Source organism: Lepisma saccharinum, chromosome 5 (genome assembly GCF_977018435.1).
Source record: "Lepisma saccharinum chromosome 5, izLepSacc3.1, whole genome shotgun sequence".
Taxonomy (NCBI): Eukaryota; Metazoa; Arthropoda; class Insecta; order Zygentoma; family Lepismatidae; genus Lepisma; species Lepisma saccharinum.
Genome location: NC_139233.1, coordinates 41,919,731 through 42,063,909, shown reverse-complemented (window position 1 = coordinate 42,063,909; position 144,179 = coordinate 41,919,731).

Sequence of the window (144,179 nt, the reverse complement as noted above, 5' to 3'; positions counted from 1 at the left end):
TTGAATACCTGGTATTTGTTCCTTTAACTTTGTCCAAATTTCATAACTCAAAATAGAGCATTCGCTCCCAGTATCTATTACACAAGTCACTGGTATATCTATTAACTTTGCCGCCACTGCTGGTGATTTGTATATAATCCTTGATTCCCTTGCGGATTTCAGTTCCCTCTGCAATTTTACTTCTTCTGTTTCAGATAGTTGGAAGTTAACCTTCAGTTCTTGGATAGCTGTATCAGGTTGCTCCTCTGAGGCCCCTTGCCTAAATGGGAACGAAGCACCTAGACAAGGATCTAGTTTGTTTGGCAGAATTGAGACCTTTGATTATGCAGGAAGTCCCGGGTTGTTTCTAGGGCTTCCTCCTGCTCAGAGGTCAAAACTTCTCTGGAGGGTGACTGTCTTTCTCTTGGTCCCGTCTCTCTGGGTGAGGGTCGCCTAGGTGAATTAGGACTACCGCGTCCCTGATTGTTCCTCCTCCTATCGGGAAATCTGCGATCTGGCCCTTGATTTGGTCGATAAGGTTCGCATCGACCATTCGGGTTACGGTTCAGTCCTCTGTTACCTCCAACTCTATTAAAATTCCGAGTCCTCCAAGAGTTTTCTGGTTTAGTGTCACCATTGGTCTCAATGCTTCGCACTTTGAAATTCTTATTGGGAAGTTCTTTACCTTTGAAGTCCTCTTTATTTCTCCAGAAGTCGGGGTCATCGTTTATTTCAAAGTCCTTGAGGAAGCTGGTCAATTCATCGACTGTTCTGGGAGAGTGCGCAAGGCAGAGATTTCGAGTTCTATAAGGTAACTGACCTATGATCAAATTCAGCACCTCGCTCTCGCTGAAGTTGTCACTTAGATTCCTATAGGCGGCGTAAATGCTCCAAGCGAAGCTCTCCATATTTTCATGTACGGGACGGGAATATCTTCTATTTCTTATTGCAGTTAATTGTCTCTGCTTAGCCTTCTCGGACGCAAACTCTTCTTTAAACTTTATGCAGAAATCAGCATAGTTAACAAAACTGTCTATGTTACTTGCCAGCCAATGTTCAGCTTTACCTGTGAATACTCTAGGTAGCAATTCGAGTCTGTAATTGTCAGGTACTTGCATGAGCTCGAAGCTTACATTTAGCTCACGAAGATATTTCTCAGCTGACTGAGCTTCGATATCGCTCTTGAACTTGGGGATGTGTGCGATGTCAGCCATTCTAGGCATCTTAAATTCGGTTCTTCGCCGAGGAGATGTCCCGTCCGAACTATCTGCTTCTCTAGGCCGCTTACGCTTATCCGATTGAAGGGTTCCCAGATAGAAAGGATTCTGCACCGCTCTAGGAGGTTCATAAGAGGCTGCTTCAGGATTCAAACTTCTATCCCGTTCAATGGAATCTGGGAGGACATCAGAAGTGACTCCCGGTTGAAGCTGCAACCGTTCAATTTTATCTTGCAGTTCGCCTACTCCTCGGACTATAGACCCAGTCTGCTCATGTATTTCTTGCCGAAGAGATACTTCCAATTTCTGTCTCTCTCCTCGGAGAGAGTTCACCTTTTCGCTGGTTGCTTTGGCCATCGTTTCTGAGCTACTTTCTGTTCTTCGACCGCCTTCTCCATAACTACGGCCTGCTCACTCAGAGTCTTTACTGCTGCTTCTATCTGCTTAACTCTCTCTGGTTCTTCACTTCCACTTTCCGTCGTAGACTGGGCTACGAATTGTAGACAGGTATCTAAATTTTTCTCAATTTCACCACGCCAGGCAGCTAAAGGTTCTAATTGTTCTTCCACTACTTTCACTACTTCCAGCTGACAAGAGATTCTCATTTTCTCTAATTCCTCCCTAAGACTTTCTAACTGGTCTGTCTTATGTTGGGAGAAAAGAGTCTGTAATTCTGCTCTGCTTCTTTCAGCTTCTTGCTGTCTTATCTCATTCTCCTCTTCTTTTTCTTTCATTCTCTTTTCTTCCTGTCTTTCAACCAACACACGGAGAATTTCTAATTCTCTTTCTCTCTTCTCTTCTGCTTCTCGTTTTTCAATTTCTCTTCTCTCTTCTGCTTCTCGTTTTTCAATTTCTCTTTTCTCTTCTGCTTCTCGTTTTTCAATTTCTCTTTTCTCTTCTGCTTCTCATTTTTCAATTTCTCTTTTCTCTTCTGCTTCTCGTTTTTCAATTTCTCTTTTCTTTTCAAGAGACTCTATTAGCGACCTAAATTCTTGTGTCTCTAGTTTTCTTCTAGCTTCTTCTTCTGCTTTCTCAAGTACCTTTTTAGCTTCTTCTTCAGCTTTTTCATGAAGCCTTTTCTCCTCCATGGACTCCACTACTTGTCTTAGCTCCATTACGTCTTTCTTTCTAGCTCTCTCTAATTGAGCCATATCTTTCTTTCTCTGCTTCTCTTCCTCTATTCTTTCCTTTCGTCTATGTTCTACATAAATCAGTTTACGCTCTTCCTCCTCTTTCTTTTCTCTAGTTCTCCTTTCGGCTTCTTCCTGCTTTCTCCTTCTTTCTCTATTCTTTATCTCTCATCAGCCATTCTAATAACCAATGGTCTGATGGGGTCGTACTAGGAGCACTTGGTTCTTGCCCGGAAGCCATCAAGGGTACTGTTGAGCACGTCTTGCATCTGGACTCTGCAGTGGACACTGAGGTCTCTTCTTGCCCCTCACATCTCCAATGGAACTTCTGTAGACATTGGCAACACTGGAAATACTCCATCTCTCCTCCGGTATCCTCACAGCATCCGAACCCAGTCTCTTCATCTACGGTTTTCCTCCCTCTGCTTCTTAAATTCATACTTGACGCGTCCCTTTCCATTTTGGCACACCGTCCATGGTTTCTTCCACAACACTATAACTTTTCCTTCGTGAATTCTTTGGACAAACACTAACACTGACACTTATGTGCCCCTTTCTAGTCCTTGTAGGTAATAGGCCCCCAACTGGATTTCTGGTTTCAGTCTTTAAAAATCGGGCCCCACGTTGGGCGCCAAAAACTTTATGCAACGTCCACCCACGCAGTGCTCAGCACCACGGCGCAGGAGTACTGGTACTGGCTGCGTTCAACACGCTAAACACTGCAGTTGGGTGGTCGGCAAAAGTTTACCCATATGTGCTAACTGATTCAGTCGTAGTACAAAGACTCAGAAATATCTCAGGGCTTGCTGGGTGTAAAGAAAGACTAAACCAGGTTTATATATACACATATATCTATAAAGTTTATTATAATCTGAACACAAAGATGTCCGTTAGCACACGAGTCTTTACCTGTACCCTTACCACTCACGTGCATTTACCTGTACAACCTTTAGACTCGAAGAGATAAGGGGGGGAGCAATGAACATCCAATTCATTCCTCGCAGTGAGGCGCCAATGGGGAGTATAGGGACCTGATTTTATTTAGGGCCTGGTCGCCGCAGTCGTCACGGGTTCCCCTGAAAGAGAGAGTAGGTTGTCTGGAAACCCAACGTCACACTACTCTGGCGGGGTGCCGCATTTTGATAGGGGAAGGAAACCTCTCGCAGCAAGCGGAGCGGGTCCTCTCACTCTAAAGTGGAGTTGTTCTCTCTCGCCAATAAGCGGAGTGGGGTATCTCTCACTCGAAAGTGGAGTGGGTTCTCTTGCCAAAGGCAGAGTTCAACCTCTCTCGCTGGAAGGCGGAGTGCGGCTTCTCTCGCCCGCAGGCGCAGGACAACTTCTCTTGGGTGCTTGGTCTCTCGCAAGAGCGGAGTGCAACTTCCTTCCTTCCTTAGGATGCTTGGACTCTCGCAAGAGCGGAGTTATCCTTCTTCCAGGTCCGTTGGTAAGAGAGATCCTATCGTGAGCCGACCTGAAAGCCAACTGAAATCCAGGCCTCGCTGCGCTGGCTTTATACTCGCGGTGGCGCATAGTGGTGAAAATAGTAACTACAAGTACGCGTTGCTAACTCATTTTTTTACATATTGCAACCTTCGTACTGAGAAACATCCAAGAAGTAACATTAAGAAAACACTAGTGGGAAAATCACTAGATGCACGTGTCAATATAAACTAAAACTGTGTGCATTCAGACAATACAATTAATAATGAGCCTCGCAGGACTCCGCAATCCTAAACATCGAGTTGAACAGTGTAAATGACAATAAATGATAACATTTACCAAATACAACGACCACGTAGGGTCTAATAATGAGCGAAGTTAATAAACGTAGAGGTGGACCCGTTAACATTTACAGAATACAGCGACCACGCAGGGTCAAATAATAATAAGCGAAACTAATAACCGTAGAGGTGGACCCGTTAACACATTTAAACATTTAGCATGCATTCTTCGGGGTGTAAGGGGTGATCTTCCACGTAGTACACCCAAATGTCAACCTCACTTCCACGTTAGTGCACCCTGGACTTAAGACTAACGAGGCTCTGGCGACTGGCCCCATGGCCAGTATAATTTTGTTTGTATTGTCCTGTTCTTTTGTCCTTATGTGTGCTGAGTGCCCCTTTACAGCCTCAGCTTTTAACAGAAGTCAGAACATTTTAAATTTTTTAGTTATGCAACGTTAGAGTTGTTATTTGTAGAGGTAAGGGGCTGGCCCCCGCATACTGTGACGGGAGCAAAATAGCCTAAGTGCTGACGCTCCCAAAATTTTAAATTCAAATTCTAGTCAAATTCTAGCATGCATTCTTCATCCATACCTTCTTAACAAAATATAATATTGCGACCTCGCAGGGTCGTTAAATGTGGCGACCACGCAGGGTCGTTACATAATCGTCGCGATTAGCCATAAGTGGCAAGAAAGCGATATATTATAACCCGGACAAGGTAAAAGGGGTTCTTGGTGAGTGTCTCTTCATCGGAAGGGAGTGTTCATGCTACGGACTATGACTGTCTTAAACGGCAATTTCTTCAGTCTTGTTAGAAATGTTGTTGTAAGTTCACTTTATGCACATAAAGACTAATCGGTACTGGACCTACAGTTTAAAGTGGGATCCGAAGCACTGTGCAATCTCCAGAGCTAGCGAACGATAACAAATCCTCTGCTCAAGTAGAACTCGAGATGATTCGACCAATGAACGCGGGAAAGAGGAAGGGATTACATAGAGGAAGAAACGAGTCTGCAGCCGTTTGTAGTAGCGCGCATTCCTTCACTCCATCCACTCGTTTTATCCCATTCTCTTCCGTTATGCGCGGCCTTGCTCTACAGATTTTCGAGAGAGTGTGTAGTTTTAGACGTCTACGGGGTGACCCCTTGCTTCTAGACGTAAAAAGTAGCTGGTTCGTACTATGTTACTAGCCGTGGTAGCTCAGGCATTCATGTGAAATATCGTTGTTTGGCTCCCGCTGGAGGAGAACAGGAATTTTCTCCACCTGTTCAAGCGGTTCCGGCGCCCACGCAACATCGTATAAAGTGAGCACCTGAAGGAAATTCTAGGGGGTAAAGGCGGCCAGGGGTGTGGTGCTGATTACATCACCCACACCTTCGGCCTTGATCAAGAAAGTGTGGAGTCCTAACTCCACACCCACCTATACGCCTGCATGGCGTGATGCAAAGCACAGGGGAACACTTTACTTTTTTAATACTATGTTACTTTTCAACCTACCGTTACTTTGAAAGTCTCTGGTTTAATCATCCTTACCATTTGCTTATCTACACTGACATCTACCCTCAAAACAGCAAAATTATCTCAGTCTCATTGCCACCAATCTTACAAGGTGACTGAACTTGTCGTCCTTCGGCTTGGAAACCCCTTAGAAGCCCTGCAAAAGGAGCAATATTGGCCTCGGGTACAACTTTCGCCTCATTCCATTGTCAATAAGCAGCTAGGGAAGTGTTAGGCTGCTAATGGAGTTAATCTTCTTCAGTCACCTCTTGCGAACCCGCAAGAGCTTCTAATTCAGTTTTCTTAATCGATTTTCTTCCGCCCTACGTCCTGCCTTCGTCGTACGGAAACTTGTGACATGTGTTCCATGTTGTTCCACGGCACCGCTTCTATTATGTACTCTTAAGATGAAGCCTAACGTGGGTAGATTTCCCCAGCGTTGTATATTTTGGAGATAATCATCCTTTGCTGGTCCGATGAGATTTGAGGGAAAGTTTCAAGGTGACTGCGTTAACCAGTGAGCGAACTGTGTTCTGGGCCAACATTTATTGCCCTCCTGAATCTTAGTTTTCGCAAACTTTCCCAAATAGCATCATTTGCTCGACACTTCAATGTTTGCCTCATTGCAGGCGCGTTCATTAATCTCACTTTTTCTTCAAATTTGTACGTATAAGATGACTTTACACCCGGTTGTCTCGTTGGTTTATTATACCTTGTACAGTGTCTCTCAAAAGTTTTAGGACAACGACATTTTAAAATAGGCAACCCAATTTACACAAGGCGTTGGGGGGTTGCGTGTAGAGTTAGGCTCAATTTCAGGGTTGCCACATTCACAATAGATATTTATAAAATACGGGAAAGGAATAAAAACAAGTAATATTGTATACAATTATTAAAAATATCACTATTATATCGCAAGTGACAAAATTATTTCTGAAAGAAAAAATAGGTTTTCTAGTATTTCATCGCTGATGAGTCTACAGAAAGGAAAAGAGGTTAGAGAAAACGAAAGGTGACAAAGGAGAGGAGAAAGAGAAAGCGAAAGGAGAAGAGGTAAAGTTGAGGAGAGAAGAAAGAGAGGATAGACGAGGAGAGGAGATGTAGTGAAGAGAATGGAAAAAGATTCTAGGAGAGATGAGGAAAATGGAGCAAAGAAGACAGAAGAGGAGACGAGAAGAAGGGAGTGGAGTGTAAAGTAAAGGAGAGAAAATGAAAAGAACGAAAAGAAGAGGAGAAGAGTGCAGTGGAGTCGGAAATCTAAGACAGGAGAGGAGATACGAGGGGTGGAGATGAGTGGGATGGAGATAAGATGCGAGAAAAGTAGGGAAGGCGATATGAGATAAAAGCAGAAGCGAGCAGAAGGAGGGGAGAAGAGAAGAACAGAAGGGACTGAAGAGAAGAGGTAGTTGCAGAAAATATCGTCTCAGCGTCAAGAATTGATGCATTGGTCAAATTATCGACATGAAACATTCAATAACATTTTGAAATGTATTGGAGAATGTATTAGATCGGTTCGAAATGCCTTTTGGCTTAGTTCAGAGCAAGGTAAAATCTTCCATGTAAGATCTTTGATTTTACCTGCGATTATACCACTAAAAACATGAATGTAATTTGAATGTTTATAAGAATTATCCCATTTTTGTCCACTTCTCGGTTCGTTGAAATGGAGATTTTGTAATTTAATATTTCCCCTCCCCCCATCGTTAATTCCAAACTGAATCATTCCGTTTCACACGGCGTGGACAATGAACACAATGGGATTGGTCTAAAACTTACGAAAATTTTCTGCCACCGGAAGGGTTTGAACCTACGACCATCAGATTGACAGTCCTGAACGGTAAACACTACCCAACAAGCTTTCGCTCCTGAAAGGAAGTAGAAGGAGCTGACCAATGTGAAATGTAGATGCAAAACCTCCTACATATAATGTGCAAAGAATACTTGTTTGTAACAAAGAAAACGAAGGTAGTACGACTCGGCGAAAACATTTAATGGAGAATTGCACATGATGAAAACTTTTCATTCGATATTTGCGGAGGTATCCTTGCATTGAACTCGAGTGAGAAAAGGGGTAAAATTAGTATGTCCTGAATTGCCACAAATGTAAATAGTTATTTCATTAATATTTGTCAATGTCTTTGCAGCAGTACACAATTATCGTTAGAGTATCGTAATTCACGATCTTATACATGAAAATATCCCTTTGAATGTGTGACAATTAATTTATTTGTTTAATTTTTTTATATAAATTCCATATGCAGAACAATGTAGCCACTATACACTGCTATTACAAATAATGTTACCATGCTCTTGTTTATAATAAAAGGAAAATTAAAAAGAAACACCTAGTATGGAGGATCGAACCTGGGACCGTAATCAATGCTTTCAAGAACTCTTATAACCAATACACTACGCTCTTTGTTTTCCTTGGAGCCACAGTTCTTAATTATTCTGTCTCGTGAATATTGTAAACGTTATCCTGCAAAAAGAAGTTCAGTACTCTGATATAGCTCTGTACTTCTAGAATTACTCTATACACATGCATTTGAAATTTAACTCTGAATTTATTTCTTCATTGTTAGCATATCTAAGCTTGTGAATATACTTTATTTGTAATTTTATAACGGTTACATGAACATTTCCGAAATAGTTCCTTATAATAAACTCCGGTTGACCAATTTGCCAATATAAACAAATGGGATACATATTGTCTTCGAGCTTACATTGTTAAAAAGGAGCGGATAAACGTATTACTACTATCCCAATACTTATTCAATAAGATTTCTTGTTTGTCAGAAATTATGACTTAAACTATTGCATGTTGAACTAGTGCCCACCTAGCCGCCTCTGATGAAATCTATCATTCTTCAGATTCTCTTTCAAATTCGACTCTGGTCACTTGTAACTTGCAGGGTGCAGACACTGTTTTGCGATAAGAAGCGGCCTTGAATAGCGTGAGTGAGTCACTTTTAACGCCAGCAAGCTACGCTACCAAGCTTGTCTGCCTTTGAAAACCAAGTCATTTTTTTTTCAGCGTTTCCGAACGCGATTGTACCGTGCGTCCATTTCGATCTGCAGCCGAGAAATCGGGAGAAGCGTGGCGGGCGGCGCTGGCGGAGATGCCGACATTTGCGGCCTGTAATGCTCGCTTATTTTTACGGACATATCCAGACATTTATATAAATATTGCAAAACGAGCACTAACCTGGGTTATAATTCATCATCTGTAATTCATCCAAGTTCTGCAATTATATACACAAAAAAATACGCTTTAGAAGTGACGATAAGAGTCACAGATAATAAAACATTTTAATCATAGTTTTGACCAGCAACGTCCTGCTTAAGTTTATATCCTTGAAAGAGTTTTGTGTCGATGGGGATCGTTTGGAGGTTTCGAATGTGGAACACTGTATCAAGATTACGCTGCCGACGAAACCATTAAAAGTCAATGGTTTTCGTGAGCTTCCTCGATGAACTCGATGAAATTGGGGCAGCGTTAGAAAGTTAACCAAACAAACCTCCACGCCGTGTTTCACAGGAGAAAATAGTAATGTCAAAATCATCAGCACATACAGCCACTAAGCTACTAAAATTAAAACCATACTCTTATAACACAGGTTAGTGCTCGTTTTGCAATATTTATATAAATGTCTGCATATGTCCATAAAAATAAGCGGGCATTTCAGGCCGCAAATGTCGGCATCTCCGCCAGCGCCGCCCGCCACGCTTCTCCCGATCTCTCGGCTGCAGATCGAAATGGACGCACGGTATATATTCTCTCAAAAGAGCACGAAAGGAAATTTGACCAATATTCTCCCGTCGTTTAAAACCAAATATTATCTATTAAACCGAAAGTTCACGATTGTCACTAAACCTATCTGAGCATAAGGTGGATGTAAATAATAAATTTAATAGAAAGATTCTCCAAAATTTATCTCCCACTGTCTACGTCAGGCCAGTACCCAGGAGGGGGGAGCATGGGCGCCATGCCCCCCTCGAACCCTGAAAAAATATTTAAATGTGAACCTATCAATACTTACGAAAATATCATCGTCGACTTTAGAAATGTGTAAAAATTTAAATTTTGTTCCTACATAAATGAATCTGTTTCTCTCGCAAAAGTCTTCAGGCTACTATATTGGGTAGTTTTAGTTTTATAATCATTGATGCAAGGCTACCAGATGTCCGATTCAGCGATTTAGTCAGGAGAGTGCGTTACTTTCAATCCCTGTCCTGAGTTTTTCGAACTGCAATCGTGATGCGAGAATGTCTCTTTATTATTGCTTTTTCTTAACTCACAATTAGACATGTTCTTTATTGTAATAATAATTCCTAGCACGCAACATTTAATTTATAAATATATTATTTTCTAAACATAAAATTATCATGACTTTTCATTGGCGCTCGCACTATTTGAACTAATTTGTAATCTATCTCTCTCTCTCTCTCTCTCTCTCTCTCTCTCTCTCTCTCTCTCTCTCTCTCTCTTATATAATAATAATAATATCCTTTGCGCAACAGCCCCTCTCTTATATTTGGGTCTGGCTCCTCCCTCAAAGAAATCCTACGTATGGGCTTGGTCTACGTCAATGACAGAAATGCAATCAATATTATTATTTATTTTTAACCCAATTAAAGGAATGTGGAAGAATTTAAAAGAAATAAGAAAGAGCAGAACGACTGTTACTCTACTTTAAAAATTGTTGTTCTTCGAGGAAGAAAAATAAGAAGTATTTACTCCAGCACCTTAACACAGTGTCAAACGAGTCTCTCTTGACTAATACTGTCAAATGTGAAGTGATTTTATGAATAAAATTCTCTGCCTGTTTACGTCTAACGTTGCGCAGATTTGGTAGTTCGCAAACGGTGTAATTATTTCGTGTTACCTTACGCAACAGCAACTACATTTCATAAGACTGTTCTGAACACAACACTTGCGTCAGTAAACAAGCATTTCGTCTTTTGCAGTATCACAGGAAAAGAATATCTCCCTGCAATGTTCAAGCCTCTAGATATTTTCCATTAATAATGTCTAATCACAATAATAAGTTAGAAGAAATAACTCACATTTTCGCAACTACCAATATTCTCGTTTTTCTTCATCACTTCGAAAATCATTTCTCGAAGATATCTGCTATACTACAAGAAAGAAACTCAAAATTAAAGTAAAAGTTCAACTACATGTACCCAACGACATTTACAATATTGGAGGGACAGAATTCTTAAAAATTGTTGTTTCAATCGAATGTAAGGGCGTGGTGTATTGGTTAGAGTTCTCGATTGGGCTGCTAGCGGTCCAGGTTCGATCCTCCATACTAGGTGTGGAGCGCATGGTAACATTATTTGTAATAGCAGTGTATAGTGGCTACATTGTTCTGCATATGGAATTTATAAAAAAATAAACAAATAAATGAATTGTCACACATCCAAAGGATATTTTCATGTATAAGATCGTGAATTACGATACTCTAACGATAATTGTGTACTGCTGCAAAGACATTGACAAATATTAATGAAATAACTATTTACATTTGTGGCAATTCAGGACATACTAATTTTACCCCTTTTCCCACTCGAGTTCAATGCAAGGATACCTCCGCAAATATCGAATGAAAAATTTTCATCATGTGCAATTCTCCATTAAATGTTTTCGCCGAGTCGTACTACCTTCGTTTTCTATGTTACAAACAAGTATTCTTTGCACATTATATGTAGGAGGAGTTTTGCATCTACATTTCACATTGGTCAGCTCCTTCTACTTCCTTTCAGGAGCGAAAGCTTGTAGGGTAGTGTTTACCGTTCAGGACTGTCAATCTGATGGTCGTAGGTTCAAACCCTTCCGGTGGCAGAAAATTTTCGTAAGTTTGAGACATATCCCATTGTGCTCATTGTCCAAGCAGTGTGAAACGGAATGATTCTGCTTGGAATTAACTATGGGGAGAGCAGAAATGTTAAATAACAAAACCTCCATTTCAACAAACTGAGAAGAAGAGAAATATTGGATAATTCTTATAAATATGAAAATTACATTCATGTTTTTAGTGGTATAATCGCAGGTAGAATCAAGGATCTTACGTGGTAGATTTTACCTTGCTCTGAACTAAGCCAAAAGGCATTTCGAACCGATCTAATACATTCTCCAATACATTTCAAAATGTTATTGAATGTTTCATGTCGATAATTTGACCAATGCATCAATTCTTGACGCTGAGACGATATTTTCTGCAACTACCTCTTCTCTTCAGTCCCTTCTGTTCTTCTCTTCTCCCCTCCTTCTGCTCGCTTCTGCTTTTATCTCATATCGCCTTCCCTACTTTTCTCGCATCTTATCTCCATCCCACTCATCTCCACCCCTCGTATCTCCTCTCCTGTCTTAGATTTCCGACTCCACTGCACTCTTCTCCTCTTCTTTTCGTTCTTCTCATTTTCTCTCCTTTACTTTACACTCCACTCCCTTCTTCTCGTCTCCTCTTCTGTCTTCTTTGCTCCATTTTCCTCATCTCTCCTAGAATCTTTTTCCATTCTCTTCACTACATCTCCTCTCCTCGTCTATCCTCTCTTTCTTCTCTCCTCTACTTTACCTCTTCTCCTTTCGCTTTCTCTATCTCCTCTCCTTTGTCACCTTTCGTTTTCTCTCACCTATTTTCCTTTCTGTAGACTCATCAGCGATGAAATACTAGAAAACCTATTTTTTTCTTTCAGAAATAATTTTGTCACTTGCGATATAATAGTGATATTTTTAATAATTTTATACAATATTACTTGTTTTTATTCCTTTCCCGTATTTTATAAATATCTATTGTGAATGTGGCAACCCTGAAATTGAGCCTAACTCTACACGCAACCCCCCAACGCCTTGTGTAAATTGGGTTGCCTATTTTAAAATGTCGTTGTCCTAAAACTTTTGAGAGACACTGTACGTAATATATTAGTGGAAGCTTTAATGACGATAATGAGTTTTTCTTGTATTTTCAGGAGTTACCTTGAAAGATATTCAAGTTTTTCAAGCACTAAAATCACTCTCATTTACAGGTAGACTTGTAACAACCTTCTAGAGTTGGATGCATAAGTATTGCCAAGTAACTTGTAACTTTTCTATTATGAAAAGTCAAACTATTCTTTAAAAACACATAGGATGCAAGAAAAAAATTAATAAAAATATTAATGATCAATTTGCCCACATATACTTTTGCATCCCACTGTACAATTATTTGCTACTTTATAATGGGTGAGTAAATGCTTCACTCTCCTACCTTACACACTCAAAGAATGAACAAACTTGTAACCTTTGTTACATTTATCTCTCTTCTCTCGACCCCAAATCCGTGATCCGTGTGTAAGGCTCTTTATTCACTGCGAAATTCCTGAATGACGCAAAATGTGGTTGTTTACTTAAATTCTGGTAGTTCATGGCAAATGTTCTTAGTCTATAGGAAGGGAACACGTGCACGTAAATTTGAGCAAGTCTTTATAAAATTAAGCATTCGTCGATGTGGTTGTAAAATATAAAATATAGCTGATTACCTGGCGTTGCCCGGGTATTTATTTATCTCAATCTTGTATTCGACAGGAAAATAATGAATTCTAACTATAGTGTAAAATGTAACTAATTTTAAATGTGATCGTGAATGTCACCAAATAGCTTAGCGACTCCGAAAACTATGGATTCGACACTAATCTACGTCATTTTTGGCATTTTATTTTTCACCCCCTCTCACCCCATGCCGATAGGTGATGAACTTGGAGTTGAACCGCATTGAGAGTGTTACAAATACTATGGATTCCATTCGCAACACAGCCTGAATGTTAGACAACCCGAGAAACACTATCGTTGTGAGGATTGCATAGAGTCAAGGATGTCTGTTTGTGCGGAATTTAATATCGGTTGTTCTCGATTATTTTTACATGTCACCCCTTCTCACCCCCACCCCTAAAGGTGCTACGGGTGTCTTACCCCCATAGTATTTCTTTCCAGGTTGCAAGTGATACGCGTACCAAGTTTGGTTGAAATCGCTTCAGGTGTTCGAGATTTATTGCTGAACAAACACACACACACATATACACATATACATATATACACAAATACGTCATTTTTTATATATACACAGGGTGTTACTATGATACTGCCAACATTGCAGCCAACCACATTGTTCAGAGAAGAAGTTGAAACAAGGGAGGGAAATGGTGCAGCGCGGGGGTGGGGGTTGAAGCTTACCCTTGACTGATTGATTTGGTTAATTTTACTTCGCTTTTCTGTCACTTCTGACTATTCCCAAAGATGAGGATGAGTAATATTATGATGAAATTGAAAAAGGGACACTCACAAGGAATATACCCATGTCCAGGCTGGGATTAGAACCAGAGACCCCTGTCTGACGTTTTAGCGCTCTGTGATAAGCACTCCGCCTGTGTCACAGTGTAGAATGTCCCCAGTGCTGGCTTGGTCTTGAGACGACTCTATTCGAGTAAGAGACCACAGGAACCTTCTGAACACTTACAACTACGAGACCTCCTTAAAGGTAACGTCCCAGTATACGGCTGGTGTAGCCAAAGACAAGGATGATAGCCAGAAAGAGAGCATATTTCCCAGAAAAATTGCAGTCTTCATCATAGGTTACAACGCTTCGTTTGCGGAAACTGTATCGCCTGAAACGTCCAGACCAAACTTCTTCGAACAATCTTTATTTTGCCAATCCACCCCTCTTCTTTCCCAAGCTGCTAACCAAAATGTTGAAGTCCCCCCCTTTCCCCCCAAAAAAGAGAGATTGATTTATTGGTCATGGGGAGAAGGTGGCACCCTCTAGACTCCAGCGGTTGTTTGTGAAAACCCGCCCTTATTCCTCCCCCAATTTCGCCCCCTTCCCCGCAATGGGAAGCCTGACAGGTTGCGGAATCGTCAATTGACGTTCGATATGGTGCTAGAGGGGAAGCTGTTGGGGGTTGACGCATCTTCTTTTTTCCGGGTCTGTTGGCTTTCGCATCGGCGTGGGATTTCAGTGGGGTCGCCCGCCATCCACCCTGAGTAAACGGACGTGCCCCTTTGCGTATTAAGATATCCCGCTGGGAAGATGCTCATCCTAAGTCAAGCGGCTTCTCTCTTTCTCTCTCTCTCTTCGCTTATCCCCTCCTCAGTCAACCTCTTTTTTCTTAACTCCCCTATGTATGGTCATTATCCCCATTTCTCCAATTTTCTACCAGAAAATTGGCAATTCTGCACTGATCATAAGTAACTATAATTGCAGAGTTTTTCTTCTTTTCTACTGAAGTCCTGGGGAGATAGTTTGAGTGCAGCCATAAGAGGAAAAAGCGAGAAGATGCTAGTGAAAACGGAATAGTTATTACATAGTAGAGAAAAATATTGATGAAAAGTAGTAATTGTGAAAAAATATAATTAGATAATAACAAGAACAAGAATTCCTGAAACAAAAATACTGAGGATTAAATGGAATGATAAATAAGAATAGTAGTGAAAAGGCAAAGTCACTCGTTATCGTCTAAACTACATGTGTCAAGGACAGCCCTTCTCTGACCTTCGCTGTTAACCAACGGCAAAGATTATGGATGGAAAATGAACAGGTCTCCGAAAAAGTGACCCATAGGACAAAGTAAATATTGAAATACGCCTGTCACATGCCTTTGTGTGTGTGGTCTCCCACAAGGTGCTGGTAGAGACAATATCCAGAGGCGTACTGCTGCCGCTGACAGCCCAGCCTTCTCAGGTACCATTCTAACAGAAGATGTTGAACTTCTAGCAAGCATTACTATATCATTTAACCCACGCAGCTCCACCATCTGTTGAGATCGAGTGCTTCTTCTATAATAAACTGTTCTTGTTAACTTCGTTTTTTTTATTGCCTCTTCATCCGAACAGCTACTGCAGCCCTCCTTTGATATAATACAATGCTGTCAATGTGCTCTACCATTCTCTTACAGGTTGCGCCCCTTAAATATCCTGAGATACGCTATCCTAACGGTGATTTTGGGTTCAACCACCAGTCACTCGTAACATCATTCACGAGACGAGATCGTGTCCAGCACTGTGCGAATTAAGCTTCTTGCTTTGGGGGGGGGGGGGGGGGCGTACTTGTGATTTCATTTCGGGAGTAGGTTTTTTTGGGTATGCAAATTTTCGGGGTCGCTAAGATGAATACTGACACTCCCAATGCCGTTCAATTCCAAGACACCCCTGGCACCCCTAGGGTGGGGGTGGGAAGGGGGTGACATGTAAAACGAACGATATTATAGTGGAATCCATAGTTTTCGGGGTCGCTAAGATGAATAGTGACACTCCCAATGTAGTTCAACTACAAGATACCCTTGGCACCCCTAGAGTGTGGGTGGGAAGGGAGTGACATGTAAAATGTCCGATATTAGTGTGGAATCCATAGTTGTCGGGGTCGCTAAGATGAATAGTGACACTCCCAATGCCGTTCAACTCCAAGACACCCCTGACACAGTGACATGTAAAATGACCGATATTAGTGTGGAATCCATAGTTTTCGGGGTCGCTAAGATGAATAGTGACACTCCCAATGCCGTTCAACTCCAGTACATCCCTGGAACCCCTAGGGTGAGGTGGGAAGGGGGTGACATGTAAAACGACCGAAATTAATTATGGAATCCATAGTTTTCGGGGTCGCTAAGATGAATAGTGACACTCCCAATGCCGTCCAACTCCAAGACACCCCTAGCACCCCTAGGGTGGGGGTGGGAAGTAGGGGAGATGTAAAACGACCGATATTAGTGTGCGATCCATAGTTTTCGGGGCCGCTGAGATGAATAGTGACACTCCGAATGCTGTTCAACTCCAAGTTCATTTTACACTATAGTTACAATTCATTATATTCCTGTCTAATAGAAGATTGGGATAAATAAATACCCAGGCAACGCCGGGCAATCAGCCAACAAACAAATAAATAATTAAATAACATTTAAGCCGAAAACAGCCTGCTGTTGTCTCGGCTCCGTGAATTTGTCAGTTGGAGAATGGTGTTCTTCAATCCACAAAGCTGCATGCTTTTCAGCAGGGCGTTCTTTGAGATTGGATCGTTAATGGACACGAATTATTTTTCAATTGTCTTTGTTAGTTATGAAATGTTATACTGTATGCTTTCAATCCCATTTTTTGAGTGAAAATAACATCCATGGCAGGGATAACACTAATATTCTCTTCCTGTGGATAACATTTTTTTGTGTGGATGGAATATCCCCGTAATCTCCCCGTTAATTCGTACACCGCTGGCAAGTGTTGCATCCTCAGTGCGGTACCAATTCACCACTTTGAAAAGGTCCACCGACTAACAACACTGCCAGGCTCCACCTCACGACTCAAGTAGTCAAAGAGAGAGAGAGAGAGAGAGAGAGAGAGAGAGAGAGAGAGATCTTCTTCTTCCGCTATCTCCAGTTCTGACGGATGCTGCACGTCCATGGGCAGGACAGAGGAAAATAACCAACGTGCGGGGACAATCTGTCAAAATCGACAGAGCAGAGAATCGACAAGGAAGTTTGTCTGCGAAAAAAAAAAGTTATCCTCTCGAGAACATTTCCGGTGCTATCTCTACATAAGAAGATTCGGTCGGAAGCGTGTAAGAAATGCGAAATGCCGTATCTGCTAAGGAAAGGACGGGTCTCCTGGTTGAGCACACACTATTGACGGATCATGGGAAGGAGAAGCTAAATCCTTAATTTCAGATAATGTTCAGAATGAAAAATTTGCACTGCCTACCCATTCCTCACGTTGAGGGACAGGGTTCCAATAAACAATCCATTTATCATTCTGGACGAATTCGATCTTATTTACGTTGCTCGTAACATCCACGCACTTTCTTCAGACCTTCCAGGAAAATGATGGGAGAATTTGTTCATTAAAGGCCTTGCTGACCACGTTTTTGAACTGTTGAACATGAACATGTATACACAGAGTGTTGCCGAAACACACCGATAAACTTTCAAAGCGTTAGAGGACATCCATACGCGCAACTTTTCTCAACGGTTTGCTCGTTGAGGCATCGTTTTAATGCCACGAGACCTCAAAAAAATGTGTTTTCTATCTATATACAGGGTGTATCATAAGTAAACTGACAAAGTTGAAAGTACACGATAATATAAGCAAAACGTCTCAGTAGACATGGGTCCACAAACAAGACGTTTTCGAGATAATTGCGAATGTTTGGTTACAAGCCGCCACTGACTTTATTGTTTGTAAACGTCATCCTAGTTGGTAAAATGCTAATAATGTGTGCGAATGTGTGGTTTGAAGCCGTCACTTATTGCATTTTGTAAACACCGAGTGATTTACTCCTTGGGCGTTCCGTGGTTTGCTCTTTGTTTACAAAACAGAACATATCCGAGATGTGGCGTTGTAATCAAACAGGATGGATACAATCAGTACAGAGAATTGTACATGCTTGCGACCAATTCCGAAATGAACCGGGGGTGCTCGAAAGAATTCGAAACGCAATGCGGAATCGCGTACAATATTGCATCCAGATGCAAGGCGACACTTTGAACGCCTCCTTTAACAGGTACGAGTGTACAGTAATTGTGACATACTAACGTTTGTTAAAGTAAGTAGAATGTTCTATGAAAGCAATGAGATCTCCAATGACTTTTCTAACTGTATTATTAGCATTTTACCAACTAGGACGACGTTTACAAACAATGAAGTCAGTGGCGGCTTGTAACCACACATTCGCAATTATCTCGAAAACGGCTCGTTTGCGGACCCATGTTTACTGAGACTTTTTTGCTTCCACTATCGTGTACTTTCAACTGTGTCAATTTGCGCTATTATATGATACATCCTGTATATGCAGCAATTCGGCTCAGATTCACTGTTACAACTTGTTACACTCTTATTATTTCATACAAAGCAGGGATTTCTAACATTTTGAAGTTCGCAGCACCCGTGAGAATAATATTAAAAACTTGGGGCACCCTTCTAATTTTCTTTTTCAATTTTTAATCTTAAATCAAAATTGAATATGTTAAATTAAAAGTTAAACAAGTTAAATTTATTGTCAAATAAATACCTACTTCACCTATTGTTATTCATTTCATTACTAAAATGAAAATCACTCAAAATAGTTTTGTTTTATTCATGTAAGGCTTACGATTGATGCTTAGAGCAAAAATGTTTGATATCATGCCTTACAGTTGTCTTACACCACGGTTGGGAGCCACTTATCTAAAGGCTTCCTTTGCCACTGGGGTTCCCATATTGAATTCTTGACTGCATCTCATGTTACTGCTTATGAAGCATCCTTGGTATCTGAAGCTGTCAATGTGTTCAATTTTTTCACCTAGAGTTCTGAAGCAAATATTTGTTAAATTATCTATAAATTTCAAGAGAATCACATCTTACAGGGTGGCGCACGCAATGATACCCCATTTACTTTTTGAATGAAATTAATATTTATGTATTAATTTCAAAATATTTTTTTCCTAGGAAACCTTAATCCATGGAGATTTACTGCCAGAGGCTGTAGTTTACTGAATCTTCACCGTGGCGCTAGCAGTCCAGTGTAGCGGCATGGCTTACAAAGGAAGGCTCACGCCAGAAGATAGTGCATCCATAGTGTTGTTGTTCGCGGAAACCAAAAGCATTGTTGGTGCACAGAGACGTTTCCGCGCCCAATTCAACACACGTTGGGCTCCAAGCAAGAGAACAACTCACAAACTCCATGAACAATTGCGGGTTCAAGGAACATTACTGGAACCGAAACGGCCGCGAGTGAATAGTGTCCGTACGCCGGAAAACATCGAAAGTATACGGGTCGCTATGCAAAGAAGCCCCAGTAAGTCCTGTAGAAAAGCAGCTACCCAACTGGGTATATCGAGACGCTCTCTGCAAAGAATTCTCAAAAGTTATCTTCACCTGTACCCCTATAAAATAACAGTTGTGCAGAAACTGACACCAGAAAAGATTCAGCGGAGACTGGTATTCGCTGAATGGGCTGAGGGACATATGGATCTTATCAACAATACGTGGTTTTCGGATGAGGCTCACTTTCACTTGGATGGAGTGGTGAATAGACAAAATATGCGATTTTGGGCTACCGACAATCCGCAAGTGCTCCATCAAAAGGAAAGCCATTCTCCCAGGATTACAGTGTTGGCCGCTATTTCAATGCATGGACTCATTGGACCATTCTTTTTTGATGAAAATGTTAACAGTGAGCGTTACCTGGGCATGCTTCGTAATAAATTTATTCCTCAGCTTCTTGTGAAGGATTTGCCATTTAACACACAATGGTTTATGCAGGATTGTGCAAGACCTCATACTGCCAATGTGGTCTTGGATTTCTTGCACGAGATCTTCAACTTCCGCGTCATTTCAAACAGGTTTCCAGAAAGCTTTAATGGTGGTCAGTATTGGCCTCCCAATAGTCCAGACCTTAATCCCTGTGACTATTTCCTGTGGGGATTCCTGAAGGAAAGGATTTTTCCAAAACATCCAGAAAATCTCATGGATTTGAGAACATTAATTGCTTAAGCTTTCACTGAAATTACAGAAGACATGTGTCGGAGGGTGATCAATAACCTAACTGTTCGTTTGACTACAGTTGTGCAGTGCAGCAATGTTGGTCATATTGAGCATGTTTTGCATTGAAACATTTTTCCTCATTGCTATGTTCACTGCAATGTATGTTATTTTTTTACAGATGTTGCTTACTAAAGTTTTTACACTAAAAACAAATGGGGTATCATTTCGTGCCACACCCTGTATATTACGTATGAACCATCTATACTACACGTCACAGTTTTGAGTGATTGAATTAGGTTATTCTAAGTCGTTTTTCTGCACCCTTTAGGTAACCGCGACGATGATGATAAGGGATGATATAATGAAATTGGTGAAGGGACGCTCAGAAAGAACACTAGGATGGAATTCGAACACGAGACCCGTAGCATTGTACTTTGCGCCACGGAGGTCGACACACATGGAGTTTCGAATTTATATCCAAAGTTACAGTACTATAAAAAACAGTCCTAAGATTTAGGATACTGAAAAAGTTATGTTGACTTTTACTGGATACGACGGTACGACAAATTGAACCACTTACGACAACGTTTCTAGCAGAATCAGCATGAAAAATTTTTCCGATCCATCTTTTTCACCACGGCGTATCCCCGACAATAACTTCCATTAGCCACATCTCATAACATTAATGCACAAGGCTCCTTTTGGCCTCAGGGCACGGGAAGGGAACATATTTATGATGATTCTATCCCCACACATCTCTCCAAATGCGAGAACTGCATCGCAATCTGACGCTATCCACTGTATGCTTCTTTTGGCAAGAGGGGTGGAAGTTTCACGCGAAGCGCAAAACTAAGTTTACCACATCCAATACTCGAAAGGGGATTTGTCTTCTTGGCAGGTCAAGCATCCTCCCCTTCACGTCACCCGCACCATCCCTCCTCAGCGGGTACATCCCGAGGGATGCATCGGTCCGCGGGAATGGACCTACCCTTAATTAGGGATGGCAGGGAGACATTTTGGGGAGGCGTAAGGGATGGGGATATCACTCCAAATCGTGCATCCTGACGCTGACTCTCCCCTTTCTAAAAGTTTGCATGGAGTATTTCTGGATGTTTTAGTTTTTTACCCCCAAGCTCTTACCTCCCTCCGTCATTCGATTTGACAGTTTGAAGTGGGTAGTTTTGATGAATGGAATACTCAGCACCCGGATGGGGCAACACAGCTTTGTCTTCTGAAAGCAACTTTGGAGGGGGTAGGGCAGGGTTTCTAAGCAATTAACGTGTAAGTTATCAACGAAACAATTCTTTCCACGGTACGATTACTTTATTTTGATATTTAATTTTAATTCGCATAGTAAGGTAAGCCTGTTGAATTCGATTCTACAAAGGGGACACAGGATGGTAGGTCATATCATTAAAAGTAAATTCGGATGAGATTTTCAGCTTCAAGTTGAGTCACATTGTCAGGGACAGGATGTAGTTCAAAATACATGTAAATTGAAGAATTCTCAGACAGCGATAAGACAGAAATACGAAATACGAAAAATAAGATAAAGAAGATAAAGAAATACGAAAATGTAAGCGTAAGAAAAACAATAAGCCAGTGCCCTTATAAGCCTCGTATGCATGTGAAGACACTGGTAATAAAAGAGAAAACAAGAGGGGGGACAAAGAGGATGCACAAAGAAAAGACAGAGAACAGACGAGAGAAAGTGAGAATAGTGGATGAGCGGAGAGAAGATGAAAGCAAAGTAGAGGACATCAGAATAAAGGGAGAAGAGAAGAGATGGAGCAAAGGAAAGGAGTAGAGGATAGGAGAGTAGAGTATAAGAGAAGGAAGGAAAGAAAAGACAGGACAAGACATTGGGAGTATAGGAGAGGGCAGGATAGTGGAGGACAGATGAGGAGTGAGAAGAGGACAACAGAGGAAATGAGAGTAAAGGAGTGGACAGGACAGTGATTAGAATAGGAAAGAGTGGAAGACAGGAGGAGAGAGTAGGCAGGAAAGATGAAAGACGGAAGGGACTAGAGAATAGAAAAAAGAGTAGAAGAGAGCTCAGGTAACGAGGAGACAAGAAATGAGAAGCAAGTGAGAGACAGAAGAATGGGAATTGGGCAGGAGCGCCGCCAGAAAATTTTGACCGGGTGGGCAGGATCCATATATTGATATATTAGGGTGGGCAGATGTAAAGTATGCACATATGAGTTTCACAAACATGCATTCTCTCTCCCCTCTCTCTCCGATTTCGTCTCCATTTCTTTTTGCTGATGTATGTTTTCTTAATTATCTTTCACACGTATTTTTCCTCTGTTTGTGTTCACCTTTTCTCTCTATCTCTCTGACACACGCACATGCGTAATCCTTTCTTGACAAATGTTCTAATCAATTTTTTCATCTGTATTTACTCTATCCACTCCACTCTACCTATAAAAAAGGTGGGGAAGGGACTCGATGCCGTCACCTACGAAGAAACACACTGTTGCTACTCAGGAGTTTCCACACGTCTATCATTTCTTGTGTCTCTCCTGTGTCAGTCTTGATATAATATCTCCATTCCCCCCCCCTTTTCCTTTCGTTGCATCTGCCTGTCCAAGATTTCAACTGCTCACTGTGTGCTTCGCTTTCTATAGTGAATACGTGGAGTGTTAGGAAAGTAATGAGACTGATTTTCTGTAAACGATGAATTTTATTATTTTTACAAATCAAGGTTATTCTCTTCAAAATAGTTCCCTTGGGCAGCTACACAGCGATGGAGGCGTTGTTTCCATTGTTCGTAACAGTGCTGGAAGGCTTCTGCTGGATACCTCTTAGCTCGTCGGTTACGCTCTTCTGGATATTATCCAAAGTATCAAAATGGCATCCTTTCAAGTGGCATCAAAAAAGTCACAGAGAATGAGATCCGGCGAATAAGGGAGCTGAGGTATCACAGGAATGCTTTTTTTTGCCAAAAAAAACATTGATGGAGACTGTCGTGTGACATGCTGCATTGTCGTGGTGCAGCATCCAAGTGCGTGCAATGCCTGGTCGCACACGTACAACCCTTTTCCTAGGTCTTGTAAGGACTTAATTCGGTACACACGTTCAAATTTAACTCACTACTGATCATTCTCACCGTCAATCGACGATCTGACCTCAAAAAAGACATCACTCTTTCCACATTGTCATCCGTTTTTGAGGTTGAAGGTCTTCCCGCAGGAGGTTCGTCTTCCACTTGTTCTCGGCCTTCTAAAAAGGACTTGTGCCATCTGAACACTTGTGCCCTAGATAGTGTATTTTCTCCATAAGCCCTTTGTAACTTTTCATAAGTCACAGTAGCGGATTCGCCAAGCTTAACACAAAATTTGATGGCACAACGTTGTTCAAACTTTTGCGAGTCCATTTTTGTAACGCGCCTCACAAACACAACTTCACGTCAGACGCTAGTAGTACAGGTGCACGGGTACCACAACAGAAAATGAGGTATAGTGAGGTACACAGTGTTGCTAACTCCTCACTTGAAAAAATCACCAAGGTTTTTGTTTTTGGGTCTAACCTAACCTCAAGCAAGGAGCTGGCAACACTGCTTGAGGCTTTTTCTCGCAGTGTTGCTAACTCACCCCAAGAAAATTTCACCATGTGATATTTCACAGGCGAAGCTAACCTACAAATGGGAGTTGCCAACACTGATTAGTGGAGGTGCACGGGTTCTGCGCTATTATTTGTGATTCAGTGTTGCCAACTCACCCCAAGAATATTTCACCATGTGATATTTTACAGGCGAAGCTAACCTACAAATGGGAGTTGGCAACATTGACTAGTGGAGGTGCACGGGTTCTGCGCTATTATTTGCGATTCAGTGTTGCCAACTCACCCCAATAATATTTCACCACATGTTATTTTACAGGCGAAGCTAACCTACGAATGAGAGTTAGCAATACTGGCAACATCAATTGCGGTTCAGTGTTGCCAACTCACCTCAAGAATATTTCACCATGTGATATTTTACAGGCGAAGCTAACCTACAAATAGAAGTTGACAACACTGGTAACATCAATTGCGGTTCAATGTTGCCAACTTACCTGAAGAATATTTCACCTTGTGATATTTTACAAGCGAAGCTAACCTACAAATAGAAGTTGACAACACTGGTAACATCAATTGCGGTTCAATGTTGCCAACTTACCTGAAGAATATTTCATCATGTGATATTTTACAGGCGAAGCTAACCTACAAATGGGAGTTGGCAACACTGATTAGTGGAGGTGCACGAGTTCAAGAACATCAATTGCTAGTGTTGCCAACTCACCCTAAGAATATTTCACCATGATATTTTACAGACGAAGCTAACCTACGAATGGGCAACACAGACTAGTGGAGGTTGGTGGGTTTTGCAACATTAATTGCCAGTGTTGCCAACTCACCTTAAGAATATTCCACCATATGATATTTTACAAGCGAAGCTAACCTACGAATGGGCAACACTGACTAGTGGAGGTGACCGGGGTTGCGTCCGAATCAGCAGCAGATGTCACCTGCACCGTTACATCCGGGGACTCAGCTAATTTTTGTTGCCCCCGAATTTGCGGTAGACGTGGAGTCGGAGGGAAGAGCAGAGAGGCGCGACAGATGAACTCGCTGTGACGCTGCGCTTGGCAGCCATATTCTAACTTTCATTTTGCACAGGCAACATTTACTGATTAGAGGATGTAAAACTCAGTTATATTTTAATATTTTATCGATAATGAATGCAGAAAACGTAAATGATGAAATAGCGTGTTATATTTTTAATATGAGTAGTTAGGTGGAAATCATTGACATGTTTGTTTGCGCCCCACGCAGTGGGTGAAGTTCGGGCTGGCACCTGGCGGGAAAAGTGACAGGCGTACTACAAGGGGACATGCAGATTCGGACGACTTGGACGTGACTTCGACGGCACGCGAGAGCAACGGGGAGAGAACAGGGTGGAGCGCTTGCCAATCCGGACACGGCCTTTGTAAACCTCTCCTGCGGGAACGAAGTGCTGTACATGCATACGCGCGCGCTGGCGCCTCTTATTATTTTTCGTATTGTGACGCAAACAAACAAACAAATAATTTTTTTTATTTTTTTTAAGATTCCTGGCCCCTAACCCCGCCAGGGTGCGTGGTGCCCAACCCAAAAAGGTTCTAATGGCTGCGGTTCTAGATAGCCGCACCTCTGTAGAGTTTCACGTGTTTTTTTTTTTTCCCCCCAAACTTCCATGAAACCCTACAGAGGACCTCCGTAATGCATGCAACGTGTACTAACGACTCTAGTGTTATTTTGATGTTGTAATATTTTTGGATATAGAGTTTTATTGTGAGATATAGATAAAAATAATTATGTTTATTATAATATTTTTTGATGAAGATGGAGAATGTATGTGTGTGTGTTACAAATAAAGTTGCATGCTTATTTTTTAGTGTGTATGTGTGTGTGTATGTGTTTTTGATGTTTCGACAGCATCTGAAACGATAAAAAAATTTTATTGTTAATTTTCTCATGTAAAAAAAAAACAACAACAAATTTTTTTTGTGCAAATTTTCTGATTGTCTCTCGTGCTATAGTGCAAAAAAGATATTGTAACTGATAACTAATGAAATAGACATTTGTAACTGATCTGAACTAGTGAAATTTTCGTATTGTGCCATTGAAACTGATTGTGCTAGTACAAAAATTTCTTATTGTGCAAGAAAAAAATGTAAAAAACTTGTTAAAACTGCTCTGTGACCCTCTCGTTCTTCACGTCGTGGACGAAGGACTTCTCTGCAATCAGGATAACGCTGCATACGGTGTCCTCGGGCAGCGCGTCGTGGAACTCGCAGACGACCTTGATGTTGGTTCGATCGTTGACCACCACCTGCTTCCTCTTCGTGGTATTGATGACGAACATGGGTCTGCGGGTTTTGAATTCGCTGGGCGTGTAGTACATGTCCATGCTTCCCTCGGTCACGCGTTTGAAAGAGGTGTAAGCTTCGTAAAGTTTGAGGTAATCGTCTTTGGTCATGTCGAGGTTGTAATTCTCGCGCGGGAAAACTTCGTTGCGTCCATTTTTCAGATAAACATTCTTGATTTTGCAGTCGTCGAACTTGCTGGAATCTTTTTCCTGGTTGTTATCGCGCCCGGTCTGAAAGAGCACCACGACGAAATCTGGCATGTCGAACTGTATGTTGTTGAACTGTGTTGTCACGTCGAATTCCATGTGACTTCCCGACGCCATCTTCTGCACACACTGGTAACCGTGAAAGTGAATCGGCACCTGTGGACTCTTCAAGATCTCCGCTTTGTACTTGAGGGCGTAGTTTGTTTCGTATTCCACGATCGGCATTCTCAATTCCATGCTCCGGATGACGCACTTGGCTGCTTCGGGTAATGTGTTGGCTATCGGCGTGCCGTCGGCATTCAAGTTGGTGTATCGCATCAGTGCGTCGTTGTCGTTGGCCGCTCTTCGAAAAGTGACGCGCAATCCTCCCTTCCACATGATCTCTTTGTAGTCGGAGAAGAATCCCGGTAGCAGACGCATGGGAAAGAGCACCGTGTGACTTCTCGTCGATATTTTCGTTCCTGCTTCGAATCCTCCCGCCTGGTAGTATGCCGCATCCGTTTTGGATAATTTTAATGTTCCCACTGCCGTCGACGTGATGCCTGGATAATCTATTCTGTCGATGACGGTGTTGTGTTTCCTCACCTCCACCTGCGAGAACAGGTGAGGTACGAAGTTGTCCACGAGTATCAAATTTGCATTGGGTGGAAACGCGTCTCCGCTTTCCTTCTTCACCACGTCGAATTGAAGATAGAGGTCCGCTCTGTGAGGATGAACAAACCCGTCGCCTACGTCCACGTCGTATTCGATCTCCCTGTTCGCTTCGTTGAGATTGGCGAACGTGCGACGGTTGGGAGGGAAAGATTGCAATTCGTAACTTTCGATTTGCTCCATTTTTACTATGCGTGTTATTTATTATACGTTGATCTCCACGATGGCAGTGGTCGTTGCACCTGCGAAATCCACCACGTCTCCTTTCTCGTTTGTCACCACCAACTCTATGTCGTCTATGCGGTTGCGGCATACTGGAAAATAGATCGGCGAAGAGGGTGTGTAGATGATCGGTTCCATGAATTCGGAACTGGGTTTGAATGTGGCTATGATTCCTGTCTGCTTGTGACTTCCTAACAATCCGTCCGAGGATTTCGTGATCATGCCTTCCGCCACGTTGCAGTGAACATTTAGAGTTTCTATGGCTAGAAATTTAGGAATGTTGGTTGCCGTATGTTTGATGCCAGCTTCGAGTTTGGTGTCGTTCTCGAAACCTAAAAGTTCACCCATGGTGCCCAGGTTTATGGTTTCCGTCGCCGATAGGATTTCCACTCTGTGCGTGACCGAATTTTGAGAAAGGTACGTGCCTTTGGGTAACTGAGCTTGCAAAGTGGAAAGATTGTATTGGCCTGGCGTGACGACGATGTGTTCGCTTCCGACACTAATTTTATTATTGTGCTGCGTGACGTTAGGTATGAGGTACATGCTGTAGAATGCACGCAGAGCTACGGATTTAGGATAGACGATGTCGTCGTGCAGCGTGAGTTTCAGGATCGAAGATTCGCTCGTGAGATGGAACACGCCCATCGTGTTTCAGGCTCCACAATGCTTTCTGAAAATGTTCCACCGACGGGTTATTTATTTTAGACATGTATGCGAGAACGGAAAGGCATAGGTGGCCACAGTTAACATCGGTGAAACCCTGGATGCGTTTGTCATTGTAGTAGAGGTTGGCAACACTGAGATACTTCACCAACCTGGCAGGCGGTGTGCCACCGAACGAATCGAAAACAAATGCATTGTTATCGTCAATTTTGAGGTAGCATATCCAATGTGTACCACGATTTTTGTAACGGTCCAGGTTGACCACGCCATACTCCTTTTTCTTCACAGCAGAGGGTAGAGAATCGGACATGAAAACACCCCTGAAGTTCCTTATTCCCAACGGTTCGATCAGAGATTCAATATCGAAGTTGGACAGGGCTTCTTCTTTTTTTTATATTTTTTCAAAGCATCGAGGTTGCTTTTTTGTTTTTTGGTTATACCTTTCCCCTTCTTCTCCATAGCCAGATTGTGACGTTTTTGTTCTTCCAATTCTGCCTTGTTCTTCTTCGAGTCGATGACGGTTTTTGCGATGGCGGCACTTCCGCCGGCCAAACTTCCAACGGCCCCTAATGCTGCCAGGATGGCCGGGATGCTGAATATGAAACCTCCGATTTTTTGCTGTTTTCGCGAACGCTGCAAGCGTCTCAATTGAGGTGTACTGAGAAGTAATTTCATTCCGTGTCCTTTCGTCAAGCAAGAACGTTTCTTCTCACGTTGTTTCTTAGTGAGTAACCCATCGAGGGCACCTAGATTTTTCAGATTGGAGTATGGTATCTGGTACACGACACCCTTAGGCTTCATGTTGATGCTCTATATGTTATTTTCACGATATGTTATTTATATATATGTTTTGAGATTTTTTTGCTTTGTGTAATTTTTTTGGTATGTTATTTATATATAAATATTCTGAGATTTTTTTGGTCGTGTAATTTTTTTCAAGGATATACTTTGCGCAGAGTCGTTACACAAATTCTATTACGTGCTTTGTTTTTTTACCAAGAAGTTCTTTTGTACCCTTGTACACGATTCGAGTTTTGTTCTCGATTAAAATAGCTAGCTTCTCGTTGGATAACATGTCAGCGTATCGATCTGGTAAAAATAGACTGTATTGTGCGTTGAGCAACAGACGCGCCTTGGGACCATACTGGGTAGAAACAATTGAACCGGAAGTTATCGTGTAAGGTTTGTCCACTTCCAATTCCCGAATTTTTACATACTCTACTGACAAATTTAGCATTTGTTTTAATGCTTGGAGGTCACTCATTTTTTCAGTTGTCATATCGAAGAGAAATTTTCAGTGTGTGTGTTAGAGAAATTTAGTTTTTTTTTTTTTCACGATGTGTGTTATTTATATATACCGAAGATTATTTTTTTCACGATGTGTGTTATTTATATATATATTTTTTTTCACGGTTTGTATCGAAGATTTTTTTTGTGTGTGTGCGTTAGAGGAAGAAAGTTCGTGCTTCGGAAAACGCAATGATGTGCGTGATGATTTCTTCAGTTTCCTGTTTGGACTTACACCAATCATCAGTATATCGTCTTCTCCCCTGCCTCGCCTCGTGCAGTTCGTCTAACCTATTGTTTAATTTTTCCCCCGCAACCGAAAGAAGAGTGTCAAGATCACCGCTCCTCATTCCACTGATCTCCCGAAGATGACCCTTGATAAGCATTTCACAAGGGATACGAAATTTCGGAGTTGTTCTTGCTACGTGTAAAAGTTTCCCTACATCCTCGCAAGCGTGTTTGAATATTTTACATAGCAGTTCGTGCGGCAAATCGGTTATGCAAGACATGTTGTTATTATTTCTTTTTTACTGTATGTTATTTATTTATACACCCCACCCAAATTTTTGTTTCGTGTTCATGGCTATGGTGGTGCCCAGTGCTGCAACTCTTTCTCCCAGCGAAGCGTCTCTACTAACGAATCTTTCGAAAGCTGCGTGCTCTAACTTTCTGTCTGCTTCGTGACGTGCATTCAGATCGGTGCGAGTGGTGTTGTAGGCAATGTCGTGATCTTTGCATGCGACGTCCAACGGATTCACACCCTTGTCTCCTCTCTCCAATCTTTTCTCGAGTTTGGTACCTGGTCCGCAGAACTGGTAGCCGGGTAAATGCATCTCGAAAGGTAACTTGTTGATGATGTCGTTCACGAGTCCCTTTCCTTCGGCCACGTTCCAGAATCTCGGAGGCAGCGTGTTGATAATTTTAATGAGGTAACCTATGCCCTTGTCGTTGTTCACGATGAAGTTGGAAAGTTTTGTGCTGATCATGTCCACAATTCCTACCTTCTCGTTGTAGAAATTACGATTGCCTGCATTCTCCTCTCCTGCAATAACCAACAATCGGTCTATGAGCTTGCGCACGTCGTCCACCCAAACGAATTCTTTGGGTAACATGTTGTAGAGTTTGACGCCGCTGCCTGTTTTCACCTGGTTCCATATCGGCTTGATGAGATTCCTGTATTTTTCGCCGCTGCTCGATTTCACCCTATTCTGCGTAGCGTCGTTGTTCTGGTACAAGGCGTCCGTCATGATCAGAATTTCCTTGTAACTCTGGTAATCTTCTTCGGTGTAATCCTTCGGCTGCTTTTTGGCAACGAGTTCCCACAGTCCCACCGTACCCGGATACCTGTTCCAGCTATTCTTATCGCCTAAATTAACTTTAATGTCGTTGCCTTCAAAAGTCACCTTCGATTTCCCAATCTTCCATACCACACCGCCGCCTTCGTTACTCTCCATGCTCGGATACAATCCGAACACTTCATCCTTGTCGAACTTGCCCGTGCTCAGGTAGTCTCGTGCCAAAGGTCCTAACTCGATCTTATCCAAAGACGACGACGTGCTGCTTATGGCTCGACGTCCTGGCGGTACGTCTCTTAGTTCGAACGGCGTCGAAGGAATGCTCGAAATAGGCGTGGGTACGGTGTAACTTTTAGCTGCAAGTGGTACGAGTTCGTTGATCAAATTTTTATTTTGTTCCGTGACGCCTTTAATTTCTTTACCTAGATCGCTGATGGCATCGATCACAGGTTGATCTTGACGTTTCTTCTCTTCGTAGAATCCGCGATTCTCGGATTTCCAACCTTTGAAGCGTTTCGCGAGGTAGTTTCGCAACTTGAGATTTTCGTCTTCGATTTTTCGTTTCGTCATAGTGTTATTTATACACGTCGTTTCTCACAACGTTGCAACGTTTAGAAAGTCGTTGATTTTGTTTCTGTATTTTCCGTCGTTGGGTTTTCTCGTCATGTCGATCGTCGCGAATCCGAAATCGTCACTGTTCCAACAGTGGGAGCAGCAGCGTTCCGAAAATTGATTGTAGTTCATGTCTCCGCCTACGTAGTCATCGTACGCGTGCTTCAGGTTGGTGTGATCTTGACGAAACAAACATATGAAATTAGCGTTGTCACGTACTAACTGTTTTGGAATTTTGGAAAACGTTTGAGCTAGGAAGAAGCAATCTATTCCTTTGTGACGACCTTGCGTGAAAAAATTGCGAATTTCATTTTGATTTTCCAGGATGACATCGTCGAACACAACGACTGAATTTTCACGACAATCGTCGAGTGGTTTTATTTCCGAAGCGAACGTTGCAATGTCCAGACCATCGTACAGTTTTATCAGTTGCCGGTATTTCGCTTGTTCGAGACTTTTCGAAAATACGTAGAGGTGCCTGTTCTTCCAATCTAACCAATTCGGTGCGAGAAGAAAATTGTCCACGAGCAGTGTTGTTTTCCCACACCCTGAAGGGCCTACGATTAGACAACGGATGCTGTCGGGAAGCAACTCGCCGTTCTTTTTTTTCGTTTGACTTTCCGAATCAGGTAGACGTTTCACGACATTCCACGCACTCATAGAATCACTTCGTTCGCGTCGATCCAACTCTTTTCCGGAAGCCCCAGCCATTTGACAAACAGTTTGTCGCCTTTCCTACGCAATACTTTCTCGATGAGGTACGTGTCGGGATGTTTTGTTTTAGAGAGTTCCTCTTCGTAAAATCTTCCTTTCAAAATCTCGCCGCTACTATCTTTTATTATATACGTGTGTCGGTTTCCGGGTAAAACTCGAACCACCGTAAAAAGTTCCGTGCTCCAATTTTTTGTGAACCCCTTCTCGAAGGTGCGTTTGAATTTGCTGATCCTCACCTGGTCTCCAATTTTGAATTTTGATTTTTTGGTAGTCGTGGGAGTGTACTTTGGACAGTAAACTGTAGAAATTAAACGTTGCTCGTCAGATTTCGTAACGTTAGCTGGCTTCATGCCTATCGTTCTGTGTACCGTATCATTATAGGTATCGACGAGTTCCGGCAGTATGTCGACCCATTTGTAATTTCCTCGAAGCGTGAATCGTTTCCACATGTGTGTTTTCAAGGTTCGATTAAATCTTTCCACGATGCTGGCTTTGATGTGACTGAAGGTTGAATAATGTCGAATGTCATGTTTTTGAATAAACTTTTGGAATACGGCATTGTAAAATTCCTTCCCCTTGTCTGTTTGCAAAAACCGAGGTCGTCTGCTGCTTTCGCGAAAAATTGTCTTGAATGCTTCCGTGACGCACGTTCCTGTTTTGGCTTTCAAAGGTAGAGCCCATGCGAATTTCGAAAACGTGTCTATGACGGTGAGGAGGTACTTGTTGCTCTTGTTCAATTTATGCACATTTTTTAGATTGCCGCTACTCATCTCCACGAGGTCACTTTGCCAGAGGTCATCGATGCCCTTGGTTACCACCGCCAAACGTTTGTAGTTGCGGCGTGCAGGTTTATGCAATTCTTCGACGATGGCTTGCCTAGACATTTTTTAGAGATTACGTTTGAAGAGAAGCACCAGCGTGATGGGATTCAAAGAGGGTGGCACTTCGCTCGTGTTTTGAATGATCAGCTTATCGCCGGCACTCACGTCGAAAACGGTGAGATCTTCGTCTTCGTGTATTTCATATATGTTGCGCGTTTCGTTCCAACGTGCCAGAGGAATGTTTCCTGCTTTCTGAACACCACGATTCGATATCAAGGTCATGGTGGGAACGCTAGCTTTTCTACCGTGAGACCAGTACGAAAATTCGTTTATCTGAATTGTACCATCGAGGAGAAACTTGTAGTACGGATGATAAGGATGCAACATGTACAGTTTGTTACCTTCGACGAACGTGGAGATTCTCTGTTGATTGGGTACGCTGTTGATTTCGATGGCTTGCAGAGAATGCAGTTTAGCGAATTTAGTATCGACGCTAACGAGGTTGCTGTGAAGCTGTCCCAGTGTATTTTGTACGGGCAACAAATATTCGACTATGGTATCCGTTACTGTAGAAAATGACGGTTTGATTTTCACTTCCACGTTCAACTGCTTGAAGTTTTTGTTGAGTTCTTGCAACTTGGCACCGAAAGAGGCCAGCGTCGATTCCTGCGTGGATTCCAACACTCCAACTTGATCTCTGATGTTGACGACGATACTCTGAAGGTTCTCGACTTGATTTAATTTCGAGCTCTTCTCGGTGAGATCGTTCACGATGCTTCGCATCTCGGTAAACTGCGTGTGAAGGTCGGCGACGCTCTGCGAAGTGGGCAGCGTCGACACCAGCGAAGCAAGTTCGTCTCGAATCTGTTCCACGTTCGCCGTTTCCGTTTCCAGTCGTTTCAGCATACGTGATATGCTTCTTTTCAAAGCGTGCAATTCTTTGGAGGTGGGGAGATTGGCAACCCTACTCTCGAGATCGCTCAACGAACTTTTGATGTCGCTCGAATCGGATAGTGCTGTCACCGCCGTTTTCAATTTTTCCAAATCTTCGCTCGAAGGTACGCTCGTCCGTAACGATTCCAAGTCACCCTGTATGTTGTCCAGTACGTGATGAAAATGAGTAAGGTTCGATTCGACGTTCAAATTTTCTAAATATTCGATCTTCTGCTGAACCGTGCTCAACGTGTCTTGTATGCTTGTTAACGCGTTCGCTTCAGCGTGAATATTTTTAATTTCTTCGTTGATCAACTCCAGAGACGCCTGAAGCGTAGCGATGGTGGTTTGAATGTGTTCGAAATCTTGATAAGCCTCCAATTGAATTTTTATGTTTGCAACGCTTTTGCCGATGACCTGCAGTTCGTCCGACGATGGTAGGTTCGTCATGGTATCTTCCAAAGTCTGCAACTTGGATTTAATTTCTTCCAAGGTACCGGTGAATTCTTCTTGTAATTTGGAAACAACGACATGCAAGCGTTCTACATCAATATCCTTCACAACAGTTTGAAGTTCAGAAAAATTTTTTTCGATTGCGGAAGTTCGTTCTTCGATTTCAAGTTTCAATTTTTCCAAATCTTCATTTTTCGATTGAAATTGCTGCAATTTGGCCAAATCATTTTGAAGCTTATCCACGCTCAACTGTATATTTTGAACGTTGTCGTAAGAAGGTACGTCGACATAATTTTTTATGAGCGTTTTCAGTTCGGAATCGATTTTCAGAATGGGGTCCAGACGTTGCGTTTGGAGCGTAGCAATCTCCGACTCTAAACTTTTGTTTAAGGTCTCCTGCAAAGCGATCAAATCGCTCCTCAACTTTTTAATTCTGACGTCCAACATGAGAATCTCTTCTGCATGGTCTACACGTTTGGTGTTGCCGAAAATATCGTTAGGCATTTTGGTTAACGGTTATTTATAATAGGATAGACGATTCGTAATTCTACGAAGAGAGGAATAAGTTTGTCGTAATCTCCTAGGAGTTCAACGTACAGGTAATCTCCTGCGGAAACATCGTACGTAATGTTAGAAAGCATCTTGTCGTGCTTGATTCGAAAAATGTTCTTGCCGGTAGATATTTTGATTTCGCCTACGTTTTCCGGATTCACGGTGATTTGAAGTTTTCCATCGATCGGAATTTTGTAAAAATGTAAATTGTTGTTGAAGACGTAAAACATCTTGCCCACATCGTCATCCAATTTCGTCCAAATGCTGTTGAGGTGAACAATCAATAGACCATTGAGTTTAGTTAACATGGAAGGTAGAAATTCATGATCTGTCGTCGCGCGATGTACAGCCTCCATGTTGGTTTGTTTTCGGAAACCAAAGAGATTCATATTATGCTGGTTATTTAAAATACGGTCAAAGTTTTTTTTTTTGTAATGACAGTCAATGTTTTTTTTTTTTTATTGTTTTTATGAATCTTCTGTTGAAGATGGGCATATGTTGCAGGTTTTGCTTTCTGCTAAGCGATAGTGCCCCCACGGCAGTGTGTGGATTCCACATTGGAGAACGCACCTCTTGTCGTCGTTGGGATCCAGGGCAATCTTCCTCACTTTGTTGGTGGTCAACACATGGTCGACGCTCTGGATGCGCTGTTCTGCTCTTAGAACCGACGACCTGGTCTTGAGGCAATCCACGAAGTCCTCGAATGTGAGATGCTGCCGAACCACCTGTCTGCCGACACCCTTGGCCTTCTTGGTAACGCTACCCTCGGCTTTGATGGTATAGGCCTTGGCGCGAAGACCTGCAAACTCGAGAATCACGTCTCCGTCCTTCTCATCTTTGAGTTTGCCGGGCACTTTTTTGTTGTGGGCCAGGATATCGTACTGGTTCGGTTGGGGATAGCCTGACGTGTCGAAGAGGTTAACCAAAGATGGAACTGTGGCTATATCCCCGTATGCGTCGGCTGTGCGAACGTGGTACACCAAGCTGTCCGTGTCCGTGTAGAGAAGCGAGATGTTGTGGTCGTAGTGTGGACGTAATATGTCGTAGTACGTCTCGAACATGTGGAGCTTGCTCAGATCCAGAACAGTGGCTCCAACGTAGATGGGCTTGTTGAGCTTCACCACGCCTTGCTTCATGTGAATCAGAGCCAGCTGCTCGTTGTAGATTGTTCGAGACTTGAACAATGGACTTGCAACAAGCTGACGACATCGCTCTTTCCTCGTCACCAATTTTATGTCCACGCGATTCCGTATATTCTCCATGGTTTTGCCAAACACCGCATTATTCATAAGCTTGAAGAAATCCTTATCAAGCTCGGACGTGGCTGCGGTGCGGTGTTCGGTGTTGAGCTCGATATATGGACGCAACCATGGAGAATGCTCGAACTTGAGGATGTGGTGAACTGCGTGGACTGTGACCCCTCGCTGCATCAACCACCGGAGATTCCGGTAGTGAAGAACGTAATTCTTCTTGGGTTCGAAATCCATGACGAGCTTCTTCTGGTTGGAATCGGGCGGACACTTGAACTCGGGTGCAGGGGGAAGATCGTAGAACAAATCCTGCAGCTTCTCGGGGAACTCAAGGTCCACCTCGGCGAAGAACCCATGTTCCGAATCGTCGAAACCTTCAACGTCGAAGTTGGAGGGATCGGCCCACTCGAACCCTCTAAAAGGGAGTGGCTGCATCATGGAGTGCCCGTACAAGTTATTCACGTCCGTGTGCATGATGTAGCTCGACGGTTGGGTAGAGTCGTAGCCAGTAGCCATGTGATGGTTGTTGGCGCACGCGTGCCGTTGCGACACCTGGGCCATTCCACCCCGCACGGCACGTTCCACAAACAGCATCATGTCCACGTTCGAAAGAAGCTCCAGCTTGATTTTCGTCACCAGAAGCATGGCTGACCACGCCAGTCCGGGGAGACTATAGAAGTAGGCGGGGTCCAGGTGGTAGATGTTCATTGCGGTCGCCCGGAACGTCTGGAACACGTCGGCGAGGAGCGTCACATCAAGTCTGAGGTAGGCGTCGTGGTAGTCTCCGAGAGTTCGACAACCTAGCTCGCGCCACATGGACTGGGCGTGATGATATTCTTCGTCGGTGATGTTCGAGCCCCGTAACTGACTGTAGAACTTCGCCTGGGGAGGTAGCGACGTCTCCGCAAACTTGGTAGAGTCGGTGACGTATTCGTAGGGGTAGACCCCCTTACGCCTGAAGAGACTGGCGTCCAAGTTCGGAAAATTCGCGGAGGTGATGAGCATTTTCTCGTCGCTAAGCTTCCCCGCAAGAGCATCGAGGCTGGCTGGGAGGAACCTCAGGGAGTCGAGGAAGCGAAGTTCGACGGTAGAGTCGGATTCTGGGATCGACACTCGCTTGCTCACACTGATGTAACGCTCCTCGTTCTGGGCGAGAACGTTGATTCGCATGTCGTCGTACCCAAGATGCTTGATCAGGTGGTGAAAGTCGTACCCCGAGCCATTGTGAAAAAACACAGGGATGAAGCGCGAGTCCCGGGCCAAACGGTTGCATTTGTTGCACCAAGGACCAACATACCTACCGTTAAAGTGATCGTGGTGATGGACTTTACGGTTGTTGGCGGTGTACTCCTCGACGCAGACAGGGCAAGTGATGGCCTCGTCGTGTCTACGTTGATCATCGGGGGACAGTGGGAGCATAGACTTGGGGGTCAACAGCATCTTCCCTATCTCGTTGGCTTCCACAACCATCCTCTCGAGGAAGTGTTTGGCTGCGTCGGGACCACGGCACACGTAGGGCTCGGGCGCGATGTGTTGATTTCGTCGCACCACAACGTATGCGAAACTGGATGCCTCGTGGAGTTGGTAAGGGGTGGTGGAAGAAACTTCGGGATCGGGATCGCAAGTAGACAGGGGTTTGAGGAAGGCCTCGAAATCCGCGATGATGATAGCAGGGTGCTCCACCATGGCGCCGTGCATGTGGAAACGCTCCACGGTGCCAGGTTTGGGCAAGTCTGCCAACCCAGGTTCGTTGGCTTTGCAGTAGAGCTTGTGGTTAGCGAGCTTCTCGGCAGCGATGTTGGGACCTCTGATGCGCTGGTAATCCTGCTGTTTTTGATTACGAAATTTAGACAAGCACCTGGGACAAACTTCTATGTGGGTTTTGTCTTTGCTCAGCTGGCTCGAAACAAGTCTAGAGAGAGAACGGATGAGGGTGTAGTGATGGTGAGTTTCATTCTTGATGAGCAGAAGGTGAATTTCCTGCGCACCGTCGTCGTCTACGTCGCTCACCCGGATAGGGAAAACCACATTTTCGTCGATGAGGCCATAAACGTTGATGGCCAACCGAGGGTTGTGTGTACGGGCCTCGAACTTGCGAATGTCCGAGACCTCCACCGGGTAGTCAATCCCAGCCATCGCATCTTCCAGCTCTGGCTCATAGGGTAGGTAGTGGTTAACTCGGTGTGGATTGTTTTTCCAGTCGACAGGGTGCAACGCCGCAAGCACACACCATACGAAGCACTTGTTATCTTTATTTTGGATGTTCAGGACGGCCGTCTTTGCCGCAATTGCTTTTGGTAAGCGGACGTAGCTGGAGGCGGAGAGAGGCACAAACTTGGAAAGTTTGACGCGCAGCTCGTGAGGCTCACCACACAGCGAACCCCCCGAGCCCTTAGCTTCATGTTCTTCTTGCTTTGCCAGCAGCTCCTCAACAAACTTGCTGTAGATGTCCTCTAGGTTTTCGACATCCGCCAAATGCAGCGTCTTCGCCTTGGTGTTGTGGCAGAAGCTGTAAATTTCATCAGACGGCTTTTTGTACCAGCAACAAAGCGATGCGTAGAATTTAGTGGAGGAGTGCGTAGCCAGTGCGTTGCCGAGAATGGAAATAATTTGGGCTTGCATGTTCTCCAAAAAGCTACGCACGTCGCATGAGTCCTCCGAAGTAAAAGGAAAGTCCTCTAACAAATGCTGGAAAGCAGACTGGTTCGCTTTCGCCACAGTTTTGATGCGCTTGGCGGATGGTGGCGAGTCGGCTTCCGCTTTCCTCTTGGTTGAGCTGGTCGACGGTTGAGTCCCAGATGTACTTTTGCTTAAACAAGTAAGCTTATGCTTCCTGGCATACGCAATCGTAATATGTTTATTGCATCCGGAACACAGTTCAGTGGCAGCCAAATGCTTGTCTGGCACGCAGGTGCGACAATGTCTTGCAAAATTTTTGCTTAATATAGTTTTTTTGCACACAGTGCAACTTTTCATGGAGCGCATTTTTTTCGGGGTATGTTTATTTATATGTGATCTGTTGGTGGTAGAGTGTTTACAAAACAAAAATGCCTTATGAGAAAAATTTTGTAAGCTAATTCTAATTGGTGTTAGTTTGAGGGGTTTATTTATATATGGGTAGTGCTGTCTTCCTCAAATATGTGCTTTAATCAACCCTATAAAAAAAATTAAAAAAAATATATAAGAAAAATATGATTGTAGATACAAAAAAAAAAACACGTGAAACTCTACAGAGGTGCGGCTATCTAGAACCGCAGCCATTAGAACCTTTTTGGGTTGGGCACCACGCACCCTGGCGGGGTTAGGGGCCAGGAATCTTAAAAAAAATAAAAAAAATTATTTGTTTGTTTGTTTGCGTCACAATACGAAAAATAATAAGAGGCGCCAGCGTATGCATGTACAGCACTTCGTTCCCGCAGGAGAGGTTTACAAAGGCCGTGTCCGGATTGGCAAGCGCTCCACCCTGTTCTCTCCCCGTTGCTCTCGCGTGCCGTCGAAGTCACGTCCAAGTCGTCCGAATCTGCATGTCCCCTTGTAGTACGCCTGTCACTTTTCCCGCCAGGTGCCAGCCCGAACTTCACCCACTGCGTGGGGCGCAAACAAACATGTCAATGATTTCCACCTAACTACTCATATTAAAAATATAACACGCTATTTCATCATTTACGTTTTCTGCATTATCGATAAAATATTAAAATATAACTGAGTTTTACATCCTCTAATCAGTAAATGTTGCCTGTGCAAAATGAAAGTTAGAATATGGCTGCCAAGCGCAGCGTCACAGCGAGTTCATCTGTCGCGCCTCTCTGCTCTTCCCTCCGACTCCACGTCTACCGCAAATTCGGGGGGCAACAAAAATTAGCTGAGTCCCCGGATGTAACGGTGCAGGTGACATCTGCTGCTGATTCGGACGCAACCCCGGTCACCTCCACTAGTCAGTGTTGCCCATTCGTAGGTTAGCTTCGCTTGTAAAATATCATATGGTGGAATATTCTTAAGGTGAGTTGGCAACACTGGCAATTAATATTGCAGAACCCACCAACCTCCACTAGTCTGTGTTGCCCATTCGTAGGTTAGCTTCGTCTGTAAAATATCATGGTGAAATATTCTTAGGGTGAGTTGGCAACACTGGCAATTGATGTTCTTGAACTCGTGCACCTCCACTAATCAGTGTTGCCAACTCCCATTTGTAGGTTAGCTTCGCCTGTAAAATATCACATGATGAAATATTCTTCAGGTAAGTTGGCAACATTGAACCGCAATTGATGTTACCAGTGTTGTCAACTTCTATTTGTAGGTTAGCTTCGCTTGTAAAATATCACAAGGTGAAATATTCTTCAGGTAAGTTGGCAACATTAAACCGCAATTGATGTTACCAGTGTTGTCAACTTCTATTTGTAGGTTAGCTTCGCCTGTAAAATATCACATGGTGAAATATTCTTGAGGTGAGTTGGCAACACTGAACCGCAATTGATGTTGCCAGTATTGCTAACTCTCATTCGTAGGTTAGCTTCGCCTGTAAAATAACATGTGGTGAAATATTATTGGGGTGAGTTGGCAACACTGAATCGCAAATAATAGCGCAGAACCCGTGCACCTCCACTAGTCAATGTTGCCAACTCCCATTTGTAGGTTAGCTTCGCCTGTAAAATATCACATGGTGAAATATTCTTGGGGTGAGTTGGCAACACTGAATCACAAATAATAGCGCAGAACCCGTGCACCTCCACTAATCAGTGTTGGCAACTCCCATTTGTAGGTTAGCTTCGCCTGTGAAATATCACATGGTGAAATTTTCTTGGGGTGAGTTAGCAACACTGCGAGAAAAGCCTCAAGCAGTGTTGCCAGCTCCTTGTTTAAGATTAGGTTAGACCCAAAAACAAAAAACCTTGGTGATTTTTTCAAGTGAGGAGTTAGCAACACTGTGTACCTCACTATACCTCATTTTCTGTTGTGGTACCCGTGCACCTGTACTACTGACGCTCTCAACAATCGTGTAGCAACTGTAGCAAGTTGAAACTTGTACTTAGTCAACGGCAAGCGTTCATCTACCTGCCGTGTGAAGGTGGGGGCAGCAGCGTTGCCGGTTTGTGCACAGTGTTGCCAGTCTCATTACTTTCCTAACAAACCACGTATATTGTCTTATCTCTTTAAGTTATGAAGAAATTTTCCACACACTAATTTTTTAGGTGAACGTAGAAAATAGCATTAGGCCTGTACTCTTTAATTCATGTGAAAATTATGAAACGTGTGGAAGAAATTCATTACCAATGCAAGAGGCAAGATAATTTATTAGTTTACAAGAAGTATAAGAGGGAGAAAGCTTCGCCCTACATGGAAGGAAGCCGCCAACCAACAAACATATTTGAAATGTAATTTTAACATATCCGGTGGAGGCACATAGTAGTTCGGATTCTACTTTAAACTGTAGGTCCAGTCCCCATCAGCATTACTGTGCATAAAGTGAACTTAACAACAGTAAAGTAATTTTAGCGTTTTACAAGCAAGTTATGCCAAAATTCGACATTTACTGTTGAGCAACTTTCAACGGCCCTCCTATATTTGCCACTATTAACATCCTTTACAAAATGAAATACTTTGTTTTTTTTTCCCTTTCGTTACAAGACATACACTTTGTATATGTACAAGAGAGAGAGGGGGAGGGAGGGATGGGGAGAGGGAGAGAGAGAGAAGGAGAGAGGGCTCGTACATTATATATTCAAGGATGGCGAGATAAAGTTGTAAACACCCACGACACTAAAGATTTTTGTTCTCCATAATTCAAATGAATGACCTTGAATATTCAGTTTTATTATGAATTTTAACTGGAAATAGTGCTGGTTCCTGGATGAGGGTTAATGAATGATCCTTTTACTTGGCTCATGGTAGATTTTCAAATTGATAAGTGCATGTGAATCTTTGCATTTATTTAATGGGAAAAGAATTTTCACATAAGATATCGCTGAAAAAGGGTAAAGATGAAGGAATTTTTGCAAAATGAATTTCGACAAATTGACGTCACTACAGAAGAATTAAACTTCACTGAAGTAAAGCTTCATCTGGTCAGTGCAGGCCTCCCCGCTAGCGCAGTGGTAGCGTCGTCGCCTTGTAATCAAAGGGTCTCGGGCTCGATACCCGGTGGAGGCACATAGTGGTTCACATCCCACTTTAACTTGTAGGTTCGGTCCCGATTAGCCTTATTGTGTATAAAGTGGATTTAAAACACCAAATTAACCAACCGATCATATGAAAGTAATGCGAATAAGGTGTTTTTATTTAGGTGTTTGGTTGTTTTAAGATATTTCTTTAATGTTGTACGATTTTGTATTCCCCACTTCAGAAAACGTACACTTTGGCTGTAGCCAGATATTGCACTACTACCATTAGCACCAGAAGTATTAATCAAATCATGTTCCAAGTTTTTTATAAGAGATAAATTTGACAGGTATTATTCATCAACATATTTTGTAACAATTTCCCAACGAATCCAAAAAACAGCGAAACTTCTTATGGGGTTTATTCCTGAGTAAACAAAAAATAATCGATCAGACGATTCGATTAACGATGGCGAAAAACAAACTTCCTATTTGACCAAGTTTCTCATATAAACAAATGGAATACGCATTGCCCTCAAGCTTATTTTGTTACAAAAGATCGGATACAAACTTGATCACTTGAAATTTTTAAGTAATATGGAGAAACAAAGGTACCTCGAAGAAATTCGAAAGTTCCCGGAGCTTTTGGATGAAGATTTATGGAACAATAGTAATGTTTTCCGAGACAATGTTGATCTTCTACCAGTGGTTTCGTCAGGAACTTTACATTTCGTCACCTGGATCTAAAATTCTTCTTTTGTTATTCAATAAGTATTCAATTCTTTATTAATTTCCTTAATTTTGGAGATCCACACTGCATGTTTTGTAAGCTTATACCGTTTTTTAATTATTAATACGTATAAATAAAACGTATAATAATGTAAAAAAAAATATTATTATTATCAGACACTTGGTTCGGACCCCCGAAATATATTTCTAGATACGTGCCATGTACATACATGTGTATATGTATGTACACACACACACAGGAGTATGTATGTACATATATGTGTGTGTGTTCGTATTTAATCGATAACATTGAAATACTTGGATTGTAAGTAAAATGGATAATTTTGGAAATTGTGTATTCAAACACAACCCCCATAATTTTATGTCTTGGAGAGGGCTCATTTCCACCGAAATTCCACCACTGATTCTACTAGGCAGAGTATTGTGGTTCTACCACGGCTCATAACTTGCCTGACATAACAACAACTTCATCTTTTAAATTTCTTACATCACCATATTCGCGTTAATTTTAAAACACATAAAATATTTCATTGGGTTTATTTACCGGCGATGAAGTACCGACTCCCTCGTGTTGGCTCCCAGTTTTTTTCTCGCCTGAATCCACTGATTTTTCCATATCGGGTCTGTCGGAAAACGATGTATAGATACTGGAGAGGAAATATTCGTTCCCGGCCTCATGTTGAAACCAACAGCCATGCAAGGATTGCCGCCTTTCGTGAGAGACATTACCCTTACACCTTTGAAATACATGTTATTTTTCAAAAACCGGAAGTAGCGCCCCCGCCTGCTCCGAACACCAACGAAAATTTAAACATCCGGTGAATATCCCCCCATAGGATAATTTGTGGGACTTTCCAATATCCACAATATTCATAAGAGGAAGTGCACGGAATCAAGACAAGAATATATTTTTCTTATTGAAGCATTCATATTTTCCTAAACCCTTACGTCTTTGAATTTGTCCAGGTGGGCAATCGGGTGGGCAGAGGAAGTTTTGGGTTGGCGCATTCCCACTCTCGCCCACCCGTCGCGCCGTCCCTGGAATTGAGCGAGATAATGATTGAGAAAAGTATTAAAATATTCGTTGAAAAGACAAGAGCATCACGAAATCAAGTCTTGGGTGAGCATTTAAGGTGAAGAATGTAGAACAGAGCCAGTGAAACCAAACCAAAACATTAGCAAACTACAATATTTTAGTTTGCGGATGCAACAGGAATAATGTCGTTCTTCGTTATAATATAACTTTAAGTTGTAGTATTCACGGACAAAATGTGTGTTTGCTTGCAAGTGTTTGCCTCTTTTATCATAATATTTCATAGGAAGTCAACTCGCAAGACTAGTTTCGACGAAATCCTATCATTGACGGTAGATTAAAACTGAAATATTATTTACAATTTTATAACACAAATAATTGTGTCAGTATCCAATAAGCGATATAGGTTTACAGTACTTGTGTTGCTGCGTACATACATTTATAAATAAATGAAAATATTAAAATTGCCAATAATGTAGATATTAAAACTAACCTGTGTACAATTTCCCTTCGTATTGCAACATGCCATTCAGATACATGGGAGGAATGGAGGTGGCTCCACACACTCACGATCTCGATAATAACACCACGCTCCGGTTGCAGTTACCCCAAGGGTTCCTCCAAGATATACATTTTATTCGAGGCCGGATGAACCCAAGAGACGCTTTGGGTAGGCATACGTTTAGAAAAATTTCTCCCCAGAGGTCGATCACCCATACCAGTGGCAAACACACTGAACAACCTTAGAGCATTTGGTGGTAGGTACGTTGAGCAGAAATTCACACGACACGACATAGCTGTAACACGAACGTAGCATGATCGTAACACAATAGTCTATATGGAAATCAGATTTATAACATCACAGCTGGTCCTCAGAACCTGTTAGTCCAATTATATAGGAGGGGAAAAAAATACTAAAATCGCAAAATCGTTTTCAGAAGGTGCTTGCTGAAGCCGTGTTTGAGGATTCAAGAAGGGGGGAAGAATCAACTCAACGATTGATCGGAGTTCCAGCCTTAAGATAAATAAGGCTCGAAGACCTCCAAAGAAACTAGCCGGGCGGTCGGTGTGGAGAGCCACCTCATCCAACCTCAGGCCGGGACCTGATTCCATTAGAGAGACGTTAATCCCATGGATTGCAGTCCACCGGAAGAGGCCCTAGGGACAGTCTCCCTAGGGAACTCCGGTCTAGATTAACCAACAGGCCGCTCCAGGAATGAAGGGAATTTGAAGGGAAGTTTTGAGAGAAAGGGAAAGTGGGATGAGGGCTGCCAAGCTACTCAGCCGGAAAGGTGGAGAGGTGCTTTGCTCGCAAGAGTTTTCTCTAACGCTGTGGTGAAGTATGGTCAACATTCTTTCGGCTGAAGATGGCTTTCTGCATAGGGCCAATCATCGGGGTTTGTGTGGATTAAGTACATCTTTGTCTCAGATACAAACAGTGCGAGACTTAAATCCTTTTTCCATTCGGGAAGGGGGTGAGAGACGACGTCCATTTGTAGATTCATGAGTAAACAGGAAAATGGATGCATTTTATTATTAGCAGTTGTTAGTATTAAAGGTACTGCCACAAAACATCAAAATATGAACTCTATTGACACGAAATCGTGCTATCTTTATAATGGAGTCACTAGTTAGCTTCTGCCAATTGAAGTTCAGAATATATATATAATGTAAGGTATGACTCTACGAACACACCTAAACGTCAACATCTCTACCACCCTGAGATGCATTTTGCAGACTAACGAGGCTCTAGCGTCTGCACTCGCAGCCAGTATTATCCTTTGTAAGACTTGTGTTATGTTCTGTCTATGTGTGTTTGTGCCTTCATCCATTTCTTCTGACCATCATTCATCATCTTTGCGATTAGCCAAAAATTGCTGAGAAGCGAAGTAAAATGCATTCAATCAATATGTAAGTTATTCCCTGACCATTGCAATATACCGTGGAGACATGATGGGATATCAAGGTACGGCGCCACTCATTCAAAGAGCACGGACATTTGTAAAGGTGATGTGATCAGCACCACGCTTCAGCGGCTTGTACTCCAAGGATTGTCCACAGGTACCTGTTTAGAAGAGACTGGGTGAACCCCAGAGCTGCTCCATAAAGAGTCATTGCTTGGAAAATGAGAAGATAGTACCTGAAGAAATAAATAAGAGTGAAAGGAATGTAATAAAAAAGAGGAATAGATAATAATAACAATAGCAAGTAAAAGAAAAACAGTCATGAAAGAATCAGAATAAAATTCCTTTAAAAATTGCAATGCAAGGAAAATGGATTCAGAGGTAAAATAAACTTTATGAAAAAATGACTGAGTGACAATGAGAAAGATGAGAAAGAGTAGAAAATAAAAAGAAATAATTGAAAAGAAATAAAGGAATCAACCTGGAATTACATTTTTTTACCCATTAAATGTAGGGTTCAGGGACTGCAAGCCAAAATTCATTTACTACGTTACATTTGCAAGAAGCAGTCCTTTAGCTTTATATTAAACAAGAGAAGAACAAAAGCAATAGAAATCTTTCCCAGGATGCGAACTCAGGGCCATTTAAAGAACACCACGGATTTAATGCCTTCATATGCTTTTTTAAGCTCTCTAAATTCTCCCCCCACCACCACCACCCTAACTCCCCCGTAAACAGCTACGTGCAGCGAGATGAAAATTCACGCAAGACCGCCACACTTACATGTGAGCATATAGGTTTCCGATACAGCTATCGCCGCACAGAAAGCTTTAAATCCGCTGATGGTTATAATTGATCACTATTAACTCTGCTCATTATACAGTTCACTTGCACCCGCCACTTCTACTCCCGCGCCAGATTTACAATTCCCAGTCCCGTGCATGGGATTATTAGCACGCAGAAAATCGAACTGATCAATGGAAATTTTTCAGACGAAAATCCGCGCCAGCATCCAAGATCGTTTCGCTTGATGTATTGGTCTGGCCGTTTGGGAACATAAAAAAGCTCGTGAGTGTCACATCTTTGGAATCATATTTATATTATGGTTATTTTTAAGCATTTATTCTATCTCACATCAGTTAATATGCAAGCTATACAAGATTTCCATTCGTCGAAGAGTAGCAAAACATGAAAAAATATTGGCCATACGTAATAAGTAAGCTAGGAATTTATGACATGAAAGCACCAAAATATTGGACATACGTAAAAATTGGGGCTAGGAATTTTATGACTTGAAATCACCAAAATATTGTCCATATATAAGAACTACGGCTAGGAAATTTATGACTTGAAATCACCAAAATATTGGCCATACGTAAGAACTACGACTAGGAAATTTATGACTTGAAATCACCAAAATATTGGCCATACGTACGAACTTGGTCTAGATAATTTATGACTTGAAATCACCAAAATATTGACCATACGTAAGAACTAGGGCTAGAAAATTTTTGACTTGAAATCACCAAAATATTGGCCATACGTAAGAATTAGGGCTAGAAAATTTATGACTTGAAATCAAAAAAATATTGGACACACGTAAGAACTTGAGCTAGAAAATTTATGACTTGAAATCACCAAAATATTGGCCATATGTAAGAACTAGGGCTAGGAAATTTATGACTTGAAATCACAAAAATACTGGCCGTACGTAAGAACTAGGGCTAGAAAATTTTTGACTTGAAATCACCAAAATATTGGCCATACGTAAGAACTAGGGCTAGAAAATTTATGACTTGAAATCACCAAAATATCGGCCATACGTAAGAACTAGGGCTAGGAAATTTATGACTTGAAATCACCAAAATATTGGCCATATGTAAGAACTAGGGCTAGAAAATTTATGACTTGAAATCACCAAAATATTGTCCATATATAAGAACTACGGCTAGGAAATTTATGACTTGAAATCACCAAAATATTGGACATACGTAATAACTACGGCTAGAAAATTTATGACTTGAAATCACCAAAATATTGGACATACGTAAGAACTAGAGCTAGAAAATTTATCACTTGAAATCACCAAAATATTGACCATACGTAAGAACTAGGGCTAGAAAATTTATGACTTGAAATCACAAAAATACTGGCCATAATACGTAAGAACTACGACTAGGAAATTTATGACTTGAAATCACCAAAATATTGGCCATACGTAAGAACTAGGGCTAGAAAATTTATGACTTGAAATCACCAAAATATTGGCCATACGTAAGAACTAGCGCTAGAAATTTTATGACTTGAAATCACCAAAATATTGGCCATACGTAAGAACTAGGGCTAGAAAATTTATGACTTGAAATCACCAAAATATTGGCCATACGTAAGAACTAGGGCTAGAAAATTTATGACTTGAAATCACCAAAATATTGGACATACGTAAGAACTAGTGCTAGAAAATTTATGACTTGAAATCACCAAAATATTGGCCATACGTAAGAACTAGGGCTAGAAAATTTATGACTTGAAATCACCAAAATATTGGCCATACGTAAGAACTAGTGCTAGAAAATTTATGACTTGAAATCACCAAAATATTGGACATACGTAAGAACTAGCTCTTGGCATCTTTTGACATAAATTTACCTAAATTTTGGACACGTAATAGATAGAGCTAGGAATGTTATGGGAAAGTACGATATTGGACATACATAATACGTATGTATGGGTAGGAAGTTTTTGGCCTAAAATCGTCAAATATTGAACGTAGGTAACATGTAGAGCAAGCTATTTTATGATGTTAAATCATCAAAATATTGACCATACGTAATAACGGGTAAGGAATTTTACTTTCTAACATCATAAAAATTTTGAACATACGAAATAACTAGGGCTAAGAAATATATTACCTTAAATCAACAAAATATGTAAAATAAAATATGAACTTTGACCTAAAATTCCTTAAATATGCTCTAAAACTTTTTGTTTTAAGTTTTCTTTATGCACAGATAAGCTAATCGAAACTTGACCCACAGTTTAAAGTGCAATCCAGGTCACTATGTGCCTCCATATTTTGAATTTGTCTTTGTCATTATTTCCTTGAATGTGTTGACCATATTCGAGGTGATGTTATAAGCACCACACTCCGATTGTCATATCCCTGGGTATTGATTGGAAGCTGAGTAAACCCCAGAGTCAACACCCCTATATACATTTATGCCACAAGGGATTGCTTTATCTTTTTTTTAACCTTTTATCAAGGTCACGTTTGTCGGATCTTTACTTGGCGTCACACAATTAGGTATTCGAGATATACCATTGCATGAAATCTGTTCCGTTTGTATTTCAGAGTAATTAATCTTGCCATTTACTGACCTGCTGGCATTTCATACAACCGTTAATGCCACAGACCTTATTCATGTGCAAATCGCATCATTCTACATGTAATTTTCACTTTCCGTTTCTCTATTTAAGATATTTTTCCATTTTCTAGAGTGAAAGTGCAAATTATATTTAAGAAATGGGCCTTGTACTTATCGAACGGACTTATGCATAAAATATTCTGGTTCAGCAAAAACTGTTTAGAAAGAGATAATTATAAAGCACCTAATATACATAGACACGCAATTTCCGTTGTGAACTTGAAAGGGTTGTCTGGTGAAAGAACTAGATTGATAAGTATATCTGAGAGGCTGTCAAAGGACAAAGTACCCTTTCCTTGTGTTATGGGAAATATTGATGCAGTATGGAAATAAAATAAACGCTGTTTCAATTTCTATTTGAAGAAATGTAGCTCGATAATACTAGAGTAATCGTGAAAGATTTCGACTGTTTAATTTTTTTTAGTTTCTCCTTTAATTCCGTTACTATGTATACCAGAAGAATATGGTTTTGGTCCTGATGTTTACCATATTTTGCTTCCACCTGGAAATTTACTGTTTCCGTGCAGTGTGTGCTTTATTTTTTTTACTTCTACGAGGACATTTATTGTTTGTTACTGATTCTTCTTGATATTTTACTTCCATTAGGAATTATTTTGTTCTTGCACGGACTTTTTGTGACATTTTACATCAGCCAACCCAACTAAAAGTGAGATTATTGTCTTAACTACACGGAGCTCTGTGTTTACGCTGGTAGATGGAGTTGTATGTCAGGATGCAAGCTGTGATCGGAAAATGTCGGTGTGATCACATGCTGAAGTAAGTTGACTAATCACGGTCGTTACATGGATTCGTTCAAAGAGGCCCAGCGAGCAGTTATTATGTTTTTCACGACACGAGGTGTTGATGGAGTCGAAATTTATCGTCGTTTGAAGGATGTGAATGGGAATGAGTACGCTTCACGGTGTAGTGGCAAGATTGGCTGCGGCGATTCCGCTGGGAGGTCCTCGACCAACCCCCCTATAGCCCCGACCTGTCGTTCTGCGACTATCCTGCCAACCGCGGACGTTCTTTGCTCAGGGTATCCACAATCTACTTACGCGCAGGGACGCTTGATTCAACAGACAAGGAGACTACGTGTAGCGGATATGTGGCCCATTAGTTCTTGTACATTCATATATTTTAACTAATAAATCATGCTCCCTCCAAAAAAAATCTGTTTTTCGTGCATATTGTTTCTGTGATACCGTTTACAGTTCTTCATGAAATAGTTTCTGGCTTCTAACCCTCTCAGAAAGTCTGTTTTGGGAATAGTTTATTTATATATTGCCGTTTAGTTGGGTAATTGATTGATTGATTTGACTTAGTTTACTTCGATTTTCTGCCGATTTTAGCTAGTCGAAACGATGAGAATGAGTGAGATGATCACAGTCGTTACGCTCTGCTAACCATTCCGCCACGAAGATCGGCGTTTGGTTGTTTGAATGTTAATAAGTTTACAAAAAGAGCTACGATCTGAACTTCAGTTTAGTATCTGGTATGTACCACGGATCAATTCAATAGATCTCGGTGGTTACGTTAGGCTTCGATAGGGCCATGACAAGGATAGAACTGAGCCAAAACATACTACGAGATAGATTGTGCAAATATTTGTGGATTGATTTTAGCCATTATCTTGCGGAAATAACTGATATTTGCCACGGTCAAATTGGACTTGGATAGTGGTATGTGGTCCTTGTGGGATACGATGAGACGCAGTTCAACCATTCGTGGCCAATTCTGGGTAGGATATCGCTAATTCAAGACTGAATATCCTCAATATGACCTTGTTTTGAGTCAGAATGAACCCTTGGTGAAAGATCTGTAAAAAAACAGCAACCGATATCCTTCCATGCTGTACTATGCGCCTGTTTGATATGTGATTCTGGTTGTCTAACCTTGAGGATATGATGTATTCACATTCCAAGGTACACTCTGTTTCAGTTATCTCTGGAGGAAGCGAACAGAAACAAGTATCTGCGCAAGTAGTGACGCGAGACGGCTCCACCAATGAGCACGTGAGAGGGAACGGGATTGCGTGGAGAGTGAAGCGACTGCAGTTATCAGCCTTTGCAACAGCGTGTACTACTTCTCTCGGCCCACTCGATTTCCCACCTTCTCTGCCGCTATGCACGACCTTGCTCCAGAGATAGATGGGACAGAGTATAGTTTGTTCTTACTGCTTTATATCCTGTGACGCCCTAGGGCATAGTGGTAGCGTTGTCGTGTAATCTAAGGGTTCAGGTTTCGATCTCTGGGTTAGGTGCATTACTCATAGGTTCATATCCCATTTCAAACTGCAGATCTAGTCCCGGTTAGCCAATCTGAGCATAAAGTGGACTTCTAACAAACTTTGACAAACTTTTCTATTTCCACAATTGTCAAACCTGACAATACGAAGGAAATGGGGCGCCTTGTCATATCAAGTAGGTTTTGTAGCTGACTGGTTAGAAACTTCCTGCTACTAGCTTTAGATTTTATGAGACTCGGTGGTTGTTGCAAAATCTTGTGGTTTATCGCGCATTGTGAAGACAACTGTGGAGCTACTTGAATGAATGAATGATTTGATTAATTTCGCATCGCGTTTCTGCAACTTTTGGCTAATTGCGAAGAGGAGAATGAATGGTGAGACGATGAAATAGATCATGAAACACATATGGACAGCACACAGCACAAGTCACAGTCTTTAGTCAGTCCAATGCAGTCCAGGGTGAACTACAAGGAAGTGAGCTTGATATTTGGCTGTCTCGAGAAAGTGTAACCCGTTACACCCAGGGAGGAACTTGAAAAGTAGAAGTAGTATGCTCCGACCTGGATCGCCAAAAGACAGCGTCAATGAGACTCGACAAACACAAACCACGCGTCACAAATCTGAGGAGTAAGTTTCGATTCAGTTCCCGAAACCATCTCATGATTACTTCCTGAATTGATGATGCAATACAAAAACATCACATATCCACAGACAGAATATGTCAGCATGTTTGTGTGCGCGTGTGTTATCTGGAGTTTAGCCACAAGTAATGTAAACGAATGATCAGGCAACCAAAAAATATGAATTTTCATGGATTTTGCATTGATTTCATCCGATAAGCAAAAATGAGTCGGCTACCAGAGGTAGGGGGAGGAGGCAGATCAGGAGTTTGAGGGATGGTATTGGGGGAGGAGGAGAAGGGGGAAAGTTAGGGCGGTTGGAAGTCAGTCAACCAATAAACCGGATATATTCTCCTAACCATCGCCAATATGCAAGGCTTTATTATGTGCAAACTTCAGCAAACTTTCACCTCGATTTGGTTGATTCATTATTTGAACTGTTCTAGTGGAAGAAAATTACAGTGGGACTAAATTGACTTCTCCTCTGCCCTAAGCACTTACACTTGAGGACTCTTTCTCCCATCCCCCCGGCATAATCGATAAGGACTATCGATTAACAATTTCCTGTTTTTTTTTTTCCTTCTTAGAATTCAGCTGATATGCAAAACTGGATTATGAGGGAGGGGGTAAAATGTTTTATCGTTTCTTTGCTCTTATGGGATTTTGCTGACCATTCGGATTCATTACTTCATATCGCAACGGCTTAACGAAGCAATAAACTTACATGGACGTTGATAATGGGAGAGGAACAGGGTGTTAGAAAAGTATCAGCCACTTTTCTGGTTTTGTCAGATGTTTCAATCTGATGAAGACTTTTATGAACTTCGTATTGAAAGCGCTGCACAGGGTGTCCAAATATATTATGTACACATTTCACGAGCCCATGCATCTGAATTAATTTTATATTGATGGCTTTGATTTCTTCTTTTTCGCATTTCTGTTTCTATTGGCTAATCACGAAGATGAGGATGATGCTGATGTGATGAAATTGATGGAACACACATGGACAGCAGAAGACACAATCTCCACAAAGATTTGTACTGGCTGAGGGTCCAGGCGTTAGAAACATGCGCAGTATGTTGTTGTCCGGAGAGTACTCTATGAAGACATTCAAGTGCTTTCTGAAAATATATGAAAAATGGATTTAGAAACATATTTCAGTTTAATTCAGCGCGTCGTATTTAGGGGCGTTCTCTTATGCACTGAAGAGGAAGCACGGTACTGTAGCGTTTCATGAGGGGCGGAAAGGAGGGAGTGGGAGAGGCAGAAGGCTTTGTCGGTCACGTTCGTGCAGTGGGAAACCTCTCGTCATCTGATTCGTGAGTGATCACAGCAGACGAAGCAGGAGATGGTTACGTGAAAAGTATGACGCCTTCCCCAGCAGTATGTGTTACCTCTCAATGCAAGAGGCTCCCTCACACAGCACAGAGAGGTCTATGACTTTCGCAAGGGCACGCGAGTTGCTCAAGCCGATATATGAAAATAATTCATATGCTAATACAACAATCAGATTCAGCAAGAACTTGCTATGGGATCCACAACGTGATAAAACTGCAAAAAGAGCATAGAAATTTTGTAAATAGCTGAGACGAGGATGAGTGACGATGTAGGTAAATTGATGACGGGACACTTACTAAGAACGCCCATGCACAGGCCGAGGTTCGAACCCGGGGCCTCTGGCGTTGTAGCGCACTGTGCTAATCACTCCGCCACGAAGGCCGTCACAAATTAGACAATTTACATTTACTCCAAGAACTCAAATAATGGTTGCTGCACAATCAGTTTGTGTTTGGATCGTTAATTTTGCAAAGTATGAAGAAATTAATTGAGAAACATCGAATTTCCAATATTCCAGATTAAATAAAAAATCACGTTTTTCCGAAGATATATTATAACCTTCTTTTATTATATTAACAAGAGTTTCACTAAATATTGAAACAAGTTTTGGTTCTTATGTATTAACATGAAATTATTTTCATTCACATGTAATCATATTCTCGTTACTCTGATGCTTCGTATGGTCTTTTGTGTGTCATGAGAACGGCGAAGGTCCAGTCCGTGCGACACAGGAGGCCGGGGTTGATTCACGGGCTGGGTGGGAATTTTTCCGGGAAGGTCCCTGCAAGGAGAAGCTGTAGGCTTCACCAGCTTCTAATAAATTGGTACAAGATCCGTTCCTGGATCTTTGCCAGGTTCTAAACTTACAAGCTCTATAAACACTGCTGGGGCTATTATTTCCCGACGTTTTGTCGTTCGAAGCGTGGTGCTGATCACATCACCTCGATAAACAATCGGACTTGTGAATATGTTGGGCCCTTTCTCCTATACCCCTCCACATATAATCACGGCATGTTGCAGTATGCATGGGGTTGCTCTATCTTGTGTGTTTGTGTGTGTGTATGCCACTACGTTCATTGGAACTAGGAAGACGAGAAGAATGGAAATCCTCCTTCAATGGAACCATCCAAGGGAAACAAAACAGGAAATACGAAGTAATTACTTATTTGACTATTTGGTGTTGTTCCTCTACCTCAGTAGATTAATTGCGACGATATTATGAAAAAGAAAACTAGAAACAAAAAAAAACGAATGCAGCAGGCGGACTCGACCCAAGAAAACCTGTCCAGATCGTGAGTCGAACACTCATCATGCTCAACAATTCGAAAAGATTGAATGTTCACCATTCGATCACGAGCTGGTTGATATTCCGTCTCGAAGCTCGCGCTAACCACTAAACCACTGCGGGCGGAACCTGAGAAGCAATGTTTTAGGGAGTTGAATTCATTTGTTCCACAGTACCATAAAGTTAATAATAATGATGTCACTACGCGCCGCAGCGATACAAAGGATGCCGCATCTGTGGATGTTCTACTTGTCGGACAAAAGCGTTAATTTGAGCACCTCCCGCGTGACATTTTCCGGCCAATTTTTGCGTTAGCACACGCGCTTCTACGCACATAGACTCTCCACTGTGTCGAATTCGGATTCATTCTTTTCCTCCAACAATGATGAAATCAATAGAGACCTTTTGTTGGATAAAGAAAGCGGAGAAGGATAAAAAAAAATGCTCATGAAAAAAAAGCTGGAAGATCAGTCTCGAAGAAAAGAAAGAGAAATCTGAGTGGATGTAGGAAATAAACGGAAAAGATAGGTAAACCCGTAGCCAATGAGCTACATTTTCCTCTTCATTTCCCATTGGTGGAAAAAAAAGGGGGGAGAATCCGTAACGAATTTCATATAACCCAGTCGACGGACACACACGTGAACAGGCACAGCAGGTGGTCAGTCAGCGGAGTACAATAGGAGGAAGAATGAAATTCACATTTCACGACCGAGTTATTCCCGAAAAAAGGATAATGAAAGGAAAAAAGAGGGGAGGGCCTGGCAACAAGCCAGCTTCTGGAAGAAACATCTAGCATCTTTCTCAATCTTCTGTCCGCCCTGGAGATTGGGCAGAATAGAAGGAAAGCACAGAGGAAGTCGTTTGCTCCCTATATGAAAAGCAATGGAGAAGTGTATAATGAACCCCCTACCATAGGAATGGATGTTATTTTTGTATTGAATTATTAAGATTGACAAGAATCTTCACAGCGCCAAATATTAGTGGTGTACAGAGATTTTGTTATGGATGTATACCTTCTTTTGTCCTTTCAGCATTTATCTCTGCTGTATTTGAAGTTGGTGGACGGGCCTACCGATGTCGTAGCGGTAGTGTCGTCGCCTTGTAATCAAGGGATCCCTGGTTCGATACGCCGTGGAGAAGCATAGGGTTCGGATACCAGTTGATACTGTAGGTCAAGTCCCGATTAACCTTTCTGTGCATAAAGTGGACTTAAAAACAAACTCAAGACGTTAACGAAAACAAGGTGGGGTATGTCCAACACCAACCACGCCAATGAACATTTGGTTCATTTACGTCGCCTTTCATCCAGTTGCCCAATCGCGTCAATGATTGCTGAATGGTGATCAGATGAAATTCGTGAGAGGACTCTGTAGGAAACGAAGCTAAACAGAGGACCATATTGGTTGTGACTCAATGCCAAGCCTTGTCAACCCGTCGCATTTGTGGGATAGCGCTCTTGTACGCATGTACAGACTGCAGAACGAGAAGCAGTACTGTAAAATTGCAAGAGGTACAAAAAGGAAGAATAGAGCTAGGTAGAAGGCTTCGTCTGTCGCGTTCGTTCAGTAGGAAACCTTTCATCATCTAATTCGTGAGTAGCACTACAGCGTGACATTGTGGCAGAACAAAAGAAGAAGGCTCCTTGCCTCGCAGTATTTTCCAACTCTCAACCCAAGCAGCTCCTGCTTACAGGCGGGAATCTCGCACCGCAACGATTGCTGGCTAGTCTCCACAGGTACAAGTGTGGTGCTCACACATGCTCCAAACGTCTGAGCCTCATCAGACTGCAATAATGCAGTTTCCGGAGTGAGAACGCGCACCTAGACTTGTAATTGTTTGTTCTTTGTATCTTAGGGATAAATATACGTATACATAATTCCATGAGGTGTTACTCATAGATATGTTGACCTCCCCGATGGCTCATTGGTAGCGTCGTCTCATTGTAATCAAGGGGTCACGGATTTGATACCCGGTGGAGGTACATAGTGGTTCGGATCCCACTTTAAACTGTAGGTCCAGTACCTATTAGCCTTACTGTGCATAAACTGGACTTAAAACACCAACTCAATCAATCAATAAATCATTAGATATGTTAGAATATCATGGTAGAGTCACAGATGCATCTGGGTTCTAACAAAACCATTGAATGTCTATGTGATTAGATTATGACAAGCAAGAAGCCCCCGTCATTGTACAACAGTTTCACATCCCTTCAAAATCCTAAAATTTCAACAAGATAGAGTCCCCCACCCTTTTCTTAAGTTCGAACACTGCAGTGCAATGAGCACTGAACTCAGCACTGGTGTGTCTAATGTTAGCTATACAAACACTAGTCGAATTAGATTGGCTAATTCGGATATCAGCTGTTCGGAGAAACTGCGAGTGAAAATACGAGGACCATTTAAAAAATAGGGGCCGATTGATTATATCAAATTAGGAAAGAAGTGTAGCAACACTGTATTAGTTTTTACAAATACCTACATATCCACTTCGTTTCTCACCATAGTCAGCATTAATTTCCTAGAAATTTTTGTTGCGTGGTACAAGCTTTTTTTATGCCCTCTGCGTAGAAGTTCGCCACCTGGGAATCCAGACAATACAACACTGCCAATTTTAACACCTCCGATTTTTAAAATAGTTGAGATGCAAGCCACTTTTTGAGGTGCAGGAAGACATGATTGTCACTAGGTGCAAGGCTCGGACTATACAGGAGTGATCAAAAAGTTCCAATTCGAAACTCTCAGTCTTCTGGAGACCAAGGGAAACAGTCTGGTTTAGCGTTGTCATGTATAACATGACACGTCTAAGTTTTGATACCGTTTCAAAGGATGCCTGCGATGTGATTGTTGTCAACGGCTCTATGAAATCCACAAAAAAAAACTTGTTGGTTCCAGAACGCAGTTGCCATTTTAACACGCTCTAACACACAGAAGAACAGACAGCTGATTAGCGAAGATATGATTGCTGGGTCGCCAATGGACTGATTGATGTTACTGCGCGGACGCAATCCGATCACTGTTGCCAGTTACTTTTTATAAATAATCGGCCCTTACTTTTGAAATGCGCCTCGTATATTGCAGTAGGCCATACTATCTGAATAAACTACTACAGTAAAGTTGTACGACCTTAAATGTGTACATGAATTTAAGAGTTAACCAACAGGAAACGAACTATATTTTCGAAGTCACTTTGTTTCGTTTACATTGACTTCGTTCTTGCTGTGGACGAACAATAGTAAGATAAATTTAAAACTTCGTCAGAAGCATATGGGGAATGTGGAGACAGAGCAGCACACATTCAAAATCTAGGCTATTGGAGAGATGATGAGACCATCACAACGCTTGGGCCGGCTTATCCTCAGCAAACGATTTCTAAGAAGATGAGTGAACCACAGAAGAGTTCTATGCAGGAGAAAGACCACCGCCACGGGAAATCGAACCCGGTTCTTCCGCATGGGAGTCAGCCGCTCGAGCAACTGGATCACTGAGACTGTCTTATCTAGCTCTTTCTCCTATCCTAACTACTTCACCCTCACATGGGGAAGTGGCCTACAACATAAGTTAACAGGTTTCACCCCCTCTGAATTTGTTCCAGAACACATTCTCGATGAAAACAGACATCTGCCATACAAAAAACATCCACAGTACTCTATTTACGCTCAATACTTGAGCTACACTGACCTCGATCTAAATTTGTTTAAAAACTGAAACAACAAAAAAAAAATCCGGTGAACAATGCATGCATTGAACAATGGAAAAAATCGCTTACTCCTACATGCTTTGTTACATTTGCAGCTCAATCTTATCTTTCATTTATCCTTTGATAACGCAATCATGGATTCAGGATTGTTTAATTTTCTCTGTTCACAAAAGCTCGCCGAAACATGCCAATAGAAACAAGTAAAAATAAAAACTACCCTGAATGAGATCTTTCTATTTCCACATGAATACAGCACATGGCTTTAGGCGGTCTATGAATAACCACTGTTTTCGATTTTCTCGCAGCCAAAGTAAAACAAAAATTCGTGAACTTGTGAACGCATCCCCAAACAGCAAATATTCATACGATGGTCAGAGTTGCCAACCGCAAGAAAATATCCCTATCCTTTGGGAATTCTCATAATTTTCTAATGAAAAAGCTAACATGTAGTAAAATTTTAATATGAAAAATGCAAGATGACAAAATTCTATTGTAGGAAATACCAGTGATATTCTGATGCACTGCATCACCAGAAGCAATACTTTTATGGTAGTATACTTGAGTGGCGATTTCCCTCTTGGTAGAGTAGAGCTCTCGCCTTTGGTGCGACTGGTTCCACGTTCGATCAATGCTGGGTGCTCGAAAATTTCAGTGTTGAGCCTGCAAGAATTATTAGGGGAGCTACTGTAAACAGAAATTGTGAAATCTGGTCTGGAAAGCCAGAAAAACAGCAGCGATGGGACTCTACTCTCTGACCTCAATATAACCCAAAGATAAGCCGTTAGCCTCTCAAGAGGGCTTCGTTTACTTGAATTTACCTTGTCAATACACTCAGTGAGATTGTCGCTACTATCGTCAAGCCTTGATTGATAACCAGATGTATGCTTAGACTAATCGGGACCTACAGTTAAGAGTGGAATCAGAACCACTGTGCTATGTACGGTCTTGGACACTTCAGGGTTGAAATGGCCTAATTTACTTTCAATGGAATCGCTAACTAAGGTTTTTTTTTATGTTTATTTATGACGATTAAAACAGTTTTTCATTATTACACTAAAACATTATGGTAAAAAAATGGCTCTTAAAAGTGGTAATTACGAGAGAAAAATACGATTACTGTACAGTAAAAAACTTGTGTTTCTTTTGTTTCTCATTACAAAGGATTCATGCTGTTGGGAATTAATGTGAATACCATGCAGGACATTGACCAGGTTCTACAAAGCAAATGGCAACAAGAGTGGAGACAATACTCGGGATCAGTACACACGAAGCTATATATGCCTGACGTTAAATTCTGGACAATGAACTCACTCTTTAAACCAACTAAAGGGTTGATACACCTCATTACAGGGCATGGCCCTTATAAGGCATATTTGAAACGCTTTGGCCTCAGTCTAGATGACCAGTGCCAAGTATGTAAGACTACTGATACTCCAGAACACGCTGTGTTTTATTGCAATAAATTTCAAGACCCCAAAATAAGGGAACTTAGAGCTAAGCTAGAACCAGACCTTGTAAGACAACAACTTACTTGTCAACGAACCTTTCCTACAATTAATGCTTTGGCTGAGCTGATATCTACGCTTGAGGAAATGGAATTCAAACACCATCAAGAGTCACGAGCCCGACAAGTGGTTCCAATATCATCATTTATTGAAAACATGGAACCCACTGGAACTAAAACTAGATCGAGCATGAGACTTGCTGCCCAATTAATGGGAGAAAGCAGCTGTGCACAAAATAATTGCTTAAATGAAATAAGATAGTATGAAGAAGGACCGGCTTCCCTGAATAGAAGAAAACACTACATTACATCCCTCAGAAGAGAACCCGACATACGAGAATTGGATGACTGAAACCAATATATACATTTCCAGTATCCAGATGCTGTCTACCAGTTGAGGACTGCGAGTAGAAGATTGAAGACAGAAGAGGAGGCTTGAGAACTCCCTATTCTTCAGGGATGTCTCTTCAATGTAACTCTTATGAATATCTACTTGTCTTCTGATCTAAGGATTCCTCATCAAGTGCCATTATTATTCTCTTATTTATGGGATCTAAGGGTTCCTCGAATATCTTATTCTATATTCTCATTCTTATATTGTATTCTTATATATTCATTATTTTATTTCTATGTTATATGTATCTTTATATTTCATATCTTGCTTATTGTTTGGAGCTACTCAATTTCACAATATTAATTTTTCAAAAACGTCTTGGTTTAAATCTTAGGTACCAAGACTCAGAGCACTTGCCTCTTCTCTCTTACGTACCTTCTGACCTCTCCACTTACCAAGTTAATCGTTATATCATATTCCGGGATACGGATACCACACTCAGATAAGATCAAGAAAGAAGATCTGAGTGAGAGGGTACCAAAAGTGAGAGTGGCGAGTGGAGGCGGAGGATCGCCGCTCCGTATCCCATCCTAAAAAAAAATAAAAAAAAATAACGAACTTTCAAGTCTCTCAGTAGTTTTCTGCACTACTTCTTCATACCTTCTATCTCGAGCTGTGGCATGTTAACCCCCATAATCGTATTCTCCTCAACAGCTCTCCTCATATTTATAGTTTTCACTGAGACGCCATCATGCATTGTAAAATAATGGAGGTATCGAAAATATAAAGAATCACAAATTGCAATTTGGATAACAGAATTATGCTGACTTTACTGACCATTTTTAACCTCCCTTCCCTCTATCAATTTATTTTTCTTGCTTCTCTTTCCATTCCTTACTCTTCACATTTCTCTCTTCTCCTCTCTTTGTTTTCTCTTTCCTGTGGAGAAAGAAAGAAAGCGAGAGCACACCTCTCTCTCTCTCCTCTCTTTCTATCTCTCTCTCTCTCTCTCTCTCTCTCTCTCTCTGTTTCTCTGTGTGTGTGTGTGTGTGTGTTTCTGTGGAGAGAATGAAAGAAAGTAAGGATGGAAGAGAGAAAAAGAAATTAATTGTTTTCACTCTATCTTTCCCTCTGTTTTTTCTTTATTTCCCCTCTCTATATTTTTCATTATCATGCTTCCCTTTCCAGTCCTATCTCTTCACACCTCCCTTATCTTTTCTTTCGCTTTCCTACGGGAAAAAGAGAAAGAACATCTCCATCTCTCCCTCTTCTTGCTCTCTCCGTCTGTGTGTCAAGGGAGAGAAAGAGAGAGAAAGGAAAAGAAAGGAAGAGAGAGAAGAAGAAAGATATAAATAAGTTCTCCCTCTCTTTCCATCCGTCCCTCTAGAACAAGATGAAAAACTAAATTTATTCTGAAAATAGTTCAACCCTGCAAATTTACGCAACACTTAGAAATTGCTATATTTATGCCGCAACATGATGAACAGTTTCATGAAGCTGAAAATTTTGATACATAATGGTTAGCAAATCTGATTATCACCCTTAATGAAAACACAGGATGCGCAAACAGGATTCAAACGAACTGAAAAGCAGATGCTAATTTCTATTGAACTTAAAATAAAGGGAGACCGGTTCTTTTTGTGTGTGTATTTTATCGACTGAGGTCGACTGCTGCATATGACAAGCTGTTGGCCTCTTCTTCCCCTGAAACTCTCTTTGTGCTGTGTTTAAAATTTCAAGAGCAGAATAAACACAAAATTCCAGGTCGCGTACTCACACGAGGAAAATAATATTGTAACCTATCATGGCATATTTTAATTTCTCTAAGCTCGTACTTTTGAGTTTAAAGCTCTTAATACAGGGTGATTAAAAATGTTGTAGCACAAACTGAACGATCTAATCGACAGGAAAATTTCTTACAATAGAAACCCGTACGCTAGGAAGCTACTCTGAGTCAGTACAGGCTTGTGAAAGTCAGGAATCAGGTGATGACAGGAGGTCAAGTTCGGCCACGTAATCACTGATAAATACGGACGTCGATTTTTAATGTGTTATATTTCTTCCCAAAATTAGCGTTTTTATTTTAGCACGCTCTTCTACGAAATATACCTCAAATAATACCGTATAGTATATTAATTTGTAGCTCACATGGCCAACCCCCGTTTCATACGTTGGAAACGATTATTGAGGATGTTGACCGACGTTACAGCTTCCTTGTGACGATTGATGCGCGCTCGATCGCCGCCAAAAAATGCGCTCTTTGCTCGGTGATAAAAAACGTGATAATGAGAAACATTTATTTTCACGTGGTTGTACGTAACTGACGGAATTATTCCATGTGTGAGGATGCTTTCTTCTGAGGATAAGTTGAGTTGAGTTGAGTTGGTGTTCTAAGTCCACTTTATGCACAGTAAGGCTAATCGGGACTGAACCTACAGTTTAAAGTGGGATCCGAACCACTTGTGCCTCAACCGGGTATCGAGCCCGGGACCCCTTGATTACAAGGCGGCGACGCTATTGTGAGGATAAGACTTGCGAAAAAGAAAGCGTTATAATGCGTAAATATGGTACATTTTATTTTTTAAGCTTTAAACAAAAGGATTGTTAAATTAGCGTGGTATTTTCTGGACGAAATGTGTTGAAATTCGCACAAAATGCCACAATTCATATTCTATGCCAAATGCGCGCTATTTCGCGATTTCCAATGAGTGAAAAATGTTTAGAACTGAACATACATCAACACCTTTTGTAGATAATTAACATTTTTCGTTGTTATCGCGTTTGCGAAATATCAAAGTCCCTACTTCTAATACATGTGTATCAGGCATGATGCTCGCACTAAAGGTAACATGCAGATCCGTACCCTGCACCTTGAAAACGAAGAGACTATTGTGTGTAGGCGAAGGAACATAATAGTGTGTTGCTACGATGTTTCGACGGATTCTTAGTGATAAAGACACTCGCGTTATGTTGGAGGAAAAGCTATGCGCTAAAGTATAACTTACATGCATCCTTCGAAGCATTACGTTTCTATCCACCTTTGCTCCGTGGTGAGCTAGCTGCGTTGGAAGCTTTGCTTCTAATCGGGTGGTAATATTCAAAATAGCATGCTCCTGCCATCTAGAGGTAAAAATAATGAACCATGTGTACCGATCGTCAAGTGTGTGTTCAGAGATACTAACCCCCGCGACAGGTTAAGTTTGCAGCAGGTTGTATGTATTAATCCGCGCGAGAACGGCGCTCAGAAACTTCCGTGCCAGTCTTGCCTCAACCGCCGAGCTGTTCATATCACAGGCAGCGAGAAAATCGGCAGTATTGCAGCGGAACTATATTCTGCGCGCACGTTTGGGTCTATATATGCGAAAAATTGCTGCAAAGTTAACCTGTCGCGGTTCTTAGCCCGTTTAGTTCGCTGCACTTTTTGACTCTCTTTGCACCGAAGCGTCTAGTTGGTTACACGGTGCAACACCGAGTCGTCTAGTTCGTTGATTTGGAGTCAAGTAGTGTATTTGGTGTCTGCATCGTTTGCTCTACGTTCTGGAACGGTGTATGTGTGGTGTATGAACACGTATTGAGTACTAACTAATCAAATGACCGTTTAAAGCAGCAGATAGGCATTTGTTGAATCTTCTGAACTTGAACACCGCTTTCCGTCTAGTTGGTTGAACGTCATTTCCTTGCATTACCCTGACACTGGATATACCGTACCTGCACTGTACCGAGTGTCAAAAAGTACAGTGAACTAGACGGGGCTAATACCATTAGACATTACTTCCTCCAGGTATCCAAGAGGCACAAAACGCAAAGTAAAATAAATTAAATCAGTCAATCGTTCACTGACACTACGCCGTCAGTGCAATGTGTGGAGAACAATTTTAACACTTGGATGACTTTCGAAAGGTCGGCCTTTTATACGACAGAGACACGACAGAGAAGGAGGCATGTAAAATTGTAAAAATTAGAAAATTTACATTGGAAAGGACCCTTGTAAAAATCTCAGCCATGCTTAAAATTAGAGGACCAGTATAGATAGTGTGAAAACTGACTGTACGCTCCCAAATCCAGCATCCAATTAACCGCATCATTAGGAATGCATTGAGATCTACAATCTGAAGATCGAATGTCAGACACGCACGCGTTCGGCCCCTAAGACAAACGTAACGAAATTACCCCGACCAACATTGTCATATTAAAGTCAATTACGGAATCCGTGTCACAACAGCCTCAAGGTTAAGAACGAACCAGGAGAGTGCCTAGAAAGGGGAAATGACTTCTCTCACACGAACCTCGCTCCTCGAATCACTTCAGTATGGGCAAAGACTGTATATTAATTACTTTCGTGCGGCTTGCGAGTCATCCGTCACAAAGCTGACATTAATTTCGTTGCGATCTCATTGTTATTCAAATGAGGCTCTGTAGTTGTAATAGAAGCTGGGGCCAGGGATGGTGATATTCAAATTCTGTTCTTCGGATCTGTGTTAGTTGGAGAACGATGTTGGGTCCATAGCAGAGTCTCGGATTATATTAAGGTTGGTCGCCTGCTTAAGGAGGGCTGCAGGCAAATTAGGACTGAATATACGGTTAGAAGCGGGAATAGCTGTTCAATGAGCCTCGATCGAGCCTCGAACCCTGGACCCCTTGTTTACCACACTACGCCATCTGGAAGCACGAAGAGCGCAAGACACGAACTACCGGGTGATCCGTTTGAGATGTAAGAAACGTAAACCGTTATATACAAGAGGTTAATGTATATATATCTCGGAGCAGCATGTTGTAATACAAACAGAAAGGATGTAAGTTTCGAGTGAGTTGACGTTTACAGACTTCAGCCACATGGCGGCGCTATTGTGCATGGTATCAAAGGTGGTGGTCACGTCACAACAGGGCACACAGTACGTCCTATGGAATGCGAAATTTTCAAGTATTACATGCATGCTACTGCCGCCACGCAGCTGAAGTCAGTAAACCTACACTCACTCGAGTAGTGCAAGTGTCCGGGTTCACAATCCTCTTTTGGGGCTCGAATCATCATTTGGGGCTCGTCGTAGCCTTTTATGATGTATATTTTGAGGGCAGAGTTGGCAACACTGTGGGGGCACTGTAGCCTTTTATGAGGGGGGTCTATTGCCCTCTGTTTACATCTGGCAACACTACCGTAGTTTGACAGTGTTGTTAACCTACTGGGTTTTTTTCACTGAGGCTCGAATCATCATTTGGGGCTCGTCGTAGCCTTTTATGATGTATATTTTGAGGGGCCTAGTGTTGGCGACACTGTGGGGGCACTGTAGCCTTTTATGAGGGGGGTTATTGCCCTCTGTTTACATCTGGCAACACTACCGTAGATTGACAGTGTTGTTAACCTACTGGGTTTATTCACTGTAAATTTTTATCAAAGGACCTGAGGGGTCCATGTATTTTTTATGTCTGGCAACACTGTTGGGGGCCTAGTGTTGGCGACACTGTGGGTTTTTACTGTAGCCTTTTATGAGGGGCGTCTATTGCCCTCTGTTTACATCTGGCAACTTTATTGGATGTTCCTTTTTTGAGGCTTGGGTTTTGCCAACCCATCCGAAGAAAATTCCACTATATGATTTTTCACTGGCTAAGCTAACCTACAAATAGGAATTGGTAACACCGACGAGTCTTGAATTATTATTTGAGGCTCGTCGGTGTTGCCTACCCACTCTACAAAAATTCTACTATATGATATTTTGAAACTTTTGAATGCAACTTATCGTAATTTTCCAACTGTGGGACCAAATGTTTATATATCGTGACTTTTGTAAACCTCTTTCGGGAACAATGTGTCGCACACACACACGTGCGCGCGCGTGCCTGTATTGTGACGCAAGCAAACAAAAAAAAACTTTGCCTGTCATTACAAAAAAACTTTGACCGTATTCTTAAATAACTAACAAAGACAATGAATCTTTTTGGCTTCCGCAAACAGATCAACATGGAGACTGCACCACCAAATTCCAATAACCTCTTACCTTCCGTATTATCTAAACTCAATGGTTTACTGATTGTTCATCTCAACAGCATTTGGACGAAACTGAATGACGATGTGGGCAAGATGTTTTATGTTTTTAATAACAATTTACATTTCTACGAAATTCCGATCGACGGGAAACTTCAAATCACCGTGAATCCGGAAAACGCAGGCGAAATCAAAATTTCTACCGGCAAGAATATTTTTCGAATCAAGCACGACAAGATGCTTTCTAACATTACGTACGATGTTTCTGCAGGAGATTATCTTTACATGGAACTTCTCGGAGATTACGACAAACTCATTCCTCTTTTTGTAGAATTACGAATCGTCTATCCTATTATAAATAACCGTTAACCAAAAATGCCTAACGACATTTTCGGCAACACCAAGCGTGTAGACCACGCAGAAGAGATTCTCATGTTGGACATTCGAGTTAAGAAGTTGAGGACCGATTTGATCGCTTTGCAGGAGACCTTAAACAAAAGTTTAGAGTCGGAAATCGCTACGCTCCAAACGCAATGTCTCGACCCCATTCTGAAAATCGATTCCGAACTGAAAACGCTCATAAAAAATTATGTCGACGTACCTTCTTACGACAGCGTTCAAAATATACAGTTGAGCGTGGATTCGCTTCAAAATGATTTGGCCAAATTACAGCAATTTCAATCGAAAAATGAAGATTTGGAAAAATTGAAACTCGAAATCGAAGAACGAACTTCCGCAATAGAAAAGAATTTCTCTGAACTTCAAACCGTCGTGAACGATATAGACGCAGAACGCTTACATGTCGTTGTTTCCAAATTACAAGAAGAATTCACCAGCACGTTGGAAGAAATTAAATCCAAGTTGCAGACTTTGGAAGATACAATGACGAACCTACCATCGTCGGACGAACTGCAGGTCATCGGTAAAAGCGTCGCGAACATAAAAATTCAATTGGAGGCCTATCAAGATTTCGAACACATTCAAACCACCATCGCCACGCTTCAGGCGTCCTTGGAATTGATCAACGAAGAAATTAAAAATATTCACGCTGAAGCGAGAGCGTTGACGAGCATTCAAGACACGTTAAGCACGGTTCAGCAGAAGATCGAATATTTAGAAAATTTAAACGTCGAAACGAATCTCGCTCATTTTCATCACGTACTCGACAACATACAGGGTGACTTGGAATCGTTACGGACGAGCGTGCCTTCGAGCGAAGATTTGGAAAAATTGAAAACGGCGGTGACGGCACTATCCGATTCGAACGACATCAAAAGTTCATTGAGCGATCTCGAGAGTAGGGTGGCCAATCTCCCCACCTCCAAAGAATTGCAAGCTTTGAAAAGAAACATATCTCGAATGCTGAAACGACTAGAAACGGAAACGGCGAACGTGGAACAGATTCGAGACGAAATTAGTTCGCTGGTGTCGACGCTGCCCACTTCGCAGAGCGTCGCCGACCTTCACACGCAGTTTACAGAGATGCGAAGGATCGTGAACGATCTTACCGAGAAGAGCTCGAAATTGAATCAAGTCGAGAACCTTCAGAACATCGTCGTCAACATCAGAGATCAAGTCGGAGTGCTGGAATCCACGCAGGAATCGACGCTGGCCTCTTTCGGTGCCAAGTTGCAAGAACTCAACGAAAACTACAAGCAGTTGAACGTGGAAGTGAAAATCAAACCGTCGTTTTCTGCCGTAACGGATACCATAGTCGAGCATTTGCTGCCCATCGAAAATAAACTCGGACAAGTTCACAGTAATCTGCTCGGCGTCGACACTAAATTCGCTAAACTGCATTCTCTGCAAGCCATCGAAATCAACAGCGTACCCAATCAACAGAGAATCTCCACGTTCGTCGAAGGTAACAAACTGTACATGTTGCATCCTTATCATCCGTACTACAAGTTTCTCCTCGATGGCACGATTCAGATAAACGAATTTTCGTACTGGTCTCACGGTAGAAAAGCTAGCGTTCCCACCATGACTTTGATATCGAATCGTGGTGTCCAGAAAGCAGGAAACATTCCTCTGGCACGTTGGAACGAAACGCGCAACATATATGAAATACACGAAGACGAAGATCTTACCGTTTTCGACGTGAGTGCCGGCGATAAGCTGATCATTCAAAACACGAGCGAAGTGCCACCCTCTTTGAATCCCATCACGCTTGTGCTTCACTTGAAACGTAATCTCTAAAAAAAATGTCTAGGCAAGCCATCGTCGAAGAATTGCATAAACCTGCACGCCGCAACTACGAACGTTTGGCTGTGGTAACCAAGGGCATCGACGACCTCTGGCAAAGTGACCTCGTAGAGATGAGTAGCGGCAATTTGAAAAACGTACATAAATTGAACAAGGGCAACAAGTACCTTCTCACCGTCATAGACACGTTTTCGAAATTCGCATGGGCTCTACCTTTGAAAGCCAAAACGGGGACATGCGTCACGGAAGCATTCAAATTAATTTTTCGCGAAAGCGGCGGCAGACAACCACGGTTTCTGCAAACAGACAAGGGGAAGGAATTTTATAACGCCGTATTCCAAAAGTTTATTCAAAAACACAAGATTCGACATTATTCGACCTTCAGTCACATCAAAGCCAGCATCGTGGAAAGATTCAATCGAACCTTGAAAACACACATGTGGAAACGATTCACGCTTCGGGGAAATTACAAATGGGTCGACATCCTGCCGGAACTCGTCGACACCTATAATGATACGGTACACAGAACAATAGGCATGAAGCCAGCCGACGTTACCAAGTCCGACGAGCAGCGTTTAATTTCTACAGTTTACTGTCCAAAGTACACACCCACGACAAAAAAAGCTAAATACAAAATTGGAGACCAGGTGAGGATCAGCAAATTCAAACGCACCTTCGAGAAGGGATTCACAAAAAATTGGAGCACGGAACTCTTTACGGTGGTTCGAGTTCTACCCGGAAACCGACACACGTATATAATAAAAGATAGTAGCGGCGAGATTTTGAAAGGAAGATTTTACGAAGAGGAACTCTCTAAAACGAAACACCCTGACACGTACCTCATCGAGAAAGTATTGCGTAGGAAAGGTGACAAACTGTTTGTCAAATGGCTGGGACTTCCGGAAAAGAGTTGGATCGACGCGAACGAAGTGATCTTGTGAGTACGTGGAACGTGGTGAAGCGTCTACCGGATCCGGAAAGTCAAACGAAGAAAAAAAACGGTAAGTTGCTTCCCGACAGCATCCGCTGTCTGATCGTAGGTCCTTCGGGGTGTGGGAAAACGACACTGCTCGTGGACAATTTTCTCCTCGCACCGAATTGGTTAGATTGGAAGAACAGGCACCTGTACGTGTTCTCGAAAAGTTTGGAGCAAACCAAATACCAGCAACTGATGAAACTGTACGATGGTCTGGACATTGCAACGTACGCCTCGGAAATAAAACCACTCGACGATTGTCGTGAAAATTCAGTTGTTGTGTTCGACGACGCCATCCTGGAAAATCAAAATGAAATTCGCAACTTTTTCACGCAAGGTCGTCACAAAGGAATGGATTGTTTTTACCTAGCTCAAACGTTTTCCAAAATTCCAAAACAGTTAGTGCGCGACAACGCTAATTTCATATGTTTGTTTCGTCAAGATCACACCAACCTCAAGCATGCGTACGATGACTACGTAGGCGGAGACATGAACTACAATCAATTTTCGGAAGGCTGCTGCTCTACTTGCTGGAACGGTGACGATTTCGGATTCGCGACGATCGACATGACGAGGAAACCCAACGAGGGAAAATACAGAAACAAAATCAACGACTTTCTAAACGTGGCAACGTTGTGAGAAACGATGTGTATAAATAACGTCATGACGAAACGAAAAATCGAAGACGAAAATCTCAAGCTTCGCGATTACCTAGTGTCCGGGTTCACAATCCTCTTTTGGGGCTCGAATCATCATTTGGGGCTCGGTTGGGCAGAGCACAGTTTGGTTGCACATATTCACTTTCCCGGCACACAAGTACGACAGTGTCTTTGAAAATGTTGTAGTACAAGTGGCCCGGTACTGAATTTTCATTTGGGGCTCGTGGGGCTCGTCGTAGCCTTTTATGATGTATATTTTGAGGGGCACAGAGTTGGCGACACTGTGGGTTTTTTACTGTAGCCTTTTATGAGGGGGGTTTATTGCTTTTTGTTTACATCTGGTAACACTGCCGTAGTTTGACAGTGTTGTTAACCTACTGGGTTTTTTCACTGAGGCTCGAATCATCATGTGGGGCTCGTCGTAGCCTTTTATGATGTATATTTTGAGGGGTACAGAGTTGGCGACCTGTGCACTAACAGTGCATTTGGGCCAGGCATGGTAAATGATCGGACCATTCGCCGCTGGTTTGTCAAATTTCGTTCCGGTGACACAGCATTGCAAAATGAACCCAGTGGTCATCGACCAACATCATGTTCGGATGAGCTCCTCAGGAAGGCCGTGGAAGTGGACTCTCGGAAAAGTGTTCGTGCCATTGCAGACGAGTTAGGCATACACCATACCACTGTCGTGGTATGTCTCCGTGCGATCAGTAAAGTGAAAAAATTGGACTCATGGGTACCACATGATTTGACACCGGTCAACAAGACTCGGCGCCTGGAGGTGTGCAGTTCTCTCTGAGTGTAAGGAATAACTGGGATGGTTTCCCGCATCGCATTGTCACTTCACATGAAAATGGATCTGCTATGACAATCGTAAACGATCAGGACAATGATTGGATCGTGATCAATGTCCAGGGCGGTTTCCGAAACCACCTCACCACCCACGGAAGGTGTTGTTGCTGGTATGGTGGTCTATGGTGGGTGTGATCCATCATGTCTTTCTCAGGCGAGGTGAAACCATCAATGCAAATTGTTACAGTGCTGAACTCCATGAAATGCACCACAAACTTCTCCGCAAGCATCCAGCAATGGTCCACAGACATGGTGTCCTCGTGTTGCACGACAATGCTCGCCCACATGTCGCACAAAGGACGGTGCAGGCTCTCCATGAGTTGCAATATAAAACCCTTCCTCATCCAGCATATTCTCCCGACCTCTCTTCCATTGACTACCATCACTTCCGGAATCTCGATCACTTCCTAACAGGGTAGACCTTCGCTGACGATAAACATGTTTACCGGAACGTTGAAACGTTTACCGGAACGTTGAAACGTTTATACAGAAAGGTTGAAACGTATTGTCACGAATAGTCGAACGTGTTGTGAATGGCAAATAAAAATAAAAATCTCAAATTCAAAATCGGTTAAACAAGACAGAACAAGATAAAAGTGGAATCTTCGGACTCGTGTTTTTTTTTTTTTAACCGACCTACTCCTGGAAGTGCTATATAAAATTTTTCAAGAATTGTATTGGACGAAGATGATGATATCCATTTGAGTGATCGATATTGCTGAAATTTATCCGGTGTTCTCTAGATGATCATGAAAAATTACATTTCTAAAATTGCAGGGAGAAGAAATAATAATCTAGAAGTCTCGATTGTGATAACAGAAGAGATGGACGCGACGAGAAGACAAAGAAGAAGAACATAAGGAGATTAATCGATGCGGACAAAATAAACAATGATCTAATCAATAACATTACAGCATTAAGTGCCATGCATTTTTTCTTCGTTTGTAATAAAAATTAACAAGTTATAAAAAGGATAGCAATCCAACTTGTCATTTGATCTCCTTAGTGAAGCATGTTATAAAAAAATATATATATTGAAAGTTTCCAGTTTGTTTCATTTCGCGATTCATCCTCGTAGCCGCGATAAACTTAGGAGGCACAGGCTTGTATACATTCCATCTTTCGTTCGGAGGGACAAGGTAAACCGAGCACCTAACCAACCATTCAATGATAATAATATTCATGAATTTTTGTTTGAATTGAGAAAGTAAAAAAAATGATCACCTCCTTTAAATATCACATCTACTCTAAAGCATTCATTCGCTGTTCATATTTTCCGTTCTTGAATTCGAATGTGTGTTTTGTCTAACAATTGATTAAATTAAGTACCGAACATTATCGAAAAATAATTCTGAAAACATTATACTGAAATATTAACATTATAATAAGTGTTCTTCCATAGCCGTTTCAGTCTTCAACCTGCTTCCAACACTGCTTCTGCATACTTTTCAATAAAATCAATTTACCGTACGGCCTGGCCCTTTGCAGATTAACGAAAAATCGTCTAAAGTTTGAAGTTGTGACCCTTCTCTATACCGTTGCAAGCTTTTTTTGTCTGATAACAGCGGCGATGGGACTCAATGCTCTCAACGAAAAACCCATTGATAGGCTTTGGTCTTCAGCATTTTTTTGGAAGAAGTCAAATAGAACAACATATGGTGGTATGAGAAATATGCAAATTAAAGAATATTTTAGCAATATATGGGCCCTAGCAATTAGCTTCGTCAACTAAGAGTACTCCTTCAAACGTCTTCAGCTAGATCGTATTACTAAACGAGGACGTTTAAAATGTTTGGGTGTTGAAAAATTTGGACCCTACTTTTTTATTTCTATTGTTTGCTAATAGATGGCGCTAATAGTACCCCCTCCCCTCCCCTCTCCCCTCTTCTCCTCTGCTGTATGACAAATAGCACAAACATAAAAATCAAAGATTTTGGAGAGCAAAACATAAAATTTGCATGCATCTGATGTGGAACCAGGAACTTTTATCTTTCGGGGAGTCAACATTATTTTTTTACTCAGTCGTCATATAACATGAACACACGCAAAGATTCACATGTGCTTTTTATTATTTTGTGTTCGGTAAGTACAAGTATATTCTTACATAAATTATTGTTTAATTTAATAAATTATTGTTCAATTTAATAAATTGTAAACTCAAAGCCTGCTATACTAACACTCCTTCTGTCTATTGAAAGCGAATGTTGCGTGCATGCGGAAATAACACAGAAAAAAAAAGCGGATGGAAGCAATTTAAAATCAGTGGGGCAAGGTCAGTATTACGAGAGCGTAAAAACATGTGTTTTCATTCAACTTCGAAAATTAAGAATAAATGTGTGCATACAGAACACATATGCTTTCTTTTCACAGTTGTAAAATCATATAAATTTTACATGAAGTAAGTTACGGGAAGGCTCTCTCTTTTATGTCTGTGTATATGTTGTACAATTAGGTACAAGTATTGTACAATTAGGTACAAATTGTTGTACAATTATTTTCCCCAGTTGTCCAGTTGGAGTTGGGGGCATAACACTGGTACTATTTGTAATCACAGTGCTTACTCATGTATTTTGTTTAATATTTTATTTCAAATTCCCTGTCAGAAACTAGTGTTGCCAGTTCCTGGATGTAGGTTTACCTACTCTCATAATATATACATTGTATACGCCAAGATGCTCAATAGTCTAGCAACACATCATGAAAAAACATGCCAAGAAGACCCAATGGGTTTATAAGTCAGTGCTGCCAACTCCTATTTGTAGGTTAGCTTAGCCAGTGAAAGATCATATAGTAGAATTTTTGTAGAGTAGGTTGGTAACACCGACGAGCCTCAAATAATAATTTCAAGCCTCAAATAATAATTTCGAGCCTCAAAAAAAGAACATCCAATAGAGTTGCCAGATGTAAACAGAGGTCAATAAACCCCCCCCCCTCATAAAAGGCTACAGTGCCCCCCACAGGTCGCCAACTCTGTACCCCTCAAAATATACATCATAAAAGGCTACGACGAGCCCCACATGATGATTCGAGCCTCAGTGAAAAAACCCAGTAGGTTAACAACACTGTCAAACTACGGCAGTGTTACCAGATGTAAACAAAAAGCAATAAACCCCCCTCATAAAAGGCTACAGTAAAAAACCCACAGTGTCGCCAACTCTGTGCCCCTCAAAATATACATCATAAAAGGCTACGACGAGCCCCACGAGCCCCAAATGAAAATTCAGTACCGGGCCACTTGTACTACAACATTTTCAAAGACACTGTCGTACTTGTGTGCCGGGAAAGTGAATATGTGCAACCAAACTGTGCTCTGCCCCACCGAGCCCCAAATGATGATTCGAGCCCCAAAAGAGGATTGTGAACCCGGACACTAGGCCTACTCACTCGAAACTTACATCCTACGTGCTTGTATTACAACAAGCTGCTCGGAGATATCTACATTAACCTCTTGTATATAACGGTTTATTTTTCTGACATCTCAAACGGATCACACTGTATATATGATGTGTGAACACAGCCTGGGTGTTGTGTGCGTACAGAGGTTCCTGATTCGAGACTTGTGCTTGTGTGAAGGTGTGTGTTTTTCTTCATTTTATTTGTTTTATTTTACTTAATTTTTCAGCCACTTTTGGCTAATCGCGAAGATAAGTAACATTGGTGATAAGATGGGACAATGAGAATACAAAGACAATACGCATCCCAAGGCCTAGAGAGGATTATACTGTTCCAGGCCCCACAGGATCGTTGGTATGCTAGAAAGCAGTCCAGTGTGTACTATGCATACTATAGTGGCGGATTTAACTGGAAGGATACTGGGGCAAGTGCCCCATAGCATTATTACAGCGCCTTCAATAACGTAGTGTGGAAAACGACCCAAGAAACTGGTTCCCCAGACGGATGACAAACATAGATGGCAGTGCGATCGGACCAGGTGCTAATTTTGTTATGAAAGTAATGTGGCTTAGTTAGTTTTTGGAATATATTGTGTAGATTTGTTTGTCTAGAAAGGCGGTAAGTAAATTGATGGAAACAGTTATATATGTGCAATGATTTACAGTCACGAAATGACATTAATTTGGAAAGAAAACCAAAATTAAATTTATAAATAAATAGCATGCATAACACAAGAAGAAACATCGGAAAGTGATTCCGGACGTCAGGTGTTGGATTGTGTACTAGAGTTTCATTTTTCTATGTTATTAGAATATAAATAGTATCCTGAGAGATATTTCATACCGAGGCGACAAAACACAATTGTCGCTTGGAAGCAAGCAGTCCGTAATCAATGCACCCTTTCGAACCGTAGGGACACAAGCTCTGAGTGCACCGTTTCCCCAAGGAGATTTTACACCAAAGCGACACGCGACAAACGATACGAGGATTTCACACCACAGCGACACAGGTCCTTTGGTCGAAGGCAACTTTCATACCGAAGCGACACATGTTGCTTGGAAACGAGCCAATCAAGAGCAACATTTCACATCGTAGTGGCATGACGGGAAGCACAGGCCAGCGTTCGGTTGGTGAAATCCTCAAGCGATAAGTGTCGCGTGCCGCTTGTCGCTTTGGTGCGCAATCTCCCTAAAGCAAGACACTCATTGCATCGCGCAAGCGCGAACAACAAACCACGGCAACATGTTGCAAGCTATTGAGGAAATGGCCCAGTTTGAGCGACGAACAAGCGACAAAGCGACACGTGTGGCTTATCGTGTCGCCTAGATCTGTTGATGTAATGTGCGGTTTGTCCTGTCGCCTATCTGTTGTTCGCACAATTAGCAGCGAACGCTTGCCAATAGATTGAAGGCACCATGTAGCTTGTCACTTAATTGGGAACTCCCCCTTTAGCGCGTCGCTTCGGTCTCAGCACCCTTCCTTTAAGGAGCTTTCCGACCGAAGTAACAAGTAGCACGCGAATACGCCATATGAACGTGCCGTTTGCTGTTTGGACCCTCATGTGCAATGAATGCTATTTTACAGTCTGGAAGTGTGTGTCACTAGTGTGACTACATTGGTTTGAAACTTTCCTTACACTCATGTCGATGGCACTAAGAACGTTTTTTGGGGTTCCCCTTGTCGTTTCATGGAATCATCATTATCATCATCGCCGCGAATAGTTTAAAGCGGAAGAAAAGAGACAGTAAATATCAAAGATACAAATGCTTCAGTGTGTATATCTTTAAAAGAAATGATGAAGATGATAATAATAATGAACGTAATTCATACACAAAAAATTAGTTGCCAAGAGCATTCCACGCGTATATTTTCTCCCGTAATATTAACGAAAGTATGACGATAACAGGACGTGGTCGACTGCCTAGAATGTTCACTAATATCTTCGCGATCACTGTACCAAATATCATAGCAATTATCACATTCATAGAAATGCTTGATATAAAAGAATCAGACGTTGCGGCGAAAACTCAATTTACTTCCATTATAAGCAGACGAATACCAAGCACCGGGTCCAACACCAGCGCCTCTAGCTTATCATTTTCGAGTGGAACCAGCCAGAGAGCGCAGAACCGTGCCGTTTTCCACACTACGTTATTCAAGACGCTGTAGCATTATATTATAACAAAGAAAAAATCTTCGAGCAACCCTCTTCCAGAGAGTAAAAGAATATAACAAAGTTTTGCATAAATTCAGTGGACTGGATTCACTAGGCACTTAAAGACACTGGAAAATGAATCCTTGTACAGAGTCAAGGAATTTAGTAATAAGTTGTGTTTTAAACAACGTATATTGAAACACTTGTATGTTGAATTGTATCTTCTGCAAATAAGCTCCCAGAATACTCGTAACTAGGCGTTCATTTAAAAATTTCCCTAGACAACAGTTCGTTGATCATTGTTCCTATCTACCCTTTCACAAAACAACAGTGATGCCGGATATAAACGATAAGGTAACATATTTGCAATCATTAATAACCGAAGCTCTTGCGCAAATAAAAGCATCCCTGGATCACTGGCGGTCTTCTTAGATTGATATTACTCAAGAACCGGATGTTCAAACGAGCACATAGTTCCAATAATAATTACACGTGGGACAATATAAGACCTTAAGGAACTACGTTACGAAAACAGTAAAAGATGAGAAAATAAATTATATCCTTACGCAGATTTATTCCCATAAATATTCAGGCAATAACAAATTCAAGATTTTCAGGTTCTTAACTGGAAATGATAGCAAAAGCCAATCCATCGCATCTATTGAACATAACAATGAAACAATTACGGAAGATGCGAGGGTGTCGAACGACAAGCAATTAGAACAATACTTACATTCTAACAATCTACTGACAGACAGACAGTTCGCTTGTAGAAAAAATCGCTGGACAGAATTACTCGTCCATGAACTGTTACATAACTGGCGAACTATATTATATCGTAAAGGAAAGCAATACATAGGCATTGTTTCTCTACACATCAGCAAAGCATTCGACAGTGTTCAACCAAATTTATTAATACAGAAATTACATCAGCAATTCAATTTCTCTGCCGCTGCATGCAATTGGATCTATAGTTATTTATGCAATAGGAATATCGACATTAATGTAGGCAACTGGATTTCAAACAATTTAAATGTACCTTTCGGTGTACCACATGGATCTATTCTAGGTCCTAAACTGTTTAACATGTTTGTGAATGACATCGCAGACAGGAAATTTGTTTTTGAATTATATTTGTACGCAGATGACTGTCTCCTGTATTGCGCGTCAAGCAAATTAGAAACGTAATTGCAAATATTGACAAAAACATGCCCGAAGTTCTTGAGTGGTATCAATCTAACATGTTGAAAGTGAACGAGTCTAAGACGGAAGTATTAATACTATCCAGTGAAAACAATAACAATACGCTAATTGACAACGTTAAAATAGGTAATTCCAATATGAAACCATGTGAATCTCTAAAATATTTCGGTATGCACCTAGATAAGAATTTATCCTTTTCACAACATGTGAAAAAAAATGTGTGCGCGTGCAGTACCTAGAATCAAGCAGTTTCAATTTGTCTGCAAATATGTACACCTTGCTCACAAATTAGCATTCTACAAAGCATTTATTAGGCCTTTACTTGAATACTGTTCCTCTGTACTTTATGGTATTAATAGAAATAACACCACGAAACTAGAGAAAATGCAAAATTGGGCTATTCGTAGCATAAGAAATACAGCACACACGACCTCACGAGCAAGCAGAGAAGAGCTCCAATTACCCACGCTGGAATCCAGGCGAAAATATGAATTTCTACTAAAAATTCACCAGGCAATTAACACGCACCACCACTTATTAGGACAAAGTAATGATATCTAGTAATATACATTATCCCAATCTGCGATCCAATAACACAAACATTATCCGAGTACCAAAATGTAACAAGGGAAGATACGGATCAAAATCCCTGTCATCTCTGGCAAGTAAAGCGTGGAATCACCTGCCTGTAAATTGCAGAAAGGAGACAAATTTGGCCAAATTTAAACGACAGATTAGGACATTAATCTATGAATACTGACACCGTGCCTCATTGCCTCCTTTATATAACGTATCTGTAAAAATGTTTATTTTTATTCTATTTCTTATATTTTTCAATTATAAATTTATAATATTGCATTTTATGGTACTTATAAACAAATAGCATAACTGTATATTAATTCATGTAGGCAAAAAGCTGTTTTTGTAGTTAAATAATCAATGTAAAGAAAAATGTAAGCCTAATTGTAACCCTACTTTAATATTAATAATAAAGAAACAAACTGCCGGAGTACTAATTGAGGCGAGTGTACAAGGCACTGCTGGACACAAATAGAAAGTCTCTAGGTCTAATTTTCCTCAAGTTTGGTACAGTTTCACTCGAGGAAATGAATTCTCAAGCTTATCCCTTTCTGTATTCACTATTAATAAAATTAACGTAGAACTATTATTTCTCAAAAATCTAGTGATGCTATAATATTATTATCAAAATGAAAGCGTCCTTAGGTTCATTCGCTGGTGGAGGTACATCGCACAGTGGTTCGGATTCCACTTTGAAAGGCCAGTCTGGATTAGTTTATTTGACCACAAATTGGATCTAAAATTAAAGAACCCTTCTAATTGTATTGGCGTAAACACACACACAAACACACATACACAGACACACATATTTCTTTCGTGAAAATAATATGTTATTAGTTTTATTATCACGTATAAAAAGGTGCGGGTTGCATATCGCCAGAAAAGAGGCACTGTGGCTATATTTATGTATAATGTTGAAAAATTTGCACGTTATATTTCCAGTTTTATATCTTAACATATGCTAACAGCATATTCTGTGCCGGTTCAAGAAAACAATTCTAGATCCACCTATCTATACATATATATGCTTGTGTGTATATGTGTATGTACATACGAGGGGCGTTTAAGTCAAACCGGGAGTTACGATTTTCAGAATAACGGAACACACCAGATGGATGCCGCACTAACGTTATGGGCAACACGAGTCAATTTGTAAAGAAGATGGTGAACAAGCCTGTAAGTACAAAAATGAAAAAGCTTGTTTTCATGAAAATTATTGTGAATGAAGGCGTAAAACCGAGTGAAATTCACAGGAGACCTCAAGCACAGTACGCTGATGGGACTCAGCCGTAGTGAATCATTTATATTGTGCAAAAGGTTTAACGAAGTCCGTCTGTACGTCTGTCCAAGATGATATTGGGCCGGTGGCTCGGAGCGCACGTCAGCAGAGAAAGCCATGAACAGTATTTTGTGGACGAAAGTGTCATCATTCATGTGAATTTTCTGTCAAGTGGTGCAAGCATCAACATTATTTACAACTGTCAGGTTCTCAAAGAGACTAGACTCTACTTTACGTCCTTATTGCCTTTTGGTGGTAACCGATGGGAGTTAAGAACACTGCAGGCTCGTCTTTGTGACCGCGTTGTGAATGGGTGTGCTTTGCTCGTTTGCGTTCTGCGTGGTGATTGCTTCTTTGCGTTCTCGGTGCGTTGTGCGTGTGTATGGTGCATGAAAAAGAACAGGTTCCAAAAACTTCTAGATAGTGTAAAATACGTTTATCCCCAGTAATAATTAAGTGCGAAGATGAAAATAGTTCGAAAATGAATTAATGTCTGTAATCATAAAGGTAAGTCAGAAAAAGAAAATTGACATGCTAATGTTGCTGTTTCATTCAGTAAGTCAATTTTCAGTGAAGACTGAAGATAATCTCGATGAAATTGTTGTTATTGTTATAATTATTATCCTGTGTTATACCAGCCTGCCTCTATGGGAAAGAACTGCAACGACATGTTTACATTTTTCTCCTGCCTAAGCTTTGCAATACAGGTGAATTGCTTTATTTTCAAATCATTTCTGAAAGCCCCAGTTACAACCGTGCTGCAGATGAAGCAGTACTGCTTTGATGAACCAGTGCATATACATTAGTTTCTTCTGCGTTTCCGTGTTATTTTTTCCTATCATAATTAAATGCTTCGCTCTCAGCACAGCTTCACCTTCGTTATAGTTCCTGGAATTCACATCGTATTGGTGATATTTAAATAAAAATGTCGCGCAATTTAAACGTTTCTTCCATACCAGCAATAACAACACGCTGCTATTACGTACTACTACTGAATATAAACAAAGATTTATCCTACATAGAGCGGCCATATTGGAAGCGACACTAGCGCTCAGGTGTTATTTTAATCCCGAATAGCCGAGCTGTGAAATGTGCAGACTTCTGGACGAACCGTGTGAAACCATAATCGAATGCAAAAACTTATAATTGAAAGTGAAACGAAATCCATGGGTGAGGGAGGGGTTACACACAGCGACAGAACTCTGACGGTGTATCTTATCTACTCTTACAATTTCGTCTCTGCTATCATATTATGAATTTTAGAATGTTATCCGACAGAAAGGTAAATGACCGTACTAATCATGTAACTGTGCTCGTGGTTACATACATACAGGATAGAAAATTCATTGTTCCGAGTTTTCTTATCACCGGCAGCAATCTGCACATATTGCTGTCAGATACGTAAGATAATATTGTGGTTTGCATCCGTCTCTTCGACAAGGAATAATATACTTTTTCTTGATCACATAAAGATGTCAATCAGGCAGAGAGACTAATGTGAATTTCATTATATTTCATTTTACGAAAGGAAATGTTGGTGGAAATTTAGATTCAAATCAACTGTTACATGTGTTTATGTCTTCACGTGACAAAACGATCCATCATAGGGTTATTTTTCATCCTTTGCAAAAGGAAACCTATTTACTGTCAGTTCTCTTCATGTCCCCCTCCCTTCCCTTCTCTTTACATGCAACTACAATTAATTCTTGTTCCTTTTTTTATCGTTCAATGATTGTATCCACGCTCAAGTTTTTCTGACATTTTACATTAAGCATCTAGAGACTAAATCCCGTTCTACATTTTCTGTAATTATTGCTTCTTCTCTCAATTCAATATAACTGCAGTTTTCTGTCATCTATATTCACTTTAGCTTGTAATGTAATTGAACATTATCATATGGCTAGTGCTTCTACTTGTGCTCATTGTAACACTAGGTTGCGAAGGAACACCTTTCCCCTCGTCTTTATGTGAAACAATATCTCTTTGGCTGGGAGAATGGCAAATATGTTATAACTTAAATTTGTATACTGTACATTTATACAAGTGCAATAACCACAAAGATGAAACCGATTATAATCTGCATGCAAAGGTTTCTAAATAAATAATTTGCAGAATGTTTATAATATTAAATTTTACCCAAAGGCACGGAAAATTTTGGAGGAGGGGAGTTTCGAGGGGGGCCAGTGCCTCATCCCAGGACATCAAATTTGTAGTAAAATCACAGGTCTGACGTATGTCCGATCCCTACGTTCTGCAAAAGAGAAATTATTCACCTAAAGTCCAGATAAGAATTTGAATTTTCTCTCTCGAAACGGTGTTAGAATTAGTAACAGCACTAGGCAATGTATAATGTCAAATTAACATTACATGCTAATAAAGAACCATTGTTATTCTCATAAAATTATCCTGTTAATTTCTATTATCCAGCATATACTGTCCATATTTCCAGCAGTAATAAATAGATCAGGAAAGGCGGTTTTATTATGTTTGATGTTTCGTGCTATACCTGTAAAAATAATCGTGTGATGTCGAAATGGAACTATTTGGAAAAGCTTCCAGAGGTTGATCTGGAAATAATGGCTAAATTAGCGATCTTGATTGATTGATTTGTTGTTTTAAGTCCACTTTTTGCACAGAAAGGCTACTCGGGACTGGACCTACAGCTACCGGGTATCGAACCCGGGACCCCTTGATTACAAGGCGACAATTCTACCACTGCGCCATCGACTAGGCCATGAATTAGCGATCTATTCGTACAAATCCAAAAATGACAGTAACCTTTATCTAAAAACTTGTATAAAATCATGTAGTACATTTTGTTGTCTTCTCGTACTTTATCAATATGGAGATTATATTTTATCTAACAATAAATAATTACCACTTCTTATTCATAAAGTAATTTTAAATGAGCTACTATTTAATAATTTCTCAATTTATATACATATAAGATAGTGGTGCCATCTCTCGGATTTATACATTTTCGGAGTGGTGTGTTTAGTGAAAATAGAATCATACTTACTTAAAATACATAATAGCCAGGGCTCTGCACAATCTGAGGATTAATATTATGTTGTGAATACTTAATGAAAGTCCTACTTTAGAGTCTGAGCTATTGATCGTAGAGTTAATGTGCAAAGTGTGATTTTTGTGTGAATTTGTATGTTTATTGAGATTTTCGAAGTTCAGAACACGTTCAAAGCATCTTTGTTTTTGAGAAAGTATTGTTTGCCCCCTGGAAAGAAGTATGAGTACGCCCATGCCTCGCGGGCGATGACGAAAAACGAGAACTAAACGAGAATGCTGCTAGATGGGTTTAATATGAAGGAAAACTATTATCCGACGATAAAAATTACACACGTAACATTTTACAAATCGATAATTGATTTCTTTTGAATGTTTATCAGGCATTTTAATTTGCAAGTGGTTTTCGATGTAAGAAACACTTGAAAACCCTTAAATTTATCTCACAAGTGACGAAACGAGACATAAGATATTAAACAAAAGCTTGTGCATTAGATGCATACATTCCAGTGAATTTCACTGGTAATTTATGATACAATTACATTCATACGGTCTACTGTGAGCACAGAGGCTGGACGTTTGCAAACGCACCACCTGAAACGAGATGTCCTTCTGCACATCATCAAAATGGCGAATATAACTGTCTCCCTGGACCCATAAAAAGATTTTATATCCTGTACCCCGTCTCTTCATGCTTTTACTAAAATGAGATGTAGCTGTGAGATGAAGACTCTTCTTTATTTTGAGGGATCTTTTCTGAGTGTTGCAAGCTTTTGTTGAAGAATTCACAAAGGGAACAATAAGTAGATAACAAAAGGAAACGGATACGAATAGAGGTAGAAGAAAGACACGCCCTTCTCACTTTTGTGAATCGTTCATAGTGAATCGGTTCATTATGAGAACTGTTCATGAAGATCTAACAGGCACTTGGTAGGCACTATGGTAAGGAAAGGATATACATTTGGTTTTCCTATCCACTGTCTTATCGTGAAGATTGATTGATTGATTGATTGATTTAGTTTATTTTAATTCGCGTTTTGTGCCTCTTGGCTAATTTGCGAAGATGGGGATGAGTGATGAAATGATGAAATTGATGAATGGACATTCACAAACAACCAAGCCCGACCGGGATTCGAACCCGGGACCCTTGGCGTCGCAGCGCGATGTGCTAACCACTCGGCCACAGGGTCGGGCTTATCGTGAAGAGATACAGTCTTGCGCTCCGCCTCATTCTCGAAGGCCGAGTCTCAATCTCGCCTCGAGATATACAGTGTGCAACCGGACAAACTTTCCCAGCGTACAGCGTACATTAAGGCAAACAACGTTTCTTAATTGATTCGACGCTACGAGCCCTCGAAAAAACGGAATTGTATCCTAAACGTGTATGCAATCACGCAACACGGGCTCATAATTGCCACTAATGAGTTGACTTTGCAATTACTATACTCAAGATATGCGAATTATCTATAAATAATCAGGCACATATCCGTTTGGCATGTCTGATGAAGTCGAATATTAAACTAAATTTGTTTAGATAATTATGATACCAAAGTCTCGATACGAGTCTTGGGCATTTCTCTTGTCAAGTCTCGGAGTGTCTGGTTTCCTTCTGGTCTTTATTATTTCAATTTCGTCTTGGTACCATCGCTACATACGTAGGGCACACAAATTATCGATATCAGTCATACTAGAGATAATGTGATATTTATCGCGCTTCGGCAAACTACAACTATCCTCTCACTCCAGGGATATTACCAGGTAGCTATTGCATAAAACTTCTGACTTACTGGTCATGTTAACGCATAAACTGTACCTACAAAAATAAAAACTATGTATCTTCTGTTGTGTATCTTCCTCGTAATGCATATCTCCTGGGTTGAAGTTGTAGCTTTTCTGGTGACGTGATCCGAACCAGTTGTTCAAATCTTCCAGGTTCTAGCCCTGGTCAAGATTGTTTGTCTTCCTCATAATGCGTATCTTCCAGTGTCTCAGCCTGGTCAAGATTGCTTGTCTTCCTCGTAATGCGTATCTTGCAGATTCTAACCCTGATCGAGTTTACTTGTCTTCCTCGTAATGCGTATTTTCCAGGTTCTATTGGTAAACCCAACTTGAGAGTTCAGTATGGGGCTTATGGCGACAGTGTTGCCGCATGGTGCACAGTAGAAGAGAGCTCCAGCGCGCATCGAGCGTCTGCTGTAGTACACGCCGCAACAAAAGTTAGTGGTCAACGGGTACTGTTCAATACAAGAAGGCATAACTTGGTGGAAGCTGTCCATTCTTGCAGCTGTTGGTCCAGAATAATGACGGTCTGTAGAGGAAGATTTCAAAATAACTTTTTCCGAATATATCTACTTTTCATACGTCTTGTTGTCTATTTTATCACATGCGTCGGCAGTGTTTTTTCTTTCTTTTATATACAGAAAGGCTAATCAGAACTGGAACTACAGTTTAAAGTGGGATCCGAACCACTAAGTGCTTGCACAGGGTATCGAACCAGGACCCGTTAATTACGAGGCGACGACTTTACCACTGCCCAATCGGGGAGGCCTCTTTCACATTTTTCAGTGCACTGTCTCATTTGAAACAGAACCGTGTTCATTGTACAGGCATACACCAAAGCAAATCCCCTTCCCCTTGTCGTCGCATTTTAATCGAGAGATTAGGGTTCGACACCCGTTGAAGGCACATAGTGGTTCATATGTCACATAAAACCGTAGGTCCCGTCCCAATTAACATATCTGTGCATAAAAGTGGATTTAAAACTCAATTAATCAATTATTAGTAGAGTTGTGAAATAGATGAAATGCTGTTGTATTTGTGTGAACAATGATTACAGAAAGAAAGAGACATACGTCGGAAATATTAAATCTAAAATGCTCTCGCTTTGTGTCCATCAGTTAAAGTTATTGCCTTGCAAGCAACAAATTTGGGATTAAATTTACTTTAAGTATCTCATAAATCTATTCCCTACTTATGCATTTGCGTCAAACCTTGATTTATATTTTAACTATCTGGAAAATAACTGCTCGATCATTTTATTTAATATAATGCTATCATTACTTTTTATAATACTTAGTGATCCTTTGGGAAGAGCAAGTGAACCGGGGGTCTTACCGCTAGATCGTCCAATGCATACAATATGTCTGTTTTCGGATAATTACCCAAAATGAGAAAACGAGCACACAAATAAGAAACCACTTGACCCCACGGAAGCGTATTCACGAACTTTTGCCTGGCCATTCTCCGCCCCCTTCCCTCTTCCCAACACCTGTTTGCAGCGAGTGGCAACAGGCGGAAGGCTGTTATTTTTAACTCCCCAAATCGCGGTTAACACAAGAAAGGAAAGCGCCTTCTTTGAATGGTCTGAATTGTAAAAGAAGGTATAGACCATCAAAACCTTACATCTCCTCTCCTTTTTGCATATTTATTATTTTCTCCTCGAATGCTAACGGCTTTTTTCTGACAGAAACACACTTGTTTGGGGGTGGTGATCTTAAAAGTAAAAGCCCATAACAGCCCATACTGAACTCTTAACTTGGGCTCCACTTTAGCTCTAGTCGGTATTGCTTGTCTTCCTCGTAATGCGTATCTTTCAGGTTCTAGCCCTTGTCGAGATTGTTTGTCTTCCTCGTAATACGTATCTTCCAGGTTCTAACCCTGATCGAGATTGCTTGTCTTCCATCTTGCAGGGTCTGGTCGTGTATATATATTATTTCTGACATTACAACATAGTACCGTGACACATGTATTCAACAACGGAAAGATCAACGAGAAAAAAACAAACTACAACGGCCAATGATCATATTCTGCAAATCATGTTCCTCGTCGGTTGTCAATGTAACAGCTGGACAATCGATATTAAAAGCGGCGTCAATTAAACCGTCAAATGAAATTTCCTTCTCAACATCGAAACAGCCCCTTCTCCCAGTGTATACAGAATTAAATTTTGTTGGCTGCAAGCTGCGAACTGATTGCAGGCAACAAGGTACAAACTGATAATGAAAAAGCAGTTATCAAGCTTGATTGACAGTCGGGAAATTCAATAGACTCTGTAATTAGAGTAGCACAGTTTATCTTTTGCGCAGTTGGTGCGCAACCATCACAATTTTCTTGTGTGAAGAGTCTTATGATATATGATTGAGACCCCTCTTCTTGTACATGTGTATTTCATTGCTCAAATAACAATGGAATTGCGTTTACCTTGTTACTGCTATATGTTCAATGAGTACCAATCAGGGACTAACAAAACGACATTTCATTGGTTACAAATTCTGGATGAACTGCCCAATCACATTACTTTATATTCCAGTAAACTAGAGTATCATAGGTTACTACATATGTGCAAGTTTGTTATTAAAATTGTCATCTTTGGAAGTTTGTAAGAATATTCAACCTACATTATACTAAAAACCGCGAAATTAACAAGGAGTTCAAGTCGCCACTTAGGCGCTTTAATTAGATTAATGAAGCACCTTTATTTAAAAATCTTGTGAATTTAGTTCAGATTCACGACTGACAAGCAGCATAGAAACTTCTTTAAGAACTTAAGAAACTTATCAATACTTTCTCTACGTAAATATAGTAATGAAGAAATAATCTTTTAAGGTATATTAAGTTACCTTTTTAGGTTTAGGAAACTCATCTTGAAAATCATGAGAAATTAGATTTTATTACTAGTTCTTTCTCGTAGTTTTCTAGATTTAGATTTACTTTATTTTACTTCCCTTTTTGTGCGACTTTTGGCTAAGTTACGAAGATGAGTGATGATATGATGAAATTGATGAATGGACACTCACAAACATCCATGCCCAGGCCGGGATTCGAACCCAGTACCCCTGACGTCGTTCATTCTGGAGAGCACCCCGGTGCGACCTCCTTCCCCCTCGAGAGCAGCAAACCAACTGACGCTCCCCACCCAATGACGTCACTGAGGACGCCACCGGGTGGCGCGTCGTCATTGGCCGCGGCCCCCGAAGGGATCGGAGGCCCTCGAGGGGCCATCCGCTTTATTATTTTCAGGGTACACAAATGATACAGAGTAAGTACATAGGTTAAACACAATATTTGAAAGAAACATAAGATCAACATAATGACACACTTTTCTGTGAAGGTTGAAAAACACAGTAGAATTGTCAGTGAACAGATGCACATGAGCCGGATACATAGCCATATGCTAACCACTTCGCCACGGGGGCCGGCTCGTAGTTTTATGAATTTGCTAAATTGAGATATAATAGTATTTTCGCGAGATTATTACTTTTCGAATTTTCACTCCAGAGAAATTATAATATTGCCACATGTATTTGCAAATGATAGATAAAAAGTAATATCACACTTATTGCTATGGTAAATGAAAACAGTTGGCTTGAACTAATATAACTTACCATAAAAATATGCTAAATATTATAGATGTGACATCTTGCGGAAATTTCTGTTACTGTTCACATACTGAAGCGGGGAATTCGGATATTCTCGTATAATTAGAACCGTTTATATATTACTTGTAGTCGTCATGTCATAACGTTGTAACGCAGTGAACAGACAAAATTAAGGCACTTTCTGGCACAGCAGAAAGTATACATAAACAACGTCACTGTCGCTCTGCGATGACTTTTTGGCTCATAACTCGATTAGCTCGTAAAGAGGTTCAACGATTAGCGGTGATTCGGAGCGAGGGAGACAGGCAGAAGGTCCTTGAGGCTTTGCCACAGTTTTGGGTACCTCCAAGCGTTCTCAATACAAGGCACACTTGGCCTGCTTCAAGTCCCTGCTTAATTTAGCGTCTCATCTCTTTCCCCAAAGACTGTTTCAACTGCCTCACCAGATTGGAGACTTCTCACTCAGGTTAAGAGAAGGGAGGGGTGGGGAGAAGGAGAAGCGAGGATCTCTTGTGTTGTTTAGAGTGTCTTCTCCTCTGCACTGGGCTTGAGAAGGAGATGGTTGTTCGTGTTACTGTATAATCCGCCCAAATCCGTGGAGATTCCGTTTCTAAGTGGTTGTTCTGGTAGTTGGGGGAGAGCTGTGCGACCCAACTAGCACTTTAAAGTGACATAAAGTAATCAATAAAACCGAGCAAAGCAAAAGATGTTTGCCCGGGATGAAAACTAGAAGGTTTCCCCTTAAGCTGGAAAAGTTTGATCTCGTTTTCGAATTAGCGTCGCTCGCTACAAGCGACAGTTTCTTGTCAAGGATGTCACGTGGGTCAGTAAGTGTGGAGTCACCATCGCCAAAGTTTTAATTCGAGTTTGCCCTTTGTTTTCAAAACAAAATTGGCTAATTCTGTGAAGGCATTGAGTTCAAAGTCGTGTCGGAACCACTTACATGTACCCTACAGGGAATCGAACCCGCGAATGCTTGATTACAAAGGAAACAGAGTTTCCATTCCAGATGTATGCATATATGTTGCATTTGAAATTAATGAGATGTAAATTGAATGACATAGGAATGAGCGCCTCAAGGAGGGTCTGGTGGGGCAGTACTTGACCTCTTTTGGAAGAAGGAAAAAAATATTATTTCTTCAATTCTGGTTTATTATTAGTATCTGTTATCCTCTTTGTGTTTTCCTTTACTTCTATTGTGACTAGGTTTTGTCTCGGCTTTATCGTCCTATTCTTCTGACTTATTTCCACTCTTTTTGCTTATTACTTTTTCTGTTTTCTCTCTCCCTTTACTGGAACTGCTTAGCTCTCTAGTTTTTAAGCGAGTCACTTTGTGATCCTAACATAGAACCTGGTGCACTGGCAGAATTGTTTGCACCGCATAAAATGTGATGTAGCGCCAAGCTGAACCATTCATTCTTCGTAACCAATCTTGGAAAAAATTCAACAAAAATGTTTCTCGTCTCTTCCTAAAACGTATTCATTTTGTCAAAATGTTTATTGTTACGAAGTTAGAGAAAAATAATTATCTAAGAAAAGTTCGTAACACTTTTGTAGCTTCAATTTCTTCTTGCAATCACACGATAACTATATCTTACACATTTGTGTATATACATATTGAAATCAATTAATTCTATTTTTTCTGCTTCGGTAATTTTATGAAGTTCCTCTGTCTATGGGGTTAATCGCAATGATTGGAACTGATGATGACCTGGCTTCGGTGTACCAAATATTATGTTTGTAACACATAGTGAACGGTTGTTCAGCTTAGCAAGGAAACTATTTGTTATGTTTAATTTTCTTCCCTCCCTCTCTCTCTCTCACGCCCACACACGCACAAGCACACACACACACACACACACATACACTTCTTCATCTACATTCCTTCCCAATTCTCCCTTTCTCTCTCTCCTCTTTATTTCTCTTCATTCTACTTCTGTCTCTCTCATTCTTTCTTCTTTTCCCTTCCTTTAAGTCTATATTTTCTTCTTCTCTCAATCTTTCTTATATTTTTGTATGTCGCTTCTTTTACATAGCTTTCACATGAGAACGTGAAATCTTTATATCGTGCGTAATAACACAAATTTTCGCACGAAAATATGACCTCTATATATTCTACGTAAATACACTAATTTAAGATCTTCCTTTTAAAAAATTCTACAAGCACAGATGCGATCAGGTAACATTTTCCCCTTTATTTAGCAACATATCCACCTCTACCCGCCTCCTCTCTCTCTGTGTCTTTCTCTCTCTTTCTCTCTAATTCCCTTTCTAAAAATAATTTTAATAGACATCATCGTGGAACATCCATGTAAAACCAAGAATTGAAAACGCAGAGAATTCTGAAGCATTATGATATCGGTCCCAGCGGTAGCATTGTATTTTTCCTTTGTCTTGTAGCCGCTGGTTCGATAGCTCGGGCATGCAGACACAATAAAAAGAGCATGACCACCATTGCACAACACATAAGCGAGACGTGGCAGCCCATCACATGTCGTTAGAGCCAAGCACCAATAGCAAAGCGCCGTGCATATCTGCTGGGAGTGATCTCCGTTCGCCGAATTACCTGCGGAAGGCCGATAATCCCCTAGAACTGGCGACCGTCGATGTGGGCTAAGAGTCGGTGACGATAGAAACACATGTGATATTGCATGCAGTGCAGGGGTGAATGTGTGCCGTGTGGGGAATGTTTCAAAGTTATCGCCCAGGAGGTGGGGACGGGACTCCGTAGTGGTGTACTCAGGGATTTGGTTCTGGTTAGGTCTCATCTTAAGAGCTTAGCCTTAAGATTAATTTTTTCTCTCATTCTTTTTTAGTTTCTCCCTTTAGATACGTTACTTTTCCACTAATCGTTTCAAACATAACTTGCTTTAAGCCTTGTTTCCATGATATGAAAAACTCAATATGCTGACCAAGGCAGAAATTTATTTTATTATAAAACATAAACTAAACGTAACATTTCAACCTTCTAGCAAGATCTTCTTCAGACTCTGCACCAAGTACAAATGTAACAACGTACAAAACAGGACGATATATATATATATATATATATATATATATATATATATATATATACACACACAAACATTACTCCCCTCCAGACTATTAGAAAGTGGTTCTGGAACATTCTAGCAGGTGGCTTTCCCTTGTCAACTGTACTTTCACCTAAAAAGCTAAACATATTTTCTTCCATCTAGAATGTGGTTGGACTCTTTATCTCACGCTCTTTTTTCTTCATTCTTCTTCCTTCTTCTCTCCTCTTTCTCTCTTGTCCTTTCCACTCTTTCTAACACCTTCTTCCATTCTTTTTTTATCTTCAGTCCCCCATTCTAGTTCATTGTGCCTTCTTCACCTTTCTTCTCTATTTCCTTAACCGCCTTCCACTTTCTCACTAGCATTCTCTTCTCCCTTCCTATCTGCTTAGCCTCATCCCACTCTATGTCATGTCCTGTTTCTCTCGTGTTCTAGAATGTTTAGAATGTTCCAGAACAACTTTCTAATAGTCTGGAGGGGAGTAATGTTTGTGTATATACGTATATCGTCCTGTTTTGTACCTTGTGCAGAGTCTGAAGAAGACCTTGCTAGAAGGTTGAAACGTTACGTTTAGTTTATGTTTTATAATAAAATAAATTTCTGCCTTGGTCAGCATATTGAGTTTCTCATAACTTCCTATTTCCCTTCTTCTTTTCTCATTTCCTTGTAATATTATCATCTCTACGCTACTTTTACTGCTTCTTCATATTCTGTTTCTCTTTGTCGTATTTTTTCACCTTCTCTTCCATCGATCCTTACCAGTCAGTACCTTCATATTATCTTTAGGTCAATCTTACTACTTCCTTGTATTCTATTCCTTTTTGTTGTGTTTGTATATAAGTTCCTGTCATCTTCTACCAATCTGATGTGCATTTGATCATTCATATTCTACGTCACTTTTCTGCTTCATTTTGCTAATAGTGACAAAGCAGGTGCCGGAGTGGTTAGCACAGCGCGCTAAGTTACCAGGAGTCCTGGGTTCGAATCCAGCCTGGACATTGGTGCTCTTTGTGAGTGTCCCTTCGTCAATTTATCAATTTCATCATATCATTACTCATCCTCATCTTCGCGATTATCTAGAAGTGGCAGAAAAGCGAAAAAAATAACAAATATCCAATTACATGGGGTTAAGTGATCCCGGTCACATAAGCTTTCCAGAGTGAGCAAACTTTTACTTCCCCCAACAGCGTATTCGTCCACAAAGCATAGCACCACTGTCTGATTCAACTGTCTGCACTTCAGGGAATCGTTGTTCCGTTAAATTTACTACGTTTTCTGAAGGAATTCTAGCAACAGAGCGTAACATATATTTTCACATTTTTGAATGATGTTCTAATGAAAGTATTTGAGTAAAAGACTGCACGTGCTACTGTCGGTTCATAAATTAGCAAACGCACTAAAAACGTTGAGTATGTGACAAGTCTACTCAGCAAGCGAAAGCTTCCATCGTATACTTGACGCTCCCTAAGATCAAAGGCACACACTTATTGATACACCCTCGTATTATTTGAATTTGAAATATCTATACTAGAGGCATGTGATAACGGGTACCGACAGTAGTATATCAATGATGAAAAGCGTTCCAAAGATAAAACATAAAAATATTTGTAATTCGTAGGACTTAATCTACTTTTGTTCCGGAACGACAGGTTGAATGCGTTCCGTAGAAGGTGAAGCGTTCCGCATTCGACCATACACCAATGAGAGTGATGTTAATAATTCTTTAAGGCGTCATCAGGTGGCATTGTGGGCCGTGAAGAGGGATTTAAACACGGTCGGTTTGCATTTTTGAGAAGTTCAGAACGTCTAGAAAACGAAAACTCTCTACTACTCCTAGAGAGGAAAAAAAAGTTATTAAAAAGTTTCTGGGGATTTTTATTTGCATGATCACCGGGCGTGATTCCAACAGAATGTTCGTCCAGTGCTGACTTGAAAAGCGGTTTTAGTAGAAGCTCTGTCAACCTCCCACCCTCCCACACCCCTCTAGAGGAAGAGGAAGAAATTGAAACGGGATTCATTTCCATATGGTAATGCGTCACAGACCGGACATTTTCCACACCACTTGTTTTGCCTAGTGGAGCATAAGCCTTCGAGCTGCAGAATTTGACACAGAAGTTTAGCGTGTTGGTAATTACAAAACACCCAGTTTTAGGAACTCGACTTGCGCGGGAGGGAGAGTGGGAGGGAAGGAGAGAGAGACAGTGGACAGATAGCGAGGATGTCACGGAAAGGGATGGAGGAGAGAGACGGGAGAAGAAGAGACAAAGCAATAGAGATGGAGCAGGAAGCCCCCACCCTCCCCTGCCGGTGGCTAAATTGACAAACGACACTCCCGAATTAATCTCAGAGGGATAAACCTCCAAATGTATCATTGGCGAGACGAGAGGGATGCTGGGGGAGGGATGCTAAGATTGGCCTAGATTCGGTGGTCCGCGCTCTACTGCTGCAAAATCAGGATGTTAGTTTGGTTTTTTTCATCCTGAACGAGGAAATGCCCGCTGATTTTATCTCTTGATAGCACTACAGTAACGAAAGCCTCTGCAAAATCGAATTACTTCTGCAGAGCAACATGTCACCTTGTTTCTTGTTTGTATTCAACAACTGATTTCCCAGATGTGTTTCAATTGCGGGTGAGTAAAAAGCAGGCCCAGAAACCACATTCTATTCCCACCTAAACAGGAAAATACTTATCAGAAAACTGGAACTTAGCCTTAAAATTTGCGCCTGTATAAGCGAGCACGGCGTTAGGCGTCAGGGTAGAAGTACGCTGGTGCCACATGTCGAAAGGGCGAAGCGAGCAAAGAACATGGACCACTGGTTCCAGCACACGATATGGCAACGTTCGCTGCACAAGGTTGCCTAGTTAAACCGTCATCCTTACCTCCAACGGACATAGACCGTTGCCATCTACGATATATCCAACAAATATTGTTGCCAATTCTTGTATCAAGAATGATACTAAGAGTGCAAGACGAGAACATATACGTATCGTAAAATCTTAGTGTTAATCCTGTTTTCACGATGCAAATTGGCAGCAGCGCGAATTCTGTGAGTCTTGAATTACGTGTCACTGAGTAGAGAGCTCATATTTCTTCCATTTTTAAAAAGTTAACACATCATACAATATTGAAATACTGAATTTTATTTTATATATTAATGATGTCATTGATTTTGAATCGCCTCGAAAGCCGAAGGTTGAGGGTTTCAGGTTCGATTGTTAATTGATTTGTTGTTTTAAGTTCACTTTATGCACAGATAGGCTAATCGGGACTGGACCTACAGTTTAAAGTGGGATCCGAACCACTATGGTTGATTACAAGGCTTGGACGCTACCACTGCGCCATCGGGGAGGCCCAGGTTCGAGTCACTGCTTTGGTAACGTAGTGCCCCATCATAAATTTCAAGTAAGCATCATCACCAGCGTCGCAATTAGTCTAGAGATGCAGAAGAGCGACGTAAAATAACTAAAAATAAAAAGTCATTAATTAGCATACCTCTCGTGTTACGGATGACGTCATTCAATTGTTCCATTTCACATGTTCTTCCGAAGAGAAGAATCAGGAGGCCACATCAATCATTTTTCAGTTCATTCCAGATCTGTTGACACTGGCGTTAACTTGATATTTTGGGAACAGATACCATCTCTATTCATAGCCCATCTGTTGACTGTGTGGGTGTGGAGGACGACCATCAGATACTCTTTCTGTCAACATTACGATCGACTGGTACGAGAGTTGGTGATTTGGTTACAATGGCGTAAACAGTGATCTATCCTGAATTGCCGTCGGCTGATTGGTTAGTAGCCATCCACCATTTCGGACTCTCTTCAAAGGTTAGCGGAGTTGATTATGTCGGAAGTTTTAACTTTTATGGGGCAAAAAAGTCAACGGTAGCACGAACGAAGCTTATGCACTGATTGTGACTTGGTGTTACAGAACCAAATCTACCACTCACTGAAACCGTGAAAATAATAAGGCGACATATCTGGACTATAGGGAAGGTGCCTGAATTGAACTTCAATATCGTGTTGTGAAATACTTTTCATTTCATTCGTCCTCCCCCTTTGTCCCATCCTCTTTGCAGCCATCTTCATATTCTGCTATTTTTAGATTTATATTTTTGTTATTTCACGTCCATTTTCTGTCACTTTGGCGACGATGAAGATGAGCAGTGATATGATGAAGAGACAATTACAAAAAACACTGAGGCCCAGGTCTGGATTCGAAGCCGCGACTCCAGGGGTCCGAGCTCGCTAGCCTAACCATTCCGCCACGGAGGTCGACTCTTAATTGAAAGTTTAAAAAAGGGGGGCTCGAAAAATGCCCCCATCTACCCGGATTCCCCGATTATCTTTGTTCATTATTCTTTACTATCTGATTACCCGGCGTTTCCAGGGTATTAATTTATCCCAATCTTGTATTAAACAGGAAAATAATGAATTCTAACTGTAATGTAAAATGTAACTAATTTTAAATGTGGTCGTGAAAGTCACCAATTAGTTTAGCGACTCCGAAAACTATGGATTGGACACCAACCTAGATCATTTATGAGATTTATTTCACCCCCTCTCAAACGCAATGCCGATAGGTGATGAACTTGAAGTTCAACCGCATTGGGAGTGTCACGAAAACTATGGATTCCATTCGCGTCACAGCCTGAATGTTAGACAACCCGAGAAACACCATCGTTGTGCAGGATTGCATAGAGTCACGGATGTCTGTTTGTGCGGAATTTAATATCGGTGGTTCTCGATTATTTTTACATGTGACCCTTCCCATCCCTAGGGGTGTCAGCGGTGTCTTACCCCCACAGTATCTATTTCCAGATTGCAAGTGATGCGTGTACCAAGTTTGGTTGAAATCGCTCCAGGTGTTCGAGAGTTATGCCGGAACAAACAAATATACACCCACACACACACACATACATCCATTTATATATATATATAGAAGATAGATAGATAGATTTGCAATTATTTGTATATGATGGTATGATTTAATATCATACCAGAAAAAGGGCCATTCATTATTCGGAGACCAGAATAATCATTGCTTTACATAAAATAGTGTTAGTATGGTTAAAATGTTATTGTGTTGGATCTACAATTATTGATTTTAGGATCATAAAGTTAGAGAGAAAGGTTAGTAATCGGAAGGTAGATATTAGGGTAAAGTGTATGAAATGCGATAAAAGAGTTATTAGGTTAAGGGTTTCATGTTGACAAAGTTACTAATTGGGGGTGGTAGGAAGTTCAAGAACCTTTATTTGTTGTTAATTTTTGACTAAAAATTTGAAAGTCTGAAAAGTTGAAAGTGAAGAAGTTACCCTCACAAAGAACACACGTGCCCGAACTAAAACTCGAACATACCGAGATGACTTATTTTAGATGCATTTGTAAAGCCAATATACGAAACCTTAAGAGTCCCATGAAAATTATACCACATACTGTATACAGGTCAAATTTATATCAGGTATCAACTGTTATTTACAAAACGACCTCAAGGGCGGAACACGGATCAGGAGAGCTTCACGACACCATTTTCGTCATTTTTAAATATGGCGCCTCCTTCACACACTTGCACCAGTGAAGAGCAGTGGTTTCTTGCCCTCTGGAAGCCTAAAACCTATAGAAATTTTCTGGAGAATGAAAATTCAATATCTTCATGAATGATTACCACGCCAGCAAGTTTTCGAATGAAGGGTGAAGTACGACAATGGCTTCAGTTCGCAGGCAGATGGGTGGAAATGGAAAGACCCTCGCAATGGGTCATAAGTGGCTGCATGTGCAACCCAAAGTTTGTTCTTCCTGAGTTATAAAGGCAGTAACTCAAGCCTTGGAAATATATGTGGATCAGCTATTGATATATACTAAAAGGCAACACACGTTTGGAACTCACATGCAGAAATCTGCTAGACAGAAAACGAAAACAATTAAGGTTTTCATTAGACTGTCTCTCGTATTTCAATTTTGTTTCGACTGTTTCATTGGGGTGGAAGAGTATCTACGTTAAATTTTGTATCTTGTTCCCTAATTTTCGTACATCCTGGTGCTCCGTTTTGCGTTCCATTTGTTTCCATCCCCCAGCCTTAACCAAGCGATGCTATATTTACCCTTTCTACTTTCCAGTTTCCAATCTTCATTCCATCACCGCATACTCTCAAAAGTATCGGTTTGCTGATGCCCCTCCCCCATTTCGACCTTAATTTTCCCCCTACAAGATGGGCGATACATAATTACGTACTTTCTTCTTCTACCCATTGTGGTTCGTTCCCCCTTTTTATCTGAGATTGTACACTAAGCTCCATCCATGATATTTCTATTGGAAGAGCTAGGTGTTGAGAACAATTAACACGTTCAGAGATTCTTCGGGGCAAGTTATAAGAACCCTTAGCACGCTTTCCACAAAGGAGAGAGAGGAAAGGATGGAAGAGGTCACAAGGAAAGAGAAGGAATGTGGAGGAAGGGGGCGAAAGAAAGCCGCTTGTCCAAATGACCTCGAGGAGAAAATGGCCAGCACCCACCACGTTAAGAATGAACAATTCTATTGAAGAAGCTGAGAAAAGATATATCCCATCGGGGATTTCGGGAAGGGCAGATTTATTATTCTACGGATCCAATAAGATCTCTCGACTCTGCAGGAGAGGTCAGTCACGTACAGCAAACACGCTGGAAATTCAATAAGCCGCGCTTAATATTTTCTTGGGGTGAAATTTGACACTGTGGAGGCCATGGATTTGGCGAGGAAAGTGTTTCTTGCCTCGAGGTTTGATTTCGGATGATCTGGTTTTTCTTACACTTACAGTTTCATTAGTCGAAGATACTCGGAACGTACTGCTCTTCTCTATGTACAGCCCAGAGCAAGAGGTCGAAAGGAAAATTGATCTGTGATATTTCGACCCGTCGACCAATCCTTACCGAATACACATGTGCCTCCCCCATGGCGCAGTGGTAGCGTCGTTGCCTTGTAAGCAAGGGGTCCCGGGTTCGATACCCGGTGGAGACACAAGTGGTTAGGATCCACTTTAAACTGTAGGTCCAGTTCCAGTTAGCCTTACTGTGCATAAAAAGTGGGCTTAGAACAGAAACTCTATCTATCTTACCGGATACAAACTGAACTGGTTTGCACAAGAGTTCTTTTAGGAAGCGAGAGCTGCCAAGCTTATCCTCCACTTTTGTATAACCGCGACGATGAGGATGAGTTAGGTGGAATTAATGGACAACAGTGTCCAAGATTGGTGGAGAAACATTCAACTACTGATCCACTATAACGCATCAAACACATCAAGTGTTGATGCCATTTTTGAAACTCGTTGTCGGAATTCTTCAAAATACATGTGTCCCGGCTCTTCAAAGTACCTAGCTCATGAAACAATTCTATCTAAATGACTCTCAATTTTAAGGCAGTGTTCATGGTCACAATATTTTCGTGACATACCCTGTCCCTATCCACCTTCCCCTCCTAAACAACGCATTATATTTCAAGGATTTAATTGCCAAGATATGCTGATACCCAATCCCACAAAACGTGTCTTTGTGTATGTGGAAGTATGCACAAACATTTTTCAATAAACTTTTAATTTTTTGAAAATGTTCGTGAAATTTGACATTGTTTTAATGAGCTCGTTCGCTATATTCGAATTCATAAACACCTGCTGTTCAATTGAGTACGTGCATGTGACGCACGTAATCGCGCTATATTGATTCAAACGCCTATTTGTAAAAAAAAAAAGTATGGTAAATTATTGTAGCAGAAATTGTCCATGTGCATGATAACAACATGAGTAGGACCTCTATTTCATCCCACACTGACGGTAGGAAGAAAGCATGAAAGTGATTAAAAAATACGGTCCGAAGGTGACACAGGGATTATAGGATCGTGACGGTTGATATATTCCCGAACACATTTCGGAGGATCTCGAAATTCCGTCAGACTTACCGTCGCGATATCCATTTAAAAATCAAACATGGAACACCCTTCTGCCGATTGAATATTCATCATTCATTCTTTGGGCTTTTGGACGGTTCCATTGTCAGTTGTGAGGGGAAGAGCCTATTGTCGGTATTCCTGCTGAAACGTCTGCCCTGTTTTCAGTGTCAGTGTTCACTACAGGAGCCCTGTAGTCATAGTTAAATGGATTAGAAGTAGAGGTTATATGTATACGAGCAAGTAGCGGCGATTAGGGTCACTTGCCCCCAAATTTTGCTACTTTTGCTCACGCACAATTGTCTCTTGTCTACTAAATAAACTCTCTTTGAATCCACCCCGTTTTTGCACTAAGTCTCCGCTACTGGATATACGTAAGATGAGACGAGAGGAGACGAGACTGTCTTTTCTTGTCTCCTGTGTGAGAAGTAGTGCTATCAAAACTGTTTTTTCGATTTTGAAAATGCTTTTTCGGTTTCGCTTTTGAAAGACCGTTTTCGGGTTTCGGGTTTCCATACTATTTTCGGTATGTATTTTATAAACGGTTCTTGCCTTACTAACAGTTTTTCGGTTTTCCAAAAAAGAAAGTTGTCTTGAAAACCGAGCATTCGATATTTCAAAAAATTTCAACAGAATTAGTGAGGAGGTATGTTTTGTTTTCTGAGTGTGTTCTCCGCACACATAATCACAGTGCAGAAACATTTTTTCTTACTCACGTTTTTCTTTTCAATTCGACATCTCGTTTCGATCCTACGAACCCTTGATAAACGTTTTTTTTCTCAATGGGTGTTACCTCGCTGCTCATGATTATGGTTATCGCTAATGGATTGTATTCGTAATTTTTGTAAACAAAATATGTGACTTGTCCACGAACAGACAAGTAAATATGCTTTTGAAATGTCTGTATGAATTCCAGATCAGTTAAAATATTCAGATATTATATACGTTACAGTTTTTCAAAAGTCTCGAACCAGACTGAGACTTGCAAACACTAAGTCTCTGATCTCGATTTTAAAGAGGCCAGTCTCTTCTCGATTATTCACACAAGGCCGTCTCTACAATAATCATAATGGAATGTTGCAACTCACGTTGGTCTTCTACTCATTCTGTCTCCGTTTCATGGCTATTCCTCTTGTGCGCATTCCTTCATTGTTATTTCCTTCTTCTATGTAGTTCGATATTTCTCTCATTATATTTCTCTTTACTCACTCTTCCATCCTATTGATCTTTGTCTCCAATTCTAGTCTATCTCATGTTTTCCTTTCCTATTTTTCATCTCTTTCCTATCCCTTTCTCTATTTCCTTTTCCTATTGTAGTGAAAGGTGGGCTAGAGCCTACCCAGTGACGACCCCTCTGCTCTGCTCTTACCTTCTCCCCTTTGCTCCATCCTTCATCATGATTCTGATCGTTTTTGCTTCGTTCTCCCTCCGTGGAAAACGCATATGATGAAAAGAACAAGGCTGTGATGGGAGGGGATGATAGAAGGTCAAGTCAGAAGCCATGTCATCCCAGGTCAATATGAATCTCACGGGAGTCCCCAGGAAAAGGCCCATTGCTCAGTTCGCCCTCTACGGCGACTCAATCTTCTGACTATAGGAAAAAGGATCTTAGCTGATCGATCAACTTGCGGACTAGCAATCAGCGTTTCCCTCCTCCGCCATTCCTCTTATGTCCCTTTTTTTCATCCTCGAGGAACTATTGGTTTCATGGGGGAAGGTTTACTCGGAAGATGATCACAGCATGGAAGAGAGTCTTCTCAATGCCAAACTAGCATGCATTAATAGCCCCCCCAAATCCTACTACAAGATCCGCCCCCTCGTCCTCCATAAGCTTCCAGAGCCATCACATTAAAGTTTTAACGGCGAATCAATAAAAGCGCCCTCTCTTATCCTCCACAATATATATCGGATCCCGAAAAGCGGAAGCTGACTTGCAATACAGGTCACATACTCATTTCCACAGACTGCCAAAAGAGGACCCCCCCTATTCTTCCTTTACCGGGGTATAAATTCTCTCCCCTTCCCCCCAGTGGGTTATTTTCGGTACGAGGGATTAAGAGATAAGTGCTTGAATGATTCCCTGAATCAAGACCTTCCCCCCTCTCCAGATCTTCTTTTGGAAAGAAACTGCAGTCAACTTTATTTGAACGACCTTCACAATTCCCTCTGTTCCCTGTTTTCCATTACCTTTTCCATCTCTGTTACAATTCCTTTGTGTGATTTTCCCCCTGTCCCTATTCAAAGCTCTAAATATAAGTCGACTTAATCCCTACGAAGAAGACTGAATCATGAGAAGTATCTTATTTTACTAAGATTCCAAATGTGATGTCAGCATAAATACTAGGAAGCTCATGGCATTTGAGTGCTTGAAGATTTTAGCAAAGAAAAAGAGTACTTAGCTTTATGGATTTAAATGTATATCTTAAAAATAAATACATAAATAAACAGAAAGTAGCTCTAAATTTCTCACAGATATCTATTCTGAACGTACTACTGCTGGCGCCATCTCATCTTCATAACTACTAATATTAATTTGATTCTGGACTTAAAGCAGTGACGTTAGTGTTGATTCTTTGGTGACGAGGAAAATTCCTTGGCTTTAGAAAAAGGGGATTGATTCGTTCCTGAACTCATGGGTTTTCTTGCGTTGCTAAATCTAGGAGTGGGTGGGTGTGCAGTTCTTATTGCAAATTCCTTAGATATAAAATCCCGGCTTATCTAACACTACTACCTGTTGTGATTCAAATAGTACGCCGCTGTAGCATAAAATACAACAGTAAATGGCAACACTGTGTCAACATGATAGACAAGGCGCCAGGCTAAATATTGAAAGTGTGATAAAGGGGAATTCCTATTCTTTATATATGCATTCTTTCTGAAGATACAGACATATTTAAATCTTTAAGTTTATCATAGATCCATTTCTAGACCAAGTGATTTCCTACAATGTCTCTGAGTGTCGTTTCCAAATATCAGAAATTGTAATAGGTCTGAAAGTGACAAAAAAGGGTGTATCCTCCATAAAACCTAGACTTATCTCCTTGTGATTTTGACCCGTTTTAAAACCCTTGGAATGAATACTTGTAAAGTATTTTGAGGACGTGGCTGAACTTGTACAGTGGTGAGAGACAAATGCGTGATGAAGATGCGAAAACAGGATAAGTTTTATGTTTTTGATTTGGTTTATTTTACTTTGATTATCTGCCACTTTTGCCTACCGCGAAGAAGAGGACAAGTGAAGATGTGATAAAATTGATGAAAGAACACCAATGCCCATGGCGGGATTCAAACCCTGTATCTCTGGCGTCGTCGCGCGCTATGCTAACAATGCTGCCACGCATGTCGGCGTTTCATGTTTTGTTTGTTTATTTGTTTTTGCGGGATTACAACCCGTAGTGATTACTTTTCATTGGCCACTCTTGAGCACACACACACACTGAAAGCCTCATTGGTGGATGAGAGCCTTGAGTGGTCGACAATATATGATATCGTCTTCGAAAGGTTAGGGTTCGAGTCCCGACATGACGATGAGAGTTCCTTTGTGAGTATTAATTCAACTCTATTTAATCATGATTCATAATCGCGATTAGCCCAAACGGCATAAATGCAACACAAAATAAGAAAAATAATTTTGAACATCATAAATATTCTTATTCCAGACATCGAGATCCTTGAATGAAACACGATCCAGTGGAACGAGGCAACAGCGTATTTTTCATATGAAAAATTCACTAAAAGCAGTGTAGCCAGCAGCTGGCTAATTACACCAACGGGAATGCCAAGAAAGCCAACCTCTTGTTTAGAACTTTGAAACCGCGCAGTAATTACAGGGCGCGCTGACGTGCAGTGTTGCAGGAGGTCACGTGACGAAAGCGCGCTCTAATATCCACCCCACCTTTAACAGGTCCTTTTGTGCCCCCGTGCAGGAAACGGTGGGGGCTAAGAGTGGGGACAGGGCAAAATAGAGGGGGGCGCCCCCCTTTGTTCAGCCGACGAAGTTTCTGGGTTCTGGCTTCTTGTTCGGTGCTAATCTCCTCCACTTCCTCTTCTGTCGTCTCCGCTTCCCATTGTTGTTCAACTTCCATGGCCCAACAATCGTTTCACGGGACTCGGCGGAGCCTTTGAATAGAACTTGCCTGGGTCTTCGAGGCTGAGGATTTTCAAGGAGGTCCCTCACAATGAGCCTCGCTTCCTGAATTTAGGAGCTCCCAGATTTACCTTCGTCCTTCTGATGTTGTTGTTTTCTAATGGCATTTGCAAAATTTAGTTCTCTGGGATTTGTCTACTTTGGCCTAGGGCAGGTGCGTCAATGCATTGTTACTGTCGGACGCTTACAATTTCACTTTAAAAAAAAAGTAAAGACGAGATTAGCACTGAGGGATATCTCTACAGTCACAGAACCTGTAGAGTGCCAGGTAATCCCTTTGTCTTTTTACTTGACGAAAAATAAGAGAGCAAGTTGAAAGTAATTGTTTACGATGCCCAATAATGGTAATGTTATTTAGTGAATTTTCTCAGTTATTTGTAACTGAGGTAATTCTTTAATTATTGTAACAATGCTACTTCCCCATCAATTCTAACAAAGCTACTTTATCACTTAGTCACAAAAGTTACATTTTCAATTGTTATGACGAAGTTACTTTATCATTCACTGTAACAATGTTACTTCCCAATTACCGCGACAACATTACTTGTTCATTTAATGTCACAAAGTTACTTTTTCATTTACTTTGTCAAGATTAATTTTTTATTCAAATTCTGAGCATTTCGATCCTTCTTCATTCGTTATTCAGTAAAGATCTGACCACTTCTACAATGTTTTTCTCTCATTTTGATCACCCCTCGTGTCTATACCTTTCATTTTTTGCAGGGAAAAAGGCTTCGGTGGATCAGTGGTTAGAGACTCAACGAACTTCTTCGAGCCCCTGTTGAACTTTTGGCAGGTTTGAATCCAGGACGCCCAAACTGAACGGAATCCCACAAAAGTTTTATATAAACAAAAAGTTAAATTTTCATGTACTGTAACGAAGAGTTTTATATTTCATTCACTGTAACCAAGGTACTCGGCTTTAATTACTCTGTCAGAAACTGACAAAGCTACAAGTAAGAGCAAGTAACAGTTACCGTAACGCCGTTACTTGCAGCATAACTTCTAAAGCACTACTCGCTTACTGCACTTCAGTTACTTACAAAAACAATACAAGAAGCTTTTCCTGGCGACGAATGATGAATAGATTCTCTCGGGCTATCGACCAGGTGAGTTATGGAAAGGTTTCAAAGCTATTGAGAGCTAATATTACTCTTATCTTCAGGGTAGAAGTGTAGTTCGGTTAATGATATCACTTCTACTATGAAGATGAGAGTGGCGTTAGCTCTCCAAAGCTCTGAAACTTTTCCATAACTCACCTGGTCGATAGCCCGAGATAATATATTCATCAACACAAGCAGGAACTGTAATGCTTTTACAGGCACGTTACATTTTTAATTTACTTAATTGAATACTTATGTTTCTATATTGGGAAAAACAATGGATGTGACAGAATTAAGTAGATATCGGTTCGATATCTCTGAATAACTCACATGGCAATGGAAATTCGGTTTAGGTAAATATTTCAAATATCGAACGTAAGTCTCGTTCAGTTTCGATACCTACCAGGCCGTCTATGTATAGTGGGATCCATAGTACTATCGTGCAAATTGTCCATCATCAAGTTCGTGCACTTTATTTGACCCAATAAGAGCTTCAAGAATTAAAAGAAAACTCAAAACAAGCTGTTGACAACTTCTGCACCAGCATACATAAAAAACCATCGCTTAAAAACACACAGGATGTAAGAGAAAAATTAATGAAAATAGTCATGGACAATTTGCAAGGTAATACTCACTGTACCATCTCTCTTGCACGAGCCACTCATGAGGGAAACAAGCATTTATGTTCATACAAAGCCCTATCAATTCTCTCCTCTCCCAGAGCAGCAGGTCCGAAAGTTCGTCATACTTTGATTGTTCAGTTATCGTCCCCAGAGAGCGGGGTCAAAGGTCTTCTTCTATCAACGCTGGAAAGAGCTCGATAATACTGATACCCACCCTCCCACCAACCGACATCGAACCGGAACCCTCCCCCAAAAATCTAGAGCACCCTGGATGAATAACCTGTCCGATAAGCCTCCCCCTCCCAACGACCAGAGCTCCTGATCCACATCGACAAACCGTTCTTCAGAGAACTATCGACAGCCACTGAGGCCGGGGGGCATGTTGCCTCACATCCGCGGATGCAAAAGGCTGGCCGCGAGCCAATATGAACCTCTCTGTGTATCTATCCATTTCGCAAAAGGCCGCCTGGAACTGGCATAGGAGGCAGCGCCTCAGGCCTACACGAAGCCTTTCCTTAGCCAACGCCGCCAAGTTCTGGCGCGAGCTTTGAGCTGGGGGATGCGGTCGTAATTTTTGAAGTAGCTATCGTTCAGAGATCTTTGTCATCAGGAGGCTCTCTCCAGCCACAATGTTGAAATCTGTACCGGAAGAAGCAGCTAAAGTAAAAGATGTAGAGATGTTTGCATAAGTTCTCTGAGAAGGAAAAATGTTGACAAAATTTCCCTCGGAGGAAAAAATGTCGATAAAATTTCCCTCGGAGGAAAAAATGTCGATAAAATTTCCCTCGGAGAGAAAAATAGGCCAAATATTCACTCTAAGGTAATTTTTTTAAGGGATTTTCCTCTACCGCATTGTATTAAGCAGAAATTCAGAAAGTCCAAAATTCATGTTTTCGTTCATGTACCATATATGTACCATATCCTCCCAACCTTAAACGCAAACAATATGTTGAACATGGCCAGACGCCGGAAATTACATCTGTGTTGTTTTATTCATAATCTTTTACAGACCAAAATACCTAAAAACCTATTCCAGAAATTAAAATTCAGAAGGGAAATACATGATTACAAAACAAGGGGAAAATCAAAACTTCAGCTTCCAAAGCCTTTACGTATTCAGCTGCATGAGCGTGGAATGAACTTCCTCCTTCCATGACGTCCCTCACTAATTGCAACAAGTTCGAAGACAAACTAAAAACTCTATTGTTAAATGAACAATATCTGTGTTCCAGCACTGACGAATAATAACTCTCATTTTTGAACCAACTTCCTAAAAACATGTATTTTCATTTTCATTTCATTTTGCTTGTTTACTTTCCCCATTACATGTTGCCAACTCTTGATGATATTGTCCTTTCTCGTATATTAAGAACATTTATATGTTTCTACATAATATTAATTTTTATTAGTCTTAACTATATCACACCAAGAACAATTATTTCAATTAATTTGTGTATCCTTCGTGTATTTGTTTTCAATCTTCGTTCTCAATTTTGTATTTGTTCTTTTTGTGTCTTTTTGTTTTTTTGTTTATTGTTGTACAAACATTTATTTTGTACAATCTATTTAGTATGTGTATGAATAAATTGGGGTTAGGTGGTAGAACAGCCGGGGGTTGAACTTCGCCCTCTAATATAGGAAAATTGAAATTGAAATTGAAATTTACTCTGACGGAAGCCTAAGTAAGTGCAGGAACAACATTCGCTTCCTGATGTAGGCGTCCATAAAGTGATACCCTGCACGTGGTGTATCACATGAAACGCAACTGGAAAACAAACGTTAATTTGATTGGATTTTTGTTATTTACAGTCGCTTTTTTTTACATTTTTGTCTAATCGCGAGGATGAGTGTTAATGATGATATGATGGAATTGATGAAGAGACTCTCACAAGAACACCCATGACTAGGCCTGAATTCGAATCCGGAACTCCTGACTTTATACCGCACTGTGATAACTACTCGGAAGCCGAGGTTGACAAAACTAACGTTAAGAAATCGGTTCAAACATTTATACGATGTAAGAAGCAATAAGAGTATTTTTAGTTTATAAAACATGTTGTTTATCCAACTATGCTTCGACACCCTTTTACCCATTGTATGAAATGGCGTTTTCTTATAAATGTAGTATTAGCCATAAAATATACGTAAAAATACAAAAAGAAAAAAAAAATTAAAATATTCAATTAGAAAGAGTTTTAAATAAATCTAGAAATTAGTAAAGAATTATTTGTATCAAATTTGTGAAAGAATGGTGTTGTTCAATTTAAAAGTTACAAGTGACATTGTTTCAAATATATCAAACTTGAATACAGGATGACATATTCGGAAACTATATTGTGTAAAATGAAACTTCCAAGTTTGCTTACTTTTACTGAAACTTAGCAGAATTTCACTCTGAAGCGAAAAATCGGGTAAAGTTTCCCCCTGAAGAGAAAACGTGAGGGAAATTTCTCTTTGAAGAAAACATTTTGGGCAAAATTTCCCTCTGACGGAAAAGAATTAGGCAAAATTTCCCTCTGAACGAAAAATTTCGACAAAATTTCATCCTGCGGGAAAAGTTTGACAATTTCTCCCCGAGGAAAACAGTTCGACACAATTTACCTCCGAGGGAAGCAACAGTGCGTACACTTTTATCTCCGGACCTCAGCGTCCATCAAGCTAAACAGCACACTGACAACATCGCTGCGACAATGCCAGCCTGTTGGCGCGACAAAGAGGAAGAGTTAAAGTGCGCGAGAGTAGAGATTTCAGATTAGTGCAGATTAAGTCTGCAGCAATTGCGGGTCCGCCTCTTCCCTCACACCCTCCACCCCTCCCTCCTCCTCCCACACCTTGTCTTCCAGCGTATGTGCTCGTGTGTGAAGACGAGAGAGGATGAGGCTGGTTAATAATGAAGTTATCATAAAGAGGAACACAGCAATAAAACTGTCCCATTGAGGGAGTCGTTCCGCGACGCTTGGAACCGGGTCTAATGTCCCTCGACTCTTATAGCAAGGTCCGCTGGTGATGCTGTGCAATTAGAACTAGTGGTGGTTGGGCCGTTATCTCTTCCCCCCACTGCAGCTCTACCCCTCCTCCCTACCTTTCCATTTCTCGCTGGGAGCATGTCTTCCTCGTTACGTATATTGCCGTGCAAGTTGAGACACGAAATGGAGGGGGAAGATCAGGTTGTTGAACGAAGCGAGTCTACCTTCCTAGTTCCGCACTCGCAGTACCAGCAAACTCTCCTATTATTTCTCTTCAACGTTTACTGCAGTTTACCTTGTTGCAAAGTTTCTGAACTCCGTACGCAATATAATGTTGCTATGAAGAATCCTACTGTTCATATCTCTGTGAAACACCCGATGACTGTAACTAAATCTTTAGCTACCTTCCACATACTTCCAGTTGATCCAAAGTTCCCGTCAAACTCTTCTTTACAACTGCTATAATTTCGTCTCACTTCCACTTCTACCCAATATTCCTTCATGAATTATACTGAACAATAATTCGTCGTCCAAGAACGTAAAGCTAATTTAATTCTACTTGCATCTTGGCTTCTTTTCATTGACTGATTAGACTATCTTCAGATTCCTCGAGTTCTTCACTGCTTTCTTCTGCCTTCCATCAGTTTTCTTCATGACTCCTCTCCATTCATTCCTCCAGACTTTATTGCTAATTTCCTTAAGTTTCCGTTTCCTTCCCTATATTGGTTTATCTGCTTTTTCTTCATGTATTTCTCCGTCTAATCATTCTCATATTCCTTGTTTTTACCCCTCTTCTACGTTACCATCTGATTTCCTCCTCTCTCAAGAACTCTCCTTCTTCCACTTATTTCCAAGTCCGTCATGTCCTCTAAGTTACCCCCTCACCTTTCTCTCCGTTTCTCCTTCCACCTTATATTCGTAACTATTGATCCTTACTTTAACTCCTAATACGAGCAAGTGTTTCTCTACGTTCTCTTGCCGTTCTTCCATTGTTTCTTATTCTTCCATGAGTTCATCTGACTGGTAATCCATACTCCATTCTCTAATTCGAATACTCTTAGATCCTCCGTTACATTATCATTGTCTGTCTTTTGTTATTATTTGTGGAAGACTTCTAACATATAATCCTTACTTTTTAATCGTATTGCTGATTGTGTATTTCCCTACATAAATTTACTATGCTTTTCGTTAATCACTTCTGGTTTTAGTTTAATAATTATCCTAACTGGTTTACCTCATTATTATTCCTAATACTCTCAAGCGCGTTTCTGCTTTCTCCTACCACGTTTTTCTTTTCGTGCTACTCTTCAGAGATGTGACCTTTCTTATTGTGCAATGTAACAGTAGGTACCGTTAACTTCTCTGTGAAAGTTTGTCTTTGTTATACGGTAAAATCCACTAAATATCAAGGGAAGTCAATAACTAACTTCAACAAAAGTTTCGACAGATTTAAATTGCAAACATGACTATCTCATATGTGGTGGTTCTTGAAATGAGGACACGTTAGAGTTCAGGAAAATGATATCCAAAAAGCCGACGTGTAAGTACAAAATTACAATGGATGCATCAACATATAGGCTACTTGCACCAGGACATAATCCCCTTAGCTAAACAAGATTAAAATGAATTAAACGAACGAATACCTTGAAGATGAACTCCTTGCCAATAACAAAATTAAAACAAATGAAACACGCCTAATAACTGAAATAATTACTCCTGCCAAGAAAAGCCGAGACGCCAGGCAAACATGCAGTTCCAGGGTGCACCATGTGGAAGTGGAGTTTACAATTATTTCCCTTCTGGAAAAATCACCCATTGTACAACTGTTTTACTCACAGTAACATCGAATCCATAAGTGCACAGAGTTTACTTACAACTTCCCTTCTCTTCGTATATTATTCATATTCATAAACTCTATAACAAAACAATTTGGACTTCATTCTTGAAAAATGCGCCACAACCTCCTATCGATGACGTCACACTTCTAACTCGCTTAGCCAAGTGGATTGACCAGCCTGCATATACCACCCACACGACGTTCACTACCACATAAGGAAGATATCAACAACATGGCTAACTCATTCATTGACCCAAGAACAGTTTTCGTGTTGGCTGTTTCCGATGTACTGTGTATTGTTTGTAAACTCATATACGAGGGCTAAGCCTTTAGTAAGAACCTTAAATATAACGATACATTTTTGCACACCTTGGGAAGGATCAGCTTACACTGGTTGAGTCCATATCTTCACTTTAAAAGCAGCAAGGATAATTTCCGAAAAATTACTGGCTGTAAAAGGTTACAACCGTCTTCAGTGGGGAGGAGAAAATTGTTGGCTGACCGGGAATGGTTTATGAATGCATCTAAATATTCCCGAAATGACAAGGACCAGTTCTAGTCTAGATCGCGTCGAGTGGTTTTTAATGGTTCCTTGGTGCGTGGGATTTATTTAGAGGCAGAGTGTGAATACAGTAGTTAGTGGATTGTATTTTTGTGAATGTTACGTGCTGTGTTGTGTAGTGAACTCAAACGAGGAAAATAATTAACAAGCTGTCTATTCGGCTTACGTATGACGATAAGCTCCAAATCGTTGTGTATTTTTATTTTATGTCCACTTTATGCACAGATAAGCTAACGGGCATCGGACCTACAGTTAAGGAGGTATCCGAAACACCGTGTATCGAACCCGGGACCCCTTAGTTTTAAGGCAACGACGTTACCACTGCGCCAACAAGGAGGCCTTGAACTTCAAATCGTAAAAATGGGTAGGTAGAAGTTTTATATTTATTCTCGTATGTAGGCCTACATAAATATTTCACAATATGGGCCTCTTATTTGTGCAAATAAGAATGAAATTCTTGAAATTCTTTCGTTACTGACATAGTGTACATTTAAATATTTTATTAATGAGGTATATATTTTTAATCACAATGTCACATCACTTCAACTCCCCCACCCCAAATGAGCTAAAGAAAACCATCTCCCCCAGCAAATTTTTGTCCATTCGAACACTATGATATTGTGCGATAGCCCAGGTTTTTAACCAAGTATACGCCACTTGTCTGTGACCTCAACATTCCTAGGATTTCAACGCCAAAGTACCTATTGGATCCAAGATATAAACGCGGACACAGATAATCGACTAATTTGCCTACTTTCAGAAGCAGCTTTTGTCCGAATAACTTCGCATTGATGTCACCAACGTACATCTCTATGGTAAAAACAACATAGAATAAAACAGGTTAAACTGTAGTGTAATGCTCAAGGGCATTACAAATTGTTTTCCTGGAAGATTGTGGTATTCTGAATATGTTTCTCTTTGAGATGCTGAAGAAGAGTTAGCACTTGATTGTCCACAATCCTAATATGACTCTGATGGTTCTTGTTTGCAGTGACTCAACCAAGAGGAACTAACTTGTTGTAGCTGAAACACCCCAAAATACCACAAGCTACTATACTTATCATGAAGCCAATGCACTCATATTTCCATACACTTTTTGGCTGCTTTTAAAGTATCCTTAGTAAGGTCTTCACGAAAATCCTTGGAAGAAAAGCCCATACGTTGAGCAAATTCAAGCCATTAACGATGCCACACCGCCCTCTTTTCTTCATCAAGGACGCTAAATCTGCCCTTCATAAGCATCCATCGTGGAGGCTTACAGCCGCGATCGGCCTCGAAACATAAATAGGAGACGTAAATCCCACATATCCGCAAAGTTAGAGTTATTTGACGTGATATGACCGCATTTTGCGGGCCTCTCATGTCCCCTTGGTCGCTTGAAAGACTTCCACGCCGCGGGCTCACTCTGGGATACTTTATTCAAAGCCCTTACCCCGTTCCGGCACAGCGAGACTTTATATTTTAGGTTCTCTTCAACTCTCATCTCTTGCTAGTGAATGGCCTGTCCATTTGCATGTTATGAACATAAAACAGACCCTCTATTCCCCCAGCCTTGCCCCTCAAAAGTTCTGCACAAAAGCTCTCCATATTGAGTTCCTCCAGGAGTCAGACCTTGGAATGGGCAAGAGTCGCTAAAGGGAACGCATAGCACCATGGTAACAGGACCGTCCATGCTGGTTTGACGGGAGATTACAGGCTTAGAAACAGCTGACGGTGTGTCATTCCTTCTCCAGGAGGAGAGAAGAGGAGAAAAAGAAAGATGAAAGAAGGATCTTTGAATAATGTTCTTTAAATGTTCTGGCTGGGCCAGCGTGATGAAATCGTGGCTGGAGTATGACATTTTAGTAGATTTTATCGTTTCCTTACGTCTTGATTGCTGAGCAAGTTTTCAATTTATAACTGTATTAGCCTCGGTGCAATTAAATCAGGAAGACTTTGATGGGGGTTGGAGATAATAGTTTACAGGGTTCTTGTTGGGAAATCTGATGATAAGACACCTTTGGGAAGGCGAAGAAGAGGATAGGATGTCAATATTAAGATGTACCTGAAGGAAATTGGTAAAGATGGTCAGAAGTGGATTGACAGGTTGGCATAATAGACGACCTCCGAGGCGGTGTAGTTGTCACAGTGCGCTACGACACCATGGATAGCAAGTTCGAATCCAAGCCTGGACATTGGTATCATCAGTTTAAAATACCATCACTAAATTTCATCTTCGCGATTTTCCGAAAGTGGCAGACAAGAGAAGTAAAAGAAATCAAGTCAATCAATCAAGGTTGACATAAAGTTGCTCCGGAAATAAACCTTCAGGTTTACGGATGCTAGAGAGTAAGTTGAGGCAATGCAGTAATGTAAGAGTAACTGATTTATCAACCTATGTATCCCATCGCTAACGAGGTTTACGGGTTTGACTCCCTGCTTATCTCTCTTCTTCTATCTTCATGTTCTTCATCATTTCACCTAACCATTATTCTTCGTCATCGTCGCGATGAACTTAACCAGAAGAATGCATTGCTTAACTGGTCTGGGATGTTAACAAAGAAACACCCACATGCAATATGGATCAAAGCTGGTTGCTCGATATGGAGAAGCTTCCACCACAGGAAGTTCATGGTTCGAGTTTCGACTTGGGTATGGGTTTATGAGTATTCGTTCATCATTTCCATCTATTCATCTTCTTTGTGGCGATTACCTCAATGATGCAGAAAAGCGAAATAGCATAAGAAAATACTACTCTACCTAACCTAGTCTCCATTGGATTTATCCTGTGAAAATTACTCTTATCACTTCTATGCCTACTCTTTGTTGTGACGTTGTTCTGCTGTGGCGTGACAAAAATTGGTATGCCAGTGTTGCCAACCTAAAACAAACTTGATCATCCCTGTATCTGCTAGAAGCTGTTACATCCATGGCCAGAAAAAAAAGGTGCAACTGGCTGTTGTGTCAATGTAACAAAAATTACATGCAAGTCGTTCCGGTTCATGCAACAACAACAATAAAAAATCAATGTCAATTTGGATTTAACGTGTCCGAGCAAGAAAAAGGAAAACAGCTGGCTCCGGGGCATAAATCCCGAAGGGAGAGATTACAGCCTGGATTTACGGTCCTATCTGGCAGGACGGTGCCAAATTCACTGACGTTGGCTCACATCCCATTAGGGTATCAATTAATTTCCGACACTTTCAAACATTTTCAATTACGCTCCGCGGAAACAATGACAAACTGCCATTGTGTCGGAGGAACACATGCTGTGCAGGCTATTCATTGCCACACTCACTCTCCCGCTGTAAAAATAATGAGGATAGGAATGGCCGTTTTTCTATTGTATCCAGTTTAATGATACAAATAACTGGGTCATTGAATACCCGTCAATATGATATTAACAGTTATATGGGTTGCTGTGAATGTATGCATGCGTGTGTGTGTGTGTGTATGTGCATATGTGTGATGACCCATTGGTTAAAGGCGACAACGTTACAACTACGCCATCGGCGAAGCCGTGGACACCCAAAAAGAGGGCCAAGTTCGTCAGCTAATCTTAATATCTAAGAGTTCTTTTCTTTTGTCATTATTTTTCTATCTTTCTCTATATTTTTCACTTTCCTTTCTCAGTGTTAGTGCGTCAATTTATTTTTTCATTTACTTTAATTGGCACTTCTTTTGTTTCTCGAATAATTCACTTGTCTTTTAGTTCGTTTCTATGTTAATTCATTTGGTGCTTAGTATGTTTAGCTATCAATTAATTTAATTGGTGCTTCGTCTGCTTCACAGATAATACATTTGACACTTACTGCTTTTCAGGGTTAATCCATTTTGCACTCAGTACTTTTTTCGGTTAGTTCAATTAGCATCTCGTCTGTTTCTCTGTTATTCAATTTACCCATTAGTCCGTTTTCCGATTACTTCATTTCTCCTCTTAGTATATTTGTTGGTTAATTTAACTGACACTTCGTCTGATTTTCTATTAATCCATTTTGTACTTATCCTGTTTCTCAGTTAAGCCGTTTTGGGCTTAGTCTGTTGTCCCCTTAATGCATTTGACATTTAGTCTGCTTCTCGGTCAATTCATTTTGTCTCTAGTATGTTTATCGATCAATGCATTTGGCTCTTAGTCTATTTATAAGTTAATCTATTTGGTTTTTAGTCTTTTTTTCGGTTAATTAATTTGATCTTTAGACTGTTTCTCTGTTAACTGATTTAGCCCTTAGTCTCCTCCTGGGTACATTTATTTTTGCCTCTAGTCTGTTTCTTGATCAATTTATTTGGCCTCTCGTCTGTTCTTCGGTTAATTCATTTGGCCCTTAGTCTGATCCTGGGTAAATTAATTTTCTCCTCTAGTTTGATCTCGATCATTTCATTTGGCCTTTAGTCTGTTTCTCTGTTAATTTATTTGGCCTTTAGTCTGTTTCTCTGTTAATTCATTTGGCCTTTAGTCTGTTTCTCAATTAATTCATTTAGCCTTTAGTCTGTTTCTCAATTAATTCATTTGGCCTATAGTCTGTTTCTCAGTTAATTCATTTGGCCTTTAGTCTGTTTCTCTGTTAATTCATTAGGCCTTTAGTATGTATGTTTCTCAGTTAATTCATTAAGCCTTTAGTTTGTATCTCTGTTAATTCATTGGGCCTTTAGTCTGTTTCTCTGTTAATTCATTTGCCTTTAGTCTGTTTCTCAGTTAATTCATTTGGCCTTGAGTCTGTTTCTCTGTTAATTCATCTTGCGCTTAGTCCGTCTCTTGCTTAGTGTCCTCCACGGTTGTTCCACTGCGTCCGTCTAGTTGAGGAAAGGAAACCCATTGCTATTCAGAAACTGAACACAAACCGCATTAAGGAACAAAAGATGAAACGAGGACACGGGGACAGAACCTGAAACAAAAATCAGAACAAGCATTTCGGGGGAAGAGAAGAGGGCAGTAAATTGAAAGTACGAGAGGCTCATCGTGGGAGGGAACAAGACAATATTCCGTTCCCAAAGCGACTCTGCGTCCCCGAGATGTACTCCGGCCCGTAGCCTGACTTGATATGTTTCTCCTAATAACATCTTTTCCGTCAGTGAACTGCAGGTCTGCCGGCCTTATGCGCAATCGTACATCTGGGCTGATGGGGACGTTGAACACACCACGTCTCCGCATTATGGGTGTTAAATTCTCGTACAAGAGGCATTCTGATCCTGTCCGCTAGGTTTTCGAAGATGGGCAGGCTCAGCTTTAGCCAAATATCTTCTTCTTACTTTCGCCTTGTCTTTCATCTTTTCTTCTTTCTTGTACTCCGTCATGCCTCTGTGGCCATCCTCCTTCACTATTTCTCTCTTTGTGTTTGTGTTAAAAAAATTATTTCTTTCAATTGCAATTTCTCCACTTTTCTATGCTTTCCAGTCTTTGATTATGGTTCTGCTGGACCTTTGACCGGCGGCAACAAAGCTGTTTTGTCAAAATGTCTCCTCATTTCGAATTCTGGAAAATTACATGTAATTTCTTAAAGAAGCATTGTAGTGAATTTTGGTAGATTTTATTTCGGCGTTGCCTATCTTACGTAAACAGTACTTTCTATCATAAATAATTATTTATATTAAGTCAACACAGTAGTTCCGTTCATCTTGCATTGATCTGTCTCTAATCAACATAATTAGTGACCAATTCATATTGCATGAGATAGTTTCTATTCTCCAATGCAAACTACTTTCTTATTATGTAAGGATGTGGGATGGGTATGTGCGTGTGTAGGCAAAAGTAAAGCTCCCTTAATACACATTACAACATGCATGGTCCCACACATTTACAATTTCGATTATGCCTGGAGGAGATGTGATCAACACCACGGTCCGGACGTCTTCACTCACCAGGATTCCACTGAGGTATTAGAGAAATAGTGAATTCCGAAGCCAATGCCCATGCAGGAAGGTTTCTGAAGAAAATCCAATTTCAAATCATCCACTCGGGAAATCAAACCCGGGTTTCCAGGGTGCACTCAGACACCCTACCAAGTGAACTACCGCGACTCTATCACCTTGATTGCGTTAGAAACAAGCTATTTCATTCTGAGCTTTTAAGGATATATTGAAAAATCGTTAATCCACATTTTTCTTATTCTACGTTGTACATTTCCTTCATGTCTTCAAAAGGAGCCTTTCAGTTTCAAATCTTCAGAGACGAATTCATCAAAAAATAATATAGTCCACTTTTCCATCATTGACGAATGATGAGGCTGTTATAGTGCTATAGAATTTTGAAATCATTGTAGAGGTTTCAAATGCATGATATTCGTTGCCATTAGAGCAACTGAAAGATACTTAACGTTCCTCAATTAGAAAGAAAAGAATGTCATTATATTTTGAGGGTCGCGGAGAACCAGGCAAAATCCGTGCAGCTTCAACCTTCATCATTTCATACAGGCCGGATAGTAGTTACCAGCCATATATATGAGAGCATAAAATCTCCCACTCTCTCTTTCACACACACACACACACACACACACACACAAACGCACGTATCCTTCCTTTTACAGGTCATCTTGCATTTAATGTATTGAAATAACGACCCGCTTGCTCTACTTGTAACAGTGCCAGACCGACTTACATTTATCAATTATTCGAGCAGCTGCTTCCAAACCCTTTTTCGCCTACAACCCCCCCCCCCCATTTTTTTTTACCAAGGAGAAGTATCGTTTAATTTTTCCCACTCAAAATGTTCTCGTAACGGAAATTTGTAGCTCGATAATATCAATTTATGTTGCGGAATAGCCGAGAAGGAATACAAATCATACAACCCTCCCCCGAGCGGAGTAAGCTACATGTTATCTCCGGTAACCCTTAACGTTGCTTTATATATCCTTCTGAGCTGAATGAATCACGCATTTTATACTCATTACACACTGCGATGCGAGAACATGCGCCCTAATAAAGATTAAGCACCTGTACGGTGTCTGATTTTAAAATATGAAGCGACGTTCCTCTACCCTCACGTTGTTATCTTGTCAGATATATTTTCCAATGTTCATTGCTCTTAGTAATGCCGTGTGGTCGTGGTCCGTATTGCGACCGCTTTGTTTCTGCAGTGAAAAAGTTCGTTTTATCGTCACATTATTCTCAGGGTCAGGTCATCCGGACTGGACCTACAGTTTATGCACGCATCGGTAGAACGTGATGAGTGCTCGGATCGTGATATTCGAACAGGTTTAGTCCCGGTCTACGAGCAGGTGTTTCTTTGTCTGTGTCCCTGTATCGATGTCATCTGATCACCAGTCTTCCTTATCGGCGCAATAAGCCCGAGGCGCTAAACACACTACGAACGCACGGTACGGCACGGCACGGCTCGGCTCGGCTCAGCACGGCACTGCACGGGCAAGGCACAGCTCGGCACGGCACGGCTCGACACTGCACGGCACAGCACTGCACAGCTCGGCACTGTACGGGGCCAGCCTTAGTTTGCAACGGGGAGAGTCAATCAGTACAGGAGTTTTATGGTATAGTGGGACCAGAAGCAAAAGAACCTACGCAAAACCGCGTGTCGTGTGTACTTACTCAGGCTTAAGGCTCCCTTGTACCTTTGGCCCAGACCATGATAGGTGTTTTCGAATTCTTCTCTCCTTCCTAAAAGCCATTATGATAATCCAAAATTTAAAAAAAATTACACATGTTTAGAATTCCTTCTAGAGCATTTACGTGTATCTTTGGCTTTCCCTTGTCAACTGTACTTTCACCTGAAAGAGAATGTGTTTGGACTCTTTATCTCACGCTCTATTTCCTTCATTCTTCTTCCTTCTTCTCTCCTCTTTCTCTCTTGTCCTTTCCACTATTTCTAACACCTTCTTCCATTCTTTGTTTAACTTCAATCCCCCATTCCAGTTCATTGTGTCCTTTCTTCAGGTGAAAGTACAGTTGACAAGGAAAAGCCACCTGCTAGATTGTTCCAGAACTACTTTCTAATAGTCTGGAGGGGAGTATTTTTGTGTATATATATATCGTCCTGTTGTGTACCTTGTTACATTTGTACTTGGTACAGAGTCAGGAGAGGACCTTGCTAGAAAGTTGAAACGTTACGTTTAGTTTATGTTTTATAATAAAATAAATTTCTGCTTGGTCAGCATATTAAGTTTTTCATATCATGGAAACAAGGCTTAATGGTGTTATAAGTATAATATTAGTTCAATCATTGACAGTGGCGGCGATTAGCGGTTAGGGCATGAGAAGAAGTCCTCCACCCAAACACACTTTTTTGTAGCCGCCCTATGGTCTCTTAATGCTAACCCTTGTCTACCAGTGGTTTGACCCAAACAAATCATCCACCAGAATTTCATTATCAATATGATTCTTTCTAATTGCAGTCAGTAGAAAGTAAAATGTCCTTGCCCCTCCTCCTTCTCTCATTTAGGACACCTAAACACCGCTACTGTGTGCATACGTTTTTAAACAACAAAAACAACATGTAACAATCGCAAATGAACGAAACACTGCAGAAAACAATCGATTACGTTCTCACCAATATCATAAGAAATGGAACAAGTAAATTTAGTAAACACATGACTTTGCATTAAACTACATATATCCTCAACCTCTGACTCTAAAGGACCAAAACAAAAAATAATTCCTAAAGAAAATGATAGGCTATGAATTTGGTTCAGTGACTTTATGTCGTAAATTTAATAGTTTCTTAAATATTTGCTGTTTTTTTGTGTCAGAAACCAACTTTTACGCTAATTCTAAAAATTAAAAAATACTTGACTCTTTATGCTTTACCTTAAAGCGACGCTAAAACAAAAATACCAATAAATATATAGCAACACATACCTTTTACACGTCTAGAGATCAATGCATGCAGGTATCCGCAATCGTGTATTAGAATAACAGCCAAACCATTACAAAAGAAAAGAAAGAAAGAAAAGGCAATATACGAGTACCTTTTCCATATGCCTAACCGATGGCGCAGTGGTAATGGCATTGCATTGTAATCAAGGGGTCCCGGGTTCGATACCCGGTGGAGGCACATAGTGGTTCGGATCCCACTGTAAACTGTTGGTTCAGTCCCGATTAGCCTTTCTGTGCATAAAGTGGACTTAAAAAACAACAATTCAATCAATTCATTCCATATGCTTCAAAGGACGTGCATCATTTCCGTTTTAGGAGGAGGCAAAGTTTAATTCAGATTTTCTTCTGATTTTTTTTTCCTTAGTCCCTTTCGAAATTTACCAATTTCCATGTGGCAAGGACGCTCTGGAGAAAGTTGCCGCATTCCATCTGCGACCTCATTAGGCTAAGAGTGGCTCTCTGGCTAATGACACGAGTCGGCCTCAGCCTGGAAAATTGAGGTCTTCTCGACTGGAAGACGTTCAGATGGATGAGAGACCAAGGCTGCTTCCGATGCAGATGGAAGGAAAGGTGGTTGGATGGGAAGAAGCGTTCCAAGGGGTGGGTAAGGGAAAAATTGCCTGAGTTATGAGCCAAATACCAATTAAATTATGCATTTCTACTCTCTGTTCAAGGTGAGAGCGAAGTCGATGTTTGATTTTCGTTTGTTTTTATTTTACTTCGCTCTTCCTGCCACTTTCGGGTGAGGGTGAATTATGATAAGATGAAATTAATGAAACGACAATCAGAAACACATAGACAAGATTATACTGTCTGTAAGTTTAGTCGCCAGAGCTCGCTAGGCTGTAAGATGCAGTCAATCGCAAAGCGTAACTAAGGGGAAGTTAGATTAAAACGTGGATGTCTTCCGGAGAAGATGTTCCTTATACCTGACGTGAAATCGATGGAAAGAAACCCACGTGACTTCTGCTAATTATGATGTCAACTGTTTTACAGTGCAGTGCAATTATGATTTTGAACACATAATCGGACGAGTAAGAAATTTGCTAGAAATGGGTATATTTTTCTTCCTAATGAACAAACTAAAGGTTAGTGAAAGAAAGAAATGCAACAAAAGCTGTTTGTCACCTGGAAAGATGCAAGTAGAGGGCGGAGTATTGAGATAACAACGTCGATAAATTAAAACTCAGCAGGGAAAGATGTCAAACATTTAAAGCCACAGGAAATAACGTCGAGGGATCTAACTAAACATGAAAAAACGTCGAAAGATTAAACGCAACAGTGAACAACGTCGAGAAATTAACCGCAACAATGAACAACGTCGAAAGATTAAACGCAACTGTGAACAACGTCGAAGGATTAAACTCAACAGCAAACAACATAGAAATATTAAACGCAACAGTGAACAACATCGAAGGATTAAACGCAACAGTGAACAACATCGAAGGATTAAGCGCAACAGTGAACAACATCGAAGGATTAAACTCAACAGCAAACAACATAGAAATATTAAACGCAACAGTGAACAACGTCGAAGGATTAAACTCAACAGCAAACAACATAGAAATATTAAACGCAACTGTGAACAACATCGAAGGATTTAACTCAACAGCAAACAACATAGAAATATTAAACGCAACAGTGAACAACGTCGAAGGATTAAACTAAACAGCAAACAACATAGAAATATTAAACGCAACAGTGAACAACATCGAAGGATTAAACTCAACAGCAAACAACATAGAAATATTAAACGCAACTGTGAACAACGTCGAAGGATTAAACTCAACAGCAAACAACATAGAAATATTAAACGCAACAGTGAACAACGTCGAAGGATTAAACGCAACAGTGAACAACATCGAAGGATTAAGCGCAACAGTGAACAACATCGAAGGATTAAACTCAACAGCAAACAACATAGAAATATTAAACGCAACAGTGAACAACATCGAAGGATTAAACGCAACAGTGATCAACATCGAAGGATTAAACTCAACAGTAAACAACATAGAAATATTAAACGCAACAGTGAACAACGTCGAAGGATTAAACGCAACAGTGAACAACATCGAAGGATTAAGCGCAACAGTGAACAACATCGAAGGATTAAACTCAACAGCAAGCAACATAGAAATATTAAACGCAACAGTGAACAACATCGAAGGATTAAACGCAACAGTGATCAACATCGAAGGATTAAACTCAACAGTAAACAACATAGAAATATTAAACGCAACAGTTAACAACGTTGAAGGATTAAACGCAACAGTGAACAACGTCGAAGGATTAAGCGCAACATTTAACAACGTCGAAAGATTAAACGCAACAATTAACAACGTCGAAAGATTAAACGCAACAATTAATAACGTTGAAAGATTAAACGCAACAGTGAACAACATCGAAGGATTAAGCGCAACAGTGAACAACATCGAAGGATTAAACTCAACAGCAAACAACATAGAAATATTAAACGCAACAGTGAACAACGTCGAAGGATTAAGCGCAACAGTGAACAACATCGAAGGCTTAAGCGCAACAGTGAACAACATCGAAGGATTAAACTCAACAGCAAACAACATAGAAATATAAAACGCAACAGTGAACAACATCGAAGGATTAAACGCAACAGTGATCAACATCGAAGGATTAAACTCAACAGTAAACAACATAGAAATATTAAACGCAACAGTTAACAACGTTGAAGGATTAAACGCAAGTAGTGCAGGTGGGCCGGTTCAAGAACATCATGTGGGGTTCACCGAAACCTCAAAAACTACTCACTTTCTCTCCACGTTCCGCGCCTCATTTATTGCGCTAACGATGTTTCACAGCGAAGAAAACAGCACCAAAACATCAAAAATTCACTCTACTCATTTGGGGTTCTGGAACCTCAAAAAACTCATTTTTATTAATTGAGGTTCACCAAAAATCTCAAAAAAAAAACTCGTTTTCTCTCCACGTTCCGCGCATTTATTTGTTGCGCTGACACAGCGTAAATAATGCACTCTCTCTTATTTTTGAAGGATGAATGCATTTTATCGTAATTTTCCAACTCCGGGACCAAATGTTTGTATATCGTGACCTTTGCAAACCTCATTCGGGAACGATGTGCCACACACACACACACAAGCGCGCGCGCTTGTATTGTGACCACTTTCTCTCCACGTTCCGCGCTTTTATTCGTTGCGCTGACACAGCGTGATGAGCAAATAATGCACTTTCTCATTCTTGAAGGATGAATGCACCTTATCGTAATTTTCCAACTCCGGGACCAAATGTTTGTATATCGTGGCCTTTGTAAACCTCATTTAAAATTCAAAAATACCTCAAAAACTCCACGTTCCGCGCTTTTATTCGTTGCGCTGACACAGCGTGATGAGTAAATAATGTACTCTCTTATTCTTGAAGGATGAATGCACCTTATCGTAATTTTCCAACTCCGGGACCAAATGTTTGTATATCGTGACCTTTGTAAACCTCATTTAAAATTCAAAAATACCTCAAAAACTCCACGTTCCGCGCTTTTATTCGTTGCGCTGACACAGCGTGAGGAGTAAATAATGTACTCTCTCTTATTCTTGAAGGATGAATGCACCTTATCGTAATTTTCCAAGTCCGGGACCAAATGTTTGTATATCGTGATTTTTGTAAACCTCATTTAAAATTCAAAAATACCTCAAAAACTCCACGTTCCGCGCTTTTATTCGTTGCGCTGACACAGCGTGAGGAGTAAATAATGTACTCTCTCTTATTCTTGAAGGATGAATGCACCTTATCGTAATATTCCAAGTCCGGGACCAAATGTTTGTATATCGTGATTTTTGTAAACCTCATTTGGGGAACGATGTGCCGCACACACACACGCGAGCGCGCTTGTATTGTGACGCAAGCAAACAAAAAAAAAACCTTTGACCGCATTCTTAAATAACTAACAAGGACAATGAATCTTTTTGGCTTCCGCAAACAGATCAACATGGAGACTGCACCGCCAAATTTCAATAACTTCTTACCTTCCGTGTTATCTAAACTCAATGGTTTACTGATCGTTCACCTTAACAGCATATGGACGAAACTGAATGACGATGTGGGCAAGATGTTTTATGTTTTTAATAACAATTTACATTTCTACGAAATTCCGATCGACGGGAAACTTCAAATCACCGTGAATCCGGAAAACGCAGGCGAAATCAAAATTTCTACCGGCAAGAACATTTTTCGAATCAAGCACGACAAGATGCTTTCTAACATTACGTACGATGTGTCTGCAGGAGATTATCTTTACATGGAACTTCTCGGAGATTACGACAAACTCATTCCTCTCTTCGTAGAATTACGAATCGTCTATCCTATTATAAATAACCGTTAACCAAAAATGCCTAACGACATTTTCGGCAACACCAAGCGTGTAGACCACGCAGAAGAGATTCTCATGTTGGACATTCGAGTTAAGAAGTTGAGGACCGATTTGATCGCTTTGCAGGAAACCTTAAACAAAAGTTTAGAGTCGGAAATCGCTACGCTCCAAACGCAATGTCTCGACCCCATTCTGAAAATCGATTCCGAACTGAAAACGCTGATAAAAAATTATGTCGACGTACCTTCTTACGACAGCGTTCAAAATATACAGATGAGCGTGGATTCGCTTCAAAATGATTTGGTCAAATTACAGCAATTTCAATCGAAAAATGAAGATTTGGAAAAATTGAAACTCGAAATCGAAGAACGAACTTCCGCAATAGAAAAGAATTTCTCTGAACTTCAAACCGTCGTGAACGATATAGACGCAGAACGCTTGCATGTCGTTGTTTCCATATTACAAGAAGAATTCACCAGCACGTTGGAAGAAATTAAATCCAAGTTGCAGACTTTGGAAGATACAATGACGAACCTACCATCGTCGGACGAACTGCAGGTCATCGGTAAAAGCGTCGCGAACATAAAAATTCAATTGGAGGCCTATCAAGATTTCGAACACATTCAAACCACCATCGCTACGCTTCAGGCGTCCTTGGAATTGATCAACGAAGAAATTAAAAATATTCACGCTGAAGCGAGAGCGTTGACGAGCATTCAAGACACGTTAAGCACGGTTCAGCAGAAGATCGAATATTTAGAAAATTTGAACGTCGAAACGAATCTCGCCCATTTTCATCACGTACTCGACAACATACAGGGTGACTTGGAATCGTTACGGACAAGCGTGCCTTCGAGCGAAGATTTGGAAAAATTGAAAACGGCGGTGACGGCACTATCCGATTCGAGCGACATCAAAAGTTCGTTGAGCGATCTCGAGAGTAAAGTGGCCAATCTCCCCACCTCCAAAGAATTGCACGCTTTGAAAAGGAACATATCACGTATGCTGAAACGATTGGAAACGGAAACGGCGAACGTGGAACAGATTCGAGACGAAATTAGTTTGCTGGTGTCGACGCTGCCCACTTCGCAGAGCGTCGCCGACCTTCACACGCAGTTTACAGAGATGCGAAGCATCGTGAACGATCTTACCGAGAAGAGCTCGAAATTGAATCAAGTCGAGAACCTTCAGAACATTGTCGTCAACATCAGAGATCAAGTTGGAGTGCTGGAATCCACGCAGGAATCGACGCTGGCCTCTTTCGGTGCCAAGTTGCAAGAACTCAACGAAAACTACAAGCAGTTGAACGTGGAAGTGAAAATCAAACCGTCGTTTTCTACCGTAACGGATACCATAATCGAGCATTTGCTGCCCATCGAAAATAAACTCGGACAAGTTCACAGTAATCTGCTCGGCGTCGACACTAAATTCGCTAAACTGCATTTTCTGCAAGCCATCGAAATCAACAGCGTACCCAATCAACAGAGAATCTCCACGTTCGTCGAAGGTAACAAACTGTACATGTTGCATCCTTATCATCCGTACTACAAGTTTCTCCTCGATGGCACGATTCAGATAAACGAATTTTCGTACTGGTCTCACGGTAGAAAAGCTACCGTTCCTACCATGACTTTGATATCGAATCGTGGTGTCCAGAAAGCAGGAAACATTCCTCTGGCACGTTGGAACGAAACGCGCAACATATATGAAATACACGAAGACGAAGATCTCACCGTTTTCGACGTGAGTGCCGGCGATAAGCTGATCATTCAAAACACGAGCGAAGTGCCACCCTCTTTGAATCCCATCACGCTTGTGCTTCTCTTGAAACGTAATCTCTAAAAAAAAATGTCTAGGCAAGCCATCGTCGAAGAATTGCATAAACCTGCACGCCGTAACTACGAACGTTTGGCTGTGGTAACCAAGGGCATCGACGACCTCTGGCAAAGTGACCTCGTGGAGATGAGCAGCGGCAATTTGAAAAACGTGCATAAATTGAACAAGGGCAACAAGTACCTTCTCACCGTCATAGACACGTTTTCGAAATTCGCATGGGCTCTACCTTTGAAGGCGAAAACGGGAACGTGCGTCACGGAAGCATTCAAATTAATTTTTCGCGAAAGCGGTGGCAGACGACCACGGTTTCTGCAAACGGACAACGGTAAAGAATTTTACAACGCCGTATTCCAAAAATTTATTCAAAAACATGGCATTCGACATTATTCGACCTTCAGTCACATCAAAGCCAGCATCGTGGAAAGATTTAATCGAACCTTGAAAACACACATGTGGAAACGATTCACGCTTCGGGGAAATTACAAATGGGTCGACATCCTGCCGGAACTCGTCGACACCTATAATGATACGGTACACAGAACGATAGGCATGAAGCCAGCTGACGTTACGAAATCTGACGAGCAGCGTTTAATTTCTACAGTTTGCTGTCCAAAGTACACACCCACGACAAAAAAAGCTAAATACAAAATTGGAGACCAGGTGAGGATCAGCAAATTCAAACGCACCTTCGAGAAGGGATTCACAAAAAATTGGAGCACGGAACTTTTTACGGTGGTTCGAGTTCTACCCGGAAACCGACACACGTATATAATAAAAGATAGTAGCGGCGAGATTTTGAAAGGAAGATTTTACGAAGAGGAACTCTCTAAAACGAAACACCCCGACACGTACCTCATCGAGAAAGTATTGCGTAGGAAAGGTGACAAACTGTTTGTCAAATGGCTGGGACTTCCGGAAAAGAGTTGGATCGACGCGGACGAAGTGATCTTGTAAGTACGTGGAACGTGGTGAAGCGTCTACCGGATCCGGAAAGTCAAACGAGAAAAAAAAAAAAGAACGGCGAGTTGCTTCCCGACAGCATCCGCTGTCTGATCGTAGGTCCTTCGGGGTGTGGAAAAACGACACTGCTCGTGGACAATTTTCTCCTCGCACCGAATTGGCTAGATTGGAAGATCAGGCACCTGTACGTGTTCTCGAAAAGTTTGGATCAATCCAAATACCAGCAACTGATGAAACTGTACGATGGTCTGGACATTGCAACGTTCGCTTCGGAAATAAAACCACTCGACGATTGTCGTGAAAATTCAGTTGTCGTGTTCGACGACGCCATCCTGGAAAATCAAAATGAAATTCGCAACTTTTTCACGCAAGGGCGTCACAAAGGATTGGATTGTTTTTACCTAGCTCAAACGTTTTCCAAAATTCCAAAACAGTTAGTGCGCGACAACGCTAATTTCATATGTTTGTTTCGTCAAGATCACACCAACCTCAAGCACGCGTACGATGACTACGTAGGCGGAGACATGAACTACAATCAATTTTCGGAACGCTGCTGCTCTACTTGCTGGAACGGTGACGATTTCGGATTTGTGACGATCGACATGACGAGGAAACCCAACGACGGAAAATACAGAAACAAAATCAACGACTTTCTAAACGTTGCAACGTTGTGAGAAACGACGTGTATAAATAACGTCATGACGAAACGGAAAATCGAAGACGAAAATCTCAAGCTTCGCGATTACCTCGCGAAACGCTTCAAAGGTTGGAAATCCGAGAATCGCGGATTCTACGAAGAGAAGAAACGTCAGGATCAACCTGTGATCGATGCCATCAGCGGCCTAGGTAAAGAAATTAAAAGTGTCACGGAACAAAATAAAAATTTGATCAACGAACTCGAACCGCTCGCAGCTAAAAGTAAGCCGTACCCACACCCATTTCGAGCATTCCTTCGACGCCGTTCGAACTGAAGGATGCACCGGCACGACGTCGAGCCATAGGCAGCACGTCTTCGGATAAAATCGAGTTGGGACCTTTGGCATGAGACTACCTGAGCACGGGGAAATTCGACAAGGATGAAGTGTTCGGATTGTATCCCAGCATGGAAACCAGCGAAGGCGGCGGTGTGGTGTGGAAGATTGGGAAATCGAAGGTGACCTTCGAAGGCAACGACATTAAAGTCAATTTAGGCGACAAGGATAGTTGGAACAGGTATCCGGGTACGGTGGGACTGTGGGAACTCGTCGCCAAAAAGCAGCCGAAAGATTACACCGACGAAGATTACCAAAGTTACAAGGAATTTCTGATCATGACGGATGCCTTGTACCAGAACAACGACGCCTCGCAGAATAGGGTGAAATCGAGCAGCGGCGAGAAGTACAGGAATCTCATCAAACCGATTTGGAACCAGGTCAAAACAGGCAGCGGCGTCAAACGCTACAACACGTTACCCAAAGAATTCGTTTGGGTGGACGACGTTAGGAAACTCGTGGACCGATTGTTGGTGATAGCCGGCGAAGAGAATGCAGGCAATCGTAATTTCTACAACGAGAAGGTTGGCATCGTGGACATGATCGGCACGAAACTTTCCAACTTCATCGTGAACGACGACAAGGGCATAGGTTACCTGATCAAAATCATCAAAGCGCTGCCTCCGAAATTCTGGAACGTGGCCGAAGGAAAGGGACTCGTGAACGACATCATCAACAAGTTACCTTTTGAGATGCATTTACCTGGCTACCAGTACTGCGGACCGGGTACCAAACTCGAGAAAAGATTGGAGAGAGGAGACAAGGGTGTGAATCCGTTGGATGCCGCATGCAAAGATCACGACATCGCCTACAACACCACGCAGACGGATCTGGATGCACGTCACGAAGCAGACAGAAAGTTAGAGCACGCAGCTTTCGAAAGGTTCGTGAGCCGAGACGCATCGCTGGGTGAACGGGTCGCCGCACTAGGCACCACCATCGCCATGAACACGAAACAAAAATTGGGGTGGGGTATATAAATAACATAGAGTAAAAAATAATAATAATAACAACATGTCTCGTATAACTGATTTGCCGCACGAACTACTATCTAAAATATTCAAAAAGGTAGTTAACGGAGATGTTAGTAAACTTGTGATCATAGCAAGAACGACGCCGGCATTTCGAATTCCGTGTGAAATAGTTCTCAAGGACCGTCTTCGGGAGATCAGCGGCCTGAGGTGCGGTGATCTCAACATTCTGCTTTCGGCTGCAGGGGAGAAATTAAACGATAGGTTGGACGAACTGGAGGAGGCAAGGCAGGGAAGAAGATGGTACACAGTAGATTGGTACAAGTCTATGCAGGAGACGGAAGATATCATTACGCACATCATCGCGTTTTCCGAAGCACGGACTTTCTTCCTCTGTTAAAAAAATAATAATATATATACGTGTCAAAAAAAACTTTATATATAAATAAATAATCTTCGGTATATATAAATAACACGCATCGTGAAAAAACAATTAAATTTCTCTCTAACACTTTGAAATTTTTTTTGATATGACGACTGAAAAAATAAGTGATCTCCAAGCATTAAAACAAATGCTAAATTTGTCAGTCGAGTATGTAAAAATTCAGGAATTGGAAGTCGACAAACCTTACTCGATAACTTCCGGTTCAATCGTTTCTACCCAGTATGGTCCCAAGGTACGCCTGTTGCTCAACGCACAATACAGTCTATTTTTACCAGATCGATACGCTAACATGTTATCTGACGAGAAGCTATATATTTTAATCGAGAACAAAACTCGAATTGTGTACAAGGGGACAAAGGAACTTCTTGGCAAGAAAACGAAGCACGTAATAGAATTTGTGTAACGACTGCGAGGCCTTGAAAATATATAAATAACATACCGTAAAAAACTACACAAGAAAAAATCTCAGAATATATATATAAATAACATACCGTGAAAATAACACATAGAGCATCAACATGAAGCCCAAGGGTGTCGTGTACCAGATACCATACTCCAATCTTAAAAATCTAGGTGCCCTCGATGGGTTACTCACCAAGAAACAACGCGAGAAGAAACGTTCTTGCTTGTCGAAAGGACATGGAATGAAATTACTGCTCAGCACACCTCAATTGAAAAGATTGCAGCGTTCGCGGAAACAGCAAAAGATCGGAGGATTCATATTCAGCATCCCGGCCATCCTGGCAGCATTGGGGGCCGTTGGAAGTTTGGCCGGCGGAAGTGCCGCCATCGCGAAAACCGTCATCGACTCGAAGAAGAACAAGGCCGAGTTGGAAGAACAGAAACGTCACAACCTGGCCATGGAGAAGAAAAAGGGGAAGGGCGTGATGAAAAAGTTTAAAAAAAAGAAACAGAAGCACTCACCAACCGAGACATTGAATCTCTGATCGGACCGTTACAAATCAAACACTTCAGAGGAGTTTTCATGTCCGACTCGTTACCTTCAAGCGTTAAAAGAAGAGAATGCGGAGTAGTCAACTTGGACGGTCAAGAAAATCCAGGCACGCATTGGATATGTTACCACAAAAATGATGATAAAGCATTCGTTTTCGATTCTTTCGGAGGTGTTCCACCTACAAATTTAATTCATTATCTGAAAACGAACAAAACCTCCATATACTACAACGACGAACGCATTCAAGATTTCGGAGACGTGAACTGCGGTCATCTCTGCCTCTCCGTGCTCGCGTTTCTCTCTAAAATAAATAACCCTACGATCGAGGATTTCCAGAAAGCATTGTGGAACCTCAAACAGCATCACTAGGATGGGCGTGTTCCATCTCACGAGCGAATCTTCAATCTTGAAACTCACGCTGCACGACGACATCGTCTATCCTAAATCCGTGGCTCTGCGTGCATTCTACAGCATGTACCTCATACCCAATGTTACGCAGCACAACAACAAAATTAGCGTCGGAAGCGAACACATCGTCGTCACGCCAGGACAAAACAATCTTTCCACTTTGCAAGCTCAGTTACCCAAAGGCACATACCTTTCTCAAAATTCGGTCACGCACAGAGTGGAAATCCTATCCGCGACGGAGACCGTGGACCTGGGCACCATGGGAGAACTTTTAGGTTTCGAGAACGACACCAAACTCGAAGCTGGCATCAAGCACGTGGCAACCAACATTCCTAAATTCTTGGCCATAGAGACTCTGAACGTACACTGTAACGTGGCGGAAGGTATGATCACGAAATCTTCGGACGGATTGTTAGGAAGTCACAAGCAGACGGGAATCATAGCCACTTTCAAACCAAGTTCCGAGTTCATGGAACCAATCATCTACACGCCCTCTTCACCGATCTATTTTCCAGTATGTCGCAACCGCATAGACGACATAGAGTTGGTGGTGACGAACGAGAAAGGAGACGTGGTGGATTTCGCAGGTGCCACTACGACGGCCATCGTGGAGATCAACGTATAATAAATAACCATACATGTAAAATGGAGCAAATCGAAAGTTACGAATTGCAATCTTTCCCTCCCAACCGTCGCACGTTCGCCAATCTGAACGAAGCGAACAGGGAGATCGAATACGACGTGGACGTAGGCGACGGGTTCGTTCATCCTCACAGAGCGGACCTCTACCTTCAATTCGATGTGGTGAAGAAGGAAAGCGGAGACGCGTTTCCTGCAGCAGCAAACTTGATACTCGTGGACAACTTCGTGCCTCACCTGTTCTCCCAGGTGGAGGTGAGGAAACACAACACCGTCATCGACAGAATAGATTATCCAGGCATCACGTCGACGGCAGTGGGAACGTTGAAATTATCCAAAACGGACGCAGCGTACTACCAGGTCGGGGGATTCGAAGCCGGGACCAAAATATCGACGAGAAGTCACACGGTGCTCTTTCCCATGCGTCTGCTGCCTGGTTTCTTCTCGGACTACAAGGAGATCATGTGGAAGGGGGGACTGCGCGTTACGTTTCGAAGAGCGGCCAACGACAACGACGCACTGATGCGATACGCTACTTTGGGTCCGGACGGCACCACGCCGATAGCCAACACTTTACCCGAAGCAGCCAAGTGCGTCATCCGGAGCATGGAATTGAGAATGCCGGTGGTGGAATACGAAACGAACTACGCCCTCAAGTACAAAGCGGAGATCTTGAAAAATCCGCAGGTGCCGATTCACTTTCACGGTTACCAGTGCGTGCAGAAGATGGCGTCGGGAAGTCACATGGAATTCGACGTGACGACGCAGTTCAACAACATACAGTTCGACATGCCAGATTTCGTCGTTGTGCTCTTTCAGACCGGGCGTGATAACGATCAGGAAAAAGATTCCAGCAAGTTTGACGACTGCAAGATCAAGAACGTTTATCTGAAGAACGGTAGGAACGAAGTGTTCCCGCGCGAGAATTACAACCTCGACATGACCAAAGACGATTACCTCAAACTTTACGAAGCTTACACGGCTTACAAACGCGTGACCGAGGGAAGCGTGGACGTGTACTACGCGCCCAGCGAATTCAAAACACGCAGGCCGATGTTCGTCATCAACACCACGAAAAGAAAGCAAGTGGTGGTCAACGATCGCACCAACATCAAGGTCGTGTGCGAGTTCCACGACGCGCTGCCTGCCGATACTCTTTGCAGCGTCATCCTGATTGCAGAGAAGTCTTTTGTGTATGATGTCAAGAATGAAAGAGTGACCGAACAGTTTTAAGTACAAGAAAAAAAAATCACATAATTCTCAAAAAATTATACTGATCGTAGGTTCAAACATTAGATTAACCTGCAACGCAATGTTTAGGATGTACTGCGAGGAACACCTTCTTACATTTGTGAGAATAATCTGGAATAAAAAAATAATAAAAAAAATTAATTTTAATGCATTTTAGAAATAAATCACACTTGAACGCACAAAGGAACTTCCCCTTTGGCCCTGCGTGTGCCCCATATTCACCCCGTAGGGCGCGGCAGGGAGTTAGTCCCGCTAAAAATCCCAAACCTCCACCTGATTTTTTTTTTTTGTATTTGAAGATAAACACTATTGTTCTAGTATTTTGGCTATATTAAATTAGAACATCTGTTACATGAATTGTTTTTTTTTTTTTTGTTTTTTTTTTCATACATACTATTTACTACATTTGAGGCACATCTTACTAGTTTCTAGACGATGGTGGCCCCATGGGAGCGTGTGAATCCCACATTTCAGAACGCACCTCTTGTCGTCGCGTGCGTCCAGGGCAACCTTTCTCACCTGGTTGGTGGTCAACACATGGTCGACGCTCTGGATGCGCTGCTCCACTCCTGGAATTGACGTCCTAGTTTGAAGGGTTTTGACGTAATCCTCGAACTTGAGGTACTCTTGGACGACCTGCCTGCCCACACCCTTAGCCTTTTTCGTGATGGATCCTTCTGCCCGAATAGCATAGGCTTTGGCGCGAAGAGCGGCAAACTCGAGAATTACATCACCATCCTTCTCGTCTTTGAGTTTGCCAGGCACCTTCTTGTTGCGGGCCAGGATTCCGTACTGGTTCGGCTGGGGATAGCCCGAGGTGACGAAGAGGTTAACCAAAGATGGAACTGTGGCTATATCCCCGTATGCGTCGGCTGTGCGAACGTGGTACACCAAGCTGTCCGTGTCCGTGTAGAGAAGCGAGATGTTGTCGTTATAGTGCTGGCGTAGTATCCCATAATATGTTTGAAACATGTGCAGCTTGCTCAGATCCAGAACCGTGGCTCCAACGTAGATGGGCTTGGTGAGCCTCACCTCACCTTGCTTCATGTGAATCAGAGCCAGCTGCTCATTATAAATGGTCCTCGATTTGAATAACGGGTTTGCTACGAACCTGCGACATTGTGCTTTGTTTGATATTAGCCTCACATCTACACGATTTCGCACATTCTCCATGGTTTTCCCGAACACCGCATTGTTCATTAACTTGAAGAAATCGCGATCGAAATCAGAAGTGGCGACTGTGCGATGTTTGGTGTTGAGCTCGATGTATGGCCTCAACCATGGAGAATGCTCGAACATCAAAACTCGATGTACTGTGCGGACGGTAACCCCTTGCTTCATCAACCACCGGAGGTTTTGGTAGTGCAGGACATAATGCTCTTTGGGCTCGAAGTCCATGACGAGCTTTGCTTGGTTCGAGCCAGGCGGGCATTTGAATTCCGGGACTGGCGGAAGATCGCAGAACAAATCCTGCAGCTTCTCGGAGAACTCAATGTCCACCTCGGCGAAGAACCCATGTTCCGAATCGTCGAAGCTTTCGATGTCGAAGTTGGAAGGGTCAGCCCACTCGAACCCTCTAAAGGGGAGTGGCTGCATCATGGAGTGCCCGTAGAGGTTATTGACGTCCGTGTACATGATGTAGCTGGACGGTTGTGAGGGATCGTAACCGGTGGCCATGTGGTGATTGTTGGCGTGCGAGTGTCGCTGCGACACCTGGACCATTCCACCCCGCACGGCACGTTCTACAAACAGCATCATGTCCACGTCCGAAAGAAGCTCCAGCTCAATCTTCGTCACCAGAAGCATGGCCGACCATGCCAGTCCGGGAAGACTGTAGAAGTATGCAGGGTCCAGCTTATAGATGGTCTTCGCAGTTGCACGAAACGCCTGGATCACGTCGGCGAGGAGCGTCACATCAAGTTTGAGGTAGGCGTCGTGGTAGTCCCCGAGAGTTCGACAACCCAGCTCGCGCCACATGGACTGGGCATGGTCATATTCTTCGTCGGTGATGTTCGAGCCTCGTAGCTGACTGTAGAAGTTTGCTCGAGGAGGTAGCGACGTCTCCGCGAACTTGGTAGGGTCTGTGACGTATTCGTAGGGGTAGACCCCCTTACGCTTGAAGAGACCGGCGTCCAAGTTCGGAAAATTCGCAGAGGTGATGAGTATTTGCTCGTCGCTAAGCTTCCCCGCGAGAGCATCGAGGCTGGCCGGGAGGAACCTCAGGGAGTCGAGGAAGCGAAGCTCGACGGTAGAGCGTGATCCCAGGATTCGCACCCACTTGCTCAAGCTAATGTAACGCTCCTCGTTCTGCGCCACGATGTTGATTCGCATGTCGTCGTACCCAAAGTGAGGCACCAGATGGTGGAAGTCGTATCCCGAGCCATTGTGAAAAAACACAGGGATGAAGCGCGGGTCCCCGGCCATGAGGTTGCATCCGTTGCACCAAGGACCAACATACCTACCGTCAAAGTGATCGTGGTGTTGGACTTTACGGTTGTTGGCGGTGTACTCCTCGACGCAAACGGGGCAAGCGATGGCCTCGTCGTGTCTACGTTGATTGTCGGGGGACTGTGGGAGCATAGGCTTGGGGGCCAACAGTACCTTCCCTATCTCGCTGGCTTCCACAACCATCCTCTCGAGGAAGTGTTTGGCTGCGTCGGGACAGCGATACACGTAGGGCTCGGGGGCGATGTGCTGGTCTCGTCGCACCACAACGTATGCGAAGCTGGATGCCTCTTGGAGTTGGTAAGGGGTGGTGGAGGAAACTTCGGGATCTGGATCGCAAGTGGACAGGGGTTTGAGGAAGGCCTCGAAATCCGCGATGATGATAGCGGGATGCTCCACCATGGCACCGTGCATGTGGAAACGCTCCACGGTGCCAGGTTTGGGCAAGACTGCCACACCAGGCTCGTTGGCATTGCAATAAAGTTTGTGGCGAGCGAGCTTCTCTGCAGCGATGTTGGGACCTCCGATGCGCTGGTAATCCTGCTGTTCTCGATCATCAAAAGTTGACAAGCACCTGCGACAAACTTCTATGTGGTGTTCGTGTTTGCTTGTTTGGCTCGAAACAAGCCGAGAGAGCGAGCGAATGAGGGTGTAATGGTGATGGGTCTCGTCCTTGATGAGCAGAAGATGAATTTCTCGAGCATCATCGTTGTCTACGTCGCTCACCCGGATGGGGTACACCACATTTTTGTCAGTGTGGCCGTAAACGTTGATGGCCAACCGAGGGTTGTGTGTACGGGCCTCGAACTTGCGAATGTCCGGGACCTCCACCGGGTAGTCGATCCCAGCCATGGCATCTTCCAGTTCCGACTCGTAGGGTAGGTAGTGGTTAACCCGGCGTGGTTGGTTTTTCCAGTCGACAGGGTGCAACGCTGCAAGCACCGACCAGAGAAAGCACTTGGCGTCACTGTTCTGAATGTTCAGGACAGCCTTTTTTGCCACAATGGTAGGTGGTAAGGGGACGTAGCTGGAGGCGGAGAGAGGCACGAACTTACAAAGTTTGACGCACAGTTCGTGAGGCTCGCCACACAGCGAACCCCCCGAGCCCTTAGCTTGATGTTCTTCTTGTTTCGCCTCCAGCTCCTCGGCAAACTTGTTGTAGATGACCTCGAGGTTGTCAACATCCGCCAGATGCAGCGTCTTCGCCTTGCTGTTGTGGCAGAAGCTGTAAATTTCATCAGACGACTTCTTGTACTGGCAACGTAGCGATGCGTAGAATTTAGTGGAGGAGTGCGTAGCCAGTGCATTACAAAAAATAGAAACTATCTCTGCTCGCTTCTCCTCTAAAAAACTACGAACGTCGCATGAGCCCTCTGAAGTGATTACAAAATCCTCCAACGAACGCTCGAAAGCAGAGTGGTTCGCTTTCGCCACAAGCTTGACACGTTTGGTGGATGGTGACGAGTCGGCTTCCACTTTTCTCTTGGTCGAGCTGGTCGACGGTTGTGGAACAGGTGCTCCGACGACGACTTTGCATGATGTTATATGCCTTTTTAAATTATTAATGGTAATATGTTTGTCGCACCTGGGACATGGTTTTGTAGCGGTCACACGCTTACCAGGTGCGCAGGTACGACAGTGCCTTTGGAAATGTTTAGTTGAAACACCAGTTTCACAAGTGGGACAAATTTTTACCGATTGCATCTTGTTGAAAAAAATAATATTTGTGGGGTATGTTATTTATATATATAGTAGAGTGCCACAAAATAAATGTTGTGCAATAATTCGCGATAGTGCTGGGTTTGGTGTGAGTGTGCTATTTATGTATATGCTACTTCTTGCTTCTTAATCAATCCTGTAAATAATTGAAAAAAAAATAATTAAGTTTGCGTATAGAAAACACAAAAATATTATGTGTACATAATTCTACCAAACAAACTTTTTTTCTAACCCTCAGCCCTCTTGGCGTATGAAGTATAAATCATAATTTTAGAAAACAGAGTTATTTTAAGGTCGTCATTTTTTAAAATTAAACCATAAGCTTTGTTTATGTTTATAGTATTCGTCGAGCAATAGCAGATAGAGCAAAAATCGTTTTCCTACAACCCATAGTTTATGAATTACAAAACATCTTAGAAATTACATCTTGAAATTTTAATCCAAAATAACTCGAAAACAGCAGGCACTAGTCATCATCCCTCCAATAGGTTGTAGAGTACTTCTAATTTTGTATCGAATGCTGTTAAAATTTTCGAATTAGAGTAAAAACTAAGCCAGCAAATCAAGTTTCTCAAAAAAATAAAAAATTGTCTGTATTTCCGAAACTTGAGGGGGTGGAATCGATTTTATTTGCTAGTCGAATAGTTCTCGTCGAATCCTATCCAACAAACCTAAAATCATCATCCTAGCTCAATTAGGAGCCGAGAAAATCAATGTCTTGGAAAACGTCTTAAGATTTTTGTCTTAAGAAAATTTTCTTGACAGACCGGAAGTAACATCTTGAGATACCGGAAGTCGACTTTCTTAAAGATTAAGATATTTGTCTTAAGACGTTTTCCAAGACATTGATTTTCTCGGCTCCTATGGGACCTAGAACCATGTAACTTTGATCTATGTATATACCAGTACTTGCCCGACCCTGTGGCCGCGTGGTTAGCACATCGCGCTGCGACGCCAAGGGTCCCGGGTTCGAATCCCGGTCGGGTATGGTTGTTTGTGAATGTCCATTTCATCACTCATCCCTAATCTTCGCAAATTAGCCAAGAGGCACAAAACACGAAGTAAAATAAACTAAATCAATTATTAAGTTCCGTGTTGCAATCATAAAATTAAATTTTAATTAACTTTTTTTTCCTATCCATCTCTCAAATCTATATAGCCTGTTCATATTTGGCATGTCGGCCATTTTGTCTACGTAGCAAAAAAATCTCAAGCCATATTTTTTTGCGAATGCTCGTTGTAGCCATAAGTATAATTGGATATAATTGCCGGATTTTATTTAATTTTAGGTTTAAAATCAATAAGCGTGCATAAAAAAAAAACTAAATATTTTAAATAAATAAGATTCGAATAACTATGTACTTCCACTAGCCTTTGCGATGGCGGAGCGGTAGGCTTGTATTCAAGGGTTCGATACCCGCACAAGTGGTTCTTGAAACTGTAGGTCCAGTCCCGATTAGCCTTACTGTGCATAAAATAGACTTAAAACATCAAATCAATCAGTACTTCCACTAGCTTCTGCGTTAGCGCAGCGATAGCCTTGTAATCAAGGGTTCGATACCCGCAAAAGTGGTTCTTGAAACTGTAGGTCCAGTCCCGATTAGCCTTACTGTGCATAAAAAAAACTTAAAACATCAAATCAATCAGTACTTCCACTAGATATCAAAAACACGCAACTCTCCTCCATTTTTTCTTGCCTTCCTCTAACTATTTAACACATTTATTTTTTTTGAAATATGCCCCGCACACATATTTCCTACCTACCAACAACGGCGCACAGAAAAAAAGATATTCCAGCTACCAAAATGCATGCTTCAAATATATAAAAGCAGAGAGACATGAAACACCTTCTATATTCTCTCTCTTTTTGCATGTTTTGTGAGTATATTTTCTTCCACAAAAGCAATGCCATCCATACTTATAAATCAAAGCCAACTCATGCAAGCTAAGAAACAAAATTACTTACTTTTGGAAAATCCTGCGGAAATGCTCATTCACTGACGTTCAAAATAAAATAGAACTTTCCACACTAGCGCTTTAAGCTTTTCTACGGTTTTCTAATGACGTCAAAAGTGAAATGTTAGCCAACGCAACGTGGACCAATAGAAATCCGAGACAATCTTCTCTAGAACATTCTTCCCCCACATTTCAGCCACATCATTTTGCGAGTTCGAAAATTCACAAGTTAATGCATCGCATCGTATCACTGCTACCAATGCTGTTAACTGACGTCACTATTTCTCAACAGTTGCCAGACCTGATGTTAACAACTGTTGTAACCTAAGCATCATGTGTATGTAGGGAATTCCATCGTTCGGCTATTGAAAAAAACAAACAAGGAAGTATAACTTCCGTCGTCCCAAGGCCTACATATTGTTGAATTTGTGTCATTGTGTTAACGTTGATAGCACACGCAGAGAGAGAAGGAACAAAATTGTCGTTACAGGCGCGCGCGCGCGCGTGTGTGTGTGCGGCACATCGTTCCCCAAATGAGGTTTACAAAAATCACGATATACAAACATTTGGTCCCAGACTTGGAAAATTACGATAAGGTGCATTCATCCTTCAAGAATGAGAGAGTACATTATTTACTCCTCACGCTGTGTCAGCGCAACAAATAAAAAATGCGGAACGTGGAGTTTTTGAGGTATTTTTGAATTTTAAATGAGGTTTACAAAGGTCACGATATACAAACATTTGGTCCCGGAGTTGGAAAATTACGATAAGGTGCATTCATCCTTCAAGAATAAGAGAGTACATTATTTACTCATCACGCTGTGTCAGCGCAACGAATAAAAACGCGGAACATGGAGTTTTTGAGGTATTTTTGAATTTTAAATGAGGTTTACAAAGGTCACAATATACAAACATTTGGTCCCGGAGTTGGAAAATTACGATAAGGTGCATTCATCCTTCAAGAATGAGAAAGTGCATTATTTGCTCATCACGCTGTGTCAGCGCAACGAATAAAAGCGCGGAACATGGAGAGAAAGTGGTCACAATACAAGCGCGCGCGCTTGTGTGTGTGTGTGGCACATCGTTCCCGAATGAGGTTTGCAAAGGCCACGATATACAAACATTTGGTCCCGGAGTTGGAAAATTACGATAAAATGCATTCATCCTTCAAGGATGAGAGAGAGTGCATTATTTACGCTGTGTCAGCGCAACAAATAAATGCGCGGAACGTGGAGAGAAAACAAGTTTTTTTTTTTTTTAGATTTTTGGTGAACCTCAATTAATAAAAATAAGTTTTTTGAGGTTCCAGAACCCCAAATGAGTAGAGTGAATTTTTGATGTTTTGGTGCTGTTTTCTTCGCTGTGAAACATCGTTAGCGCAATAAATGAGGCGCGGAACGTGGAGAGAAAGTGAGTTTTTGAGGTTTCGGTGAACCCCACATGATGTTCTTGAACCGGCCCACTTCATCTACTAACGCAACAGTGAACAACATCGAAGGATTAAACTCAACAGCAAACAACATAGAAATATTAAACGCAACAGTGAACAACATCGAAGGATTAAACGCAACAGTGATCAACATCGAAGGATTAAACTCAACAGTAAACAACATAGAAATATTAAACGCAACAGTGAACAACGTCGAAGGATTAAACGCAACAGTGAACAACATCGAAGGATTAAGCGCAACAGTGAACAACATCGAAGGATTAAACTCAACAGCAAGCAACATAGAAATATTAAACGCAACAGTGAACAACATCGAAGGATTAAACGCAACAGTGATCAACATCGAAGGATTAAACTCAACAGTAAACAACATAGAAATATTAAACGCAACAGTTAACAACGTTGAAGGATTATACACAACAGTGAACAACGTCGAAGGATTAAGCGCAACATTTAACAACGTCGAAAGATTAAACGCAACAATTAACAACGTCGAAAGATTAAACGCAACAATTAATAACGTTGAAAGATTAAACGCAACAGTGAACAACATCGAAGGATTAAGCGCAACAGTGAACAACATCGAAGGATTAAACTCAACAGCAAACAACATAGAAATATTAAACGCAACAGTGAACAACGTCGAAGGATTAAGCGCAACAGTGAACAACATCGAAGGCTTAAGCGCAACAGTGAACAACATCGAAGGATTAAACTCAACAGCAAACAACATAGAAATATAAAACGCAACATTGAACAACATCGAAGGATTAAACGCAACAGTGATCAACATGGAAGGATTAAACTCAACAGTAAACAACATAGAAATATTAAACGCAACAGTTAACAACGTTGAAGGATTAAACGCAACAGTGAACAACGTCGAAGGATTAAGCGCAACATTTAACAACGTCGACAGATTAAACGCAACAATTAACAACGTTGAAAGATTAAACGCAACAATTAATAACGTCGAAAGATTAAACGCAACAGTGAACAACATCGAAGGATTAAGCGCAACAGTGAACAACATCGAAGGATGAAACTCAACAGCAAACAACATAGAAATATTAAACGCAACAGTGAACAACGTCGAAGGATTAAACGCAACAGTGAACAACATCGAAGGATGAAGCCCAACAGTGAACAACATCGAAGGATTAAACTCAACAGCAAGCAACATAGAAATATTAAACGTAACAGTGAACAACATCGAAGGATTAAACGCAACAGTGAACAACGTCGAAGGATTAAGCGCAACAGTGAACAACATCGAAGGATTAAACTCAACAGCAAACAACATAGAAATATTAAACGCAACAGTGAACAACATCGAAGGATTAAACGCAACAGTGATCAACATCGAAAGATTAAACTCAACAGTAAACAACATAGAAATATTAAACGCAACAGTTAACAACGTTGAAGGATTAAACGCAACAGTGAACAACGTCGAAGGATTAAGCGCAACATTTAACAACGTCGACAGATTAAACGCAACAATTAACAACGTCGAAAGATTAAACGCAACAATTAATAACGTCGAAAGATTAAACGCAACAGTGAACAACATCGAAGGATTAAGCGCAACAGTGAACAACATCGAAGGATGAAACTCAACAGCAAACAACATAGAAATATTAAACGCAACAGTGAACAACGTCGAAGGATTAAACGCAACAGTGAACAACATCGAAGGATGAAGCCCAACAGTGAACAACATCGAAGGATTAAACTCAACAGCAAACAACATAGAAATATTAAACGCAACAGTGAACAACGTCGAAGGATTAAACGCAACAGTGAACAACATCGAAGGATTAAGCGCAACAGTGAACAACATCGAAGGATTAAACTCAACAGCAAGCAACATAGAAATATTAAACGCAACAGTGAACAACATCGAAGGATTAAACGCAACAGTGATCAACATCGAAGGATTAAACTCAACAGTAAACAACATAGAAATATTAAACGCAACAGTTAACAACGTTGAAGGATTAAACGCAACAGTGAACAACGTCGAAGGATTAAGCGCAACATTTAACAACGTCGAAAGATTAAACGCAACAATTAACAACGTCGAAAGATTAAACGCAACAATTAATAACGTCGAAAGATTAAACGCAACAGTGAACAACATCGAAGGATTAAGCGTAACAGTGAACAACATCGAAGGATTAAACTCAACAGCAAACAACATAGAAATATTAAACGCAACAGTGAACAACGTCGAAGGATTAAGCGCAACAGTGAACAACATCGAAGGCTTAAGCGCAACAGTGAACAACATCGAAGGATTAAACTCAACAGCAAACAACATAGAAATATTAAACGCAACAGTGAACAACATCGAAGGATTAAACGCAACAGTGATCAACATGGAAGGATTAAACTCAACAGTAAACAACATAGAAATATTAAACGCAACAGTTAACAACGTTGAAGGATTAAACGCAACAGTGAACAACGTCGAAGGATTAAGCGCAACATTTAACAACGTCAACAGATTAAACGCAACAATTAACAACGTCGAAAGATTAAACGCAACAATTAATAACGTCGAAAGAATAAACGCAACAGTGAACAACATCGAAGGATTAAGCGCAACAGTGAACAACATCGAATGATGAAACTCAACAGCAAACAACATAGAAATATTAAACGCAACAGTGAACAACGTCGAAGGATTAAACGCAACAGTGAACAACATCGAAGGATGAAGCACAACAGTGAACAACATCGAAGGATTAAACTCAACAGCAAACAACATAGAAATATTAAACGTAACAGTGAACAACATCGAAGGATTAAACGCAACAGTGAACAACGTCGAAGGATTAAGCGCAACAGTGAACAACATCGAAGGATTAAACTCAACAGCAAACAACATAGAAATATTAAACGCAACAGTGAACAACATCGAAGGATTAAACGCAACAGTGATCAACATCGAAAGATTAAACTCAACAGTAAACAACATAGAAATATTAAACGCAACAGTTAACAACGTTGAAGGATTAAACGCAACAGTGAACAACGTCGAAGGATTAAGCGCAACATTTAACAACGTCGAAAGATTAAACGCAACAATTAACAACGTCAAAAGATTAAACGCAACAAATAATAACGTCGAAAGATTAAACGCAACAGTGAACAACATCGAAGGATTAAGCGCAACAGTGAACAACATCGAAGGATTAAACTCAACAGCAAACAACATAGAAATATTAAACGCAACAGTGAACAACGTCGAAGGATTAAACGCAACAGTGAACAACATCGAAGGATTAAACTCAACAGTAAACAACATAGAAATATTAAACGCAACAGTTAACAACGTCGAAGGATTAAACGCAACATTTAACAACGTCGAACGGCATAGGATTAATTGCAATATACACCAACGGCGGAGCAATAAATGCAGCAGTAACAAAACGGAGGAGGAATAAACGCTACAGACAACAACGAGAAAGGTATAAAAGCAGCAGGGAACAACGTCGATGAATTAACAGCAACAGGGAACAGCAACGAATAAATAAGTACGAAATAGAAAAACCTACAAATAGGATGCGATTTAAAAATAAATTGCTAATCCTCTGAACTTTAATCCTCACCAACGCCAGTATCAAAGCCACATCCGCGTGCTGAACTTGAATCCTCTAAAACGTGGTAACGATCGCAAAAAAACACCCTGCTTAAGAATTTCCCCTGCAAGGAGGGAGAACGCCGATGAAAGTGGAGGAAGGTGGATGTCGCGCCCTTCCACAAAAGCTCATCCGGATCTGGTTTTGATAAGGGCGCTGAGTTTCCTGCGAAAACTCTTCCGGGTGCCGAAAGTGAATTAGAACTTTGGCCTCACCAGCAATTAGCAAACTGCGATCATGGAGAAGAAGGGGAGAAATCTCGATCGCGAGGACATCTATAAGGGCGTCACCAAAACAGGGGAGGGGTTCAGTTTGTCTCGCAAGGTTTAGAACCTACGTATTTTGCCTGCAGCACGCCAATGCGCGGCCCCAAACTTCCATTCACGCACCATTCCTAATTATTATGGCTCGGAAGTTGATGCCCTAAAAAGTGTCAAAAAATTACTTTTTCCTAGCTAGAATAACCTTAAAATTATTAGAAATGACCCAAAATGGTAAAAAATAAGTTCCTAAAAACTCTCGTTTTGTTAAAGCTCCTTCATGAATTTTATTGTCGCCAAAAGTAATAAAAACTACGCAAAACTAAGAAAAATGGAATGTAATACAAAAGCATTGAAGCCAATAAGTTTGTAACTAACAAGAATTAACAAGTTCAGGTTGACTTCCTATTTTGGTGCTTTCATGAAATTTATAATACCACTCTAAGTGATTATTTTAACATTTCGTGCCTATTAGATGCCTGTTTTACAAGTTTTTGGTGCTTATAAATCTGCACCCTAGTGCAACATTCAGCTACTTTTAAAACTATTTACGCAACTTCATTCTGAAATAAGTTCCACATGCAATAAAGTCTGATTTGGAATTGCAATCATCTGCTGGTTAATCAGAATAACAGGATCTGCTGAATGAGGCATAGTCTAGTAGACAAAGAGTTGATTTCTACAGGTTATCTAGGCCTCTGATAGGCCAAGAGGTGAGTGATACAGTAATCTAGTCCTCGAACACGCTAAGAGTTGAGTGCTACGTGTAGCCCAGGGCTCGGATAGGCCAAGAGTTGAGTGTTACAGTAATCTAGGCCTCGAACACGCTAAGAGTTGAGTGCTACGTGTAGCCCAGGGCTTGGCTAGGCCAAGAGTTGAGTGTTACAGTAATCTAGGCCTCGAACACGCTAAGAGTTGAGTGCTACGGGTAGCCCAGGGCTCGGCTAGGCCAAGAGTTGAGTGTTACAGTAATCTAGTCCTCGAACACGTTAAGAGTTGAGTGCTACGTGTAGCCCAGGGCTCGGATAGGCCAAGAGTTGAGTGTTACAGTAGTCTAGGCCTCGAACACGCTAAGAGTTGAGTGCTACGTGTAGCCCAGGGCTCGGCTAGGCCAAGAGTTGTGTGTTACAGTAATCTAGGCCTCGAACACGCTAAGAGTTGAGTGCTACGTGTAGCCCAGGGCTTGGCTAGGCCAAGAGTTGAGTGTTACAGTAATCTAGGCCTCGAACACGCTAAGAGTTGAGTGCTACGGGTAGCCCAGGGCTCGGCTAGGCCAAGAGTTGAGTGTTACAGTAATCTAGTCCTCGAACACGTTAAGAGTTGAGTGCTACGTGTAGCCCAGGGCTCGGATAGGCCA